The sequence below is a fragment of the Balaenoptera ricei genome, chromosome 13 (assembly GCF_028023285.1).
Source record: "Balaenoptera ricei isolate mBalRic1 chromosome 13, mBalRic1.hap2, whole genome shotgun sequence".
In the NCBI taxonomy this organism is placed as follows: Eukaryota; Metazoa; Chordata; class Mammalia; order Artiodactyla; family Balaenopteridae; genus Balaenoptera; species Balaenoptera ricei.
The window spans coordinates 82,107,676-82,225,248 of record NC_082651.1 but is presented as its reverse complement, the minus strand read 5'-3'; the positions used below and the strand labels follow the sequence as shown (position 1 = coordinate 82,225,248).

General features: G+C 49.0%; 2 protein-coding genes across 5 annotated transcripts; one reads left to right on the top strand and one right to left on the bottom strand.

Annotated features, from left to right (window-relative positions):
- Positions 1-1,103: 1,103 nt before the first annotated feature.
- On the top strand, positions 1,104-17,828 carry CIMIP2C (ciliary microtubule inner protein 2C). Of its 4 annotated transcripts, none has more exons than XM_059942986.1 (4): positions 1,104-1,181; positions 1,333-1,442; positions 12,274-12,705; positions 13,028-13,853. In XM_059942986.1, the coding sequence occupies exons 2-4, from the start codon at positions 1,369-1,371 to the stop codon at positions 13,293-13,295; spliced, it is 774 nt and encodes a 257-aa protein (XP_059798969.1). In that variant the 5' UTR covers positions 1,104-1,181; positions 1,333-1,368; the 3' UTR covers positions 13,296-13,853. The 4 variants fall into 4 exon arrangements, with proteins under 4 accessions (XP_059798969.1, XP_059798970.1, XP_059798972.1 ...); XM_059942987.1 differs by adding an exon at positions 16,061-17,828 and having other exon boundaries at positions 1,164-1,442; positions 12,274-12,541; positions 13,786-13,898; XM_059942989.1 differs by adding an exon at positions 15,344-15,418 and having other exon boundaries at positions 1,164-1,442; positions 12,274-12,541; positions 13,786-13,898.
- Positions 17,829-17,944: 116 nt separating this feature from the next.
- On the bottom strand, positions 17,945-68,396 carry CIB4 (calcium and integrin binding family member 4). Its single transcript, XM_059942618.1, is given in 8 exon segments — positions 17,945-18,097; positions 19,545-19,633; positions 20,383-20,567; positions 30,079-30,220; positions 61,203-61,299; positions 67,879-67,913; positions 68,067-68,150; positions 68,343-68,396. Coding segments are annotated over 6 exon segments (576 nt in total). The 3' UTR covers positions 17,945-18,097; positions 19,545-19,633; positions 20,383-20,403.
- Positions 68,397-117,573: the final 49,177 nt, after the last annotated feature.

The following is a 117,573-nucleotide window of genomic DNA, read 5'->3' as shown; positions in this document are numbered from 1 at the left end:
TCTAAAGAACTAAAGGTTGTTCTTTTACAACTTTTATGAATGTTGTTCTTACCGTAGCCCACATTCTGCATGGAGAATTTAGAAATCTATAGAAGTGGTTGCATTTTGAAGGATGGGTGGAGGGTCTTCCATCCCATTTGCAACCATTCATTCCCTTTCAGCTCCTTTTCCTCCCCGGGCCTCAGTTTTCCTGCTCTTGGAAGCCTGTGCTCCAGCCAGTTCCATTGTCATCTGTCCGAGAGAGCCTTCTGAAGATTCTGGAAGCTGAGGTCTTCATCAGCTGCCATTGACAGAGTCAAACTGTGAAGATAACACCTCTCATCTGACAGATGAAGTGAGATTGTGACGGACGAGGCTAAACTGCAGAGCTGCTCGCTGACACCAGGACTGCTGTAGGGGGAGCCGGGGAGCAGGTGGGGGGCAAGACACAAAGAGCCTGGCACCTTGGAGGCTGTCTGTCATCACACTCCCGCCACCCCCACCAATTAAAGACCTTAGGCCCCACCCTGCCCTACATGTGGCCCAGGGCTGTGTGAAGGTCACTGGAGAAATCTGGGTGTGGGCACCGAACACTTACAGGAGGGAGGCACTACGACCAAGAAGCCTCACCTGGGCCTGCTGAAGCTTTGCTCTCTGGGGCAAACGCCCAACCCTGGATTCACAGGAGGGACTGAGCTGCAGAACGGGGGCAAGTGTAAATCGCTCACTAGACCTTTTCACGATTGGCTTTTGCTCCTTACTGATAAACCTCTCTTGTGGAGTAGTTTGAGAGGCAAGCGGAGGTGAGAAGGAAGTTCCTAGGGAGAGAGGAGAGATTAAGGAGAAAAATGTCCTTCGCTCCCGACGTTCGTACACATACACACACACTTAAATTACAGTGTCCTGGGCAAACACGCCAAGCGGGACACACGTCTGAAGCCCCCTCCTGGAGGCCCCGCGGAACGGGGCCCCGGTGGAAAACCTTGGGGAGCAATGGCTCTTGAGGTCCCTGTGGCCACTCGGGCCCTGGGGCTAAGCCGAGCTTGGGCTGCTGCTTTGTGCACCGTTTCCACCTCCGACCCGCCTCGGAGCATCAATCATCTGGCCTGGCGGGGAAGCTGAAAGATGCAAGGAGGCGAAAACGGAGGCTTGGGTGGGAGCGACGATTTGCAGGGTCACACAGGAGAGCACGTGGAGATGCGGTAACGTCTCGCGGGCGCGCCCCGCCTGGCTGCTCCTAGAAGGGGACGGCGAGCGGGGTGCGGGGCCCCGGAACGCGGCGGCGGCGCAGCCCCCCTGGCGTTGCCAGGCGCACGGTTGCCGGGTAACCCGTGCTGTTGACGGTGTGTCCAGAGCGCCCGGGCTCGCTGCGCGCTCGCCGCCCCCACCATGGCCTCCCGCGGCGCGGGCACCCTACTGACCGAGTTCAACGCCGCCTACGTGGCCCCCGGCCTCATGCCCGGGTAAGACCGCCGCACACCAGGCCCCGCCTGAACCTGGGGGTCAGAGCCCCTGCGGGCGGTCTCTCCCCTCCTCCCTCCACAAAACCCTCCACCGGCCTCGAAACTCCGCCCTTTGGGGGCTGAAGGAACCCGGGGCGCCAAGTTTTCACCTGGCGGGGTGGCCTCCCCATGGGTTTGCGCTCTCAAGGCAGTGGCTGGGCGCGGCGGGGGCTCTCCAGGTCCCCTTCGGTAGGAAGTCGGTACCTAGCGAGCGCGGAGCCCGCCGGGCCGGGATAACCGTGGTTGGGGTCCGGGTCAGGGGGAGGAGGGGGAGACGACGTGTGGGGTGGGTGTTTGGAGACGCCGGGCAGGAACAAGAGGGTGAGGAGTCCCCGAGAAGGGGGCGGGCTCTTCGGCCCCCACCACAGTGCGGGCACGCAGGATTCCCGCAACATGAATTACTTGTTGGTTGAAGGAGCGAAGGCGACCGGGTGCGCACCCGGGAGCGGGGCTCGAAGAATCTGACAAGGCAGGACCGGCAGTAACGTTTAGTGGCGTGCGCTACCCACTGGATCGCCTCGTCGGTTCTCCCACTGATCTCACTTAATCCTCACAGAATGCTGCCTTTGAAAGCTTCCCAGCCCCCAGACCTGCCCTGCCTTTAGCATTTTCGGATGCAGGGCAAAACCTACATTTCCTTTCTCTGGATGTTTTCACACTCCAGGCAGCTAAGGTGCAAGTCCGACCGCTCCCTTCCATTCTTTGGTCCTTTTCCTCAAAGTGTCTGAGATTTCCACTCCCAACCTCCTCTTCCAGGGTGTGAGATTGTCTTCTCTCTCCTACTAGTCAACATGGGCATTGAGGATGGGGGCTGGATTCTGAGAAGCCGCCTGCACAGCACCTGCACATCTGTATTGAAAGAATGAATGAAATTAATGTCTTGAGAGTTTTGCAGGCAGGATCTCCATGTGGGTGGAAAAACACATGCTCTTTTCTGCAAACTAAACAGACTGCAAAACAAAGAAAAGGTCTCACTGTATATTTTGTGTGACGTTTGGGTTGTCTTGAAGCAGAATAAGGCTGACATAGAGGAGCTGTGATATTAAAATGATTTCTGCACACAGAGGTAGTACAGTAAGTAGGGGCAGGTTCTGTAGCTTTAATCCAGCCCCTTTGTGGACAGGGCCTTTCCTGGGCCTTAGAGGGCTCAAAAGCTGCTTTGGTTCCCATCAGACAAAGCTGATTTACCAGGTCACAGTTGTTTCCTGAAGTCAAGCCAGGTGTGTTAGAGAAGATGACTAAGGATTTTCCTATTAATTCTTTCAATCGTTTAGGCATTCCGTTGATAAAGATGTGTTGAGTGCTTGGGATGGGCCAGGTGTTGGGTTAAGACAAACAAGTGGGGGGCTGCCCTGGAGGGGTTCCCAGTCTGGTGTAAATACATAAGGTTGAGCTCAACACCATCTCTGCAGCCTTGGATAGTGGTGTTGACACCACACTCTGGGTGTTTATCATGAAATTTGATTTCATACATTGCTATATTTTTGTCTTAAGCCCACCTCAGTCTCCGTTGGAACCTAACCCTCCCCCACGGCTCCCCCACTCTGTCCCAGGCTGCGGGGAGGGAAGCTGCATGTTTCAGAAGCAATCCCAGGATACTTCTCTATCCACGCCACTCGTCTGCAGTTCCCTTGAGTGCCCTGTCCTCTGACTGATCTAGAAATTGTGATAACAAGTGAATCATAAATAAGGTTCCAAGCGTGGATGGGCTAGTTTGAGCAGCTGAGCCCTGTGTTACTTTCTTGGCTGGATCTTTTTGGGAGGGATGTGCTCTCCCTAAAGATTCTCATCAACAAGGAATGAATTGAGTTGTCTTATGTGTCTAAATGCTACCTTATTGGCAATTTTGTTAACGTAATGAAAGAATCCAAGATTCCCTGCCACACTTGGATAATTATTATTTTGTATGTCTTTTCAAAGATGAATCACAGGATTTTAAGTGCAACCAGTCTCTTCTGACACTCAGATCGTCCTCCTTACCAGTTTTATTCATAGAGGCAGAAATACTTGCAGTGGTGAGGACCTCGGAAACTAGGTAGTCCAGCCCCACCACCACCTCCCGCTCCAGACGTGGTCACTGAGGTCTGGGGGATGGGGACTTGCCTGAGCCTCAGGCTGGTGATGGAAGAGCTGGGCTGGAACCAGGTCCCTGATGCCCTGTAGTAGCACTGTGAACCCCCATGTATAAGCACCTATTATATGCCAGGCACTGAGCTGGGCTTTTTACAAACTTAAAAAAAAAAAAATCTTCACAACAACCCAGGTGTCAACCCAGATGCAAAGCTGCCCAAGGTCTTTCATCAGGTTGCCCAGCCAGGTCTCTGTGATTTCAACACCCTACTCTCCCCAACTGCTAGCAATTATCATCAGTTAGATCTCTACAGTGTTCAAGGCCTGATTCTGGGTACTGAGGGGAACAAGATGCTGGTCCTCAGACAAGGACGCTCCACCTCCTCCCTTGCCGCTCTGGGCAGTACAGCCCTCGGACATTTTGCCACTTTCTGGCCCGTGTGCCCTCCCTGAAGTGAGCAGGGAGCTCTCGGGTCAGAGATCCTGGGGTTGTAAGGCTTTTGGAGGGATGAGACTGGCTCAGCGACACTCTGTGCTTCCTGCCCGCAGGTCAGATCTAGGTGGTACCCATTCCTTTGCTCTCTGCCTCCCACCACACCTCAACGGGCTCCCAGTCCGAGCACTTGACCTGCCCATGCATCCTGGGGTACAAAACAAAGGCCGTCTGCCCAGGAGGATGTAGGAGGCCCAAGTGCCCACATAGCTACCTGATGCCACTCACACAGCCCTGAGGAACTGGGGAGCCTTCCTAAGAATGGGGGATGAGGGGCTCCGGCAACCTGGGCTTTGTAACAGGGACCGTCCTTCTCTGCAGAAGAATCATAAGCCCATAGAGCTGTGCCCCCATTTGTCAGTTCAATTCAGCAAATACTTGCAGAGCATCTACTGGGTGCCAGGGATGCAAGTATGAGTAGAACACAGCCCTCTCTCCCCGTGGAGCTGACAGTTCAGAAGGGAAGAATATACTAGGGCCCAGGTAATTACAACACAGCAGGATGTGAACTGAGACATAAGAGAGGCACAAAGATCGAAGACAGTTCAATGGCAGGGACAGGCATGGTCTATGGGTGGGTCGGAAGAGGCTCGATGGGAAAGGGGGTGTATGAAATGTACCTTGAAGGATGGAGAAGATCACAATTTGGGGAGAGGAGGAAGCATCTTCTGGATGGAGGGGATGGCATGGGGAAAGGCATGGGGTGGAGGTACCAGCAGAATATGCTTTGAAAGCAACAAATGGCCTTTTTGCCTGGAGTGGCAAAGCTGGTGTTACCGAACCAAACTTGGGTCTGCTTGCCTGAGCACAGTAAAACCAATCCATTGACCTGGGTTGCTGTGAAGGAAAGTGCTGCGTTTATTGCAGGGCACCAAGAAAGGAGTCCAAGTAGCTAGTGCTCAAAAGCCCCCAACTCCCCAAAGGCTTTCAGGCAAATGTTTTTAAAGATAGGGTGAGGGAGGGGGTTTGTGGGGTGTGTGATCAGCTCGTGGACATTCTTCTGATTGGTTGGTGGTGAGGTAATCAGGAGTTACCATCATCAACCTTCTGGTTCCAACCAGTCTGGGGTCTCTGTCCTTGTGGGCAGCAGGCAATTAACTTCTTCCGCCTGTTGGGGGTGGGGTCAGTATCTGCAAAATGGCTCAAAAGCCATGGCTCAGAATATTATCTACAGTCCTTGCGGAGGAACTAGAGGTCCTTGACTTTGTTTAATGGCTGAACTATTACTATTTCGTCTTGCTTGACTGTTTTCCTGTCTTTCTGCATTTTCTCACGTCTCTGATTAAATTTATTCTTTGGAACTCTGGGAAGGCCTGGGAGGCTGAAGTTCTTCTACAGACGAGAGGCAGGCGGAAGACACGGTTGGGGATTCTGTCCCTGGAAAGCCCCGCAGGGTCCTGCTCAGTTACACTGGGACACGGAAGTGGATGATGAGACTGGAAAGACCTCTCACGGGGGCCCACGTCAAGCAGGGCCTTGAGCACCTGGCCCAGTTTGTTCTTAATTTCCCAGGTGCTGGGGAGCCCTTGAAGGTTGTTGCCCAAGGGAGGGACCTGATCAGAACCGTACTCAGCGGGAAGTGTGTGGAGACGAGGGTGCTCTTGGAATGAGAACAGGCTGCACAGTAACAAGTTAATTAGTTAATAAGCTGCTCATGGGATCCCTGATGGCGAACGGTAATTAATCTGAATGTTAGCTGGGGGACCAAGCAGTGCTATTAAGAGGCGGGAGGGATGGCTCCCTGTGTGCCCAGTAACCTCAGGGGACTGTGACGGTGGAGCCGGCTGAGCACCTTCTCCAAGCCTGTGTGGTGCGCAGCTGGGTGAGGGGCAGGGATGGATGAAGGGGTCCAGGAGGAGGAGGTGTGAGGGTCCGTAGGGACCATTCGATGCCCCATCGTGTAACATGCCGTTCCCCTCTGTCCTCTCCACCATGGCGTGCCACACGCCCAACAAAAACGGGGCTCTACCATGGAACCGCACTGTCACGCTCACAGCTCGCAAATGCAAGTGCGTACAGGGACATAGACCTACTAGTCAAGGTGTGCCCGCCGAGGGCTAAATAAATATGACCATGTGCGTGGGCACGCGTGCGCGCGCACACACACACACACGTGCGCATGTGCACGGGCCCCGCCCACAGCAAGAGGGGCTGAATGGAATCCAGAAGCCACGCAGAACCTTAGGAGGATTGCGGAGGAGAGGGCTTCTCTTCTATTGGGATGCAAATATCTTGGCATTCAGAGAAGGTGGGAAAGCAGGCAGCAGAGGAGGAGTGTGGCCGGGAGCCTGGGGGTGGCAAAGACAAGAATCACGATGACATGTCACTTTTCTATAGCTCCTTTCTTTGAGGTGTGCAGACACCCCTGTGGGTGGGGCGCTCTGGGCCCGCGTGCTCGTCAGACAGGAGCCCAGCGTTCCAGGAAATGGTGCACCCGGCTTCTGGACTTGAGCCTCCTTCAGTGAACATTACTGAGCACTTGTCATGTGTCAGGGGCTGTGTAGGTTTTGAGGATAAAATAGAACACTCATTAGCAGAGGAGCTGAGCTAATGTGGATCTTGGTGTCGATGAAGGATCATAATCCTGCTGTGAGGCAGAGATGCTGGGCAGAGGGTGGGTGGCCAGGAAAGGCAACAGGGAGCCTGGCTCTGTGAGTGAGGGCGAGATGCCCCAGGAGGCAGGAGGAGATGCAGGCGGAGGAAACGTGTGTGAAGGCTTGGAGAGCACGTGGGGCCCCAGGGATGTGAGTAACACTTCTGGGGCATCAGGTGTCCATGGGGAAGTGAAAAGAGAGGTGAGCCATGGTGATCAGATGATGAAAGGTCACTCTGGCATCAGTGTGGACGACAGGCTGCAGGGGTGACACTTGGTCTAGGGGACTAGCTAGGAGATCTGAGGCTGTCCAGGTGAGCAAGAGGAGGGCTTGTAGCCATGGGATGGAGGAGGGCAGTGGGAAAGTCACTAAGGAGGGAGCAAAAGCAGGACTTAGGGAGAGGTTGGATGTGACAGTTGGCAGGGTGATGCCCGGTCTCTGGTGGATTCTGGTGGATTCTGGTAGGTGAGGTGGTGTTAGCCAGGACAGGGATGTCCAGGAGGAGCAGCCAGCTGTCTTCAGTTGTGCTGAGTCTGGGGGCCCTGGGCAAGCCCTCGGTGGACAGCCGGGTGTGTGGATCTGTAGCCGGGAGAAGGGTCAGAGCTGGAGACACCGATCTGGGTGTCCTCGGTGTTGGAAGTCTAACGTGGATGAGCTCTCCCAGAGGGAGTGGGTCCCTGAAGAGAGAAGAGGACCCTGGGGCAACACCAGCACCTAGAAGATGAGCAGGGGAAGAGAGCCAGACTCCAGTCCGTCCTCCTCCACGCTGAGGTTTTCCTCAAAGCCTCCCCCGATGGAGACCCCTTCATGGAGCTCCACCAGTACTCTCCCCACCCGACCTTCATGGGAATGGACCTTCCCTCCTCGTGTTTAATAGCATTAGAGCCTTGACTGCTGGCACCATTCCTGCACACACACATCAGGACTTAATAAATACTGAATGAGGGGGAGGCGGGAGGAAGGAGGGCTGAGCGATGCAGGCTTTTGTATTCTCGACACCTAGCATTGCACCGGCACACAGTGGGTTCCCAATAAAGTAACTCTTAATGCCATCTGACTCTCTTAAAAAGTATTACCTGTGCAGGTAAAGAAGAACGCAACAAATCACCCCAAATCCAAACACCTGGAATTAACATAAAAATCATTTTAGATTTCTTTTTATGTGTATATTCAGATAAAAGACTAAATGGATGGGTGGATGGATCGATGGACAGAAAGATAAGAGAGCAATTTTATAAAAATATGATCTTACCATACTTACTATTTTAAAATGAAAAGCAAGAAATTTAATGTTACTCAAACTTAACTGAAGAGAAAGATACTGAAGTAAAATGGAAGAACAGATTTTAGATAAATGCTAATTCATCATAAGAGATCTCCATTTCTAAAAGTTCCCTCTGACGGAGAGAGGGAGAGAGAATAAGCACCGTTAAGGGGTTAATTACATTGTGTTATTTTCACCAACGTGTTTCAATTTTAGATGCCACTGATTGACTATGCTTTAGAAATTCTAAGTGCACGCCCGTCTCCCCTCCACCCACCCCCCAACTTTTGTTGCTTAAATTATTTTTTCCTTTGACAGGTTTTATAACATTTACATTCTTTTCTGCAGCCAGCCTTCACCTAGTAGCTATTCTTGGTTCTCTGCACTTAAATAGATGTGAAGTAACCACCAGTCATTCTTACAGAGGTTCTACATTCCTGAGTATTTTTTTCTTTTGAATCATCTCTTAGTTGGCAGGATTTCATCATTGAACACTGCTTTCAAGAAGAGCTTTGGGTGCTTTATCTCCTGAGTTCTTTCATACAGCTGCCTTTATACCTGGATGACTGGCCAGTTCGATATTCTTGGGTCATGCTCTTTTCTGTGCAGAGTGCTGTAGACGGTTGTTTCTTTAGTTTTCATTCTGTTGCTTCATTTTCTCTGTGTTGGAGTTTGGCAACACCTGGTGACCGGCACCTCTTTCATCCCCTGCGTTCTGAACCACTTGAGAAAGAAGATAAAAGAGGGAAAGCTGGCGTTGGAGAATGGGGCTGACGCTGAACCCGGATGAGATGGCCAGGCTGGGCTGGGGCAGGCTTTCCTCCTGAAGGGGAGAGTGGGTCCCCCAAAACAGGGCGTGGAGGAGCAGGGTGGGCTTCCTTGCTTCCAAGCAAAAGAGGCAGGGAGACTGGGCTTCACCCCCACAGGTAGATGTTCCTCCACTTCTAATGTGGAAGAACAGTGAGGGCTGGAGGCGGCTGGTGGACAGTTCCCTCCACACGGAACGACTCATAGCGATGAAGGAGGAAGCACCTCCCAACTGCTTGTCTTTGACTTCTTGATGATGGCACTGCTATTTTTATGACGTTTCATACACAGCACAAAGAACTTTCAGGGACTCTGCCTCTTTATCTTAGGTGATGCTTCTTCCAAATGAGTTTCTTCATCAGTGTGAATGTTGCAGAGAGGGAGTGTGGGCCAAGGATATTGGATTTGGTGACTGGATGATCTTATATGACCGTCATGAAAAAGCACAAGCACACATTCAAGTGATGGGTCAGAAGGAAAGCACAGGAATAGAAGAAATGAAAGCAGAGAGTAGTATGGAGGATTCCTTGGAGAAATTTGGAAATAAAGGAAGAGAAAGGGTTGTAGAAAGCAGCAAGGCCAAGTGTGGAATTTTGCAATCTAGGAAAAGCTTTGAATGTTTGTGGGCAGAGGAGAAGACACTAGGGGAGCAGGAGAGATCCCAGATGGGTGGGAGGGGGGACAGAGGCTGAGAGACAGGGACAGACGGATGGGGGAGTGAGGCCTTGGTGAGGCAGGAGAGGGTGCTGCAGCCCAGGAGGGGGAAGGCCATGGCAAAGAAGAGGACTTCGTCCTGAAAGTGGCCAAGGTGACCCCACAGGCTCACAGGCACTCACCAACCCCACCATCTTTCGTGGACAGGAGACGTGGCCGCCAGCAAGGAACTCAGGAGGGGCCAACAGGAAGGGGCACTGAGGCAGGAGGGAGAGGGTTAGGACCACCAGGGTCACGGCACCCAGGGCAGAAAGAAGCCAAGGGATGAGAGAGGTGAGGCTGGAGAAAGGCCTGAGTCCAGTGGAGGGTCTCTCCCCTCTGCTGCCCACTCCGCAGCCCCGTCGCTCACTGCTCTGGCCCCAGGCCAGCCTCGAATGCTGCAGGATCGCAGGAAGGTAGAGCTGCGGAGGGAGGGTAGGACCAGGAACCGGGGAAGGACTCCTATTCTGCCTACAGTGGAAAGCCATTGGAAGGTGCGTCAGTAATCACGGTGCTTAACTTTCTCGCCTTTCATCCAAAGATGAAATCATGCATTTCTTTCTAACTCTAGGCCAACACCCATTCTACTTGTGAGGAGCCTGAGGCCCAGGGCAGCCCTCAGAGGTAATACTGAAGCACGTCTTCAAAGGCCTCACCGTGCTTTGGCCTCTGGTGCAGGACGAGTGGCCTGGCCGGCTCCCTGCACTTTCCAGGGCTTCCCTGGGAATGTTTTCATGTCGGGGAGGGAGCTCAACCGGGAGGAAGTCAGACGTCAAGCCTTGCAGTGGAGTGGTCTCAGGAGATGCATTGGAGGGCCCTGGAGCATGGCCACCGGCTTCCAGTGTCTGTGTCTGTAGGTCCCACCGTAACGTCACTGGTACTGTTGGCACACCAGCTACTCACCTTGTCATTTGTTTAATAGACATTTCCTGCCCACAGACCATGTGCCTGACCCGGTTCGGAGAACTGGGGATCAGACTCTGCCCTTGAGAAGCTCCCAGTCTAGCAGGGAGACAAGATGTACACAGACAGTAGCAGGACAGGGTGAGATGCAGCTGGTGGAAGGGGTTTAGGGCACAAAGAGAACTGAGAGTGGGACCCACCTAGACCTAGAAGAGGTGGCAAGGAAAGGCTTCTTCAAAGAAGTGACATTTAGGCAAGTCTTAAAGGACCTTTTAGTACTGGGAGGCAAGGGGCAGGGGATGGGGTGGTGGTGGACAGGTTTGTCATTCCTGATGGCAGAAGGCACAGGGCAAGACCCCAGTGGGGAGAGTGAGGGGAAAGGCGGGGTGGGGGGCAGGAAGAGCAATTACACACAGGAACTACAATGGCTGTTTGCAACCGGGCTGTAGGGTAACTGATGAGGCGGAGACAGAGGCAAGGGTCAGGTGACTGACAGCCTTGCCTGCCACGCTAAGGAGCTGACTTCAGAAAGTTCAGTCTGGTTGAAGTGTGGAAAATGGGCTGGAGGTGCGAGTGCAGACAGGAGAACAGGGAGGAGGCTGCAGCCGCGGTCCAGGTGAAAGGCGACGGAGCTTGAGCTCAGGTGGCGGGCATGCAGCTGCAGGGCTTGGTGGCTGATGGGACGTGAGGGATGAAGCTGGGGGAGATGGATGCCCGTCTGCCTTGGACATCGCGGAGTGCTCTTCACGGAGGTGGGACTAGACTGTTGGGGAAGGTGGAGGTGGGAGGTGAGGCCTGGGGGACATCCCAGGGAGATGCGTAGTGTGCAGCCGTACACAGGAGTCTGAAGCTTGGAGGGAACTTCTGAGCTGGAGCTGGAGACCAGGGGTCCTGCACACACAGGTGAAGGTTAAGGCCACGGCATGGAGGCCATCACCAGGAAGACTGGGTGGGCCCTGGACAGACCCCAGAGGAAGTGGGCAGAGAGGGACCATGATGAGAAGGAGACTGAGAAAGAAAGGACAGAGGTGTTGGTGAAAACCAACAGCGAACAAGAGAGAAGCGTAATAGAAACCACGAATGATATTTCAAGAAGAGAGCGGTCCACAGTGCCCAGCGCTGCAGGAGGGCCACTGGTGACCTCGGCAAGAGTGACCTCAGTGGCAACATGGGGGCAGGGCTAGGTTTCAGAGGGGGGGAGCCCAGGGGAGGCTGTGCTGACTGGGGAGCTTTGATCTCTTATTTGCCTGAAGTCTGATTCCCATGCTCGCTGATGTCACCGACTCGCCCCTCCTCTCCCCTCCCTTTCCCCAAACAAGTCTTGGTTCTCTCTGTGTGAGTCTCACTTAACCAGGGGTCTTGAGCCGTGTCTGCTGTGCTCTCTGTGTCCCCAAGCATCTCTGCTCGCCCTGCCCTTGTCCCTCCCACTAGCCCCCTTGGTCGCAGAGGGTGATGGAACTCTGTATAAGGCTCTCAGAGCTCCAGAACCTGGGCGAGCTCTCCAGGCCGGCTGGGTGGCACCCGGTGAGGCTGTGGTGCTGGAAGCGGGGCTACACCAGAGTTGACACTCATCACATGCCCCCTGCCTCTTCATGGGATAACCGCAGAACGTGACAGCTGCAGGAGGCCTCCGCCTCTTCAGGCCAACCCCTCCTTCAATGGAGGGCCATCGAGGGAGAGTGATTTGCCTGCAGCCTCGCTGAGGGGGTCAGGACTGGAGCCCAGGTGTCCTGGCCCCTGTGTGAGCCTCTGGTCTGGAGAGATGACCTCTGTGGGGAGGCAGAGGCCCAGAGCCTCTTTCACTTGTCCTTCCCCAGGGGCTCGAGCTGGGCCGTGTACCTTAGGAAGCCTCTCAAGGCCCGGAGGTGACCAGCGGGGCCGCTGACCTCGCCCGCAATCTTGCAGGGCCTCTCTCGGAACTGGCCTGCAGCCCATCACCCATCTCTCCCCCCTCCCCTGCTCTCTCAGGTACCAAGGCCATGTTCCTGGCGTGGCCTTCTCCTTCGGCTCCCCTTACGGTACCACCACGCTCAAGTACCTCCAGGAGCAGCGCAACGCAGAGAAGAGCCACACTCCCTTCCGCAAAGGCGGCCACTTCCTGGCCAGCTTGTTCCCAAACCCCAACCAGGTGCTGAGTGACCGCTCCTGCACCCGGGACCGCTGGCTGCACGCCCCCAGCTGCACCCGCTTCAACCTGGACAGTAGCCGCGCGGCCGAGCTCTCGCGCTTCTACCAGGTGGGCGCCCCTGGCTGGGCTATGGCCACCCCTCTGCCCTCCCCCCAACGTCCCCTCTCCCCACACCGTGGGGAGGGAGTGACTGCTGGGGGCCAGGGGAGACTCTCAGCCTCCAGAGCGCCTCTGTTTGCTTCCTCAGAGCCCCTGAGCCAGCAGGGAGCCTGGTGAGTTTGGCCGGGGAGTGGGGAGGGGCTCAGCGCTCTGCTTCCCTGACCTCCCCCTGCTCTGGGGGCTCCAGAGTGTTTCTCCCACTGGCGGGAGAGCTGGGAGCCTTTGGGGATGTTCCCGCCCTCACCTCTGCCCAGCAGCCTCTCCCACTGGATGCTTGTTTACCTGCTTTCTGAGCAAAAGCCCTAAGATTCACCCCCAGGGTGAATCACACGCTCTGAGGGCCGCTGAGCCCCACCCCGGTTCCAGCCCCAAGTCTACTCTCGATTGTACACCTGGATCCGGGTGCCCACCTGACACCACCTCCCTGCTCCACAGGCCCATTGAGGATGCGCTCGAGTCGGCCTCAGCCCCAGAGCAGACCCCAACTGCCCTCAGGGGAACAGAGGTGGATGGAGGGGGGGCCTGCCCACACCCCCCCTTGTCCTTATCCTGCTCCTCGGGCTCAGAAAGCCTCCTCCAGATCCGTTCAGACACATCCCAGCCAGCCACAGGCTCACAGGCGCTCACCCCGCTCAGGGGAGGCCAGGGCTCCCACTCCGCTGTGGACCCCTCAGCTCCCTGGCAAGCATCCCTCCCAGCCTGAATTCAAGGGCACAGATGCCTCCAGGCCCCCAGGGTGGAGGACTGCATGAGAAGGCAGCTTCCCGGGAGAGATGACCGGGTCCACGCAGTCGGACTCCGAGGAGCTGTGGAACTGGGTTGTGCACCTGGGACGTTCTTTACCTCCACCTTGGCTCACAGAGCACAACCTGCCCGGGAGGGAGGGAAAGGGACACACACACACACACACACACACACACACACGCACACAGCTTACCTGTGCTACCTACTGAGCTGGGCTTCACATCCCCTACCTCTGCTGGTCCCCTGCCTTGTTTACTTGCCCTAGCAAAGCTGGCGTGGCGACAGGAGCTGAGGCTCAGGAGGACACCTAGCTGGGGACTCTTCTCTGAGGGCATTTGGGGAGACGGCCCCCACCCCCCTGCCCAGGTACAGCCAGGCAGGGGCTGCAGGGGCCCGAGGTCACTCCTGCACACTTACGACCTGTCCTCTCTTCCTTGGTTGAGCTGTAGATGACGCAGCAGCATCGGGAGTACTATCAAGACAAGACGGGCATGGCGCCCCGGGTCCCCTACTTCGTGCTGCCTGTGAGGGAGTGGGAACGGTACCCCCCCCCCACCGACCTGTGAGTCCCTGCCCTCTCCTCATCCGTGCGTTCAGCACACCGCCAGAGGGCCCCTGCTCTTGCCAGGCACGCAGGCCCCCAGACTGAGAAATGAGTTAAGACTTCACCCCACAGTGCACAGGGTGACAGTTACAGAGCCAGGGGGTCAGGGTTTCAGCAGCCTCAGGAGGGATGCCAGGAGCCTGAATGGGCGGAATCAGGAAGAGCATTTTCAGATGCCCTGGGAGTTTGGGAGCAAACCCCATAATCCTCGCTGGCCTGAGTCTGCAGGCTTCTCCCCCGGCAATGGCAGCCTTGCAGCTACACTCGTCCAAACGCCAGCACAGCCCCTCGGTGCAGCAAGGAGCTTCTGCCCTCTGGTGGACCCAGAGGGTACTACACAAAGCAGGGCTGTCTCCCCAGCCCCAGCCCAGACTCAGAAAATGTTCTTTTAGGGACGTGAACATATTTTTCAAAGTCCAACTGTCCCTCTGACAAACGTGAAAGTTCCTCCCTGTCCGCCGTTTGCTGCTTTTATCCAGGAGAGCTTCTTCTCCCGGGGAAGGCCAGCTCTGCCCTGTGAGGTAATCGGGGCATGTGGTTTCCTCACTCTCCCTCCTGACACCCAGGCAGGGAGATCAGAAGTCTGTGCTGTGAGGTGTCCTGTGGAGTAGGGGGCATCGGGAGGTCAGTGGGCAGATCTTGGGTTTCCAACTCCATGCTGACCCATTGCTTGCCTCAAGAGCCCTGAGCCTTGCCATTGTTGCTATTGATAAAGCAGCAACCCTTTCCATAGAGTTTAATGATTTTTTAAAAATTAATTAATTAATTAATTAATTTAATTGGAGTATAGTTGCTTTTTTTTTTAAGTTAATTAATTAATTTATTTTTGGCTGTGTTGGGTCTTTGTTTCTGTGCGAGGGCTTTCTCCAGTTGCGGCAAGTGGGGGCCACTCTTCATGGCGGTTCGCGGGCCTCTCACTGTCGCGGCCTCTCTTGTTGCGGAGCACAGGCTCCAGACGCGCAGGCTCAGTAGTTGTGGTTCACGGACCTAGTTGCTCCGCGGCATGTGGGATCTTCCCAGACCAGGGCTCGAACCCGTGTCCCCTGCATTGGCAGGCAGATTCTCAACCACTGCGCCACCAGGGAAGCCCAAGTTTAATGATTTTTAAAGATACAATTTAACATCCTCTATAGGTTTTTCTGTGCAGGACAGATGGGTCCATTTTCTAAATACGGAAACTGAGACTCCACAATGGCCTCGGGAACTTGTGCCATGGCGAGTCTGGTTGAAGGCAGAACTGGAGAGAACCCAGATCTCCCAACGCCAACTCTAGGATTCTAGGTTGGCCATCTCCACCCTTGGAGTGGCTCTGAGTCAGTCTATCCCTGGAGACAGAGCAGGGCCTCGTCTGGGGACAAGTCTCCCCTTGAGACCTCTCCAGGCAGGATCTGCATCTCCTGCAGCTGTGGGACCCCAGGACGCCCAGCTCTGTTCCTTCTCCAAACTGCCTGGTAGCCCGTGCTGCTGCTGACAGCTTCACATCTAACACAGAGGACCAACTAGGTGGTTGGGAGTAAGAGGGTCAGTGTCTGCACTCAGCCTTTACCCTGATTGTCTCTGTGGCCTGGGGAAAGTCCCTGTCCTTCCCTGAGGTCCACTGCCATCATTATCATCACCATCACCATCACCATTATCACCATCACCATCACCATTATCACCATCACCATCAACATCACCATTATCACCATCACCATCAACATCACCAATCACCACCACCATCACCATCATCATCAGTAGCAGCAGCACATTTCTTATAACACTTGTTGAGTGTTTGCTCCTTGTTCAGCATTATGTTAAGTGCTTTGTACGCATTACTTCATCTACTCCTCAAAACAGAGCTAGGAGGGAGGTACCGACATTAGTCCATTTTTACATGTGTACACTTCTAGCAGGAATTGGGCCAGAATCCATCCCAGCTTCTTGACACCTATGTCCTTGCTCTTAACCACTGTACTGCTGTGCAAACACAAGTCATTCTGACCTCGAGTGCAGGGTGACTTACCAGGTGTCAAGCTGACGAGCAGCCAGCAGGGTCGTCAGCAGCACGGGCTGGGAAATGGGCCTTTTTCACCCTCCCTATCTGGTTCACTGCATAACACTAGCTCCATCCTCACCCCCAGGCCTCCTCTGGGCCCGAAGAAGAAGTGGCACCTTTTAAGAGTATCCCCTGAGAACCTGAGGACCTACCAGACATTCCCATCAGGGAAGAGGGTCTCCGCACAGGAGCGGCAGATGCGGGACTGCTACTTTGAGTTCAGAGCCTGATGCCTGAGAGCTGCGGCATCACCAGGTTGGCTTTCTGGAATAAAATCTTTATCCGTGACCCTCCCACGCTCCTCTCCTCTGAGCCCCAGGAGCACTTGGCCACAGCAGGACAGCACTGAGGGTCACACAGCACGGTGTCTGAGGGGCCTGTGGAATGCTCACCCAGCATTGGTTGGAGCCAAGAAAAGGCAGTGTCAGCACCCTGCTGGGCCCACACACCTCTCCCTTGAGGACTGCAGGGCTCCTGAGTCTTGGTGGCAGGTCACTCAGGCACAGAAATACCTCCCATCTGCTTCCACTGGGATAATCAAGGAAGTCCCATTATGCCATGTCTGAGAATGAGGGTGCAGTGGCCCTGGAATGCTTGCGCTGGTGTCAGATGCAAAGGGATTCCCACTTGAGCCTCGGCTCAGCATCATTTCATTCACACAATAGCCTGTGAGAGAGGGGGTGTTGCCCCCACTTTACTGATAAAGACACCAAGGCTCAGAGGTGGAAAGAATTGTCCAACCTCACGCAGCTGAGAAGTGGCACAGCCAGGGTTCAAACCCAGGCCTTTCTGACTCCCAGGCTCTGCTATCTCCACCGCACACTCTGCTTGTGGCCCATGTGAGGTGGGGATGACGCAGATCCCGGAGGGCCCTGTGGTGCCTGAGAGGTGAAACCACTTTCTGCATTCTGCCCAGACTGGCAGGGACAGTCTGACTTGGGACCTACCCCCTGGGACTGTTTCTAGAAGGGGACAGGAGGGAAGGGACCCGAGACTAAGACACTCTTCAAGGCATCGCTGTGCATCAGGGACCTTTACGCCAGAGTGGACACTGGGTTCCTAGGTCACATCTGGAGGTGGCCTGGGAGGGTCAGGGTCTGAAGGCTGCTGCTTCCCACCTCCTGGGAGGCCTCCTGTCTGTGGGACAGGGCACAGGATGTGGGGGACAGACCCTTTGGAGACGGGATCTAGAATGGGAACCTTGGGTCAGGTGTGTACCCATACCATAGGAATTCTCCAACATTCCAGCACTCCTGGATTTGATCAAGGGACTCCATCAAGAAAGGGCTCTTATTTCCCCTAAAGGCAAGGCAACCACAGCAGGTTCAAGTACACGGGAGGGTGAAATAGACCTTCCCCGTGAGCCAGCATTTAGACACTTCCTCCCCTGAGGACAGGGTAAACAAGAAAAAACGTGTGCCCGTCAGGTAGGCATCTGACAGCTTTCAGAGACCCACTAAGGGGCCTCTCCTGTGTGCCAGACCAGCTGAGCCCCAAAGAGCCCCTGTGGTGGCCAAATTCATTCCAGGGCTTGGCTGAGTAGCAAAGCAAATAAACCCTGATCGCTGGTCACACACTGTCGCGTCCCGAGGGTGCAGGGGTGCCGAGTAGGGCCAAGATGTCTTGGGAAGCCAGGCGCCACTTGGAAAGACTGCTCAGCGCGTAGCTCTGTACAGCCTGCATCCGAGAGGCGAGAAGAGAGGCTGGGCGGAGGCTCCAGGGAAGGGAGGGAAGGACGTGTATTTTCCTGGTGAATTTCATCCCATTTGGCCTGGTCCCTGCTGTGACATGTGTTGGCCTCAAAAGGACTGGCCATCCCAGTCTTGGCATCACAGGCAAACTTAAGCCCTGGAATGAGCAGTTCTTAATAAAAAGTACTTCTATATGATCCTGCACTCAAAAAATGATGAACTGATGGAAAAAGGGAAAGGCTTTTCTTTTGCTTTATTGAATAAACAATATTCTAGAAGTGAAGGAGGGATGGGGACAAAGTCATTCTTCTAATCAGATTTCCCCCAGCGCCTGCGGGGGTTGAATTCCTAGTTCCAGGGGTCCCCCTCAAGGCCACCAGAGCAGGTATTTGGGGCCACATCAGCATCCCCAGGAGTGAATCCGAAAGGAGCTGAAAGAAAGAATTCCATTAGCCACCTCGAGCCTGCAGTTGTAAAGCCCCCTCTAATTTCTGGGTTCACACTTCTTGTGTCCCTTTCTCTGAGTGATGGCCAGTTTGCAGCTCTCCCAAGCCAACTCAAAGCCTCCTTTGAGCAGCTTTAGAATGCAAAGGCTGTCAGAACCTTGTGGTGCTGGAACCAGTGGAAAGAAATGGGAGAGATTCAAAGAAAAAACTCAAGGCAGACAAGATTCCAGCTCCAGTCATGTGCTGGGCTGTTATGGAGGAAGAGGAATTACCTCGGTTGGCGGGGGTGGTCCAAGTGTGGATCCTCTTTTAGAGAGTCTGCCCAGGCTAAGCCCTCTGGCAACCATGTTGGAATGGAGGGCCCTCTGCTCTGGCCAGGTGGTTGGAAGAGGGCTGGACACCTGCCTGGAGCTGGCCAATCAGATTCTCTGAGAATTTGGAGCCAGAGCTAAGGGACATTCACTGAGGGTCATTCAGAGCCAAATAAACATAAAGTTGACCTCTGTGGAAGCCACATTTGGCCTCACGTCTGACAAAGCAGAGATTGATGGTTGCACATAAAGCGAAGTCCAGAGTTGCTGAGGACAGAGGCAGAGACTCTGGGCCCCTGACCAGGTGCTCTCTGCGGTCTAGCTGTTTTTGTTCTTTTTTGATTGGTTTGTTAAACCATTTTGAGTGGGTATTCTTCCTTGTTATCAAAATCACCTAGACTGAAGACCAAGGGCAGAATAGGGCCCAGGAGTAGCAGACACAGGCAAACAGATGCAGCTCAGTGCGAGAAGATTGCCCTAAAAGGGCTGTTCCTCATGAAATGGGCTGCCTTCAGTGGTGGTATGTTTCCCACAACTGGAAGGACCCAAATAAGACTGTTAAATACAGCCAGTATGGAGATGGCCGATTGTCTCAAAGGAGTTTGGACAGCTAACGACCATTAACGCCCCTTTCCGCCTGACGGAAGGTTTGGAAATGCTTGAGCTCTTCTCTGAGCTCCATCACCAGCATCTTCCTCCCCGCCGCTCCCCCCCACATTTCCATGCCAATCCCCAGCTCCCAGTGACCACTGGAGGTCCTGGCGGGAGGGGAGCAGGACCAACAGGGGCAAGGGCAACTCCCCAGGTCAGTCCTGCAGCCCAGCAGGCTTTGTGTTGGCTGTAGAGGGACAGCACCTGAAGTCTGGACCACCCATGTCGTTTGCAAAGCCTGGAATGCAATCTCCCCTTTGCCTTTTGAAACCCCACTCCCTGTCTCTTTCCAGGTTACCTCATTTCTCAGAAGCTCCAGTTTTGCTGATTCTGAAAGAATCTGCGAATTGCCCTGGAAACTCAGGACCTCACTGGGAAGACCAAGGTGTCCCATTGGCCGAGGGAGACTGGGGGGGCCTTCTTGTCCCCCACTATGCTGGGCATCCCCCCCTCACTCCAGAACACCTTACTTCATGAAGTCTGGAGATTTGGCCATCGCGTGTTCAAACTCTGAGAAAGACAGCACGTTGTCATTGTCCAGATCTGACTCATTCAGGACCTGGACGGGGGACAGACGGAGCCAGAGAGCAGAGAATCAGAAAGGGAGACGGGGGCGCAGGCGTGGGGGGCGGGCACCACATGCTGAGTGCTACCATAAGCCAAGCTCTCGCTGGGTGCTTAGCATCCCTGGAGTCCCCTGGGAGGCAGGTGCTCTGTCCCTGCCCCAGACACGGACACGGAGGTGCAGAGAGATGAGGTCATGTGCATGGCTGTCTGGGACCTCGTGGGCTGGTCTCATCGTGGGAAGAGTCCTCTTGGTGCCTCCAGGACATACTTGGCAGTGAGAACGGGTGTGGGGTGATGGACAGGGTGACATCCCCCACCCGCTCTTGTCACCCAGTCACAGGCAGGGGCTCTGCACTGCAAGGGGCTCAGTCAGGGTGGGGAGGCAGCGACGAGCCCTCATGGTTTATCTGCTCCTAGTTCCCATCCAGACCAAAATGCTCTCATGGTCTTAGGACAAATGGGTCCATGGTTGTCTTCAGGTCCTGCCAGACTTTGGATGGTCACTCTAGGACATCTGGGCGTTGTGCTGGAATAATGTAGGAGAGGGGATGTTGTGACGTGTGCATCTGAGGCTGACCTGCTGTTGGCCCCCCTGCCTGCAGTGCTGCAGTGTTGCTGGGAGGGCCCCTTGGGGTGGGCTACTGACCTGGAGACCCAGGGAGGGAGTCATGATCCTGGAGGGAGGACAGAAAATTGGGAGTAGTTGCTTCCAGTGAGCACCCATCCCTCAGTGCCCCTCACCCTGCCTGCCATCAAGAGGCTTCAGGTGGTAGCGGGGCCCACGCCAGCCACCGTCCCGCAGCCCAGGGCACACACGTGGCTGGTGAGGTCGGTCAGCAGGTCCTCTGACACGTCGTCGCTGTTGAGCAGTCAGAGGATGATCCTCTGTAGGTCCTCCTCGTCGATGAAGCCGTTCTCGTTAAAATCTGAAAAGAGGAGACGGGGCCTGAGGGGAAGGGTGAGAGGAAGGGGGCTTCCTCGGCCTCCAAGAGTCCTGGGGCCATGGCACCAGCCAGGACCTACAGACTCCCACCAGCCCCTGGGAGGCCCTGCAGAGCCCAACTATACCAGGTGGGCCTAGAACCTGGGACTCAGGGGGACCTGGGCAGGCCTAAGGGGTGGGGCTCAGCAACGGCTGGGCAGGCTGCAGGCAAAGGTGGTGCTTAATAATAATAATAATAATAATAATAATAATAATAGGCATTGATTGGATCTGTATTACCTGCTCAGACTTTTCCTGAGATCTTCACCTGTTTTAACTCACTGAATCTTCACAATTAACTTTTTATGAGTCTCACTTTACCAAAGGGAAACTGAGGCACAGAGGGTTTTATGGTTTGTCCACACAGCCAGAAAGTGGAAGGGCTGGCATTCAGACCTGGCTAGGCTGGTGCCCGGGTCCCACATCTACCATCATGCTGTGGAAATCCCAACCCTGGAACTTACAGGTCAGTATATCTTTTGGTGCCTAGGAGTTGGACAGCAAGGAGGAGCAGGAAGCAGCCTGGCTTTGGAGCCAGAGGACCTGGGCACAAGTCCCTGCTCCTGTCACCCTGCACCAGGCACAGAGATGCACCAGGCTGGGTCCTGCCGACAAGGAGCTCCCAGGCTGGGTTGGGGTGCAGGGGAGACTGTCAGGTACCCGAGTGGCTTGGCTCCAGGAAGAGAGGAACAGGCATCCCAAGGACCCCAAGCGTTTCCAGAGGGACGTGTTCTTGTCTGATTGGGGTTGGGGGTGTGAATGAGGAAGCCTTCTTGGAAGAAGAGGCATCAGAGAAGGACTAAGTGGCTTGGGACTGCAGAGATGGCAATTGGAGGAGGTGTCAGGGTCAGGGTCACTGGGGACAGTGGCAGAGAAGGAACAACGCCAGGTGATCATTTAGTTTTGAGGGGAGTGGAGGCTTGGGAGAAGGTCAGGGGTTGTCTGGAAGGTAAGCCAAACTGCAAAGGGCCTTGAATGCCAGGATGAGACAATTGTACTGACATTCTTGACAGCCCTCCCCTGGGACACCCAACACAGTCCCTGAACCACTCATCAGCCATGTAGTAAATGCAGTCAACTTAGGCAGGTACAGTAATTACCACCATGACAAACAGAGGTGCCAGGTTATGGTCTAAGTGCTTTGTATTTCACTGCATTTAATTCTCATAACACAGGTGCAGAAACTGAGACACACAGAGATTAAATAACCATGTTTACTTCCTTAATCTCATTTCAGCCTATTACCTCATCAATACGCTGATGAATCCCAAATTTGTGTCTCCAGCCTGGGCTTCTCCCTGAACTCCAGGCTCATATATCCACCTGCGTTCCTGCCCTCTCTACCTGGAGGACTAACAGTTCTCTTAAACTCAACCTGTCCAAACCCAACTCCTGACACGCCCCCCTCTGCCCTGCCCCCTAACCTGCAGCACTCAGAGCTGCCCCTTGGCGAATGGGTAACTCTACCCTTCCAGTCTCTTGGCCAATCAGGTTGGAGTCATCCTTGACTGTCTTCTCCCCTCCCAGCTCTAGCTCCAGAGGCAGTAAACCCAGCCTGAGGTCTTCTCCTCACTGCACTGCCTCCACCCTGGTCCAGCCACCACCACAGCTCTCTAAGACCCCGCAGCAGCCTCCTAACCAGTTTCCCTGTTCTCAGTCTGCCCCCTTCAGTCTCTTCTCCACTCAGCAGCCAGAGTGGTCCTGTTCATCCTTCACAGCCTCCCATCTCAGCCAGAGGACAGCCGGTCCCAACAGTGATCCCCGAGGTCCACCCTGCCCTCACTCTGCCTCTTTGCCACTCCTCCATTGGGCCAGGCACGCTCCTGCCTCAGGACCTTTGCACTGTGGTTCCCACTCCCTGGAACACACTCACCCCAGAGTTCCTTTAGGTCTTTATTCAAATGCCAGCTTCCCCCCAGGGCACTGCTCAGAACCTGTCTAAAATTACACTTCCTGTCCCTTTCCCTGCTTCATTTTCTCCCAACACGGAAGACTACCTAAAACACTATATGTTTCACTTGTCAGCTCGTTTATTTCCCTCCACCAGAACATAAATTCCACGAGGGCAGAAAGTTTTATCTTTTGGTCACTACTGTATTCCTGGCTCCTAGAATAGTGCCTAGAACAGAGCAGGTGCTCAATGAATATTTGTTGAGTGAGTGAATGAATGAACCACCCAAGGTCACACATTGGTAAGTGATGGAAACAAGAGGAAACCCAGGAAGTCTGACTCTATGGTCAGTCTATGCTCTCAATCACTCATAACTCTAAAATGTCCAATTTTTAGCTGGGTCCAGAGTGGAGGAGTGCATTTGCTGATGTCATGGGATCCTTCTGTGGTAGAGCCAAGACTTTTGTCTCTGTTTCCCAAGGAAGGGTATGGATGTGGAAGGTACAACTAAGCACCTAACCCCTTAAGCAGGTGGCTCTCCCCTGGCTGAATGTTGATCGGCCACAGGGACCGGAGGCTAAGGCCCGAGATGTTCATCTGAGCTCTCCCTGCACAGTTCTGCTATGACACGCCATGGGTAATGGATCAGATCCGGTGGGGGGCGGTGCAGTGGGGCCAGCACTGGATTGGAGGGAGTGGGTCCCCGCAGTGACATTGCACTGCTGATGAGAAGCTCTGCAGCCTCTCCCTGAGCCCCCGCATTGTCCCCAGGAGTCCTGCTGGCCCAGCTCCCATATGCAGAGACTGCAGCAAAGCGACATGGCTTTGGTCCCAAGCCATCTGAAAACAGAATAATTTGCTGGAGTAAAATGTAGTCCTGGACAGTTCCCCTTCTTTGGTTGTGCAAGGGCAGAACAGCCTGGGAAAGGGCTGGGGGCAGGGAGCTCTAGGCTACCGGCCAGCCCATGTGGCCTCAGCAGCCTCATGACCTGCGTCCGGCCCCTCTGGAGAGAGGGGGGTCTTCTTCTTGCTGTTTCCCAGCAACAAGGGAGATTAGAGAGCTGGTGGGCTCAGCCTTCATGTCCCCCCAAAAGCCTCTGACCATCGTCATCCCAATCTCTCTGTCATGTTATTCGTTGCAATTTACAAAGTACTTTCACAAAAATTAGCTCATTTGATTGAGCGAGGCAAGGCAGGCTTTCACCACTATTCCCACGGGAACTGAGGTTGCCTCTTCGCCTCTCCCAGCCACTAACATCCCTGTGTCAGATCCTGGGAGGGTGTGGGAAGATCCGCTGCTGGTGCTCTGGCACCTGCCTGAGGGTAATTCACAACTGGTGGAAGCCATGCTGACTGGAGCAGGAAAGCAGTGCTGGGATGCTGGTCTCTGACAGGTAGAAAGTCTCCCCAGAGGTGCTAAGAGAGGGGGATCGATCAGTTGGAGGCCAGGAGGGTCCCTCAAAGCAGAAACTGGAGCCCAGTAGGTATGTCCTGGTAGGTGTGGCTGGCCTGCTGGACTTGACCGAGAGCCATTCACCCCTTCCTTCTTCCTAACAGAATTGCAATTCTTGTTCACGATGACACCATGTCCATCTTAAAATACTCAACCTTCCAGTCTCCTTTGTGGCTACGCGTGACCATGTAACACAGTTCTGGCCAATGAAGTTATGGCCAAAGTTGCTGGGTGGAGCTTCCAAGAAAGTTTGTTAAAGAAGAGTAGACTTTGTCTGTGCCTTTGAACGTCCATTTTGTCCTTATCCCCTCTCGCGTCCCTTTTTCTTCCTGCCTGGAATGACGAGATGCCTGTAGGCACAGAAAATATCTTGTGACTCTGAGGACAACAGTCTCATTAAAGATGGGAGATTAGGAGGCTTGAAGGAGCCAGGCCCTTGGTTGCTTCTTGGAGCCATTACCTCAGCTCTGGACTGCCTGAATCCAGGATTTTCTTTTTTTTTAAAACAGGGATGTTCTTACACATAACTAAGTGCAATCCTAACTGATACAGTAGGTCAGAGCAGTAGTTCTCAAACTCTGCTGCATCTTACAATCACCCAGGGAGGACTTCCCTGGTGGCGCAGTGGTTAAGAATCTGCCTGCCAATGCAGGGGACATAGGTTCGAGCCCTGGTCCGGGAAGATCCCACATGCCACGGAGCAATGAAGCCTGTGCGCCACAACTACTGAGCCTGCGCTCTAGAGACTGCAAGCCACAATTACTGAGCCCATGCGTCGCAACTACTGAAGCCTGTGTGCCTAGAGCCCGTGTTCTGCAACAAGAGAAGCCACTGCGATGAGAAGCCTGTGCACCGCAATGAAGAGTAGCCCCCGCTCGCCGCAACTAGAGAAAGCCTGCATGCAGCAACAAAGACCCAACACAGCCAGAAGTAAATAAATAAAATAAATAAATTTATATATATAAAAAAAGAATCACCCAGAGAGTTTTAGAAAAGCCCACCAACCAGGGCATACCCAACACCATTACATCAAATCTCTGCAGCTGGGACCCAAGCAACCATAGGTCTTAAAAACTCCAGGGGTAATCCCAGTGTACAGCCATGTTGGAGAATCAATGGGTTAGAGCCATGCTTCTGAAACTTTAAGGTGCAGAGGAACCACCTGGGGGTCTTGTTAAAAGGCAGATTCTGATTCAGTAAGTGGAAGGTGAGGCCCGAAATTCTGCATTTCTAGCAAGCTCTCTGGCAACGTTGATGCTGCTGGTACCTAGGCCACACTTGGCGTAATGAGGGGTTAGAACACTGAGTTAGGTCTTCAGACTTTGGCTAAGAACGATCATCAAGACCATCACCAACACCATCCTCTCCTTTCTTCCTCCTTCTCCTTACCCTTCTTTTTATTCCTCCTCTTCTTCCTTCACTGCTACCACTACCACCTCAATTTATAGAGCAACCATCACGGGCCGAGCAACCATCACGGGCCCGGCACCAGGCTCAGAGATTCACACATCCCATCTCTAAGCTTGCTGACAGCTCTGCGAGGTAACAAATCTTCTGAGCCCAAAGAGAATTCAGATTTGCCTGAGTCTAGCTGATGAAACCTTGGAGTTTATGAGTCCCTAGGCAGCTATTTGCACTGCTGATTTGCATGAAGGCTCTGTGCTTTTTGTTTTTGTACTTGAGCTCAAGGAGGAAGGAAACTGCCCGAGGGGGCCCTGGAGAGACGGCGGGGAGGAAGATACAAGGACAGTGTGGGGGACAGGGAGTGTCTGCTCCTCGATGTGACCTGAGGACCCTGTCTGACTTCTCAGGAGGAAGGGCATTCTCCCCATTCCTGAGCTGAACCCAACTGAGCTCCTGAGTCTTGAACATCAAGAGAACCTGCTACTCTTCTAGTTCCCTGAAGGTTTGGGTGTTTTTGTTTGTTTAGCTCTAGAAACCACGGAAAGACAGCTTTGGCAGACATCTTTTGGAACATCTGCCCAGCCTACTCTTTACCATTTCTTTTTTTTTTTTTTTTTTTAATTAATTATTTATTTATTTATGGCTGTGTTGGGTCTTCGTTTCTCTGCGAGGGCTTTCTCTAGTTGCGGCGAGCAGGGGCCACTCTTCATCGTGGTGCGCGGGCCTCTCACTATCGCGGCCTCTCTTGTTGCGGAGCACAGGCTCCAGACGCGCAGGGTCAGCAATTGTGGCTCACGGGCCTAGTTGCTCTGCGGCATGTGGGATCTTCCGGGACCAGGGCTCGAACCCATGTCCCCTGCATTGGCAGGCAGATTCTCAACCACTGCGCCACCAGGGAAGCCCCTCTTTACCATTTCTGAGCAGCATCTCCACCCCTAGTGACTGGCGTCTGGAACCATGTTTATTTATGTGACTCTGCTTCTTCTTGGTTGTGGTTTATTGGACAAGTTGGTCCCCTAACCTAGGGGCAGCTGGATCCCTGGTTTGGCTGAGCCAATCAGCATCTCTTGAGAAAACAGAAGTGAGAAACAGAGATGCCTGTGGCCGGTCAGTCACAGTGAAGCCCGAAGGCCATGTGGAGGCCAGGGTAGTCATCTTTGGCCCATAGGCACAGAGGCATAAAAATCAGATCAGCAGAAAGAGAAGGCGCACAGAGAGAAGCAGAGATGAGAGGCCAGGCAGCAATAGAGAGAAAAGGAGAAAGTAGCTACCTCGCTTCCTGACCACTTTCCAGCTGCATCCTAGGCTCTCGGGAGGCCTGCTTCACTTCTACCATGGGTTCCACACTGCTTATAGTGAACAAGCTCTAGTGCCCTCCTCCCCCCATGATCTGCACCTCTTGGCGTTCACGCTTTTGTATAATCCACATACCCCTCTTGTGTGGGTGGGCACTTACTTCTAAGCAATGGAATTTGGCAACAGAGATGTCATTTCCTGATTACAATATGTTATATTGCCAGCAGACTGGCTCCAGAGACGCCCTAGCTGTCTTTCAAGAAGCAAGTGGCCATGTTGGAAGGCCCATGTGACGAGGAGCACAGGTCACCCTCTGGAAACTGAGGGCAGCCTCCAGCCAACAGCCAGAGAGAAACCAGGGCTCTAATTTCTGTAGACACAAGGAAATGAATTCTGCCAACGACTGGAGTGAGCTTGTAAGTAGATTCATTCCCCGTCAAGCATTCTCTAGGCGAGCATGCAGGCCAGCCAAAGCCTTGACTGCAGCCTTGTGAAACGCTAAGGCGAGGACCCGACTAAGTTGTGTCCAGACTCTTAACCCACAGAAACTGTGAGATTATAAATATGTGTCATCTAAAGCCACTAAGTTTGTGGTAACTTATTACACAGCGATGGAAAACTAATGTACTGCTGCTTTTCATCTGTTGCCTTTAAAAAAATTTATTTTATTTAATTAATTAATTTATTTTTGGCTCTGCTGGGTCTTTGTTGCTGCATGTGGGCTTTCTCTAGTTGCGGCGAGCAGGGGCTACTCTTCATTGCGGTGCACAGACTTCTTATTGCAGTGGCTTCTCTTGTTGTGGAGCACAGGTTCTAGGCACGTGGGCTTCAGTAGTTGCGGCTCGCAGGCTCTAGAGCGCAGGCTCAGTAGTTGTGGCGCACGGGCTCTGTTGCTCCACAGCATGTGGGATCTTCCCGGACCAGGGCTCGAACCCGTATCCCCTGCATTGGCAGGCAGATTCTTATCCACTGCGCCACCAAGGAAGCCCCCGTCTGATGCCTTTTACACAGGTAAATTCCTGTTACTTACAACCTGAAGAGAGCACGTAGCCTGGGCCAGCATTTTCCACCCAGAAGAGCTGCTCCATCCAGAAGAGTACTGACAGAAGACAGAAGAGGCTAGAGATAGCACAGCATGTGCTCTGCAGTGGAAGGCCTGACAGAGGGTAGCACAGCTCGTGAACCAGAACTCCTTGAATACCTTGGAAACTCCCTGGGGACTCCCAGAAATACTTGGGGTAAAGAAGGAGGAAGACTAGTGGATGGGGGTGGGGACTACTAAGCCAACTGAATTTGGGTATGTGATTTCACTTGTACTTACCCTGCTTGATGTTCATTGTAAATGTGTGTCATCAGATTTAGGACATTTGGGGCCATTATTTCTTCAGATATCTTTTCTGCCCTGTTCATTCTCTCCTCTCCTTCTGAGACTCCAGTTAAATATATGTTAGAACTTCCTGTTGTCCAGCATGTCCCTCAGGCTCTGTTCCTTTTTACTCTTCATATTTTTTTCTCTGTGTTCTTCAGATTGTATTATATTTCTATTCATCTCTATCTTCAGGTTTACTGACTCTTTCCTCTGTCATCTTGATTCTCCTGCTAAGCCCATCCAGCGGATTTTTATTTCAGATATTTTATTTTTGAATTCTGTATTTTCCACTTGATTCTTTCTTATAGTTTCTATTTTTCTGCTGAGAATTCCTATCTTTCCATTCATCAGGAGCATATTTTCTCTTACATCATTGGGCATGATTATAATAACTGTTCGAAGATACTTATCAGCTAATTCCAACATCTGGGATGTTGGAATCAGTCCCCATTCTTGAGAATGCATCACTAAAAAAAAAATTTAATATATTGAATAATTTTGGATTGTGTCTTAGTCATTATAAATGCTTTATGTGGAAACTCTGGGTTCTGTTATATTCTTCCAAAGAGTGCTGAATTTTTGATTCTACTGGGTAACTGATTGGACTTAAACTGCAAACCCTGTCACACAGGGACCTTGTTAAAATGCAGTGGCAGCTCAAATCTCCATTCCGTTCTTTTATCCTTACCTGAGTTGCTTTGAGTCTGCCCTGGTATATGTGGTTTAGAGGTCAGAATGAGATTTGTTCATAGTTTTTACACAAAATTTGGCTCTCTTCCTCTGAATGTCTTTCATGGACTCTCCCCTCTTTTCACTTTTGAGGGGAAAAGTGCCCCAAACTCTCGATTCTTCAAGTCAGAGAGAGATCAGGGTTTCTATCAGTCCATGATGCCACTTACTGAAGCTCACCTTCAGGCTAAAAAAGTAAAAAACTAAAAGGGGGAGAACCATTCAGTACCATTTCCTTTTTTCAAGTGTCAACTCTCTGCTTCTGGTAGCTTTCTAGTGTCATCAGGTAGTTGATATTTATATTTTGTTTAGAGTTTATAGTAGCTATCTGCAGAAGTGACAGTAAGATAGGAGCTTACTCAGCTATTCTCAGCAGGGAAACCTGTGATTTCATTTGAGTTTACTGAATACTAAGCTTGAGAACATATCAGATACAAAAATATCATTAAGCCCTTTTTACAGATGGGAGCACTGAGCCCTCATAGGTCCATCTGGTTTAAAAGTCCTCCACCCCATTTTATCCAACTCCACTTGGGTGAGGCAGGAATAAGATGGTGTCCACCATGTGGAGACAGAGGGGGAGCTGACAGAAAAAGAAGGTAGGTGAGATGCCAAACTATGCAAACCTAAATATACAAGTCCTTTGGGCCAAGGATTTGTCATGATGAGCTTGAAGCCTTGCATGTGGTCTGTTTGAAGGCTTTGTTTCTTTCCTTTTTGTCCCTTTTGAGAATTGCAGGGATCCCGGATGTGCTAAGTGTTTGTGAGGAAGGGTTCGTGAAACTGCTGAAGAGCAGAACTTTAGCAGAGCCTGTGGCTCCCAGACAAGATCAGAAACAAAGAATGTCATAGGACCTCAGAGATGATCTCAACCTCCTCATTTTTAAGATGAGGAAACTGAGGCCCTAAAAAGTAAAATGATTTGTCCAAGATTTCTTAGCTATTTAGTGGCTGAACTAGTTTCAGTGTTTAAATCTCTTAACTTCTTCAAAATAAACATAACTCCTTCATACCCATATATAGTCCTCTCTTTCTCTCTCTCTCTCTCTGGCCTGCCCACACTACGGTCATGAAATATCAACACCAATGACTCCATTTGCCTCTGATGGCATGGAGGGGAAGTCATCAATCCATGAGAGTAGTACTCCTCAACCATTAAAAAAAATCTACAGCACTTGAGAAGCATAGTACCCATAAATACTCAAGTAAACCCCAACTAACATCATCACAACAATGCATTGACGTCAATGGATTCCAGTTGCGGTATTTATTCTATGGCAATTGTCCCACCACTCAATCCCCACAGCACCCACCGTAAATGCGGAAGGCGTACTCCATCTTCAAGCTGGGGCAGGCCTGCTCGCTAAACACGGATGCCATGCCCAGCACATCCTCGAAGGAGAACACATTGTTGTGGGAGAACACTCTGCAGATTCGGTCTCTGAAAGGGTTGACCTGTGGGTGGGGAGGAGGAGAAAGAGGAAGGAGGCTTATCAATGTCAGGTTCATGCCTCCCTGGGTCTTGTTAATCTATCAGAAGCACAGTGTCCTGGGTTTGAGAAGAAAACAACAACAACAACCTAAATATTGGAGTAGATGTTGGGTCAATAAGCCAGGACCGCGGACACGATGGAGGGTACCTGGGCTGAAGGACCACACTTAACATCACTCTCCCCACTGTCACCTCCTCCTGCACGTACCTTCCACAGGCTCATTTTTTGGTTGTTATTCTTTTTTATGCTTATTAATTTTGTATGTACAATTTGGGAAATACCCCCCAAAGTATTAAAAATGGGATAAAAATTGTTTATAATTCACTCTCCAGAGTTACCTACTATCAACATATTGATGTAGAAGTCAGACAGACCCAGGTTTCAGTCCTGGCTTCACTATTTACTAATGACTATTTTACATAATCTCCAGAGCCTAAGATTTCTCATCTACAAGATAGGGTGGGATAATACTATACCTACTTAATAGGTTTGTTGTGAGGATTACATAGGATAGGTTTAAAATTGCACAATGACTAATAAATAACACTCAACAGATGGTAGCTGTAAGTTGTTATATAACGTCTACAGATATTATAATTTGCACAGCAATTTTCATTTTTAAACCAACTAGTTCTCAAATTCGAGTCCCAAATGAGTAAGGGTCATGTGAGTTTAGAAACTCTAATTCCCCTAAACTGGGCCTGGCCAGGGTCATTCATGAGGGGGCCCTTCTGAGCTGGTACCACAAGGTTCTAAGCAAAAACACCCCAGCCACTTCTCAACCCGTTCAGAGGCAGCTCACTAAGGCCGCCTTGCTACTCTCCATCCAGCCCCCAGGAATGGGCAGGTGGGGTGGGCTGTGGGTTAGAAGGGATGGGCAGATCTAATGAGAGTTAAAGTCACAGAACAAGCTTGGAAATATTTAAAAGTAGCAGGTCCGTCTTTGGCAACCTCCCCCTCCTGCTTTCTGTGTCTCTAATCCACCCCCACCTGCTAAGATTCCTTGGCCCACAATTGCTCAGGGGCCCAGCCCGTGCCTGCTCTAAACTCACCCCGCCTGCTGGAAGGCCTTACCAGACCCCAGCTCTGTTCTGGTGTTCCGAAATGACCCCTGATCCCTCCCTTCTCACCAACCAAAATTCCTTTTCCTTAGATGCATCTCAGCTAAGGAAGCTATTTGATTCTGCGAATTCACACAGCAGTTCCTCAGTATTCCAAATTTTTAGTTAGTTCAAACAAATCTTTAGTTGATTTTTCTAGTCCCCTTTCACTGACAAGGTATTTCTTCAAGGCTGCAGGCTTCATGCAAAAGGATTAGTTCCACTGCACACACGGCCCTGTCATCTCCCTCACTAAACTCCGTCCCCAGCCTCTCTGGGCCCCTGTCCTTGTCTATCACTCCTTAGGGCTGCCCTAGCTTCAGCCAACGCTTCGTTCTCTGGTTTTGATGTCTCCATTTTGCAGTCATGAAAATTTCTCTTTCATTTCTTTTGAACTCAGCTACAATGTTAAAATCTATGGTTTAATTTTATTTGGTATTCTTATATACTTGAGAAGGGAGAGAGGACATTCTGAATCACCTCACGTGGCTGTGTAGTTCTCAAACCTTAGTGAGCATACAAGTTATCTGAGGTCCTTCTTAAAAACATGAATTGTAACTCCCACCCTCAGAGATCCTGATTTAGAAGGTCTGGGGTGTAGCCCAGCGTTATGGATTGAATTGTGGCTCCCCCCAAATTTATATGTTGAAGTCCTGATCCCCAGTACCTCAGAATGTGACCTCATTTGGAAATAGGGTCGTTGTAGATGTGATTAGTTAAGGTAAGGGTATATGAAGTAGGGTGGGCCCCGCATCCAATATGAATGGTGTCCTTATAAAAGGGGAAAGTTAGATACAGAGACATGCACTCAGGGAGAACACCACGTGAAGATGAAGGCAGAGATCGGGGTGACACCTGTACAAGCCAAGGAATGCCAAAGATTGCCAGAAAACTACCAGAAACTAGGAGAGAGGCATGGAAAATATTCTTCCTCACAGCCCTCAGAAGGAACCAACCCTGCAGACACCTTGATCTCAGGCTTCCAGCCTCCAGAACTGTGAGACAGTAAATTTCTGTTGTTTAATCTACATAGTTGTGATACTTTGTTATGGCAGCCTTGGTAAACCAGTACACCTAGGAATCTTCACTGTAGATAAGATTCTCAGGTGACAGGATTAATCCCATATATATCTATATATACACATATGTATGTTTGAGGAGTGGCCAGGGTCCAGGAGAATCCAGGCTGCCCCGTTAGATCTTCCAGACCAGCTCCTATCTCCTCCATCTTTTAACCTCCACCTCCCCTAGAAAAGCTTGGTTTGCCTGCTTCAGATGAATCCTGCTAAGGGCAGTCTTCTGTGATGTGTTCCACCTAGCTAAGTGCCTTTACAGATTACTTTGCCAAATTTTAACTAAATTAACGCTCGCAAATGGATAGGTGGCTTAACAAGATTCCTGCAAGGAAACCACAATTGAAGATAACGCTCATAATGCAAATGCAAGTGAACAAGAAAATGTCAGGGCAGATTCCTCTCCTACTTAAAATGTGAGTTCTTCTCTATGAGGTTGAAACAATGACAATTCAATCAGACATAATGAGAAGTACCAGCTCCAGTTCTCTTTTCCTGCACTCAGACAGGTGCAAGGCAGGTCAACAAGCTCACTGCCTAAGTGTCTATCCAACCACTGAACGAGATACCAATCTTCCCTTCCCTCCGGGCGGCCCCACTACTTGGCTTTGCTGGGAGTGATGGGGGAGGGGAGAATAATTACCAGGAAATCAATTCACTCCCCCTTAGACCCATGTCATGTGACTGCTATCCACCTGCACACACACACACACACACACACACACACACACACACCCCTTGTTTCCCAGAGACTGGGAAGCCAGCTGTTGGTGTGGAACCTGCTGGTAGCAAGAACAGTACATGAACAGAACATGGTGACCACAGATTCTGTTGGAAGATGCAGAGAAAATCCTGCTGAAGGTGTACAGAAATATGCGTTAGAGCAAAATTCACACTGTGGAAAATTTGCTAAATAGTTGAAGAAAAGTACAGCTGTTTCTAACATGGTTTCCCTAGATTCTGTTTCAATAATGAAACACATGAAGAACCACATTTCTGTGAGTCACTAAAGGAAAGAGGCAATGCGGACTGAACAGTACATTACTTCCTTAATAAAGATACCATTTATGGGAAAATTTGTCTGAGTGTAATCACTGATGGAGTGGCTGCTTCCTGATGAAAATGGATTCTGGGTAAGGGTGCAAGGACGTTGATACATGTGTAACTACTCCCTGCAGCACTTCCTTCAGGCTACTGTAGTCAAGAACTTAGATCCAGAAGTACACGAGTGCTGTAGGATGCATTGATGTGATTGGGTTTTTTTTAAAGAGTTTAAAATATAGTAAAACTTATAAAATGATTTGTAATCAGAAAGAAAGTGACTATGAAAATCTTTCGAACCACACGGAGGTTTGCTGCTTATCTATTGGCAGAGCACTTAAAATAGCCATCGAACATAAAGAGGATTTATTCTTGTGCAAAAAGACAAGAGTTCTAAATTTGCTGAGCTTTTTATGATGACAAGTGGCTGTTGACAGTTTGCTACTTCAGAGATATCCACCAAAATATGAATTCGAATTCTTCTGACTCTTCAAGGTAAAGGTGACTTATTTTAACAGTGAGTGAGAAAGGATTTGCTTTTCCAAAGAAACTCATGTTTTGGAGAGAATGTTTTGAAAATGAGATTTTTGTTGCTGAAAACATGTGATCTCACCTATAAAGATGCTTCTATCTGCATACTTGAAAAATATTAGAAACAGATTTTTCTGATCTGTTTGAAAATGGTCCAAGTGAAGAGTGGATTTTGAGTCCATTTGTTAAAAATATAAAAATGCAATGCTTTCCAATTATCTTGTAAGAGCCGCTGACTAATGTAATGGAAGATGGACATCTGCTAGCTTAACTTCAATCAAAAGCCTTTAATTGGTGGATGGGATTGAAAATAAGTACCATAATTTAATATAGCAAATGATATATCTCTTCTCTCTGGATCAACTACAACAGCCATTGAAAACAAACTCAGCTAGACCAGATCTCTAAACGGCTCTATCTCAAAGGGTTAAAGCAAGATTTCACAGAGAAATGAAGCATATCCAATCATATTGCTTTCCCTGACACTGTTGTTATTAATTATAAGCAAACAATAAAATTGTGAAAGGAGGAAATTTTGTTATATAAAATAAAGGAGAATTTATGTAAAAAATATTTTATGTAATCTTTAATTTTAACTTTTTATTTTGCATGTTTATTTCATAACATATTAGTATTGTAGTAAAGGTATAGAGTTTATAAGTGAATATATGCATATTATGGGTGCATGCTCCACATTTTTTTATTGCTGAGAATGCGTGATCAAAAATGTCTGGAGGTTTCTGATCTAGACTAACCCTCTCATGTCACAGATGTGGAAATGAGGACCTGGGTGGGGCGCTGACTTGCCCAAGGTCATTCAGCAAGCGAGTGGGAGAGCCAGCCCAGGACCCAGGTCTTCTGAACCTGCCTGGTACTGTTCCCACCTCAGTGCCTTGTGCCACATAACTATCAAAAGAGAAAGGTGGTGATGAGGCCAAGCATATGACCTGAAAAACCTTTTTTGACAAGAAGTGTAAAAATGGAGCCCAGATTGAAGTCAAAGAAGTGGCCCCTGGCCTCTGAGAGCTCTAGGGTGACAGGAGCAAACGCTGAAGGAGGGAGAAGCCCAGAGGGGAAGGGGAAGGCAGCATGGGGCCATCAGGCTGGGGAATGGTGGAGGAACCAGAGTGAGGAGCAGGGCAGGTATTGGCTGCAGGGCTAGGGCCAGACCTGTGTCCGGGCCCTGGAGCCTGGGGTGACTGGTATAGTTCTCTGTGAGGCCCGGCGGGCACCTGCCAGGAGAGTGTCCCAAGCCTGTCTCTGGTCCAACAACGGCAAGCTCCCTCCCCCCAGGTTTCCTGCCGCTCGCTTCCCAGAGGGAGATCCCAAGGCGCAGACTGCCCCTGTGACCAGGTGTCCCTGGCACACATGCAGCTCCCTGCAGAGGGCTGCTGATGGTGTTGCAGGGAGAGTTTCTAAGGGGCCAGGGGAGGTTGCCTCAGCGCCTCTCCCATCTCTCCACCCGGAGCCAAGTGCCAGCTCAGCCGGAGTCCTCCGGTTCAGCCCAGCCACCAACAGATAGAAGAACAGCTGGAAAGAGGCAGGAACGGGAGCGAGGCTCATTAAAGAGCACAGTTCCAGTTTACAGTGTTCCAGAGTTTTGTTGCTATTACTTTAATCATCTGAAATCTGAACCAATAAAATTTGGGACCCATCCAGAGAGTTATATAGTCTGCATAAAATTTCACACTCAGTTAGAAGTCTTCCATCCTCCAGAGGAGGACGATGACAACTGACAAACTAACGCTTCCGTTTCAAGAATAACATATACACCCTAGCGTGAAGGTGTTCTGAACAAGGGAACATAAACATGTCAGTACAGAAATTTATACAGGTAACGGCAGTGCAATCCCCATCCAGGCATGACAAAACTAAAGAAGGCGAAAATAAACCCCGAATGCTGGGGATATTTTTGGAAACACAAACTACAGTTTGTAAATAAAAAGATTTCAGTCCCTGCCAAAAAAACTAAGTTTTTTCAAAAAGGTCTTCTCAAAGTTATTGAAAGAGAGATTTGATCTGAAGATGAAAGTCAGAGGGAAAATATTTGGACTTAGCTTAAACACATCTCCTCACCATTTCTCCAGCAAGTGTGTCGTCAAAAAGAGCTCTTCACAGTTGCTGGAAAAAATTCACACAAAGATATGCTAGCGACGTCATTTGTAGTTTAATTTTTTAAGTAGTTTAATTTTTAAGATCTCATTTTTTAAAAAAGGGATCAAACAGTATTTATTATTTCATTTAATATTTCTCACTGCTAATTCAACTTTCTTAATTTTTAGTGTTTGGTTTTTTGAATAATGCTTTATTTTTTGCTCATTCTGTCTGCTACCATCTCTTTTAAAAATGATATGATTCATGTTCATATTTTTAAAATTTTGAACAGATGTAAAGCATCTGTTGAGGAAATGAGGGGATGAAGGTATCTGTACATGAGGCCAGCCCCTCCTAGGTCTTGAGCAGAGCCCTTTAGGTTACTGGAGCAGACTCTCATTGGGAGAAGTCCTGCCTGAAAGAACCCTCATAGTTGTGAAAAATTGGGTGAGCAGACCCCGTGTCCTGGAAGAAGGGTGTAACAAAATCCTTTTAGTGCCTTTAAAAACTTCCCTCAGATATGTCATATTTTTGGATTAGAAGGCTCAACATCATTAAGATGTTGCTTCTTCCCAAATTTACCTGCAGAGTTAATGGGGTTCTAGTTAAAGTCTTCCAGCTCATGTTTTTGTGGAAATTGACAAGCTGATTCTAAACTTTGTATGGAAATACAAAGGGCCAAGAACAGCCAAGACAATCCTAAAGAAGAGGAACAAAGGCTGAAGTACTTATACTACTAGATATCAAGACCTTGCTAAAGCTTTCGTAATCAATACAGTGTGGTACTGGTGCAAAGATAGACAGACCAATGGCCTAATAGAAATTCCAGAAACAGACCCATATGTACATGGCTGCCTGATGTATGACAAAGATCACATTGCAGTGGAACAGGGGAAAGGAGAGTTTTTTCAATAAGTGGTGTTGGGTTTAGCGTGTATCCATACAGGGAAGAAAGGAATCTTGATTCCTATGTCACACCACACGCAAAAATCAATCCCAAGATTGAGCACAGATCCAAAGTGGAAAACCAATAATAGAACTTTTAGATGAAAGCATAGGACAATACCTTTATAACCTTGAGGCAAAGATATCTTAACAATACACAAAAAGCCCTAATTATGAGAGAAAAATTTCGTAAATTGGAATATATTTAAATTGAGAATTTATGTTGTTCAAAAGACATCATTATGAGAGTCAAAAGGCAAGCCACAACAATCAATATGTACTTCAACAGGGCTTCCCTGGTGGCGCAGTGGTTGAGAATCTGCCTGCCAATGCAGGGGATGCGGGTTCGAGCCCTGGTCTGGGAAGATCCCACATGCCGAGGAGCAACTCGGCCCGTGAGCCACAATTACTGAGCCTGCGCGTCTGGAGCCTGTGCTCGGCAACGAGAGCCCGAGATAGTGGGAGGCCCGCGCACCGCGATGAAGAGTGGCCCCCACTTGCCGCAACTAGAGAAAGCCCTCGCACAGAAACGAAGACCCAACAAAGCCATACATACATACATACATACATAAATAAAAAGAATGTAAGCAGACAAGAATAGCATTAAAAAAAAAAAAAATGTACTTCAACAGGTGAAAGGATAACAAACACTGGCACATCCATACAACGGAATACTTCTCAGCAGTAAGTAGATTCATGCAACAATGTGGATGATTCTTACATGTATTTTGCCAAGTAAAAGAAGTCAGGTCCAAGACTACCTATTGTATGAGCCCATTTGTATCACATTCTGGAAAATGCAAAACTATAAGGATGGAAAGCAGCTGCGTGGTTGCCAACAGCTGGGGGAGGGGGACAGAGTTAATTACAAAGAAGCCTCTCAAGGAAATGTTTAGGGTGATGGAACTGTTCTGTACCGTGGATCTGTGATGACACATCCACACCTCTATGAATTTGTTTAAACCCATAGAACCGTACACCATAATGAGTGACGTTTACTGGATGCAAATTAAAAAATTAAAAATTAAAAAAACCCAGTGAACCCAGGATGAAATGCAGACCATGACAAATAAAAGTAACTATATACAAATATATGACAAAACCTCCCTGAAAGGAATTGGGAAGGAGGAACTGACCAAGTAACACGGTGTTTCGGCTGGATACTGTAAGTCTAAAGACAACAAGAACCATAAACCAACACTGTACTCTAGTTGGCAAATTTGTTTCTCACAGGGGTATGGGCTAGCAATTCTGAAGTCACATGGATAGTGAGGTTGAACAAATAGGTAAATAAATAACAGATTATAGGAGCCAAGTTTCTTATTGTCACACTAAAAAAGTTACAAATAAGCAAGAGAGGGAGTGCTAGATTAGTCAGAGACATCAGTAGGAACTCATGGGTATCTAGATAGATGGATAGAAGGATAGATATAGAAATAAATATTGGTGTTTAGCATACATGGGTTACTATATACACATATATTTTCTAGCTCTGTGCACTAAGTGACTTTACAGGGGTGAAACCTGGAAACATCACCTTAACTAAGTGATGAAAGTTAACATCACTGGTAATTGATTGTATTCATATTATGTGTCCCCTGATATGATGTGATGAGAAGGGTACTTCACTTCTGTGGCATTGGTTGCATAAATCCATAACCCCAGACTAAGCAAGAGAACACATCTGAAAGACACAAATTGAGGGAGGTTCTACAAAAATACCTGGCCAGTACTCTCCAAAAAAGTCATGAAAGACAAGACGGAGGAACTGCCACAGATCAGAAGAGACTAAGGAGACAGAAAGACTAAATGTAATGTAGGATCCTGGAGTGGATACTGGAGCAGATAAAAGATAAATGTAGGAAAACTGGTGAAATCTGACTAAAGTTTGTAACTTAGTAGTGTTCCACCAATTTTAATTTGTTATTAGTTTTTTTTTTAATTAATTAATATATATATATATATATTTTTTTTGGCTGTGTTGGGTCTTCGTTTCTGTGCGAGGGCTTTCTCTAGTTGCGGCAAGCAGGAGCCACTCTTCATCGCGGTGCGCAGGCCTCTCACTGTCGCGGCCTCTCTTGTTGCGGAGCACAGGCTCCAGACGCGCAGGTTCAGTAGTTGTGGCTCACAGGCCTAGTTGCTCCGCGGCATGTGGGATCTTCCCAGACCAGGGCTCGAACCCGTGTCCCCTGCATTGGCAGGCGGATCCTCAACCACTGCGCCACCAGGGAAGCCCCTATTATTAGTTTTGATAAGTGTCCCATGGTTACATAAGAAAGGTATACAGTATTTGCCTTAATAAATCTTGAAAGCAAGCCTTGAAAGGATTAAACTCATTTCAAATAACAAGACTGCATCCAAGAACAAAACTCGATAACATTTAAATGGATACAACATTAAACACCTAACAATATGAAATTTACAATGTTCAGATTCCAATAAAAAATCACTGGTCATGCAAAAAAGTAGAAAAATAAGATCTACAACCTGTAGAAAAAATCAATGGATAAAAACAGACCCAGAAATGACACTAATGATAGAATAGGTAGGTGCAAATATTAAAACAACAATCATAAATATGCTACATATATTCCAGAAGGTAGAGGAAATCATGATGAGGAAAAACGATAAATCCATAGATTCAAGAAGCTCAACAGAACCCAAGCAGAAGAAACTTGAAGAAAACCACACCACAACACAGCGTAATCAAATTGCCAAAAACCGGCAATAAAGAGAAATATATTGGGGGGTGGTGTGGGAGGACACATACATACAGAGGAACAAAGATAAAAATGACTCAGGCTTCCCTGGTGGCAGAGGGGTTAAGAATCCGCCTGTCAATGCAGGGGACACGGGTTCAAGCCCTGGTCCGGGAAGATCCCACATGCCGCGGAGCAACGAAGCCCGTGCGCCACAACTACTGAAGCCCGTTGTGCCACAACTACTGAGCCCACGCACCTAGAGTCATGCTCCGCAACAAGAGAAGCCACCACAATGAGAAGCCCGTGCACCACAACAAAGAGTAGCCCCCACTTGCCGCAACTAGAGAAAGCCCTCGCACAGAAACGAAGACCCAACAAAGCCATACATACATACATACATACATAAATAAAAAGAATGTAAGCAGACAAGAATAGCATTAAAAAAAAAAAAAATGTACTTCAACAGGTGAAAGGATAACAAACACTGGCACATCCATACAACGGAATACTTCTCAGCAGTAAGTAGATTCATGCAACAATGTGGATGATTCTTACATGTATTTTGCCAAGTAAAAGAAGTCAGGTCCAAGACTACCTATTGTATGAGCCCATTTGTATCACATTCTGGAAAATGCAAAACTATAAGGATGGAAAGCAGCTGCGTGGTTGCCAACAGCTGGGGGAGGGGGACAGAGTTAATTACAAAGAAGCCTCTCAAGGAAATGTTTAGGGTGATGGAACTGTTCTGTACCGTGGATCTGTGATGACACATCCACACCTCTATGAATTTGTTTAAACCCATAGAACCGTACACCATAATGAGTGACGTTTACTGGATGCAAATTAAAAAATTAAAAATTAAAAAAACCCAGTGAACCCAGGATGAAATGCAGACCATGACAAATAAAAGTAACTATATACAAATATATGACAAAACCTCCCTGAAAGGAATTGGGAAGGAGGAACTGACCAAGTAACACGGTGTTTCGGCTGGATACTGTAAGTCTAAAGACAACAAGAACCATAAACCAACACTGTACTCTAGTTGGCAAATTTGTTTCTCACAGGGGTATGGGCTAGCAATTCTGAAGTCACATGGATAGTGAGGTTGAACAAATAGGTAAATAAATAACAGATTATAGGAGCCAAGTTTCTTATTGTCACACTAAAAAAGTTACAAATAAGCAAGAGAGGGAGTGCTAGATTAGTCAGAGACATCAGTAGGAACTCATGGGTATCTAGATAGATGGATAGAAGGATAGATATAGAAATAAATATTGGTGTTTAGCATACATGGGTTACTATATACACATATATTTTCTAGCTCTGTGCACTAAGTGACTTTACAGGGGTGAAACCTGGAAACATCACCTTAACTAAGTGATGAAAGTTAACATCACTGGTAATTGATTGTATTCATATTATGTGTCCCCTGATATGATGTGATGAGAAGGGTACTTCACTTCTGTGGCATTGGTTGCATAAATCCATAACCCCAGACTAAGCAAGAGAACACATCTGAAAGACACAAATTGAGGGAGGTTCTACAAAAATACCTGGCCAGTACTCTCCAAAAAAGTCATGAAAGACAAGACGGAGGAACTGCCACAGATCAGAAGAGACTAAGGAGACAGAAAGACTAAATGTAATGTAGGATCCTGGAGTGGATACTGGAGCAGATAAAAGATAAATGTAGGAAAACTGGTGAAATCTGACTAAAGTTTGTAACTTAGTAGTGTTCCACCAATTTTAATTTGTTATTAGTTTTTTTTTTAATTAATTAATATATATATATATATATTTTTTTTGGCTGTGTTGGGTCTTCGTTTCTGTGCGAGGGCTTTCTCTAGTTGCGGCAAGCAGGAGCCACTCTTCATCGCGGTGCGCAGGCCTCTCACTGTCGCGGCCTCTCTTGTTGCGGAGCACAGGCTCCAGACGCGCAGGTTCAGTAGTTGTGGCTCACAGGCCTAGTTGCTCCGCGGCATGTGGGATCTTCCCAGACCAGGGCTCGAACCCGTGTCCCCTGCATTGGCAGGCGGATCCTCAACCACTGCGCCACCAGGGAAGCCCCTATTATTAGTTTTGATAAGTGTCCCATGGTTACATAAGAAAGGTATACAGTATTTGCCTTAATAAATCTTGAAAGCAAGCCTTGAAAGGATTAAACTCATTTCAAATAACAAGACTGCATCCAAGAACAAAACTCGATAACATTTAAATGGATACAACATTAAACACCTAACAATATGAAATTTACAATGTTCAGATTCCAATAAAAAATCACTGGTCATGCAAAAAAGTAGAAAAATAAGATCTACAACCTGTAGAAAAAATCAATGGATAAAAACAGACCCAGAAATGACACTAATGATAGAATAGGTAGGTGCAAATATTAAAACAACAATCATAAATATGCTACATATATTCCAGAAGGTAGAGGAAATCATGATGAGGAAAAACGATAAATCCATAGATTCAAGAAGCTCAACAGAACCCAAGCAGAAGAAACTTGAAGAAAACCACACCACAACACAGCGTAATCAAATTGCCAAAAACCGGCAATAAAGAGAAATATATTGGGGGGTGGTGTGGGAGGACACATACATACAGAGGAACAAAGATAAAAATGACTCAGGCTTCCCTGGTGGCAGAGGGGTTAAGAATCCGCCTGTCAATGCAGGGGACACGGGTTCAAGCCCTGGTCCGGGAAGATCCCACATGCCGCGGAGCAACGAAGCCCGTGCGCCACAACTACTGAAGCCCGTTGTGCCACAACTACTGAGCCCACGCACCTAGAGTCATGCTCCGCAACAAGAGAAGCCACCACAATGAGAAGCCCGTGCACCACAACAAAGAGTAGCCCCCACTAGCTGCAACTAGAGAAAGCCCCTGCGCAAGCCAACACAGCCAAAAAAAAAAAAAAAAAAAAGACTCTAGATTTGTTGTCAGAAACTAAGCAAGTCAAAAGACATGGAGTGATACTCTCAGAGAGAAAGAAAAAAGGCTCTCATCCAATTATTCTATACCCAGCAAAAATATCTTTCAAACCTAAAGGCAAAGGACTTTCTTCTTCCCCCAGACAAACAAAAGCTTAGAGAATTCATCAGCAGAAGACCAGAGCTACAAAAAATATTAAAAGAAGTCCTTCAGGGAGACGAAAATACCAGAAGAAACTTGGATCTACACGAAGGAATGAAGAACACCAAAAGTGATAAATATCTAAGTAAATATAAAAGATCTTTTTTCTCATTTTAAACTCTTTTCAAAGAGACAAATCCACTTACATAGCTGGAAGTTTCAACATCCCTCTGTCAGTAATTGATAGAACAATAGACAAAAAAATCATTAAGAATATAAAAGACTTGAAAAGACTATCAACCAACTTGACTTACTTGACATTTGATAGAACACTTCACCCAGCACAGTAGTACACACATTTTTTTCAAATGCACTTGGAACATTTACCAAGATAGACCATATTCTGGGTCTTACAGCAAGTCTCGATAAAGTTAAGAGGATTTAAATCACACAAAATATGCTCTGACCACAACAACATTAAATTAGAAATCAATATCAATAAATTAGAAAATCAATAAATCAATAAATTAGAAAGATATCTTGGAAACACTCAAAGTCAAAGAGATCACAAGGGAAATTAGAAAATAACTTGAACTAAATAAAAATGAAAACACAACCTATCAAAATTTGTGGTATTCGGTGAAAGCAGTGTGTACAGGAAAATGAACAGCATTAAGTGCTTCTAGTAAAAAAGAAAGGACTTAAATGTTTATTAAAAAAAAAAAAAAAAAAAGGCCCTTATCCAATGGTGGGAGTTGGTCACTGGGGGAAAAGAGGGAGGGTCAGGAATTCCAGGTCTATCATCTGGTGGATGATGGAGCCCGTTGTAATCCTGTGCTACCTGGGAAGTGGCTGCCCCTTAGGAAATGGATGAGCTTGTCACCTGGAGCAGTGGCTTGGAAGCCACAGGTGGATGGAGCTTCTGGGCTGAACTGGAAGGCTTCTCTTCCTTCAACCCTGTTGCCCAGGAGGAATTCCTAGTTCTGGGTCTGAACCGAGTCACCCTTCAGCACTAGAGTAGCTCTACCAGAAGGTGGCAGTATTGAGTTGGAGTCATGCAGTCAGTTCTCAAACCCAACGTTGAGTGAGCACCTACTGTGTGCAAGGTGTTGAGTCAGGCTGTGACTATCTCACAGGCAGGTGGCAGGATGGATATTACCATTACGTTGTACAAAGAGAGGACACTAAAGCCCAGAGAAGGAGGACTCATGCTCCTAAGTCAGTGCTTTGTCTACAGTACTACTCTTAACTGCACTGGGTATGCAATTTTTTTCCAAGAAAAGTTCTCAAAATCACATTCTTGCACATGCAGAGCAGGCAGGGTTTGAGGCATTACCCTGAGTCCCATGCCCATGCCAGTTGGCAGTTGCTCAGAGGACAAACCAGCGGAACTGAAGGATGTGGCTTCCTCAGCTAGGGATGAGACACAGGCTCGTGGCCTGAATTTTAAGCCATTGTAGCAAACGCATAGGTGAGTTACTGTGTGCCAGGTACTGACCCAGGTCCTGGGGCCCCCAAAATGCTGGAGACGCCACCTCTGTCTTCCACGGGACACAGGCTAGGCACTTAAAGAAGTCTCTGCAGACACAGACAGGGTAGGAGAAAGTCTGAATCAAGTCCAAGCAGAGGGATAGGACAAGAGCTAGGACAAGCTAGCGTTGCTGGGCGGTAGGCCCAACAAAGGGCAGGGAGGAGAAACCAGCCAGGAGACAGAGACAGAGCAGGAGCCAAGGCCAGACCAGGTAGGGAGTGATGTGGTGCGACAGTGGGAGACGCTGTGGGCTGGGGGTGGATGGGTGGGTGGGCAGGGAACGAGGCAAGGCAGCAGGGCCTCCCCTTCCTTCTCCACATGCCCCCCAGCTGTCTCTTCCTCTTCCAAGCTGCCCTGGGGTCACCTACTTGGATAAAAATGTTAAGTAGGGGAGGGCAACAGTGGGGCTTAACCTGGACCCTGAATCCTCAAAGGCCCAGGTTGGCCTGTGTGATCTTCACCAGGTGGAGAGAAGCCTGGCATTTTCATTCCAGGGAAGCTGGGGGTAGGGAGCACAGGGCATGAGAAATTCACTTAGGTGAATGTACTCTCTCTGTTGGCCAAGCCCCGGAGGCATCCTTCCCGCTAGTTGTTTATAAGAAAGGGACAGGCTCTATGTTTCAGATGTTCAACGTTCCTGAAGTCTAAAAACAGAGAGGCCTGTAAGGGAGCTGTCTCCTGGTGACAGATGGGTTGGCAGGGACAGGCTGAGGATGTGTCCTGCTGGCAGATGGAGGTGGATCGCTAATGAAACAAATCAGGGGGAAATGCAGTAAAAATGTTAAATATTATTAAACATCCATGGGACCACATGGCCTGAACTCAGACCCACCACACCTATCTCTCCCCAGATTCTAGGCCCACAGGTACCTGCCACTGCCCCGAGGATCCTTCCGGAAGAGCCATCTGCTAGCTTGGAGGAGCTCAGGGGACTGCAGGCCTGAGTTTTTGCGGGTGGCCCAGGGGCCTGGCATTGTGCTGTAGGAGGCTTGAGGTGGGGAATGGAAGGGGCAGAGGGTCTGGAGTCAGACTGACTCTAAATAAAGTTATAACTTTTTATTTGACATCTACAAGATTCTGGTATCTTGCAGATTTAGAGGTTAATATGATCTCAATTTTTCAATAGTGTAACTTGCCCAAGCAAAAAAAGAAAAAGAAAAAAGAAGAAAAGAAAAAAAAAAAGGGAAGCAAAAGACCATTTGTCCCCTCACTTATTTATCAAACCTATTACAGGAGACACAAAACTTATTACAGAGAAGTGTCTATTCACATCTGTACATTAGCATTTTAACAGCTTGAGATCAACTCTACAGTGTCTTCCAACACATTAAACAATATTCAAGTTCATGGGTAATGAGAATAACAACAAGACAAGCTGTGTGAACTTGGGCAGATCGTTGAGCCTCCCCTTTTCCCCATCTGTAAAATGGGCAGAATCATAACTTTGCTCATGGGATTTTATGGGGATCAAATGAAATCATATTTGCCAAACACCTTGTGCTGGCAGGCCCCCAATAAACTTTATCATTAGTAATTCTCTACACCCAACTTCACTGTCCCGCCACCCCCCCCCACCCTCCGCATCACCAGCATCACCAGTACCCCCAGGGACTGGCAGGCTATCGATTTAAAGCTCCCAAGTAAAGATGTTACCTGGGCCAGCATGTTGCCAGTTGCTGACCCTGCCTGCCGATGGGCACAGAAATGTTAGTTTTGGCTCCCATGGGTGCCTATAGGGACAACTGCTGACTGCAGCCAGAGACATCACCTCCAAGTGAAATCTCCAGGGAACTCAAAGGAGAGCAGCTTTGGTGAGAAGAAGGGCAAGAGGGGGGCTAACGTGTTGAGTGCTGACCTCGGCATAACCTCATTTTGCAGTTGACGATAAGGAATCACAGAGAAGCTAACACACCGGCTGTGTGGCTGAGTCCCACGGGGAGCTTTCATCGAAATTCACCTTCCTTAACCCACCAGTGGCTTTGAGTCGGTACCTCTAGGGGCAGGGCCCAAGAATCTGTGCCTTAGTAAGCTACCCACGTACTACACTAAGTGACCTGGTCAAAGTCACAGTGCTAATAGATGGCAGAGACATGACATCAGATGCCGTCTACCCCACTTCCCTGCCCCGTACTGTCCCTTCCAGGACACAGCTTCCCACCCAGCAAAGCCCGGGGCAGGGGTGTACAGCGCGGGCAACCTCTAGCCTCGCTCCAGGGCAAACACCCAGCCTGAAAACATGTGTTTTGCAGAGACACCTCACAAAGCTCCCTTCTGCTCCCTCTAACTTCCCTCCACCGCCCCCCCTCCCCATGGCCAACAGGCTGTGGCCGGGCCCTGCAGAGGCAGGCAAGTTACATCACCCCAACCCATGTGGGCCTCCCTCTCCTGCTCTCTCATCGCTCACAGTCAACTCCACCTGTGACAAACTGTCTCTCCTACAAGCATGTCCTTTAACTGTTTTCCCTCTAACTTCCCTCTTCCAGTTTCTGCCAGATTTATTTAGGAAATGTTTCCATTTACCACCTTAGCCCTTCTGATGGAAACCACTTCTACCAGAGCACCAAATAAAGTGCTATTGTTGAATGAATGACTCCCTGGTTCAGTCCTCTAGCTTTGCTGTTTTATGGAATTACTAGGATAACAAGAAAAAAATTGCTATTTTTCTGTGGAGAAAGCAGACAAAGTTCCAAACAGCCAATATGAAAACCCGTTAAAACACACTCTGTACCTGTACTTTAAAGGCAGGTTGTGCAAAGCTGGAAACAGTGACTGAGGTGATGATGTCATCCCGGGGCAGGCCAGGCAGCAGACAGTTCAGAGAAGAGCCCAGATCGGGAGCCACTCTGCTTCTCATGGGAGCGGGAATGGAGCGCAGGGCTGCCCTGGGCCCAGCCCTCCTGGTGCCGGCCCGCTGTTTATAAGCTGCCTTCCTGTCTACAAGCAGGAGGGCTCCTCAGATGGTGTCGGGGCTGCTTTGCAGCTGTTTGGGGACACTCACCCCAGGCACCCTGGGAACATGTTCCCCTGTGAACTCTGTAAAAGGTGTATCTTTGCGTCAGGACGACAATTTCTCTTTTATTAATACATCTAAGTGACAACAGTTGATCTATTTTGCCCCTCACTTTGAATCAACTGATATAAACTGAAATGGGCTCACACCACAGCCCCTCTTGTCACCCACAGCTGCTACTCTCTCTCCCTGTGATGCCCAGTGACTCTTTAAAAATCCAAACCAAAGCCACTCAAAGGTCCTGTGTTATTTCAGTCCCTGATATTTTGGATGACTGGACTTTTGAAACCCCCAACTTCCTATTCTGCTCTTCCCCTTGTATCCTGGGAACATTGGTCCACCCCCAGCAGCCTGCCCGTGACTGCTAAGGGCCCAGCCAGCCAGCCATGATTCGTCATCACCCAGGCATTCATTGAGCACCTACTGTTGGCCAGACCTCTAGGCACTACACCTTATCCATACTTTCCCTTGGTCCCAAGGAGAGAAGCAGGAAGGAGAGAAACTGGTGCTTGCTAAACATTTACTGTATCTCAGGTGCTATGTCAGTCACATGCACATAAGTTGTCCCATTTATCCTTTAAATCAACCCGAACAGCAGATATTGTTAAGTTCATCGTATAGGTGAAGAAAACCAAGGAGCAGAAAGCTTATATAACTTCACCAAATAAGAGGAAGAACAAGAATGTGATCTCAGGTCTGTCTGACCCTCTGACCTGAGCTCCTTGCATGGAGTGTGTTCCAGGAAGACGCTGGATCAAAATGAAGACAAACAAACAAAAAGACGTGCACAGATATGTCAAGCCCCTGGGTCACCACAGGGGGCCAGGCTGAGAGCCAAGAGCATGCTTATGGCTGGTGCTGATGCGGCTCAAGGAGGACCAAGGGGAGGGGTGAAAAGTGTCCTGCGGATCCTGGCATTTGTGGGGGTGTGACAGGATGAGCAGACGCTGGCTCGCAGGAGCCGCTGGGAGTTCTGCAGCCCCCGGCGCACGGCACGTCTGGGAAGTGCTCACACAATGCCCTCATGGAGGATGCACGACACACACAAGGGCCTATTGAAAACCCACATGCAAAATGACATTTATGCATCTATGTCAACTTGGAGAGTGGTCTCTAGCGATGTGTCACAGGGCTCTATCTTTTATCATTGACTTGGGTTAAGGATATTTAGCAGTCCAGTTTTTATTTTGTGCCCCACCATGAGACATAAATGTTTTTCCATGTTGCTACGTAGTCAATATAATTATCATTTTAATGGCTGCGTAGCTCAAATTCCCAGAGTGGACGGCCCTATCTATCTCATGCCTCCAAGGAGAACCTGGAAATCTAAATAGGAAAATAATTTTTTAAAAACAAGGAAAATAATACATGAGGATGTTTATTGAAAAATTATTTATAGCATCAAAAAATACATATCCAAACCTGGAAACAACGTTAATGGCCGGCAATGAGGGGATGGTTTAGTAAATCAGAACTCAATGCAATTATGCAACCATTAAAATGATGCCAACACAGACCTCATAGCAACACGAAGAAACATTTATGCCTAATGGAGAAAAAGCACAAAATAAAATCATATCTGTTTGTCTACAGTGATGTAAAATAAAGTGTGCCTGGGGGAACAGTGGCAAAAGAAAATAGAAAAATGACAACTTCTGTTAGGATGGTTGGGTGCTAAGGAATTCGTTTTTAGGAAATGTATTTTAATGTCAACATATGATTTTAACAATAAATAAAAAGCAAATTAAAAAAGAACGTAAGTTCCAGAGACAATTTGCTAAGCAAGCAAACAAACCTTTCTTCCTAAGGGGTTGGAAGTAAGAGCTTTGCTCCTCTTTTCTGCTTTGCTCTCTATGGGGCAAGGGCTGGACTCCAGGCGATCTAGACTCTTGTCTCCCAGACCCAGTGGGCTGCTCTTCCCCTCAAGGCCCGGCAGGGAATGCTCCTGAGAATGGAAGTTCAGTGGAAGGAGGCCCCAGGTCATCTCATGGTCTCTGCCTATACCTTTCCAGATACATTCCAAGATATGCAGCCATAGGTTGGTAACTAGCAAGTAGTGAGCAATTTTCATTTTTCCTGATAATTCTACCAGGTTTTAAGAGCATTGTCGGCTCTCTCGCGCTGCTGTCCTACCCTCTTGGTTGGTACGCCTGGGAAAGCACCGTGGTCCCCGGCCTCTCTTTCTGCCTGCCGGTTCTGAGGCCTCTCTAAGCAGGATGGCATCTGAGGATGGAGGCGGAGCCACCTCAGTCCCCTCTCCCAGGTGAGTCTCCCTATTCTGGGAGGCCCTTTGCCCAGGAGAGCAGGATCAGAAGCCGCTGGCCAGGCAGGGCACCGCTTGTGCAGAGCAGGAACCGGGCCCTGACCCAGAGCTGCCCCGCCAGCTGACCACCCTCCTGGAGGGGGGCTGCTTGAGTCCTGGGGGTACTCATGGGGCGGGACAAGGGAGAGGCTCTGGATCCAGAGCAGCCAGGGGGCAGGATGAAGTTGGTGCCTCCAGCCATCTCCGAAGAGAACCTGTTTCTGATGTTCTCCTTTTCTGCTGCCTGAGCAGTGGCGTCTGGGTGTCTGGGTCACGGCATCTGCTTCAGTTCCCCTCAGCACTGGGTCAGCCTGCTGGGAGCACTTCCTCTGGCATTTGGCCTCAGGGGGAAAGAGGGAGGTGGGTGACTCCTCTCACAGAGCCTGGCCGGGGCTCAGGATGCAGAGACTTTCAGCCGATGGAAGGACACTGACTGTCTCTGCTTCAACTTCCTGGGCAAGCGGCCCACCCACAGGTGAAGCCTGGTCCCCCTGCACTTCATCCCAGGAGCTCAGCTGGGAGGCCTCCGGGGAAAGCGAGCTTGCTCCATCCTGAATGAGCCTAGTTTTGTTTCCAAGAGTGCGATCTGTTTAGGAATTTTAGCCCCAGGGTCACTTTTCCCTCTCACCTTACAGTTACGCTCGGAGCCCATCTAATTCCTCCTTCACCCTCCAGCAAATTCGTAAAGAGGGTCACGTCCTCCCGAGTCTTTCTTCAAGGGAAACACCCTCATTTCTTAGCCACCTTCCCAGCGGTGTGGCTTTGGGTCCCTCCACCAGCCTGGTAGCTATCCAGGGACACTGCTCCCGTCCATCTAAACCCTGGTGTGAGGTTGATGCTCGTGTTTAAAGACTCCCCATGTGGAACCCTCTTGCACTGTTGGTGGGAATGTAAAGTGGTGCAGCCACTATGGAGAACAGTACGGAGGTTCCTCAAAAAACTAAAAATAGAACTACCATATGATCCAGCAATGCCACTCAGCAATCCCACTTGACAATAGCCAAGACATGGAAGCAACCTAAATGTTGACAGATGAATGCATAGAGAAGATGTGGGGTATATATATAGATATATATATATAAAGGAATACTACTCAGCCATAAAAAAGAATGGATTAAAGCCATTTGCAGCAACACAGATGGACCTAGAGATTATCATGCTATATGAAGTTAAGTCAGAAAGAGAAAGACAAATACCATATGGTATCACTTATATGTGGGATCTAAAATTCAAGACAAATGAACATATCTGTGAAACAGAAACAGACTCACAGACATAGAGAACCAACCTGTGATTGCCAAGGGGTGGGGGTGGGGGAGGAAGGGACTGGGAGTTTGGGGTTAGCAGATGCAAACTAGTATATATAGGATGGATAAACAACAAGGTCCTCCTATATTGCAGAGGGAACTATATTCACTATCCTGTAATACACCATAATGGAAAAAAATATGAACGAGAATATATATATAATATACACACATATATATGTATAACTGAATCACTTTGCTGTACAGCAGAAACTAACACAACATTGTAAATCAACTATACTTTAATTAAAAATTAAAGGAAGAAAAGACTCAGAGGAGTCCCACCACTCAGAGGGGCACAGACGCTCCCTGCCTCCAGGTGCTATTCCTCTCTGAAGCTGCCTGAAATCCCATCCACCTGCCTGTTGCATTTTAGCATTTTCACAGCCATCTTCTCACGCAGGCTGCATACAAACCCTCCGAGGTAGGCAGGGCTGCTGTCATTAGGTCCATTTTTCACGTGGGGAAAACTGAGGTCACACACAAAATGCAAACTCCAGTCCAGGACTTTGAACAACAAGCCTGATGTGCCTGGGAAACTTGAGGGGCTGCATCCTGGGGGCCTCATCCGGTGCCCAGCACACAGAAGGGACCTGTGTTCTGTTAGGCGCTGAGGCCAGGGCTAAGAAGAGGGGAAGCTCCCTCGCAGGGCCTTCTGTGGCTGGGCCTGCAAGGGGCCCGGCCTGGCCTTCTGCCTGGGTGAGCGGGTCCAGCTGCGCGGAGCCGCGCTGGCCTCGAGCTCCGAGCTCCCGGCAGGCAGCACCAGCCCTCCCCCACACCCGTGCCGCTGGGAAGCAGAGGCAACAGGGGCCCAAGGCCTGCAGGGGGTTGAAAATCCTGGGAACAGAGCCCCAGCCAGCCCAACCAGCACCTCATTAGGAGGCCCGAAGCGGGGAGGGGGCACTTCAGGAACAATGTTGTTTATTTTTCTATTTTTAAACAAGCCTGAGGTCTCTGGGGCCACAAATGAAGTTATCAGAAAAGACATGAGTGGAATAAAGCCTCAAGCCAGCAGGCTGAGAAGGGCCCTGGGGACCAGGACTCTTGAAAAGCTGAGATGGGGTTTGTTTATCTTGTGCTCTGAGAGCGCAGGACTGGGACCAAGGTGCTGGGCAAGCATGTCCCCAAGCCCACTGCAGCCTGTTCCCTCTGGGCCACTGGGGAATTCGGGTGTGAGCTCTACTTTCAGAATGATCCCGTCAGTGTCACCTGCTGTGGGGAGGGAGGAGGCACCACCTCTGGAAGGAAGCCCGGGTTCACTTCTCACCTCGGCCACGTGAACACCTTTCCCAGTGGGCAGAGCCCAGCGGAGCCGGTCGGTGCACTCGGGGCACCTGGTCCCTGCCCGGCCACTGCTGGCTCTGCCACCGACAGGCCCTCCACCTGCCACAACCTCTGCTTTCTCCTCCAACAACGCGCTGGTCAACCTCGTCTTGACTCCCAGGTAGCGCTCGTGGGGAGAGCAACGAGACGCTGTGTGTACCTGGAGAGGGCCAGGGCACGTGTCTCACTGGATCCCGATGCCCTAAAAGGGGGCTCGTCCTTCCCATCTCAAAGGTTAGGAAGTCGAGGCTCTGAGGGGTTGAGTGACTCGCCCTGAAGCATTCAGACTCAGGCCCGCCTGGTTCTGGAGTTCACTCTCCCTCCACGGGGCAACTGCCTCGCCAGTGCTCTTAGGAGGTTTGAAATTTGAGAGAAACGTGGATCATTGACAGAACGAATTAAAGGCCTGGGTGGGTGTGGCTGGATGAGAAATACCTCTCAGAAGTAAGAGATGTGATAAGAAGCAAAGCGAGTAGGACTTGAGGTCAACGGTCCTGGTTTGATTCTGCTTCGAACAGCAGACAGTCACCATAGCTACCGCCCAGGGTCAGCGACAGGGTCCAATAAGATGCGACATGTGAGGCGGTAAGGGAATGGTCAGGCTCTGTACAAATGAGCATCAAACCGCTCTCCAGTTCTGCTCCCGGCCCCTTGCCCCCTGCTACAATGTGAAACATGGGTGGAGCAAATTGCACCCAGGCGAGCAGGGGGAGGGCTACACATTGCCACCTTCTAGAGGTACCAGCCAGAGGCCTCTGCAAGTACAGAATCATCCACTGGGGTGCACCGGGGGAAGGGCTGCCCTTGGCCATCCCACAGGCTCCCTCCAGCCCCATCGTCCCCAGCTTAGGGGCACTCCTGTGACTTGCCCTGGAGTCTAGATAGAAAGTTGAGGCCAAGAAGGAGGGAGTTGGCCCACGGCCAGTCAACCAGAGGAGGGAAAAGCTAAAACCAGAGCGCAGAGCTCTCCCCTACCGTCCAGGCTTTCCTAACTACCTGTGTGGGAGGCATTACGCGTCCATTTGGCAGGTGAGGAAACTGAGGCCCTGAGAAGAGCAGTGACGCGCCCAAGGCTGCTGGTGTCTGTGCTGCAGCCAAGGCTGGAGGCCAGATCCCATCGGTCTGCCGCTGGCTGCTCAGGCCAGAGCAGAGACTGCGTCCCACATCACTGGGCTTTTTCTGAAACGAACCACTTCTTAATTCTTTGGCTGAATGTCTAAATAAGGATTTTTGCCAATTCTGAGCCCTGCTAACTGATGAAGTTGTCAGAAAAAGATCTAATGATGCTTGAAAACGCGGGGCTTGAGCCAGCTGCCAGATTGCCCCCCCAGCTCTGACTCCGCATCAGGGAATTAGGACCCTCCCTCCCCGGGGGGCGGGGGGAGGGTTAGTGAGTGCTGGAGGTTGAGACTCCGCTGCCTTTCATCAACTGTGTGACCCCTTTGATCCTCTGCTTGACGGCTGTAAGTGAGGATAGCTCCGAGGATGAAATGAGGTGACGTGTGTGCGATGCCACGGCACAGATTTCAGGGCAGGCTGGGATGGCAGGGGTGGGGCAGGGAGGCTGCGGTCTGAACTCTGCTGAATGGACAGAGGTGGCCCTGCCTACAGCCCTGGGTGAGCGAGAGCTGCAGTTGCCAGCTCCATGTGGGGAGGCCCCAGGTCACCCCCAGTATTTATCTCGGGAGGGAGGGCTGGGAGAGCCAGAGGGCTTCTCTCCGATGAGATGAAAGGCTCAGAGTGACCTCAGGCCCTGTGAGGCGGAGGCCCTGGGGTGGGAGCCTGGGAGGCTGGGCTGGGGTGCTTGGCAGGCCAGGCCCGGCCCTTTGTTCTCTCTCCTTTCTCAGTGGAACATTTGTTCACGCGGGAGTCCGGGCACTAGGGGTGGGGCCTGGCTTGGGGACTAGGGAATCCGACAATTCCCAGGCCTGTCTCAGGAGCCTGAGAGGCTGGGCTCTGGGAGGGGCCCTCCCGAAACGAGTTGGACCTAAGTGCAAGCCTCCCTAGTACACGAGATACACATGTGTCATCTGCCACCCAAGGGTGGGCTCGGTGGGTGACCCAGCCAGAGATGGGAAAGCCATTCCCCCTCAATCACCAACTGTCCAGACCGCCAGCTCCTTCCCATTCTCCTTCCTCCCCCTGCTACATGTACACACATGTAGACGTACATACACACACCCACACATGTTTCCTGCTTGGAAATCTTGATTTCATCCTCCCTAGTAGATGAAGAAGTATGGAGAACAAACAGGTCTTGGATGCAAATGCATTTTTCCAATTGTGGGTCTGTGGATAGAGCTTTTAACTTAGACTCGGCTTCCTCGCCTGCAGAGTAGGGAGGTACGCTGTGCTTCACAGACGTGGTGAGAAGCAAACAAGGCAGAGTATGAACAGGACTTGTAACCAAGAGGCACTTGACTAATGGCAGTGGACATTTGGGGCTGGAAAGCAGAATTGCTATAACCATCCAATCTGCTTCTTTGTTTTTTCAACAAGCCCGGGAGAATATCTAAGGGGGAGGGAGGGGTTCAGGGCAGTGGCCTAAATACAGCATGAGGATTATCACTGGGTCCAGCTGTCCTGGCTTGGGCCGTGGGTGAGCAAGACAGCCCCACCCGCTCCTGGCCTGCTGCCTTCCCTCCTTGCCCAGTTCTCTGCTCTCTGGCTGAATGTGGTGCACTCAGAGGACAGCCCCGAGCTCATGGGAGCCAAGAGGTGAATGTTAGGGGCAGGCAGGCCAGCTCCTCATCAGGGATCAAACCTCAGTCGGAGCTTCCCGAGGATGTGGTGGGAGTTCAGAACGTGGAGCATGGAAATAGCCTGGCTGGAGCAGGAGGCGTGGGTTCCAACCTTGGCTCAGGCTCTGATGGGCCCTTGACCTTGGACAGTCATGTCCCATCTGCGGGCCTTAGATTTTTCATCTGTCAAGGCGGCCGTGAAAAGGCTCTGACAAAGCTGATCCAAAAATGCACTAGGAAGACCCCCAGAGTCAGTCACTGCCATCCCTCCACCCCAGCCTCTTCTCAGATGGACAGGTGGATTCAAATTCTTCCCGGGTGTGCCATCACCCATGGAAGAAGAGAACCCAAAGGCCTTTCGGACCCCTTCCCGCCAGGGACTCCGCCAGACGAAGCAGGATGGTCATTTATAATAACAGAGTTTTCACTGGACAAATTGCTTACCCCCTTTGACCCTCTGCTTCCCCAGCTGTCAATGCAGATAATAACTCAGCCAGCCGAGGGCTGCCGGGAGAGTTGAGTGCAGCGCCCAAGTGCCGAGCCCTGACCCTGGCCCAGCCACAGGACAGTACTAGGGAGGTCCTTCCCCGGCCCCTGGGGAGGGGTGCTGTGCCCAGTCTTGCCTGACTGCCCCAGAAGCTGCTCAGCATCCTAAGAAGTTGGGAGGGGACGCCAACAGCATGACCAAGGTGTCCTGGGCTGGGTCTCTCTGGGAGGGACTGTGCCCACCGTGTAGCCTTTGTGAGCCTCTCTGGGCCCCAGCATTGGGCACTGGAGTCGAAAATCTGAGCTCTGCAAAGCCCCCAAGGTTTGTGATTCTCCTGTTTGTTCTTAACCCTGAATTTCCTGAGAAAAGGTCTTCTAAGCCCCCAAGACCTCACTCCGTATACAACATATAGTAAATGCCTAATAACTACTTCTGGGGGTGAATGGATAAGGACCGGGTGTGGGAAGCCCTATTCATCGGACTCCAAAAAATGTCTCTTCTCTGTGGGAATTGCCCTCTGATAATCAACAGGACAAAGAGTGACCTTTCCCAGGGGTCCGTGGGGAGGGAGGGGGCTCCCCGAGCAGCCTGGCTGGGCTGGAGGGCGGTGTGGGGACGGGAGGGGAGAGCGGGGAGCAAGGCTCTGAGGATACCAGCCAAGCGGAGCATCTGGGAGGTTGGACGTGGAGAGCTCTCCAGGAGAAAAGTCTGGGGGCAGCCGCTGTCTGTGTGGAAGATTCTGAAACAGCAACAATGAGGAGTGGGTGTTCTGGAAACATTTTTGAAACGTATTACTGAACATCAGGAATGCAGTTGTCAATCCTGGATAAAGATAGCAGGTTGAAACCTTGCATCTATTTTCATTCCCTTCCGACACCCACTAAAATTACAGTAAAGCAGTCTTTAGAGGCATGACCCACAGAAACAGAGAGGACACAAGGGAATCGCAGCAATTACCCAGTGACTCTTCCCCAGCTGAGCTCCAGGGTCCTGACAGCCAGAGCTTTACTCCTGTTCTTGACGGTCCTCAAGAAATGGCGCCTTCAGGGCTTCCCTGGTGGCGCAGTTGTTGAGAATCTGCCTGCCAATGCAGGGGACACGGGTTCAAGCCCTGGTCTGGGAGGATCCCACATGCCACGGAGCAACTGGGCCCGTGAGCCACAGCTACTGAGCCTGCGCGTCTGGAGCCTGTGCTCCGCAACAAGAGAGGCCACGATGGTGAGAGGCCCGTGCACCGCGATGAAGAGTGGTCCCCGCTCGCCGCAACTAGAGAAAGCCCTTGCACAGAAACGAAGACCCAACACAGCCAAAAATAAATTAATTAATTAATAAGAAATGGCCCCTTCAGCTCATCCTTCAGGGAAGCTCCCAGTCGATGAACCCCACCCAGAGACTGGAACTCTGAAACAGCTTTTTAGCAACCACTTCCCACTCTTAATTACGAGCAGTTACCAAGTACCCAAGGAAGGCTTCTGACATGAAAGATGGTGACCCAAACAAGCTAGTGGAAAAAAGCACCTTGGATTACAAATCGGAGAAGACATTACATCCAGTAAAAATGAGAGCATACTATTAAAAGAAAGAGAAATAAACAGAGAATAAAAATGAGCCCTTGGAAAAGAAAATCATGATGGCAGAAGTGAAAAACTAAATTGGACATGAAGATAAAGTTGAGGAAAGCTCCCAGGAGAAAGAGCAAAGGGAGGAAGATGAAATATACGCGAGAAGAGATGGGAGTGAGTTTACTGCAAGCTATTCTAAGCAGCCTATAAGCAGGCCTCCGAGAGCCTCAGAAAAACTGGGGATAGATGGAAACCAAGCTGGAGCTGAAACCTTAGGAGCCATACCTGGAACGTCTCCTGACACCTCGGACAGGTTCCCAAACCTCTCAGTGCTTTTACAGAGTTGATGCTGGGATGAAACGTAGTAGGCACCAGGCTGTGCACAGACCATCTGCCTGAAGGAACCCCAGAAAGGGAGGTGGGAAGAGGCCGGAGGTGTGCGGTGGCCCCGTTCAGTGTGGGAGCTTCCACCAGACCCCCTGTGAGACCCCAGTATCTTCCCCCCAGGTCTTGCTGCTGGCTGTCCTGGTCCCAGAAACTAGAAACCCAGGCGGGTCACACCATGCCACTCCTCATCCGTGTTTACAGAAAGCAAGATCATTATTTACAAGAACAGAAACACTGAGCTAATTCACTTCTAAATACACCAAACAGAGCGGCAGACAAAAAGAAAACAGAAACTTCTGGGTAAAAAGGGGCAGTGCGTCCTGGCCCAGCAGGGCCTTCCTGTGGTCAGGCTTTCCCGCTAGCCTCTGCTGCCCAGGCCGCTCTTGCCTTGCCCTCCGCTGACAGACAGACCCTTCCCAATATTAACCAACCTACTTTTTCCACGAGTGAATCCAAGTTAAGAAAACAGAGCTTTCTTCCCAGATCACTCAGGACCCTGAGCCAAGTAATACCAGTACCCAGAGCTCCCTGGGGCCCCGTTCTCAATGCTTTTCCAGAGATGTGTTCTGGGCAGGGTGAGTCACCCAGCTCCCGTCCTTGGGGCCGCAGAGGACACGGGGACACTTGGGGCCCCACCTCCCATCAACCCTCTCCTTGCTCCTTTTGGGAAGTCAGCTTTCTGCTTCGACCAAGATAGGAAAGGCACAGAGGGAAACTTGAGTCCTGGATCTAAATCCCCAAATGCTAGTCTGAGGACCAGGCATGATCAGGGACAAAGTTCCTGACAACCAGTAACAGAGGGAGAAAAATAGGAACAAAAAGGGATGTGTGTGGAAAGAACTGTTATTGCTTCTGGGATTAGATCTTTCTTACGTTTTTGCTCTAAAATGAACATCTTTTAAAAATGCAATGATGATTGTGGAGACATGTTTTAAGTCCTTACTTGGCAAAATTGGAAAGTTGGCATTTCTAGCTAGTCCTTCCTCAAAATAATAATTTTTTGAGTTGGGGGGGGGGTGCGGAATTTACTGGACTATGAAGTCCAAAGTCTGGGACACAATGTGGTAGATGACACAAAGGAGAGTAAGACCAAGCTCCGGGCCAGAATCAGAACCTCAGACTCGGAGGGTGAGGAGGGCATCAGTGCACGCAGTCCAGTCTCCTCTGATACCTAGGTGTGTGCTAGAACACCCCAGCTGAATGCTTGGCCAGCCCCCCGCTTGGTGCCCATCAGGGACAGGGAGCTCATTCCCTCTGCATGCAGCTCTGATGATTACAAAGTGCTTCCTTCTACTGTGGAGAAACCTACGTCCTTGGATCCATGTCTATGCCTGGGAGCACCTAGAGCCAGGCCTTTCACCTGCAGGAAAACAGCTCCACGCTGCACCCCTCCCTCCTAGTCTTTTGCTGGGGTCTATTTGCATCCCCCTCACCCTCAGTCATTCCTTTTGTGAAGTGACTTGCTTGCGATCACTTGCCTAGCAAGTGAGTTCAAAGCCAGCTCTTCTGGTCCTGGCCCTATGCCCTGTCCCCTAGTTCTCTACATGTGGCAAAGGCTCAGTGTCCTCAATTCATGAGATGGTACTGGTTGTTCAGAACCAGTTGGAAAAGCAACAAAGAAACCAAAATGGGGAAGAAAAAAAAAAAGCAACAAGCAAAAAAGTCAGTGTGATCCCAATAAACACTTCTATATCCACATTAAAAAAAAAGTGTGGAAAGAAATAAGGCAAGATGATCATGACAGTCATACCTTGAGGAGGCTACCTGACGATTTTTACCATATTTTTGCTTTTCTGTCTGTGTTTTCCAGTTTTTCTGCAATGATGTGGTTTTTATTTGTAGGATAGAATAAAATAATGACTGTTTAGAAGGATGAAATAAGAAATGTAAAATTAATCTCATCCTAAGACCCCGTCTCAGTCCCCAGCCACTGTCCAGTGAACAAGCTCCTGGGGCTCTAGGGCTCCAGAGATGACGCATATTGTGGCCTTGCCCTGGGGCGGTGGTCCGCCCACAGACCCTCACACATCACAGCACTTTACAGCAGCCTGACATTTCTGCTGCATCGGCCCCCAGCCCTTGTCTGCCAAATGATGAGCCCGCGGCCAAGCAGACCCCAGACCACCCCGGGTTGTTGCCCAAGTGCTCCTGCCCATCTGCCCCTCCTCCATTCTTCTCCAGCCTTGGCGGCCCCACCCCAGACCCCAGGTGGAAGAAAAGGGAGAGGATGGGGAGCAAAATGGAGGGTGCAGAGGACCATGGCTCATCCCTGCAAGGTCTGTTACACAGCACAGGGTGTGCATATTGTTTTACAGACCGGAGATTAAACTTAGAGGGGAGATGTGTCATCCGTGGAGTGTGATGGAGCTGTGCCCAGACCCAGCCCTCTGACCTAGTCCAGTGCTTTCTCCTCTGGGGCTCAGATCAGAGCCCCCAGGCGTGACTAGGGTGCGCTGGGTCCATCAGAGTGCTGGGGCCGCTGGTCACGCAGCACCCTCCGTGCCAGCCCTCTAGGGCGGGTCTTTGCCAGCTGCTCCCCAGGGCTCCTGGCAGCCCCAGACACGTGTCAGCACCGAGCCAAGCCCTGATTAGAAGTGCAGGCCCGGCCGAGGGGTCAGAGTCCTGCCTGACTTCCAGGCTCTGCCGTGTCATGTGGCCCTGGGTGAGCTGTCTCCCTCTTGGGGACTCAGTTTTCCGATGGATAAAACCGGAGCGGAGAACATTGGAAAGTGACTAGACCGGTGGTTTCTAAGTTTCTTTCCAAGCTTAGCATTCAGATATTCTGGGACTGAACAGTGACACCACCGCCCGTCCAGGGAGGGGAGGGCAGAAGCTCCCCATTCAGCCTTGCCTTTGGGCTGCCCCTCAGCCTGGCTCCCTGCGTGGAGAGTCTAGGTCTGGGAGAAGTCCCCCACCTTGTGTCTGAGTGTTTGCGGGTGCGGGGGTGTGCAGGGCTGTGTGTGTGAGGAGGGTGTCCCCGGAGGACAGGCTCCCCATCTTGTATCTGGGACGGACACATTCTCCAATGACGTCACCTTTCTGAGCTCCCAGCTACCCTCGATCCCACGCCCCTTCTGGTTCCCTTGTCTTCTCAATTCCAGCCTCTATCGCAAGTCCCGGGCTCTGTGTTCCTTCTCGGTCTCTGCCCTAGAACAGGTCTGTCACTTGGGAGGGGCTGCCCCTGCCCCCCACCGTCTCTCCCTCAGAGTCCCTCCTGCCACCCCGCCCCTGGCCCTCTTTAAAGAGGCGCCCACAGCTCTCTGAGTCTGTCTTGTTCCAGACAGAAATGAAGATGGACTCTCATTGCACAATGACACCTTCAAACCATTATTCTGCCAAGATCCGAATGAAAAATCGGGAAGCCTGACACTGCTGTGATTTGTTAACCTGGCATTGCCTCTCTATGCTTTGCACAAAGTTTAATTAAAATCTCAGGAGTGATTGGGGAGCCCTTTTATCGTGCACCTCTGGGCTCTTCCAGGGACCCTGGGGGAAGGGCAGGGTCTTTTCACAACAGGGACAAAAGCTCAAGGACGGTCCCTAAAAGATTGGCAGCTCGTGCAAAGCACAGCCTGTTGGAGTGCACAGGGCCTCAGGGAGCACATGGAATCTGAGCCGCCCCACCACTCCACCCATTTCACAGGTGAGGACACTGAGACCAGCGCTTTCCGCGCCTCAGCAGATCCCAGTGAGGCCGCCCCCACCCCCTCCACCCCCACCCCGGACTCACCCTCAGAGCCGGCAGGGAGCTGACCTGGTCCATGGTCAAGGTGGCCTCCTTGTAGTACTTCCCGGGGGGACAGAGCTTCAGGAAGGAGCCGTGGACGCTAAGAAGAGAGGCATGGTGGGCTGGGAGTGGGGACCAGCAGGCCCCCTCTCCTGCGGGCTCTCTTTGGAGGAAGGGGACTCAGAATTAACTGACACAGAGAAAGCAGTTATAGATCATTCCACCCTTCCAGAAACATCCCTTGTGCTCCAGTGTGCCCAGCGCACCGTGGTGGATGCAAAGATACGCCAGGCTGGAGGAAAGGTATGTGAATGTGCTCTGTAGCCTGAACACAATCTACAAGTGCACCGGAAGGGACTTCTGTCCTCTCTCGCTCCAGTCCCTCATTTACAATGGAGAAACCAGCAGGGCCTTGGGGACGCCAGCGTGCCACCCCAGGCCATCCGTCCAGCCCCACCCTCAACTCAGGTCAGAGAAAAGAGGTCGCTCGGTGGGTGTGGCCGAGTCAGGATTAGAACCCAGCTGCCTGCAGCCAGCAAATCACACAGCCACCCGAGGCCAGCGAGCTGATTCCAGACTGTGGGACTGAACAACTGTCCCCATCGATCCAATAATCAATGTCTGTCTGCAGGCCTCCTCACCGCTCCGAGGGATTGTGTTTACAAGGCACAGGCAGGTAGAGGGGGAAATGGCTGTGTGAGCACTAAGAGGAAGCAGGCAGGAGAGAACTCTGCACCAGGCCAGGAGAGGAAGCCCTTATCCTGTGGCCCTCCCGGTCCACATTCTGGAGAATGAACTCTGTCCACCTTGTATGGGGCCCCAACTGTTGCCAGAGACTTTACACCGACAAGTTGGGGAGGGAGTCAAGAAGTGGGGTGTGAAATGGGGGAGGAGAGACAGTCTCCAGGAAAGTATGGGTGGGAGGAGGGACACTGAAGGACAGCAAGGAGGAGAGGAAAGCCACCGCACCTGAAGGGTCCAGTGGCCTACAAGGGGAAGGGGCGCTGGCAGTGGCCTGTTCCAGTCCAAAGGAGCATTCGATCACTGTCATTGTTAGAATTGCTGTTGTGGGGTGATAAAAAGCAGACTGACTTTCAGTACATTTTATTAATTTTTAAGACTTCTCTGAGGCCGGGCACCTGTATGGCCGTTGCCCAGGGTGAGCTACTCCTGCCGTCCCCCACCCTGGTCCCCCACTGGGAGTGACTGCTGCATGCTGCCAGCTCGCATGGACATTCTTCGTGGAACCTGCAGAACAATCTTGAAAGGTAGGGACCATTACCTCACTTTTACAAACGAGGAAACTGAGGCTCAAGGAGGTAACCTAACTTGCCTTGTCTAAGGTCACACAGGGGTAAGCGTGAAGCCAGAGCTGCAGACGCCAAAGCTCCTTCCCCAGGAGCCCAGGGAGGGAGGTCTCAGAAGGACTGCAGGGGGAAAAGAAGGAACCTCCACTGCCGTTACCACCCCCCTTCCTGTTTCCCAAGCTCTGTGTGCTGAGTGCATTCAAGCATATTAGCTCATTGAATCTTCCCAGCAACCCTGCGTGAGAGGTATAGGGGTGATCATTTCCACAGATGGGTAAACCGGGGCTCAGAGAGTTGAAGGGGTCTGCCCAAGGTCATGCAGCTTGGAAGAGGTAGAGTGGGGTCTGAACCCTAAGCCAGGCTCTTTGGGCTGTACTGCCCACCTCTAAAGGGTCCACCTCCCACCCAGGTGAAAGACTCTCAGGCCCAACCCCCCACCCTGAAGAGCCTTCTGGGTTAGGGGGTGCTGTGAGAGGGCCCTGCCCGGACTTCATGCCTTCCCAGGTTGCCGAGTGGGTGGGCTGCCCGCAGATGAATCGTGGCTGTGTCTCGGCTGCCACAAAATGCTCTGCTCCTCCAAATATGGATCAGCTAGCGCTAAATGGAGCTCTGAATTCATCACTAATAGACTCAAAAGTCAAAGCCATTTGAAAAACTCACACATCCCGCCTGCCAGCAAGCAGCCCAAGCTGCATCTCCCTGCCACACCTAGCCAGACAAGGGGAGGGGCTGTCTGCGGGCTTGGAGGCTGAAACAGGGAGGAGACCAGCTCCGCTGCTCTCGCTCTGTGGTACTTGGACCTGCCATGTCCCCTCTGGGCCTCCGTTTGCCCTCCGTACAATGAGTCTCAGTCACCCCCCTCCATCCTCCAGTTCAGGCATTCTGGACCCCTCTCTGGCATCCTGTCCAAATCCTTGCCTCTGAGGCCCTCCAATTTAGCCTTTTTCTACTGGGTCCCACATTAGAATCATGTGAGGAGCTTGTGAAAGTATCCGTACTCAGCTCTAGAGATTCTCATTCAAGGCTAGCGTGGGGCCCAGGCACCTATAGGTTCTACATGCTTCTGTGTTTGTATTTTACAGGCAGGACTGAGAACCCGGCTCCAGTGAAAGCCTCTAATTCCACACCTTCCACCCAGCCTAGGCTCCCCGCCCTGGGCTTCACTCCCAGCCCATGGGGTCAATTGTTCTTTGCCCCATGGTATGGCCTGCAGGTATTTTATAAATGGCCCTATCTTTAGCTTGAAAAATGTGGCTTTTAGTCCTATGATCTGCTACTTCCAAGCTGTGTTACTTTGGGCAAATCACTTCATTTCTCTGAGCCAGTTTCCTCATTTGCAAAAAGGAAATGATCATACCATGAAAATAACAGCTACCACAGTCTCAGCACTGATCCCTGTGCCAGGCACTGCTCTAACTCCTGACACAGATTTGATCATCTAATTGTCCTAATAACAATCATGTGAGATTGATACATATGATACTTTTTGTAAGTGTGGAAACTGAGGCTCACTGAGGGTAAGAAACTCACTCAAGATCACACAGCAAGTAAATGGCAAAGCTGAGCCTCGAACTCCAGCCTTTGGCTTCCAGGAAGCAAGTGTGTAACCACTCTGCCTGCTGACCTTCTGGTGCTCCAGGAGGACCAGGAGCTAACGGCCAGGACAGGGCCTGGAGACTGAAAATTTTGGGGACCTCAAGGTTGCTAAGAGGATAGAGGGGCCTTATGGCCAGGTCAACCTGAGCAGGAGCTAGGGGCAATGCTTCAGGCTCCCACATCAGATCCACCCCGAGCCCTAGATCGTGTCAGGAGCCATCCCTGAGTGATACCGCGTAATCCAAATTGCTCAAACTGAGTTGGGCTGACCCAGGCCCAGCCACAGAGGTCTAAAGGAAGCCACACGTGCCCTTTTTGAGTTAGGTCCCAGACCCAGGGTCTAGAGCCACAGCTGAAGATGAGGGCCCAGGAGGGCCAGTGCACTGAGCCCAAAGAGACATCTGGAAGGCAGGAGTTTCTAGGGCAGCAAATTTAACCAGAGGTCATAGAAGGCTGACCTGAAAGCTGAGGATGAAAGGGACCCTGCTCTTTTCAGAGGCCAACGGGGTGTGAAAGAAGATTCCCACAGGCTAGAAATTTAGGGTGGACAGGCCCCTTCTTGGAGAGCTGAGCCAAGGCAGCCCTGGACGGGGAAGAAGCTGTCACATGTGGTCTGCTCCTCCCGTTACGCGTCATCTGCAGATCCAGTGACCAGGCCTTTATGCCCTATGCAAGTCACAGGTGGGAAAGCATTTAGACAATGACAGAGGCACCCTCTTGCAAAGATTACCTCTGTTTATCAGTCTCTTGGATACTTTTTTTCAACTGGCTAACTCCATCCAAGTGTACTGTCAACCAAGCCACATTTCTTTATCACATTTGTAGGAAAATCACAAGAGGTGATGTCGGAAAATTGTTCAAAAGTGATCAGACCTTAGTCCGGCTCAACTTGGCCGTGGCAGCCCACGATGGCTGCTTTCTCCCCTGAGCACCACGTACCATCTGCTCCCTGAGCCACGGCAAGTGCTGCTGAGCACCCACATCAAAGCTGCCCCTTCACGTTACAGACAGTGCATCCACACTAACCCTAACGTAGTCAGTGCCAGGGTCCCCTCCAAGGAGCTGACCTAAGATCAGCGCGTGTGCGCGCGCGTGTGCGCGTGTGTGTCCCCTTCCTAAGATATCCTCTGTGTGTGTGTGCATGTGCATGTATGTATAACACTTTATTTTACAAAAACTGTAGCATCCTATATATACCAGTCTAGTTTACCAAAGTAAGACAGATAAATAGGTTAAAAAAGCCAATAGCTCTATAAGGCTCACAATTAATATCACTAATACCCAGTATCCTATACCATCTCTTTACCCCTGCTCTCCAGAGGCAGCATTTAAAACAAAAATTTGCTATTTCTCTTGGTTTTTCCTTAATATTTGCATAGTATTTCTAAAGACAGTGCTGATACTGCCGTTTATTTGTATCTTTTTTCATTGTAGACTTTATTTTGTGCCCTCTTACTATTAAAAAAAAGAGAGAGAATTTATCTCTATCTGTATACTACTTCTCCTTCCTCTAACCTCCCAATATAAGATGATTTGCCTGAATCAAAATTCAGTGTTTATGTTATTATTATATACATATTATTTTTACATTTATATATATTATTACATATTATGTATGTATTATTCAAACATTGCTCACAGCTGAGTTCCCTAGTGCAACGTGATTACATTTTTCTTTCTTGCAAGACTCTTTGTTTTTCCCAGAGTTAATAATCACTTTGTCTTCCTTTTGCTTAGGTTTCAGTGTTTCTATCATTATTTCATCCCCAAACTTTCTGCAGAACTGTAAAGTTCCTCTGAATATGGTTATACACATTACACCACCTATAGGTTCATTTTGTTTTCTTGGGGGCACCACTCTTGGAACCCCTAACTCTTTAATTCTAATCTGGACTCATTGCTTTTCAGGCCTGCTGCATGCACCATTATCATGGGCTTCTCTTCACTGTCAACTTTGTAATTCCATTGTGTTGACATCCTCTGTTTCCTGGTTCCCTTGTCTTCCTTTTTTTTAGTTTACTTATTAATTCTAATGGAGGCTCCAGAAGCTCCCTGAGACAAGGCGCATGAGGCACATGTGAGGAGCCCTAGCGATCCAGAGAAGACCATGTGAGAGTCTTTGAACTTCCTGGATGGAGAGAGAAGTAGGCATGCTCATGCTCAAGTGGTGAGAAAATAAATTGGTACAGGACAATCCTGTCATCCCTGTCAACATTTTAAACATACCCACCCTTTGCCCAGCATTTCTATAGCTAGAAATCTCTCCTGTGGATTTAATCTGACCTGTTGGATAAGCTCTTCATACATAAGTGTTTGTTTACTATAGCATTCTTGGTAGAACTAAAACCCATAAACAACTTAAGTGTACATTATGGGGAGGGTAGTAAAATAAATGATATATCTTTTATCGGAAAGAATGCTCCTTAGCCATTAAAAAGAATGAGGCAGATCTCTATGTGCTGTATGTAAAACTAGCCAAAATAAAAACTTAAAAAAAAAAAAAGGTCAAGGACAGTATGATGCTTCACTATAAATGGGCAAGTGCTACAGTATGAATGGGATAAAATTTTTGAAGGATACTTATGTAGATCTATCTATGAAAATTTTTTCTGGAAGCTTCGATGTGAAAGTAACTGTGAACAGTGGCTATCTTCAGGGAGAAGGCCTGGGAAGGGGAGGGAGACATTTACTTTTCACTTAGAAGTTTCTAGGCTACTTAAATTTTCTAGCCACGCTCACATATTACTTTTAAGTTTTCATTTCATTTTTATTCAAGTGTTCCTTTTTAGAAAATATCAATAAGGGATGTGCAGGTAGTAGGATATTGGTTATTTGGAGTTTTGTCATATTTTTCTATATTTCAAAAAGTGAGCAAATATTCATTTTAAAGTGAAAGTGATGTAACCCCGTGACTGTCCCTGGTCTCTGTCACTCCCTGTGCCCCCGCCACCTCTCAGCCCCCATCTGTGCCTGGGGAGTCTCATGCTTGTGGCAGAATCACTGCCCCGCCTGGCACCCTGACTGGGAAGTGTGGCTTCCAGGCTGGGCTTGATGCTGCGGAGGTGAGTCCAAGCTGAGACAATGAGGCGAGAGGGCCCTGTGGGTCTAAGGATGGTCTCCTCACCCCAACCTCACCCCACCCCACCCCAATGCCTTAGTGAGCTCCTTTATTCCTCTAACAAGTTTTTGTTGAGCTCTTGGCCCGGGCCGAGCGCTCACACATCTCCATGCCGTCTACTCCCTCCGCAGTCCCATGAGGGGTCCTCGTGATGGTTGTCTTGGCCTGGAGCCTTCCCCACTGGCCATCACCTGCATGAGAACAGGGGCTGTGGACTGCTCACCCACCCTCCGAGTGCTGGGAGGCACTGAAGCAAAGCTTGGGAGGGAAGGGAGGGCTACGAGAGAGTCAACAGTGCATCAACTTTACCCAGCTAGTGGATTATGCAGCCAAATGGGCTCAGACCTGTTTCCTAAGTCCTTTCCTCCTTTTGCTCATCATCCCAGGGAGGCCCTGTCCACCTCTGTGATTCTATGAAGAAACCTTGCCTTGGATCCCATAGCAACCTAAGGCCTGACTTTTCACTCAACTGTAGTCAGGCCCTGGGAATCGTGACTTTGGACCCTCGGGGCTGGGGTCCGTCTCTGCCTGGCCACTGCCAGCCTCGTCTCCAGGACTCTGCGGCTCTAAGCAGGGACCATACTCAGGGACCAGAGTGAGGCTGTACCAGGGCAAGACTTCAGCTCAAGGGGAGGGAAAGGGGGCCCCCTCTACTCACCACAGGATTTCATCTCTGGTCAAGAAGGTCAAGGCCTGCAACAAACCACAGAGAGGTGACCTGCCCACTCTGTCCAGCCCTGCCCTGGCCCCCTGGGGAGTGGGGAGCTTCAGGGGTTGATGAGAAAAAGCTCGTGCTCTCATTGCACAGCCAGGGAACGGAGGCTCCCAGCCCTCGGCAGTGGATACCTGGGGTGGTGCAGAGGAGGTAACGGTACCCCACCCTCCTCCCCCATCTCTGATGGCCTTGGGAGGGAGCACGTTGGCACAGACCTGCAGAAAGGATCGGAGACAAGGCTAAAACCCTGGGCTCTGGAGCAAGAGACAAATGGGAGAGGGGCCCTCGGAAGGCTGGTCCGGGTCAGATGGATGTAGGTTTAGCAAAGGCCCGGGCCACTGCAAGTTTTCCCACCTGCTTCGGGAAGCTTCCACCTCTGCCCAGAATCTCCTGCCTGATCTACCCACCTGGTATTCTTCCAAGTCCTCCCAGTGCATCTGGTACCTCAGACATTGCCCCATGCCAACCCCACCCTTTTCTCTGCCAGCAGTGGAACCTCAGCCCCAAGGGCTCACCAGCTGTGCACCAAGTGATCGGTTGCCATGGTGACCTACATTCCGCCTTCTGCCCATTCTACCTGAGCTCCTGAGTGGGCAAAGAAACAGATTCTTTTGGTTCCCGAGGCTAACAGACATCACTCCCAAAACAGCAAACAGAAAGGCAGCCCAATAGCAGGTTTGAGAGTCACACTGTTGGCATGTGCCACATGCTGACAAGGCATGTGATCTTGGGCAAGTTAACCAACCTCTCTGCGTCTTAGTTTCCTCATCTATAAAATGGGGATGATGATCACGGGATTGCTGTGAGGATTATTTGAGTCAATACAGGTAACAGTGCCTTGTACATAATAAATGCTTGACAGGTATTAGCTATTAGAACCACGCCCCAAGCACTATGCCAGGCGTGGGGACACAGAGATGAGTAAGCATAGACTTTGACATCAAGAAGGGGCCCAAAGAGCACAGAAAACGGCATTCTACCCATCCGTCAGGTCCCTGGAGGAGTAGAGGGCACAGTCAAATCGGGATAATATGAAGAGGGTCTAATAAAGGGACTCTTCAAAGGCAAGGTCAGGGAGTGTGGAAATCACCCAGGATAGCATGGCATCCGGGTTAGAAACCACAGAGCTGCTACCAGGCCTGGACCAATGCATATGGAATCAATACCCGCATGCCACGCCCTCCTCTTCCTCTGATCTCCTGTGCGGACTGAGAGCAGAGTAGAGAGTGAATCTGGAAAGACGGAGAAGTCCAGCACAGACGTCAATGTTGCCCGCCAGGAGGGTCCTCCCGAAGCCACCCCCTCCCCTACTCTCAGTACCAGTGTCGGTTTCCTGGTTCGTGTACCCATGTCCTTCCACATGCTCTCCTAGGTAAACATCCCAGGGGCTTCCTGATAGAGCTAGTTTATCTCTCTGGAAATGCAACTGCTCATTTTTCTTCATCTGCCCTCCACAGAGATGGAGACTGGCAGAAGAAACCCAGGAGCTCTTAGTCCTTATTTACTGGACAGACACAGGTAGAGTATCCACAGTATGTCAGGTGCTTGGCTTGACCCTGGGGAGAGATAGGTGAATGTGGTCTCAGCCCTCGAGGGATGAATACTTGCCCCCCCACACACACACCCCATGGGAGATGGAGTAGATGTCATCAGAGAGGTAATATGAGTTATGAGTATTTAGAAGAGGAGACCGCTGGATGGGAAGTCTTCATGTAGGAGGTGGCATTTAAGTGGTTGTTATAATGTCGTGGTTAAGAATGTGGGCTGCCTGCATCACTTCTTGCTGCATCCCCTTGGACAAGTCATAAAACTACTCTGGCCCTCAGTTCCCTCAGCTGTGAAATGGGAATAACAAATCCCTACTTTATAGGATTATTGCAAGGCTAAAATTAAATGATAGATATATAAACCTCTTACATAGCAAGGTACCTGGCACATGATGAGTTCTCCGTAAAGGGTAAACAATATTATTACTTTTTAAAGTTGGGCCTGGAAGAAAGTGTAGGATGTTAGCAGGCAAAGTCAGTAATTACATCCCATCTTCTGGCAAACCATCTGAGCTTCTGTTCTCATTTATTGAGCAGCTTCTCTCATCAGGTTTGTCCATAGGAGCTGTCTCCTGTGCTCACAGAGCCCTGGGAAAGGCCTGAAGCTGGCGAGGTTCAGTAATGCTGTGGGGTCACTCAGCTGGCCAGGGCCAAGGGAGGATCCGAAGCCTGGATTGCCGTTGCAAGCCCGGGGATCCCCACAGCGCGGGGTGGGAACCAGGGGAGCTGCCGGGCCGCACCCCAGAAGGCTGTTTCCTCCTCAAGTCTCGCTCAGCCCTCCTGTCCCATGAGGTGCAAGTGGCAGCGCTGCTGGCATGTGCCTTTAACACCTCGTTGACACTTGCTAAAAGGAGAACAAAAACAAACTAGAGGGAATTCCCTGGCGGTCCAGCGGTTAGGACGCCTCGCTTCCACTGCAGGGGGCACGGGTTCGATCCCTGGTGGTCAGGGAACTAAGATCCCGTAAGCCGCGCGGCTTACTTAATCAACTTTTTATTTATTTTTTTAAAAAATAATTAATTTTTGGCTGCGTTGGGTCTTTGTTGCTGCGTGCGGGCTTTCTCTCGTTGCGGCGAGTGGGGGCTACTCTTCGTTGCGGTGCGCGGGCTTCTCATTCCGGTGGCTTCTCTTGTCGCGGAGCACGGGCTCTAGGCACGCAGGCTCAGTAGCTGTGGCTCGCGGGCTCTAGAGCGCAGGCTCAGTAGTTGTGGCGCACGGGCTTAGTTGCTCCGCGGCATGTGGGATCTTCCCGGACCAGGGCTCGAACCCGTGTCCCCTGCATTGGCAGGCGGATTCTTAACCACTGTGCCACCAGGGAAGCCCCTCAACGCTTTACTGAGCCCGGCAGTGAAGACAGAGTGATTAAGCCGAACAAGGCCCTGCCCTCATGGAGCCAGATGCCCATAGGAAAACCAACATCCCTTCGATTGTGATAAGGGTTATGAAAGAAATAAAGCAAGGATGGAGAAGGGGTGGGGCTGGGGAGGTTTCCTGAGGAGCGGCCATTTGAGTATAGAGACCTGAGCGATCAGGAGGGTGAGCCAGGCTAAGTCTGGAGAGTTTTCCAGACCCAGAAAGCAACAGCATCCAGCTAGAATTTGACGACACTGTTTGGTTTTCCTTATATTTGTTTATATTGTTCTTTCCATTTTGAAACTGATGCAGGTTTGCCATTTCTACCTGTGATATGTTTCCTTTATAAATATATCTGTTTGATGAAAAGAAATAGGAGCCCATCTAGAGAAAAATATTAAGTAAATAATTAGACAGGTGGTAAAGGAATATGCCAGAAATCACAGAGGTGTTTCTCTCTCATCTCACACACAGGTAACCAAGGTTTGCAAACTCTGCTACCCTCCTCTCTCCTTTAGCTTGTATCCCCTCACAACTCCCACTCCCCAATCCCTGCCCACTCCACCCCTACACACAGGCTCTCATCCTAGAGAGGGTTTTCATCGGTTCCTACAAATAACAATAGTAACAATAAGAATATCACCTTACATTTGCATCGCTTTGTAATTCCAGAATGCTTTTCTATGTGCCATCTCATCTGCTCAAGAAATAAAAGCCTATGCTCCTTTAAAAAAAAAGAAAAAGAAAGAAAAATTCCCCATACACTTCTGCCTTCAATGCACTAACCAACAAGCATCCCTACCCTCCTCCAGCCTGTCAAATCTCTCAAACTCCTCTTTGGCAGGGGTTCTGAAAGGGGTGTAATTGAACAGAGAGCAGGCCCAGGCATGCCCCGACAGTTCTGCACACTTCCCCTCCAGGGTCCGTCCCTACAGGAATCCTCTGCGTGGGACAAAATGCATTCTTTGCAAGGTTTCTGTCACCTGCCAATGAACTCCACCAACTGTTAAAATTCTAACCCCTGCTCTGACCTTGATTTAGATGTCTCTTCAAATTCAAAAAGGGCTGAGAAGGAACTTGTATCCAGAATACACAAAGAATGCTAAGAATTCAACAATAAAGACAAATAGCCCAACTAAAAAAATGGGCAAAGGATTTGAATAGACACTTCTCCAAAGAAGATATATATGAACGAGCACATGAAAAGAGGCTCACCATCATTAGCCATGACGGAGATGCAAATCAAAACCACACTGAGATATCATTGCACACCCACTAGGATGGTGAGGACGAAGAGAAATTGGAGCCCTCCTACACTGCTAGTGGGAATGTTAAATGGTGCAGACACTTTAGAAGAGAGTTTGGCAGTTCCTCAAAATATTAAGCAAAATTACCATATGTTAAAAACAAGACAACAGGCCCAAAATGGAGTCACTCATGCTAAGCCCCACATCACCAAACTGAAACTTAATTACAGTTTCAGCTCTCCCAGAAATGGAATCTTAAACCTGTCACTAGTGAAGCCTGATAGACCCCTGCCATCCGTTAAAGGAAGTGACCTTGCGACTCCATCTACTTTTTGCCACTGTACCTTCCTTGTTCCCCCTTCCTTCTGCCTATAAAAATCTTTCCTTTCGTACAGCTCATCCAAGCTCCTTTCTGTCTGCTAGATTGGATGCCACCTGATTCATGAATCCTTGAATAAAGCCAGTAAGAACTTTAAAATGTACTGAGATGAATTTTGTTTTTTTAACACATATGACCCAACAATTCCACTCCTGGGTATATATCCAAAAGAAATGAAAACATTTGTCCACATCAAGAACTTGTACATGAATGTTCATAGCAGCATTATTTATAACAGCCAAAATGTGGAGACAGCCCGAGTGTCCATCAACTGATGAACATATAGATAAAATGTGACATATCCATACAATGGATCATTATTCGACAATAAAAATAACTGAAGTATTGGTACATGGTACAATGTGGATGAAGCTTGAAAATGTTATACTAAATGAAGGAAGCTATTCGCAAAAGGCCACAGATTGTATGATTTTGTTTATATGAAATGTCCAGAATAGACAAATCCATAGAGACAGAAAGTTAGATGAGTGGTTGCCAGGAGCTAGGGGGAGGGTAGTATGGGTGGGAGGGGTTACTGCTAATGAATATGGGATTTCTTTTTGGCGTGATGAAAATATTCTAAAATTAGATGGTGGTGATAGCTGTAAAACTGTGTAAATACACTGAAAAATACCGAGTTGTACACTTTGAGTGACTTGTATAGTATGTCAGTTATATCTTAATGACGTTTTTACTACAAACAATTTCAAGGAGTGTTTATGTCCTAACTTAGGGCCTGGCACATAGTAGGCCCACCATAAATTTTATTAAAGGAATGTGTAAATGATATTGGGTTTTGAAATAGTTTCTGATCTATTTCCTCAGCCTGTGGGTCTTGTAGCCCAGGGGGGCTCCACTCACTATAGTTATTCAGTGCTGGGGGCGAGGGGAGATCTTGCTCAAGTAAGTCACTGCCCAGCTCCGAATATCAGCTAGGCTTTTTTTTTGAATTCCCTGCAACTGAGCAGACTGGAAAGCCATCCTCTGTCTGGAGAAAGGATTTTCTAAACTCCTTTGGTGTGGCAAGAGGGAGGTCTGGGGGTTGCAGATCCTGGTCTCTGTAGGGGCATGCTGGCAGGCAGGAAGAAAAATGGTGGAAGTCCTGCCCTTCTCGTCTTGGGGGCAGAGGGGATGAGGAAGGTAGTGAGGACCCCTGGGTGCTGAAAATCTTGGCGCTCGAATCACCCTACTGCGAGGCCACTGGGGGCTGGGGGAGGGGTCAGGGGGGCTGCACACCTCTAGAGGTCTGCCTGATGGTCTCAGCCATTTCCAGCACAGTGCAGAGCGAAGGTGCCCCAGTGGCAGGGGAGGCGTGACCGCGGTGGGGCTCCTGGCCTCCCTGGCCATGCAGGGGACCCTGGGGCACAGGGAGAACATCAGAGGAGCTGAGAGCTCAAGCAAAGACCTGGCCAGGACGCAGAGCCCAGTAAGGCACTTTTCCAGAGGCAAATGGGACACCATGGACCCCTCACAGTGCAGGTCAGCACATTACCCTGAAGGCCAGGCGTGACTGTCGTGCCTCATTGGACCCAGACAAAAATGCACAGAACAAGCACGGATCCAAGGAGGCCTCCCCATGGCCAGGTGAGCCTGCTTCGTGCACCCAGATACTGACTTAGGGGAAAGAAGGGGTGACAAAAACCTGAAACACTGAATATTTACACAGAGAGACTGGTTCATCCAAAGAGATTGTTTAAACCAGTTCTTTAGTTTCCCATTTATATTGTCTGGGGGAGAGTAAGATTGTGATAGTAATGCGGATGGGGAGCAGGGGGTTTGAAACAGAGTAACTCTTCAAATAGATAGAATATTTATATGGGAAATAGTCATTCAACTTGGAAGACACTGAAGTATTATTAACGGTAAGTCTAGGGAGTGGAAGCTTGAGAGGAAAATCCGGGCAGTTTTAGATAATAAACTCTCTTTTCCTTGCACACACCAAGGAAAGCCTCCATGGCCAGGCCAGGAGGAGAACGCTGAATTAAGAGCAGCTGGAGGGGGCCTGGGAAGCCAGGGGGAGCTCAGGCCTGGAAGGGCTGGTCCACGGGCCCTGGTGACCTTCACCAGCCCGATGAGCTAGGCTGGAGCCTGGACACTGACAGTGGGGGACGGAGGGAAGGGTAGGGAATCCCAGCCGGGCACACCCCACACTGCCCAGTGCCTTCAAGCGAGACAGCCTCTCACCCCGCCACACGTCACCTTCCCGGTCATGCTCATCTCAAGGGCAGTTCTCCTGCCTCTGTGCCTGGCTTCTGGGATGAGGGTGGGGCATGGGCCTATGCTTGGAGAAGACAGAGCCTCCTTACAGATGAGTAGGGCTCCCCAGGTGAGGTAGGAAGCAGGTAGGTACACCTGGGCACAGTGCAAGTCTGACACTAACTATCTGGTGTTAGTGCCGCCTTCACCGGTGAAAGACACGGTCCTCCACAGGACTCCCCTCACTTCAGACACCAGCTGCAAGTTCTGGGGTTCCCAGGCCACCTGCACTTCTGCTAAGTGGCCACTATTCCCTCAGGTCTGATAATTCGCTAGAACAATTCACAGAACTTAGGAAAGCGCCATACTGATGACTACAGTTTTATTATAAAGGGTGCACATCGGGACCAGCCAAATAAAGAGACACATAGTGTGAAGTCGCAGAGAGTCTCAAATGTGAAGCTTCTGTGTCCTCAGGGTGCATCACCTTCCTGGACCACTGATACGTAACATGAACCAGGAAGTGCTCACCCAAGCCTGAGGTCAGAGTTTTTATTGGGGTTTCATCATGCAGGCATGGTTGACTGAATCATCAGTCATGTGACTGAGCTTAATCTCCAGCCCTCCACTCCTCCACAGCGTCGGGCTGACATCAGCTGGCTCAAAACCCAACCCTCTAATTGCATGTTTGGTCTTTCTGGCACAGCCAGCCCCCATGCTGAGTCATCTCATTAGCATGAGCTCAGACATGGTCTGAATAGCCCACCAGGAAGAGTGAAGACACACATTCCTATCACTTGGGAAATCCTGAGGGTATAATGGTTACCTCCCATGAGCCAGGGACATAAGCCATCTGAATTCTTTATTATACAACACTAGGAAGTCTGGAGTGGGGTTGGGGTACAGTCAGAGAAATGGAGAACTAGATCCAATCTTTTGAAAAGAAAGCGACCCCTTCCTCCCCAAAGGAAGAGTGAAATTTATTTGGGAGTTAGATTTACCCAGAGGAAGAATGTGGACAGAGAGTATCTTGAAATTTAAATCTTCGTGTTCTTTTCTACCTTCTCATAAGAGACATTTTTTTTTTTTTTTTAGTCTCCCATTCACATTGCCTGGGGATAAAGCAAAATTGTTATGGTATAGGAAAAGAGCTAGAACCAGCCAATGTTCCTTTTTTTATGAACAAATCAGACTTCTGAAAACCCAAAAGGAAGGCTGAGGGAATCAGAGTCCAGAGTTTATAAAAGAAGGACAGAGAAGAAGTATTATGCCACCAGAGAGGCAGGGCAAGGGTCTCCCAACTGGGGCCACTGCCACTGCCAGGCCTGGGGAGCTCAGAGCCTGCAGACAAACCATTTGCTAACTGTTGAGGGAGCACTGCTCACTGCCCGAAGAAAAGAGGCACACGAGCGACCCGCTTCCTCACTGTGGGGCAGGAGCTCCATCACGGGTCCAGCCAGCTGTCACTCAAGGAGGGTCCAGCCGAACATTTTGTTTCCCAAGGCTCTGCTGAACCCCATCTGAATTGCCCAGGTGGACAGACGCCCCCACCTGCATTTTCAATATCCCAGGACACCACAAAGCTCTGCAGAAAAGAGGGTGGGGGGCCTGGCCACTCAGAGGGTGGAGGACTGGTGGGGGGATGGGAGCCCCAGCTCCCGTTCTTGCGTGGGGCTGGACCGTGGTGCACCTGCCCCTTTGCGACTTGTATCAGATGCCCTGGTGACCCAGGTCCCACTCTGACTTCTGGGGCTGCTGCAGGGACAGGTCTAAGAGAGCTTGGTCCATCCCAGAGTGTTGCCTGAAGGATTCTCCTTGCGTTTTCTGTCCCAGGACTGCTCTATCAAGAAGCTTCCTCAGCCTGCGGGTAAGCACAGCCCAGAAGTTCAGGGTGACGCTCCCTGGGGTGACTGTCCACCCGTCAGGCTGGGAACTGGTGGAGAAAGGTTCCCACGCCTGTGCGTCTGAGCGCCAGCTCTGGGAGGTGCTCTGTGGCTTTTCAGCAGGGCCTGATGAGGTTATAGCCGTTGAGACAGAGTGATCTGGACACACACACCCCAGCTGGGCTTTTCCTCTTTCTCCACCTCTCTCCCTAGCCCCTCACTCCTGCTCCCTGGGATGGGTTCTCAAGTAACCCACCTGCACAAAAGTCCTGGTTTCATTCCTCCTTTCAGGGACACCTCGGTGGGGCACCCATGGCGTCGTTGGGAGCCTCTGGGGGGCGCTGCCCTGCTACGTGAGAGAAAAAGGACACTCCAAAGACTGCATTCTGATTGGAGCAGTCCTGAATTTTTAGTTCTAAATTCCAATAGACTAACCTCAAAGATCCCCTAGTTGGACCCCTTCATTTTACAGTAGACTCGGAGCCCGGAGGAAAGTCCCCTGAGATCCCGTGGGGAGCGGGGCAGAGCAGGGTCTGGAACCCAGCTCATTCCCTGGTCTCTTCCCTCCCAACAGGCCTCTAAAAGCTGCTTGCTGGAGGTCATTGAGCTGGTTGAATGAGATCCTATCTGTGGAAATGTCTTGTAAACTGCGAAGCATTATAAAAATGCTATTTGTCATGATTTGTGCCAGACCTAGGACTGGAATCCAGATCTGCTGGCTCCCCGGCCAGCGCGTTAAGCCCAGCAATAAGAAGTTGCATTAGACAGCAATTTAGAATTCCTTATTTTTAGAGTCACGCTCTCAGAGACTCTTGCTAACTAGCAGCCCCAGCCCAGCCTCCCTCTCTCTGCTGGGCTCTCCCCGCACAGTGTTCTGCTGGGAGGCTGGCTGGGTGTGCAGTGCCAGCTGACCTCCATCTTTTATTCTCTGATTCAAAAAACTATTCACAAGTCCTCTAAGATGTCTCAGGGACTTTGCTGGTGCTGAGGACATGGTGGTGACCAAGACAAACATAGCCCTGGCCTTAAGGAGATTGGCATCTAATAGGGGAGAAACGTAGGCAGTAATCACTTGGTTAACTATACAATTGTTTCTGTGCTGGTGCTGTGAACAGAGTGCAGGACACAATGACAACACCACCAATTCTAAGGGTCAGAGAGGCTCCTTGGAGGAAGGGACATTTAGCAGAGGCCTGAAGGATGGACAGGAGAGAAGCAGACAGGAGAGGAGAAGAGTGTCTCCTGGCAGAGGAGCCCCCAGGGAGAAAGGAGCGCAAGGTGCTGGCAGAGTTGAGAAGGGCCTAAGGGTGGAATGTGTGTCAAGGGCAAGAGTCAGGCAAAGCGAAACTGGAAGTTGGGTTGGGGTAGAACTTGTGGGCCCGGTGGCTCCTTGAGGGTTTATCTTCAAAGCTTTCCTAAAAGCAATGGACGTCATTGAAGGGTGTTATGCTGAGAAATGACATAGTCATATTTTTGTTTTCAAGGGGTCATTCTGCTCATAGGGTGGCTGGCGAACATGCTGGAAGGAGGCCAGCCTGGCTTTGGGGAGGAATGTGAGGAGACTCCTGAGAAACGAGGGAGGGGAGCAGTGCCGGAACAGGGCTGCGGTGGCGAGAAGGACAGAACTAGGTGAGTTCGTGTGACATTTTAAGGTGGAATTAGCAGCAGTGAGGATTGGAAGTGGGAGGGGAGGGAGTGGGGATTGCTAATGGTGACCCTTGGATTTCTGACGTAAGCAGCAGGGTAGATGGAGGACATGCCCCTTCCTGAGCTGGGAGCCTGGGGGAGGGACAGGCCTTGGGGAAGAACATGACTTTGGACGTGTTGAGTTTCTGTGCAACAGCCTCCTGGAGATGACAAGTGGCAGTCAGATACATGGGGCTAAGAGCTTAGCGCAGAGCTCTGGGCTGGAGACAGACATCTGGAAATGTCCAGGCATAGGTCATAGTCAGATGTCATGAATGAGATCTGCCTGGGACCACAGTGGGGATGGAGACAAGTTCCCTGACCTCAGGGAGCTTACCTTCTAATGGAGCAGGTAGAGGATTCCACTTCTTGTAATATCAGAGTGGCTCTTTCGAGACCAGTTCTCTCACCAAAAATAAGCTGGACAAAATCCAAAGGCCGTTTTTTTGCAGCCATTTGTTTGAAAGGTCAAGATCCCAGGGAGATGGGAGCATATGGAGGTGACATTTGGTGCTACTTTTCCCCTTAAGGTATCCCTGGCTCGTGAGCAGCATGGGGCCAAGAGGCTAAAAACCAAGCAGAAATCAGTGGAGAAGAAGCTGAGAACTTGAGTTAGAGATTTTGGCGATCTCATAGAGTAAGGAAACAAATTTGGAGTTCAAAATAGCCAGACAAGTAAGACCTGAGGGCCAAGATGTCTGGGAAAAGGGAGGAGAAGAGAAGCACAGTAGGTTAGTTCACAATTCCCAGGTCCTCTTCCCCGAAGGCATTTGCTGATTCACAAGCAGCATCCGCCCAAGTAGTGAAGGGCTGAGCGGAAAGGACGGACGAGAGACTAGAAAGTTGAGCGGAGTTTTGGCCGTAAGATGGGGCTGGGGAAGCAAACTGGGAATCAAAGGCCCACCCAAGAGGAAGGACCCTAGAAAACAACCCAGGCTCCCAGGGAGAACCCCAGAAGGGTGAGGCGCTAGGAGCCTGGGTGAGCCAGAAACAGAGCAGCCTTCAAAGTCTGACCTCCAGCTTCAAGCCAGCTCAACCCCAGGCTGGATTAAGATGGCCTTCCGACGCTTGAACTGCCTTCCAGAAAACCAAATAAATCCTCTCTGATGAAATGTAACATCAGTCAGAGCCAAAAATGTATCTCCATAATAGAAACAGACCCACAGGTGATCCAAATAGTGGCGTTATCTGATGCAGTACAGATTTTTAAATCACTGTGATTAAAATGGTCAAGAAAATCGACGACAAGATGTAGACTTTCACCAGAGAACTAGAATCTATGTATGCAAAAGAATCAAATGGGAATTACAGTGGCGTGGATAGAATTTGGCAATTAATATCCTTGAAGAACAGCTAACAACCTTCCATTGAGCCAGGAGGAAGGGCACCCCAGGGGCAGGTAAGTGCCCTGTGAAACCCCACAGGTAGCAGCCTGCAAACAGGGTGGAGGGTGGGGTGTTTGGCTGGCAGAGCCAGAGGCAGCATTCCATGCAGGAAATTCAGGGAAGGCCAGTTGGAACTGCATTATGCTCGAATTTGAATGTTGGATGAAGAAATTAGAATTCCGTTCTGCAAAGAGTGAACAGTAGTTCTGTTTGTCTGTGTCTCTAGGTTTACTTTGCCTCAGGGTCAATGTAGGAAAAGTTTAAAAAAAAATGACATAGTTTGCATTTTTTTTTAATTACTTTTTTCAAACATTAAGAAATTCAATATCTGCACCAGTACTTAAAGCATTTTTAATTGTTTCTCCATCCAGGAAGAGTTTCATCTTCTGGGCTATTTTTGTAACACTCCATAACAAGCCTATATTACAGTTTCGGACGGTAGCATTGAACTTTTAAACAAATTTTGGCATTGAGCAAGACCTTTTTTGGCTAGTTTATTTTGTCCTTCCTTTGCTGACCTTGTAAACTACTTAATTGCGAAATGTGGTTTGTCTCAGAGTGCCTCTTAAACATTGTATTCTTTAAAATAGAGATTTTCCCATTGCTTGGGAGACCAACAGCCATATCCTCAACACACTCATACAACAAAGCAGGGGTCCTCACTTCCACTTACTTAGAGACATATGGTTTTCATCAGCCACTTCTCTCTTCTTGGCAGAAAACCTGGCAAAGGTTTAAGTTTTATTTAACAAATAGCCCACCCCTCTCACGTCAAGCCCCTACTTGCTGTTCTGTCTCTTCCGCCATCCCAAGTGACCCTGCCTCCTTCTCCATACCCAAAGTGTGCCCTCAGTCCCCTGCCAGGCAAACCCAATTGATTGAGTCACCCACCTGCCAGATCTGGTCAGTGGAGCTCTGAAGCAGGAAGTCAGCCCGAAGGCCTCTGGAAGTTGGAGCTGACCAAGCTGAGTGTGAACTGTCTTTCAGAAGAGAGGGTTCCTGAAATTAGATCGGCCGGCCAGCTGGGAGCTCTTCCTCACTGCTACAGAGAATGGGCAGCTGATGAGACTGAAGTTCAGGGGTTGAAGACCACTGCCATTTGGGTTGTCCTGCCCCCATTCTGATCCAGTGGGGAAGCCCAGTGCCACCCCCTTGCCAGGCTCCCCCACCTTCTGTTCCCACCAGTTCTTACCCTTCCTGGTGTCATTGTGAGGGAGCTTTCTAAGCTGGCAGCAAAGTTTGTTGAACCCTCAGTCCGCCTGACCATCCTTCCCCTGGAGGCTGGCTGAGCCTCACTGACATAAAAATGGCCAGAAAGAAGTACCTGAGTGCTGGTAAGGATGGCCCTAGACTAGGTGCTGAGGGACCCAGGCGGTCCAGCATGCTCACCACCACCATATTTACTGCAACAACTGACCATTTCTGCCTCCAGACATACCCTGAATCCATGCTCGTTTCTCCACCGGTGGAGGCAAAGGCTGTTCCTGGCTCCTGGCCTTGGTGGTCCAGGATGCTGGGGTTCTGAGGGGCTGGAGGGAGGCCAGTGTGGCTGGGGCACAGTGATAGAGGGAGAGTCACTCAGGATGAGGCTGCAACATTGGGGAGACCAAGCTCCATTCGGACTGCTTCCCTTCAGGGCCCAGAAGGCACTGGAGCTCTGATTTAGACAGATGAACATTTCCTGAGGCTTTGCATCAGCTGGGTGCCCCAGTGGGTGCTGGGGATTTGCCAGGGCTCACCATTCTTTGACCATGTCACACACTGTGAGACCCTCAGCCTCATAGAGACAGAGTGACCCCAGGCAAGCAGCAAGGCTCCTAGGACCTTGCTGGAGGAGGGAGAAGAGGGACTTCCTTTGGTCCCCATGGCTGGTTCTCCAGCTTGGGGACAGCAAGCACTGGGAAATAAGGGCTTGGGTTATTTTGAGAAGGTTTGTGTATTGGGGTCATAGGGTAGGGTTCTGGAGGTGCTGACAAGGGAGGGGTGCAGCCAGAGGGGGAAGGATATATCAAGCTAGGCGGGTGGGGTCAATGGAAACATCTCTGGGCTATAGTTAAATTTGAGCAGCAGGAAGGAAAAAGCTGTGATTTAAACCACAAACGAAATTATTCTAGCACTTCTGCCTTCCAAGGGGGTGGCCTAATTCATATCAAAGTGATGATGAATCTTTCCATGCCTACGGAGACGGGTAGCAGAAGGAGTTAAGACCAATAATTTGATTGTGTTAAGGGCAAAAGTAATTTTAAAACTGGTCCTTAATGTTTTCTGGGCAGGCAGAGATTGGCCCGGAGGCCGTCTGGGCAGAGGGTGGGGATGAGCTGCTCCACAGGGGAAATGATGCTGTGGGAGGCGGGCTCCGGTGGGGGGGGGGGGAAGGGGGAGGGGGAGTGAGGCTGGAAACGTACTGGATGCTGTGGGGGTGGGGAAGAGCAAGGGAATAGCTGATATGCACCTTTAAGGTGTTCTCCGTGCGAAGATGCAACACGGCTCTCCCAATTATATGTAGGAAAATGTGTCACACACTCCCTATGCTAGGGCTACTTGGGGGAAAATCAAGGGAAAGGATCTATGTTTTACATGTGTCTTGACATGGGGCAGAGAGAAGAAAACAGCTTCAGGGGACAAAACCATAAAAAAGAAGAAAGAGGGGGAGAGAAAGGAAGAAAGAAAGAAAGGGAGAGAGGGAGAGAAGGAAGGAAGCAAGGGAGGAAGGAAGGAAGGGAATTAATTCAGTAGAAACAGTTAAGAGGGTATTGGGAACAAATCCCCCAAAAGTCTTGCAGGAAACCCCGGATTTCCCTCTACTGTGGGTTGAGGGTTTGATCCATTTTCCCTTGGATATTCAAAGGCAAGGTGGCCCTCATAAGGCCATAGGACTTGGAAACACCCTACACGGTAGACATAGGGTTTTAATTTTGTGTGTAACTTACTAAGTAATGAAGAAGAAGAAACTGAGCAGGACCTGGTGAGGGTTTGAGCAGCCTCTAAAGGGCATTGAGGAGATCCATCAACTAGGAGTTTAAATCCAAGCCTGTTCTGTTGAAGGCAGGTCCTTGGCTCACTGTAACCAAGGGGGTTATGGAAACCCTTGTAGTATCTGGAAGGAAGTGGGCTCACTATTCCCTTCTACACACACACACACACACACACACACACACACACTCACACCCCCTCAGATAATGATAAGGACAGGTTTGGCCCGAGTGTCTCCCTGCCGCCTTCCCCTTGATGTTTCTTGAAGCCTCTTTTAAATTATGGATCAGCTCATTAATGGCCAGTTAAGATGACTGAGTGGTTCCATCTATATTTCAGGGAAACCCTGGGATCCTTTTGGCCAATCATGAGGACACACTCCTTTCTACCTTCCCTTCCACTTAGAAACTGAAGTTATTCAAGGTGCTGGCCTCTGAGAACTCCCTGAGGTAGAACCAAGTTGCTTCATTCTTTGGAGAAGTGTAGATACCTCAAATCATACATTGCTATGACCAGGCTCACCCAAAATTCCTCCCCAGCACTTGATCCACAGGTATCAACCTTTTATCTCAATTTCTCCAGAGCAGATCCCATCATGTCCTTGACTGAAATACAACCCTGAGAGAGAAGGTCCTCCAGGGACACTGGTGTGCACATCTCCATCTAGAGGAGGATGACTTGCAGGGAGGGGTCTAGAAACCATCTCAAATGTCAAATGAATTGAGGATGTTGAGTCTAGGGAAGAGAAAGTTAGGGAGAACACACAACTGTCAGTGAGCATTCTCTCTTATGAGCAAGAGAAATGTGACAAATAAGGTTAAATAAGAAAATAAAATTATTGGCTCATGTATTGAATAAAAGGGAGGATTGTGTAGGCTTCAGGAATGGCACACTCTCTGTTTTCGAGAAGATTGCAATCAGCTCTACCCTACTCAGATGGAATAGGTTCCCCACAGGAAAGAAGGGATCTGTTACCATAGGAAGGTAGAAGAGGTATTGGCCAGACAAAGACAGCAGATGTCCAATCCAGCTGTCTACAAATTTATGAGACATTCATTTGGGTTTTCTTTCTATAGCTTAATATCCTTCAGTGGCTCACCAGGGCCTACAGGATAAAGTCCAGTTCCTTCAAATGACTTACAAAGCCCTCCAGGGAGCTCTGCCCCTGGCTCCCTGTTCAGCTGCCCCTCCTACCACTCTCTGCCCAGATCTCTCCCCAAGGTACCCTTACACCCAGAGCCAGGCAGACCTCAGTCCCTCTGCCCAACGCATGGGCCAAGCTCTCTCCTAATTCTCTACACCACAGCAAAAGCCAAGTTAAAAACATTGCCTGAAATCTTATCCTATCAAGTAAACTATCATTGTTCTCAGAAGTCGCTCTGCTGAGAGCCCACAGCCCTGAGCTAACTTCAAAGTTCTTTTCAAGCCCACTCCCCACCTCACCCACAACTGCCTCCAGGTGGCCAGGAATAAACCTCGTCCCACCATCAGGCGTCTTCCAAGTATCCCTCTTCCTTGGAGTTCAGGTCTAAGCAATGACCCCACCCCCAACCCGGCTCCTGGAAGTAGTTTTTCCCTCTTACTCCCAGCTGAGATCTGCCTCCCAAGCCCTCTTGTCCTGCCCCAGAATTTGCCTCTTCTATGTGTTACCGACAATAGGACTATCAAAACAAAATACCTGCCAGGACATTTTCCAAAAGTTAGAACGGTCAGGTTAAAACAGCACTTTGGGAGGGACACCAACTCCCAAGTCTAGATTGGGCTGTGCCAGGCCCAGTTGGGTTTATTTGCACAGTTGTTTTCTCCAGTCTAAGCTGAAGAAGTGAGCACTTCTCTCCCACATTCTTCTCCATCTCAGCTTCTTATCTTGTACAAACAACTGATCCCAGAGTAACACACACCACTTTGCAAGAACACACCAGTTTCAGGCATAGGGTAGTCTGATTCCAAATTAGGAGATGGTGGTGCTCTAAATAAAACAATGTTCAGAGGCAGACTTCTACAAATCATTCAATGTATATTACTAAAGGGTATTAACATTTTAGACTAAGAAATCTCCTTTAGGACCCCATCAGTGCTTTCCCATTCTCACCAAGAATGATGGGTCATTGCTTTATATTAGCATAGCTAAAAGGGCCAACTCAAGTGGGACATTCAAAAACAAAGGAACATCTTCCATAAAGCAAATTTTAGTCTCCATCCTAAAAGGCAGACAGCTTGTAATTCTGAAATGTCATTTTTTTCCAGCTTAAAAAAACCCAACTTATTATAAACTCATTATAAAGTAATTTTATAATTCCAGGACAAAGGATAACAAAGAGAGAGATTGGGTGAAGGCTGATTTCAAAGTCTTGTCATGGGAGCCCTACTGAGACATCCAATCAAAACAAAAAAATTATCAGATATGGGAATTTCCCAAACCTGTTCCAAACAGTGAAACATTGCATATTTGTTTTAAATTTTATTTTAAAACATAGCTAAGCTCAAAAGCAAAAAAAGAAAATTTCTAGACACCAGAAATGAAACAGAAACCTATAGCCATAGAGGGTCAGAAAGGACAAACCCCAAAAAGAGTTAAGAGAAGGCAATAGTGAAATCACCCCAAAAGAAGCCTTAATAATGCAGAGCACTTACAGGACACTTGTGGAAAATAACTCCTATTGAAGATGAGCTCACAGACGAAAATTATAAAATATATGGGGAGGTCCAATGCCAAGATAGATATTCCACTGGCCCAACAAATGGGATAATTCACACCAGAGGAACTACAGACTAACAAATGATTTGACAAGGGCCTTAAGAGTTTAAAGAGATAAAGAAAGGCCTATATAACAAGAGTAGAAAATTATGAAAGACAAGAGGATTTGCAATCTTTGACTATAATTGTGCATTGTATATTTCTCTTTGTAGTTCTATTTCATTTCATACATTTTGAAGATTTATGAGGTGCATATACACTTAGAATTACTATGTTCTGTAGGTGAATTAATACCTTTATCACTATGAAATAACCTTCTTTATCCTTGGAAATAGTCTTTGCTCTGAAATCTGCTTTGTAAGATATTAATATAGCCACTCCAGCTTTTTTTTGATTAGTATTAGCATGGTATATCTTTATCTAACCTTTCACTTTTAACCTATTATGGCTATATTTAAAGTGGGTTTCTTATAAACAGTATATAGTGGGATCATACTTTAAGAAAAACCCAATCTCATAATCTATGCTTTTAATTGGGGTATTTAGACAATTTACATTCAATGTGATTGTTGATATTGTTGAGCTTAAATCTACCATTTTGCTATTTGCATTCTATGTGTCCCATCTGTTCTTTGTTCTTGATTTCCTCTTCATTGAGTTACTTTATGTGTTTTATGATTCCATTTTATCATAGGTCTACTTTATTCATAGGATATTATATGATATTTATTTTATCATAGGTCTACCTCATTCTTTTTAACCCCAATATAGCATTCCATAATATGGATGTACCACAGCTTATTTAACTACTAATAGAAATTTAAATATTTTTTCAGTTTTTAAATATTACAAAAAATACTGCAATTAACATTTTTATGCATGTCTCTTTGTGCCTTGAGTATTTCTGTAGAATCAAGTCTCAGAGGTGAAATTTCTAAGTCAAAGGATATGTACTTTTTCATATTGATGGATTCTGCCAAGTTTCCCTCCAAAAAAGCTGCATCAATTTGTTCTACCAACAAACAGCAATTCCCTACATCCTTGCCAACCTTAGGTAGAATTTTCTTTTATTATTTTTTGTCATTCTACTGGGGGGGGGGGGTTGTCAGTTATTATTGTTTTAAATTTTCATGTCTCTGGTTTTTTATAATATTAAACATATTGACATATATTTATTGGCCATTTGTACTTCTTGTGTGAATTATCTATTGTTATGGGCTGAGTTGTGTCCCCTGCCCACCCCCAACCCCCCGCAAATTCATATGTTGAAGTCCAAACCCCTAGCATCTCAGATGTGACTATATTTGGAGATAGGCCTTTAAAGCAATAATTAAGGTAAAATGAGGTCATGTGGTGGGCCGTAAATCCAATGTGACTTGTGTCCTTATAAGAAGAGGAAATTAAGATGCAGACGTGTGTGCACAGAAGAAAGATTGCGTGAGGACACAGTGAGAAGGCAGCCATCTGCAAGCAAAGGAAGGAGGTCTCAGAAGAAATCAAACCTGCCAACACCTTGATCTTGGACTTCTAGCCTCTTGAACTATGAGAAAATAAATTTCTGCTGTTTAAGCCACCCAATATGTAGTATTTTCTTATGGCAGCACTAGCAGACTATACACATATTCATATATATCACCCATTATTCTCTTGGGCAATATATCTTTCTTAATGCTTTATAGGAGTTCATTATATATATAATAACATTTTAGTTATATATATATATATATATATATATATATATATATATATATATATATATATATACATAGTTATATACATAATAACCTTTTGTCTAGGGTGACAACATAATTTATCATTCAAACCAAAACATCTTTGAGAATGAAAATGGGACACCAGGACAGCAGATATAAACCAAAACTGTTCTGAGAAAACTAGGGTATATGGCTACCATACTAACATCTGTTACATTTGCTGCCAATTTTTCTCTCCAACTATATTAATTACTTTAAAATTTTTAATAGACTTTATTTTTAGAGCAGTTTTAGGTTTACAGAAAATTTGAGCAGAAAGTTCCCCTATTATTAACATCTTGCATTAGTGTGGTAATTTGTGACAATTTATGAATTAATATTGATACATTTAATGACTAAAGGTCATAGTTTACATTAGGGTTGATGCTCTATGTTGTACAGTTCTATGGGTTTTGACAAATACATAATGTCATGTATCCAACATTACAGTATCATACAGAAGAGTTTCACTGCCCTAAAAATGTTCTGTACCCCATCTATTAATCCTTCCCTTCCTCCCCCAGAACTTCTGGCAATCAGATTTTTTACTGTCTCTGTAATTTTGCCCTTTTCAGAATATCATATAACTGGAGTCATATAGTATGTAGCTTCTTTCAGTTAACAATATGCATTTAAGATTCCTCCATGTCCTTTTATGGCTTGATAGCTTCTTTCTTTTTATCACTGAATAATATTCCACTGTAAGGATGTACCACAGTTTGTTTATCCACTCACCTATTGAAAGATAACATGGTTGTTTCCAGTTATTGAGTTATGAACAAAGCTGCTATAAATATTTGTGTGCAGGTTTTTGCACAAAGTCTTCAACTCATTTGGGTAAATACCTAGGATTGGGATAGATGAATTGTACAGTAACCTATGTTTAGCTTCGCAAGAGACTACCAAACTCTTCCAAAATGGCTGCACCACATTGCATTCCTACCAGCAATGAATGAGAGTGTTCTGTGTCTCCACATTCTCACTAGCATTTGATGTTCTCAGTGTTTTGGATTTTAGCCATTCTAATAGATGTGTACTGGTATCTCATTGTTGTTTTAATCTGAAATTCCTGATGACATATGATGTTAAAAATCTTCTCATAAGCTTATTTTCCATCTGTATGTCTTCTCCGTTGAGGTATCTGTTCAGATTTTTTGCCCAATTTTTAATTGGGTTGGTTGTTTTCTTATTATTGAGTTTTAAGAGTTCTTGTATATTTTGGCTACAAGTCTTTTATGAAATATGTCCTTTGGAAAGATTTTCTCCTAGCCTGTGGCTTGTCTTTTCATTCTCTTAACAATGTCCTTCACAGAGCAGAAGTTTTTAATTTTAATGAAGTCTAACTTAGCAATTTTTTCCTTCAGAGATTGGTGTTGTATCTAAAAAATCATGGCCAAACCCAGGGTCACCTAGATTATCTCCTATGTTATGTTCTAGAAAATTTATAATTTTTGTTTTACATTTAGATCTATGATCCATTTTTGGTTAATTTTGTGAAGAGTGTAAGGTCTGCCTCTAGATGCACTGTTTTTGCATGAATATGTCCAATTGTTTCAGTACCATTTGTTGAAAAGACTACTCCATTGCATTGCCTTTGTTCCTTTGTCAAAGTCTATTTGACTACATTTGTATGGGTCTATTTGTGGTCTCTTTAATCTGTTCCATTGATCTATTTATTCTTTCATCAGCATCATACTCTCTTGATCACTATAGCTTTACAGTAAATCTTGAAGTCATGTAGTATCAGTCCTCCAACTTTGTCCTCCTGCAGTATTATGTTGGCTATTCTGGGTTTTTACCTTCCCATATAAACTTTTTTTTTTAAGTTTTTTTTTTTTTTTTAATGTGGACCATTTTTAAAGTCTTTATTGAATTGTTACAACATTGCTTCTAAGTTCTTTTTCGGCTCTTTGGCCCTGAGGCATGTGGAATCCCAGCTCCCCAACCAGGGATCGAACCTGCAGTCCCCGCATTGGAAGGCGAAATCCCAACCACTGGACCACCAGGGAAGTCACTCATTCAAATATAAACTTTAGAATGAGTTTGTTGATATCCACAAAATAACTTGCTGGGATTTTGATTGTGTTTGCATTGAATCTAGAGATCAAATTGGGAAGAACCAATATGTTAACAATTTTGAGTTTTCCTATTTATGAACATGAAATATTTCTTCATTTATTTAGATATTCTTTGATTTTTTCATTAAAGTTTTGTAGTTTTCTTCATATATATCCTACACATAATTTGGTAGATTTCTACCTAAGTCTTTCTTTCTTTCTTCTTTCTTTCTTTCTTTTTCTTTCTTTCTTTCTTTCTTTCTTTCTTTCTTGTGCTAATGTAAATTGTGTTGTCTTTTTAATGTCAAATTCTAATTATTCACTGCTGGTATATAGGAAAGTAACTAATTTTTGTATATTAACCATGTATCCTGAACCTTGCTATAACCACAATATTCTTTCCAGTTTTCATTAATTCTTTGTGACCCTCTACATAGACAATCATGTTATGTGCAAACAAAGACAGTTTTATTTCTTCCTTTGCATTCCGTATATCTTATTTCCTTTTCTTGTCCTCTTGCATTAGCTAGGTCTTTCAGCACAATATTGAATAAGACTGGTGAGAGGGACATCCTTGTCTTGTTCCCAATCTTAGAGGAAAAGCATCTAATTTGTCACCATTAAGTATGTTAATGTTTATTACTTTTTAAAACATGGAAATAAATTTTAAAAACTAATTTAAAATACGTCCCTATGTTTTCTAGATTTTGTGTTTTGCTTTAAAAGACCTTCTCTATTCCAAGGTTATAGAAATATGTCCCTATATTTTCTTTATGTTCTTCCAGTAATTGTATAGGTTTGTTTTTTACCTGCACCTCTTTAATCCATCTGAAATTTAGTTTGCATATCGTGTGAGGTAAGGGTCTGTTATAGATAGATACTATAGATTAGCTGGATCAACATTCATATCAATGCCCTTCTGGTATGTCTTCCTATATTGCAGACTATCCTGAAGATAGGATTCCAGATGTAATGGAGATTCCCCCAGTTGGATGCCTTCAGAATCTGCCACAGCTCCAAGCCAATGACTGAGCATGAAGAGGAAACTAGAGTGTGGCCATTTCCCCCCACATAGAATAACTCTTCCATGGGCAATCTTGTAGTAGCCAAGACTTTCTCAAAGCTGCATCACAGTCTGAAGCTTTTTCTACCCAATCTTCTTTCCTTCTCCCTTTCCTTTCACAGATGTCACACCTAAATTACAGTCTGAAGGTTTTCCCTGCTGCTCCTTCTCCTCCTTCCCTTTATCTTTTTTAAAAATTTTTTATTTTTTATTTATTTATTTTTGGCTGCCTTGGGTCTTCGCTGCTGCGCATGGGTTTTCTCTAGTTGCAGAGAGCGGGGACTACTCTTTGTTGCGGTTCGCGGGCTTCTTATTGTGGTGGCTTCTCTTGTTGAGGAGAACGGGCTCTAGGCGTGTGGGTTTCAGTAGTTGTGGCACATGGGCTCAATAGTTGTGGCTCGTGGGCTCTAGAGCGCAGGCTCAGTAGTTGTGGCGCACGGGCTTAGTTGCTCTGCGGCATGTGGGATCTTCCTGGGCCAGGGATCGAACCCATGTCCCCTGCGTTGGCAGGTGGATTCCCAACCACTGTGCCACCAGGGAAGTCCCCCCTTTATCTTTTACATGCAGTGTCCCAACAAATCTCCTGTCCTTCTAACTCCATCTTGGTGTCTACTTTTTAAAAGACCTAAGCAGATACAATTCACATGAAGCTTTGAGTTACCTGGAGAAAAAGGCAGCACAGCTTCTATTTTACTAGGGCAGATCCTGGCAGAGGTGCTGTAGTTTTGGAATAGCACCCATGGCAAAAACTTCCTACTCTCTGGAAGCTTCCAGACTGTAGCAACAGCATCTCCTTCAGTGGTTGAATTCTGCACTGTGGCTTTGGAAGTCATTCTGGTAAGCTCAGTCTAAATCCTTTTCCTCTAAATCTCTTCACAGTTCTGGCAGCTTTACATAACTTCCACAAATTCCTTTCTGATTAAAATAGTAGAATGAATTCTCTTTTCAGAAATTAAAACCATCACCAATGTAGTATCTAATTTAACTTCTTCCAAAGTGGGTAATCTATTGTCTCAAAACCATTCTTGACTAGTCAGTCTTTTCCTAATGATTTAAAATGCCCTTCTCACATACGCTAGATTTCCATGGATCTATTTCTTTACTCTGTTCCATTGTTTGGATTATCTGTTCATACATCAATATCACTCTGTATTGACCACTTTATAGTAAATGTTTATATGTTGTTCTTACTGTGTCAAAATTCGCCTGGCTCTTCTTGTTCAATTTTTTCTTCTAGATGACTTTTAGAATTTGCTTTTAAAATTCTATTTTTTAAAACTCTTACTAAATTTTTATTGGGATTTCACTTAATTTATAGACTAATTAGGGGAAAATTTACTACTCTACAATATTGGATCTTCACCAGGACTCATTTGTACTAGGGACTGGCTAAATGGTTTGGGAGTGGGCTTGAAGCTTGAAGGCACAGGGCTGTACCTGCTAATTAACTTGGTCAAGAGTAGCTCATAGGTGTCTTAGAGAGAGCAAGAAAAGTTTTGCAGAATGGTGGGAAAGCAAGCCAGGCCACCAGGAGTTAAGGAGTGGTTTGACGATGATACACTGAAGGATAAATAACCATCTTATATGTAAGCGGGGGGGGGGGGGTACTTTAGGCCATGTACTGTGGCTGAGGGAGGGACTCTGGAATCATAAGCTCTTCCATGAGGAGGCCATCTCCATGTGCTGATGTAACTAAGAAGGCCCCCAAATCCTGGGTGGAATCAAGATGGGACCAAAGAGGAAACAACACTGAGGACTCCAGAGAACTTGGAGCCAGTGGAGAATGGAGGAAAAGATCCTGTTTCTGGTTCCTTGGAGACCAGGATAACGGAGGGAGAGCTTGGCAGATGAGATGGAAGAACAGAACAGACTAGTAAGGAAAGACAGTCTTCTCGGAGAGTCAGGAAAAGAAGAACAGCCTTGGAAGAGACTGGATGTGGGCTGGAACAAAGTTTACAGAGTTGAGGCATCCCTATACAAGATTTACCTGCAACGGTGACCACAGATGAGGCCTGTGTCCAATTAGCAAGATTCCCTTCATCAGTTCTTCACCTGCAGGAAGATGTTTCCATTCCTCTCGATACCAATGGCTTGGATGTGTATTGTTATTGCTGAGTTACTGCAAGTGGAGAGTGAGGGTCCGTGGGGGTAATAATCTCCTTCCTAGAACCAGAGCTTCAAGCCCTGGCTGGTGGCAGAGGAAATGTCAGAGAAGGCAGGGTGCAAACCCGGCACCTGCTCAGAGCTCTCCTACTAAAATGTTCTCCAGAGGTCTTCTGGACTGACCCAAGGTCTTCTGTAGCCATTTGGGTCCCTTTAGCCACTGCTGAGCTCCAGAATGGATCTTTTCTCTTCTACATTTTTATTTAAAAAAAAAAAACAACACATCTGGATAGTACTTCAGAGTTTATACTCATTATCACACTTGGCCTTCTAAAAACACTATGATTTAGGTGTAGCTATAATTACTGATGGGAAAACTGAGGCTCAGAGAGATTATATGACTCACCAAAAGGCACAAAGCTACTCAGTGACAGAGTCATTCATTTATTCCACAAATGTTTCCTGAGGCCCTACTGTGTGTCCAAAACTCTGGAGACCCAGCGCTGAAAAAAACCTGTCCAAGTCATCAAGGAGCTCCCAGCCTAGTGGGCAGACAGGCTCATGAACAGGCAATTTTAAAGCAATATTATTACCTTGCTGGTGGTCCAGACCAATCCAGAGGTTATGCAGAAGAAAGTCCCAAGGAAGGCCTGGCAGAGTCTTCCCAGACATAGAGGCAGCATTTGAGCTGAGGCTTGAAGAATGACTAAGAATTTTCCAGGGAGAACAGTGGAGACGTTGTATTCCAGGAAGGAACAGCAGGGGCAGAGGTACCCAGGAGTGAGAGGACACAGAGGGTTCTGGAAAAATGCAGGTTGTTCTGGATCACGGAATCACACGGTGGCAAAGGGTGGGCGAGGTGGTCCAGAGACAGAGACTGACTAGGCTTCAGGGGCATTCATCCCATGGCTAAGGAGTGCACCAGACACTACCCTAAGCACATACTAACTCACAGCATCTTCCCTTTGTCTAGGCTGGGACCCTTCCCAGCATAGCTTGCACTCCAGAGCCCCAGAGAGATCAGGCTGGGGCTGCCCGTGTGGGACTTTGTCTGTGTCCTCCCTTCCCCCACTGTTCTCCCTGAGACCACACCATTAACAAATCCTCATCTTGAGGACTGCACCCCAGGAACCACCCCCAAACACCTTCTTTATTAGTTTCAGTCACTTACAGGAACTTGACACCATGCTATGTTTGTATTTGTTCACTGTTTGTCCCCTTCCACTAGAATATAGGCTCCATGAGGGCAGGGACCTGACCTATTTTATTCCCTGTGCCCTCTCATGCCTGGAAAGGTGCCTGGCACGTGGTAGGCACCCAGAATATATCTTGCAGAATAAATGATCTCAGTGAATCCTCACAATGACCCTGTGAGGTAAAAATTATCATCCCATTTTACAAATGACAGAGTGACACAGGCTAGGTGACACAACGCACAGCACAGCCAGGCTTCCAAACTCTGCCTGTGTGACTCCAGACCAAAGCTTATACTCTAAACCCAAGCCCATGTTTGCCATTTCCAGAAACTTCCAGGCTATTTCACACCTCCTCGGTGCTTCTTTTGCAAAGAAATGTCCTTTCTCCCTACCAACCCCTCCCACATACACACACACAATTGACCAATGCAATGCTCCTTGAGCCCCTCTGGCCCCTGGACAGATTCCTGGTGGCTCTTTCTCATGTTTGTTTCCTCCTTCTCTTCTGTGAAATGTTTTAGGGTAAGACTTTGCCTTATTCATCTTTGCTTCCCTAGCACCAAGTGGGGCCCTGGCAGAAGGCTAGTAATCTGTGAATATTTATTAAATGAAAAGAAGGAAGAGAAGGAGGGAGGAAGGAAAGAAGAGAGAGAGGAAGGGAGGAAGGGAGGACATGAACAGGGCCATGGGGATTACAGAGCTGGGTCCAGCCCTGGCCCATCAATGCCAGTGCTCTATTGCCCACAGAGGCCCAAAGTCTGCCTGTGGGAGCCTCTGGCTCATAAATGTTTGCTGATTGACAAAATGTCCCTAACTTATATTTGTAAGTCCTTCAGCATGTACAGGACAGTTTCACATAACTTGGTGGTGTAGGTAGAACAAATAACATTATTTTTACATCCCCTCTCCCCGGAATGGAAATATGTCAGTCTCCATAATAACCATCCTGTTCCCTTCATACTGGGCACCAGCTGTGCTGTCTGGGTAGGATAATCCCACCCCAGTTCAGGGGTCTCAAGGCAGCTTGGTCCAGTGAAGAGATATCTAGATGGGGAATCCAGAGATCTGGGATCCTGATTCCAACTGGGCCATAACTGGTGGAGTGACCTTGGATAGGTCCTTCCTTCTCCAGGCCTCCGTTTCCTCATCTGTGACATGAGGGACCTGAACTGTCTAAAGATGATCTCCAACATTCTTTCTGGCTCTAGGATCCCCATATTTCTGAGACTTTAAATTGTCTGGTGCGGGAAGGCAACAAAGGGTAGTGGCCAGGGCCCAGCATAAATATCTGGGTTCAAATCCAGGCTTACCTCTTACCCCCTCTGTGCTCAATCACCTGGTCCCTCGGAGCCTGAATGTCTTCACTGATATGATAGAAGAAAATTCCTCTTGCCCAGATTACTCTCCTGGTGAATAAAGGGATAAAACATGATAAGGATGAAGAAAAGGTAAAACATTTACCTTTGCCGATCATTTGTGAGTATTTGCTCCAATCCAGACATGGTGGTAAGAACTTGCCAGACTATCTGATTCACTCTTTAGTCCTGTAGGGTGAGAATTGTCCCCAGGGATGATCTGGGAAATGCTAACAACTGGCTCTGGGGAGCCAAGGCCTGACCTGCAGGTTTGCTCATTTCTTTGGTGTAAATACTCTGCTGTGGCCCTTTTCAAGCTAACCAGCTTCATATGACTGAATGAGGAATTGAAAAGAAATACACACAATTGGCTTTTGGGAGCTAGAAGAAGCCAGCTCCGTGCATCCCTGATTGCATCCGCTTTATTTATGAGAAAACTGAGCTTTGGCAACATGCCCCAATTCACACAGTCAATACTAGCAGGGGGTGGGATTGCAACCTGGGCTTGATTGCCTGCAGACTCACTGCCCCTTCCCCTGTGCCGCACCAGCGCTCTGCGCAGCTACGGGATCTGTCTGTGCTCATGGAAAGAGACTGGACGTAGAATTAGAAGGTGTCAGTTTGGAGCCTGGCTCAACCACTTTCTAGCTGTGAGACCTGGCAGTACTTAGTGTCTCTTAACCTAAGACCTCAGTCTCCTCATTTGTTAAATGGAAACAAATGCACACCTTTCCTCTGTGGCTCGGACGAACGCTGCTGTGCTTTGTGACAGGACAGCTCAGTCTCAGAGCAGAAGCAACCAGCCCCGCGAGGGAGCCGACGGGGAGCTCCTGCTCATCCAGGGAGCGTATCTGCTCTGAGGACACTGCTTCCCGCAGGCTTGGGGCTCACATCCTCCTCCTCTGGCTTGAGGGTCTGTAGCCAAAGGCAGGTGGAAGCATCCTCCATCCTCGGCGGGCTCCTGCTTGAGTCCTACCAGGCTCTGCTCCCTCAGCCTCCTAACTCCTAACATTCCAGGGCCAGCCCCTCCCTTCTGCCTCTCCTCAGAGCTTAGACTGGGCAGAAACCAGAACCCTTCCCAGAGCTGCTGGAATCCTGCGCCTCATAAATCAGGATGCATCCTGAGCTGTGGGACCGAAGGAACGCTCTGGAAAAGTGAGTGACTCCCCTGGTGATCGTTTCCAAACATCATCCCACATCCCACTGAGCCCAGACCCCTCCCCAGGGTCAAGCTGCCTTTCAACACCACCCCGCACTAACGATATCTGGGCCCACACCTCCCTCTTTTAGTACCCAAGCAGCACGGGGTGGAAAGAGATCTGAGGCGGCGCTCAGGCTCCTGGAAACCATGCCCTGCTCTGTGGCATGACCCAGAAGGGAGGTCAGCTGACCTCTCAGAACCTGCCCTCACCTGGCCTGGCTGACTTGGAAGGAGGGAGCAGTCTATGATCACCTTTGTAAGAGGAAGACATTGTACTCTGTGCAGACCGAGCTGATGCCCAAATCATGTGCATTCACACACACACACACACACACACACACACACACACACACACACGTGTGTACGCACTCCCATCTATCCCCACCCTGAAGCATCCTTGAACTTCAGAGATGCACGTTGTGATGTGGACTCTGGTCCCGCGAGAGGCAAGAAAGAGATTTCTGGGTGACCCGAATCGCTGGGAGCACGTATAAGGAATCAGAGGGAAAAAACACAGGCTGGAGGAAACAAAACATAGGAGAAGGGATTTCCTGAATGGAAGGGGTCCTGAAACTGACCTGGGGTAGGGCGGGGGGCGGTGCAGGCAGCTTCCCTGGAGTAAGTCACTGGCAGTGCCGGCAGCTGGGGCTTCAGAGAGGGCAGGTGTGCCCTGGTGCTGAGGGGCTGACTTAGGATCTGAGAAAGAGACCGTTCCTTCTGAGTGACTAGGGGAGCTCAGCTCTGGCCTTAGACAGAAGGATGGAGGGAAGGAGGGGAACGGTAGGCCAGGATGAGGACTGGAAACCCTCTCCAATGGGCTGGTACAAGCAGCCAGGCAGAGTGACTCGTTGTCTGGGCCAGGGCTGTCCTTGCTCTGGCTTGTCTGTGGTGTCATTCCAGCACTTTCCTTTAAGTAATTGCCTGAAGGGTGGTCTGGGCAGAGACAGGCTAGGGATGGGCAGAGTTCAGAAGCAGTGGTGTCCTTGGGTGGAAATTTGTCACATTTTCTTGGCATCCAGGGGAGAGGTAAAAGGCACTGAGAGGGATTTTCTCTCTGTGGGAACCTGAGCTAAGAAGAGGCAATTCAAGGGAGGGTGTCCAGTAGGCCAAGTTGCATTGACCAAGGGACCTCCCAGGTGGCACGACCCTGGTGAATTAACCATTATCCCAGACCAGGCCTCATCAGGCTCTCAGAACTGATCCAACCCGTACACCCAACTTGCCAATCAAAATCCCAAGAGTCAGAACCTGCAGGTCAGCCTTGGCCAATGTGTTCAACCGTATGTGGGCTCTGAATCCCCCCACCTGCACTTGGCTGCCCCAGCTTGGCCCTGGACCACTAGACATCTGAGGCTATGAGCGTGGGATGTGTGCAAAGTCTGAGGGCCACTACATCCTGGCCATGGTGTGGCCCAGTGACCTTCCCAGGCCACACTAGAGCATGGGGCCTGGTCCCCGGAGCGTTTGCAGATTCAGGGCCTCTCCCCCAAACGGTGTTGGACAAGCACTGCCCCCCTGGTTCAGGGCTCCTCTTGGCCTCTCCCGGGTCCATCACCCCCACTCCTTTGGCCCCCATCTTCGAGTGGAGTGAGTCCCTTTCATTACACTTACCCAGAGCCTGCCCCCCAGGGATCACCTGCAAGCCTCGGTGGGCACTGAGAGTGCTGGCAAAGTTGGCGATCCCACAGTTCCCAACAATGGCTTGGCTGACTTCCTCAGACGGTGAGCTTAAGGCTGAGGGAAGCTTCCGAGAGTTGCCCCCAGATCCTGCCCCTGAAAGGGGCCTTGGCCTCTCCCAAGGCAGATGTGGCATCTCTGAGAGAATGTAGGCCTCCGCCAGTGGAATGTCAGGGCTGATGAGGACCCTGCAGACCTCCCTGCCACCCCACACACCACACAGACGAGGACCCTGAGTCCTGGACTAGGTCACAGAGATGGGTTCAGGGCAGACTGGGGCCGAAGCTGGGCTTCCTGCTCCTCATCCTTCCTATTACAGCTCACGCTACCACTCCCCCGCCCCTGCTCGGATATTAATACACAGGAAGCTTTCCTGGGCCTGGGTGAGGACCCCCACCCCTCCCCACTCCCCAGGATGAGCATTGGGGGGGTGGGGCAGGGTGAACTCTGGCCAGGGCAGGAAAAGTGCTGTCTAAACACGCAGTGGGGCCTGTGTGTCTGGCTCGCTGGCTGTCACCCGGGCCAGGTGGGCCTCTGACACACAGCAGGAATTTTCCATTCGCGCATCCTCTGGCTGGTTGGGATCCAAGGCATTTTTAAGCCTTTGTTTTTTCATTCCCGTTGTCTCCCCTGCCCCATGAAGATGCACCCTGTGGTCCAGAACATGAGTCCCTAAGCTCTCAGGAAGGCTTCAGTGAGACTCACCCAGGAGCCACCTGTTAGTGCCTAAAATCTAGAATTATCAAATGTAGGAGCAGGAAAAGTGCTTTTTAAAAATCTACATGGATGATGAAATTAAAGTTCCGAAATAAGGGTGACCTGGCCAAGATCACTCCACCATTAAGTGGTGCGACCAAGATCAAACACAGGTTTGTTTAACCCTGACACTATTATATTTCCAAAGTCCCAGTTTCCCAAGGTTAAGAGCCAAGGTCAGCGAGAGACACTCTAAGCCACGTGAGTGAGCTCCAAATGTGAAGTTGCACGCAGGAGCAGAGCCATCCGTATGGGGAAACTGCAGGATCACAGAAGCCTCCAGAATGGACAGCTGAGTTGCCAAGGACACTTCTTCCCCACGCTCCTTTCCCCAGCCTGCTGCAGCAGCTCCAAAAGCTCCTTCCCAAAGGTAAGGCCAGTGGGCAGCGGCCCCACCCTTCTGGGGCCTGTGACCCCATCCAGCATTGCGGTGATGAGGATATTTCCTGGGTTGGGGCAGATTTGGCCTTGTGTCCAGGGCATTCCTTGGGCCTTGACGTAGTGGACGTGTGGGGAATACAGACTGGGAGGCTGGGTCCACATATTGGAGACCAGCCGTGCTTGAGCCTGAATCTTTTTTTTTTTTTTTAATATTTATTTATTTATTTGGCTGTACCAGGTCTTAGCTGCGGCATGCAGGATCCAGTTTCCTGACCAGGGATGGAACCTAGGCCCCCTGCTTTGGGAGCACGGAGTCTTAACCACTGGGCCACCAGGGAAGTCCCGAGCCTGAATCTTGTGGGATCTTTGTCAAACAGTGCAGGGGCTCCAGTGGGCCGCCACAGGCAGAGGTGTATCCCCAGGGCAGTGTGCCTGGTGGTTAGAGCAATACCTTTGCCTGCAGGGCAGGTTCACAGCCAAGGGGAAAAGACTGACTCTCCACGTTGAATGGCATTCTGCAGACCCCTCCCTGGGACCCTGGGAATGTTTCCTAAAGTCACAACTAACTCCCCAGAGAGTGGGTCCTCACAAAGCTGGACCTCAAGGAGCCTCAGCCTTGTCCAGGGAGGTTGACAGATGGGAAGGTGGTGACAGGGAGACCTGGAGTGCCATTTGGCCTGTGCAACCTCCTACCTCCATGAAACATGAAGAAAGAGGGCCCCAATTATAAACTCAGCATTTCCCGATGAAGTTCTGTGAAATAAAGCCAAAGAGAGTTAGAGAAAAAAAAATGTCTCCATGGTCAAATAAGCTTGGGGAACCAGGTTAAATCAGTCTTGCTTCCTCAGACATATTACACATTTCCTACACATCTCCTAGAGCAGTTGTTCTCAGCCAGGGGCAAATTCACCCCCAGCGCACATGTGGCAATGTACTGAGACATTTTTAGCTTTCACAACTGGAGGGCTGCTACTGGCATGTGGTGGATAGAGGCCTGGATGCTAAACATCCCACAATGCCCAGCATAGCCCACCACAAAGAAGTGCCTGGTCCAAACGTCAACAGTACTAAGACTGGCAGACCCTGTGCTAGAGCACGGCACACTCCCAGGGCAGGTGTCCAGGGTCCACAGTGTAGAGAACAGTTGTCATTTTGGGCCAATCAGCACCTGCCCCCCTTTCCTATGTTTAAGGGTTTCCCCTGTCTGCTGAAGCAGAGGCTGCCTCCCAGTACAGAAGCTGAAAGTGAAATGTGAAATTCACATTGTCCCCGCCTCTCTTGAACTAGGGCGCGGGCACACGACCTCACTCCACCCCTAGACCGTGATGCAAGGAAGCCCAGAATATGCAGGTTCTACTCTGATGAGTGTGGTGGCAGCAGTGGTGGCAGCAGCCACAATCTGTTTTCAGAGGCTTCAGTGGTGGCAGTTCTAGAAGCTGCTTCCAGTGCTGGTGGAGCCAGTGGCACAAGTATAAAGCACAAGTTCAGTGGCAGCAGCAGTGGGGCTTCCTGGGGCCAGTCATACAATATGACTTTGGGCATTGTCCCTGGCTGCTCTGCCCTTGGTTTTCTGACCCTGCAGGAGATTCTGTGAGCTACCCAAGATCCTTAGAATAAATCCCTTTTAAGCTTAAATTAGCAGAGTTGGCTTCTGATGCTTGCAAACAAGAGCTAACGCTGAGTGATGCTTAGAATTTCCCAAACGCGTTGGAGCACAGGACTTCTTCTTTTGCAAAACATCTCAAGACACCATTGTTCTATGAGCATCCTTTGAGGAACACTGGCCAAAATGACAGTCGAATAGGGATTCACATAACCTCTGCTCGAGCCGGAGCCAGACCACTGCTGTGGCCCACCCCTACCCAAGGCTATTGCGGACGCTCAGCGCCTCTCTCCCGGTCCTCGATGAGTCAGGGCTAGCGCACATCTACCCTCCTCCCCCGTGACAACGAGAGTTGAGAATAACCACAGCTGGCTGCAGCCTCAAGAACCAGAACATAATCAAGGTTTGGAAATGATTGGGCTTGTCAGAAGGTAGAAGGCATTGAAATATGGATACGAAAAGTGTTGCTTGATTGGGCTGGTGGTATGTTTAAAAAGAAACTTAAGGTTTTGGGAATATGTGGCATCAGGAGGGAAAAGAGGGGACCTTTTGGGGAGGTCAGAGTGAGTGAAGAGGAGAGTGAAGCTATTTTAGGGAATGTTCTGCCTGGACTTCATGGAAGGTGCTGAGCAGGGTTTCAGGTGTGTTTAAAGAGAGCAATTTTAGACTCATTTAGACTCATTCATTTACTATGGAATTCAGACACCGAGCAGGTGCTGGGGAGACAGTGTTGAACCAAACAGACACACCGACCTGCCCCTACCCTCCTGGAGTTTACGGTCCAGTGGGGGAGACAGACATCAAATGCTTGAGGTACAGCTGGTCTTTTCATTATGATGGTGTTTTGTCATCGAGAAGGAGAGGACCACAGCATGAGGGACCTAACCTCCCTGGGGTCACAGAGGACTTCCTGGGGAAGGGACTGTCAGAGGAGCGGGTGTGCGCCAGGTAGACACAGGGGTGAGCCCGGGCAGAGGTAGGGTTCATGAGGAGGCCAAGGTGGAAGGAGCATGACAGTTGGGGACCTGAAAGAAGGATCCAAAAGCCCAGAGGGGCTGGGTAAGTGGACTGCCAGGCCAGGCTGGAGAAGTAGGGGGTGCGGATCCGCAAGAGCCCCCTGCAGGCCACACCGAGGGGCCAGGTCTTCATCCTAAAAGTGATGGGAAACATTCAAGAGTTCATACTGGAGCCATGTGACACAGGCTGAGGGGAACCTGAAACTAGAAAAAAAAAAAATGACGTGGCTTCTCCAACGGCTGAGGTTGATGAAGGGAACCGGGCCTCAGATAGGGATGAGCCTCCAGGTGAACTAAAAAAAGGAGGTGAAAGGGGAAAGAACAGACTTTGGGAAGCACCTATCATGTGCTCAGATCATGTGCTGGGTGTTTTACATGTGACTTTACATTTACAGCAGAGCTGAAATAACCATAAAAGCAGCCCTGGTCCCACACAGAACTGGAATGCATGCTTTCCCTCCCCCCTCCCTCCCCCTGCATGCTGTTCAGGCCTGAAGACTGTCAGAGAAGTCCTGGGAGAAACAGGCAGGGTCCTTGAGAAGCAAGGCGGCCAACCTACACTGCTGGGCAGTGCCAGAAAGTGGTGGGGGGGGGAAGGAGTCTTAGAAACCTGGCTGGTCCAGCCACCCCTTTTATAGATGAGACAACTGAGGTCCAGGGTTGACCTGAAAATAAAGCCCAGATCTTCGGCTCATTGACCAATGCTCTCTCTGCTGTTGCAGGTGTGTGTATGTGCGTGAGTGCACACGCACGTCACACACATATGGCTGTGTGCATGTGTGGCCGAGACGAGGACATTCGTCTCTCCATCCATCCATAATCCAGGCTAGCCACGATGTCGGCATGAATTAAGATGTTTATAGAAATGAAAAAAAAAATGCTTAGAAAAGAAGTTAATCTCTACATGGAGGGGGATGTCCAATTTCAGAAGGTTAATATCTTGATTTTTTTTAAAATCCCTTTTCTGTTTTTTCAAAGAGGATTTGGTGTTCTCAGACCCAGCTGGGAGCTTAAGAAAACAGAGCAGTGTTTCTTTGCCTTTCCCTGCAGCTCTGGGCCTCTCTTACTGGACCTGCGGACAGGGAAGCTTGGATCCTGACCTTGGCTCAGGCCAGCCCCATGCCTCATTTCCCTCTCTGTACAGGGGCATCAGGCTTCCCTTTCCGCACCCCTCCCCGATCTGGTGGAGAAGGTTGGTCCAACCTGAGAGTGAAAGGGCTCAGACACAGGAGGTGAGAAACAGGACTTACAGCTGAAGGTGTTCAGGGGAACTGACCTGGCAGCTGAGGAGAATCACAGGCCCTGAGGGAGACTGGAGGTGTGTGCAGAGAGAAGAGGCAGATGCAGAGACCGTAGTGTGTCCGACAAGCCAGGAGCCCCACCTCCCCCACTTACCATCTGGGTGGACCTTGGAGCCATCCTTCCTCCTTGGAAAAATGGAGATGACAGTGGGACCACACATGCACTGGATGTACTCTTAAAGCTGAGTTTTGGGGCAAAGAGGACAACATATTTCTGGGTTCACCATTGGCGGGTGGACAGAAGGCTTGGTGTGGCCATCTCTATGCCCCAGTCAAACCCTTGGAGATCAACCACCTCCAGGAATCCTAGCCCATCAGACCCTGAAGCTCCCTGGCCCCAAACTTCCAGCAGAGAACACCCCTCTGCAGACGGCTGGGCCTCACAGGGTAGCAGGTGAGCTGGAGCCCCACCCAGGGCTAATTGGGGTCTCAACAATTTTGACTACAATAAAAAGCAAGTTCCAGTTCCTCCAGATTCCTAAGGTCAACACAAATACCTCTGCTCAAGTCTGGTGCCCTGGCCATTGCCTGGAACCCCATTATTTCTTTGCTAGTCAGAGATCTTTCTTACTAGGAAACTCAGCAATGGGATTAGAACTCAATCAAGATCCAAGTACCATCATCATGTTGCATGCCCTTGACCCTTCCCTTCCCTCGGCCTCTGTTTCCTCTCTTATAGAGTGGGAATTTAGACCAGATGACTTCCACCACAACTCCACACAATACACACACACACACACACACACCACAAATTTCCTGTGACACTCATTTCAAGATTCTAAATTTCCCCTGAATCTCTGCTGAGTGTCTTGCCTGCCTCTAATCAGCTCAGTCCATCCACAGCCCACGCAACCCATGCTAGACCAGGAAGCCCCTTTTCCTGACCAGATCACCTAAGCCTCAGGGCTGGCTTCTTCCCTAAGCTATGGTGCAGGGTTGGTTTTCCCCAGCTCTTACCCGGGAAGTAGGGAACAGAGGGAAAGGAAAGAAGCACTGCGACATGCCAGTCCTGACTTAAGGACAGATACTTCCCCTATCTCACCTAATCCTGCCAACGCATTTTAAGAAGGTGGGTTACACAGCTGGGCAGAGCAGGACCCACCCAGGGATGCTGACCCCAGAACCTGTGCTCTTTCCTCTGCCTCACGACTGCATCCTTAGATCCACTCCATTGAAACAGGGTAGAGTTCTCTGGCCAGGAGTTCTGTCCTGACTCAATTCATCAGTCCTTATTAAGAGACCAGAGGGTTTGTTTGACAAGGTGTTAGGGGGGCAGAAAAGGTCCACAGAGCCTATGGGGTGACTCCCTTCTGGCCTCTGGAGTGGGGCTCAGTCCCTCCCCCAGGGCCGTGTCAGGCCATCATCAGACACCCCTGGGCCTCTGGCAGCAATTTTCCCGTTTGTCCTTTTGGATCCAGCAAGTTACAGCTCATTCCTTTGGCCACATTGTTCCTTAACGACATCACTTTTTCCATCTCCCTGACGGCTCAGTGCCCTTCTGCCTGAGCACTGCCTTCCAGCTGATCTCCATCTCCCCGATGTGCTGTGGATTCCGTGGATCACTGGACTGTACCATCTCTGGGTCATCTGACATCCACGCAGCATAGAGCCCAGGTACCCACCTGTGTCTTCCCATGGTGACCCAGCACCAGGACCAACCCCTGTCCACGTGGTTGGATGGTCCATTCCCCTTCAGATTGATCGGTGTGCTAGAGACACCGTCGTTCTCCCAGACACCTAGCTCAAAGACTCAAAGGCATCCTGCAATCTGTGCACAGCTGTGGAGACCCTTCTGAGTCCCTGCCTGGGCTGGATGGTGGGGCACCATGCTAGGGCAGGCCATGGACAACTTGGCCTCCTCTTTCCTCTCCACCTCGGAACAGTCACCGAGTCCAGCTTGTTCATGACAGTCCTGTTTCCCAGCCCCTTTGCAAGCTGGAGTCACTTGGCCTCACCCACAGTTCTGCCCTGTTTCCTAGTCAAAGTCAAGCATCTGTCCCTTCTGGGACAAGCCCAGGTGCTGCGTCCTAGCCCTTCCTACAGCCTTCCTCTCTGAGCTGCTCATTCATTCACACAACCAGTATTTTTTAAGCTCTAGCTATGTGCCAGGTTCTGTGTGGATAGCACCTTTTGCTCTATTCCCCTATTGCAGCTTGGCTCTGCCCTCTATCATTTTCTAGCGAGGGAGTGTGGCAGAAAAGTGAAAGCACAGACTTTGGAGTCAAACTGATCTGGGTTGAATATTGGAACTGTCATCTATTTACCTGTAAGAGCTTAGCCCATTTGCTTCACTGTGAACCTTAGTTTTCTCATCTGTAAAGTGGGAATGCTGCCATTCCAAAGGCAGCACTAAGTGTAATCATATTTGTACCCGGCACAATGTGCGTTTCTGGCAGAAAAGCAAGAAGGAGCCTGGAACATTTGGAGGGACTGCAAAGATTACAGAATGGCTGGTGCAAAGAGCCCTAAGCGGAACAAGGGGGATGAGGCCAGAGAGGCAGACTGGGCAGATCACACAAGACAGGAGCCCAGGCTGAGGGACTCGGGCTTGGCTCTGAGGGCCGTGGTCTCTTTGTGGAATAGCCCTGCCCGAGCATCTTTCATGTTCTCCCACTGCCTCCATCCAGCCGTGCAGATTTCTTCTGCTGGCACTCCAGGCTTTCCAATAACCTCCCAGTACAGCCCTGCCTCCCACCACTCTCAGAATAGTATGGGGAATAAAGTGGCTTCTTCCTCATACCCTCTCTTCTGGCAAGTGACTAATGTGGGGCGCTGATGAGCAGGGCAATCCGGGCCCGCTTGGTGCCCCCTCCCCCTGTATCCCACCTCCTTCCTCTTTCCTGCCAGTATGATCCAGGGGGAATCGGCTCTCCTCAAGCCCAGCATCTGAATCAAGGTTGCTTCTCCTCCCTGCAACGAATGCCCAAAGGCTATGCATGGCCCAGCAAGGCCACTGGTTGCCAATCAGCGCCAGGGCTCCTCTTTGAGGACAGACCAAGGCTTTGGTCTGATTACATGGGCACCAGCCATCTGAGATCACCAAGGCCAGGGAAAGCTAGCAGTCAGGTGGCCCCCACGCTCTGCTCCAGCAAGGCCACCCTGCTCTCAAAGCTACAGTCATGAAAATCAAAAGAGAGAAGGGCTGGATTAGAGAGGGAGACCTGGGTCCCAGCTGTTGTTAATAAGAACACTCTTTTTTCTTCTTTTAAAAATTGAGATATAATTGACATGTAATAACGTATTACATATAATGATTTTATATGTGTATATATTATTAAATAGGTTTTGTTGATACCCATCACCATACATAGTTATAATTTTTTTTTCTTGTTATGAGAACTTTTAATATCTACTCTCTTAACAACTTTCAAATACACAGTACAGTGTTGGTAACTATAGTCACCATGATGTACATTAGACCCCCAGGACTCATAACGGGAAGTTTGTACCCTCTGACCACTTCACCCATTTCACCCACCTCCCACCCCCTGCCTTGGACAACCACCAATCTGTTCTCTGTATCTATGAGTTCAGTTTTTGTAAGATTCTACATGTAAGTGAGGTCATACGGTATTTGTCTTTCACTGTTTGGCTTATTTCACTTAGCATAATGCTCTCAAGGTCCGTCCACGTTGCCACAAATGGCAGGATTTCCTTCTCTGTTATATCTGAATAATATTCCATTGTATATATACCACATTCTCTTTATCCCTTTATCCATCGATGGACGCTTAGGTTGTTTCCAAATCTTGGCTATTGTAAATAATGCTGCAATGAATATGGGTGTGCAGTCACTCTTTCGAGATAGTGATTCTATTTCCTCCAGATTAGTACCCAGAAGTGGAATTGCTGGATCATATGGCAGTTCTGTTTTAATGTTTTTGAGGAGGCTCCATACAGTTTTTCCACAGTGGCTGCACCGATTTACATTCCTGCCAACAGTGCACAAGAGTTCCCTTTTCTCTACATCCTCACCAACACTTATTATCTCTTGTCTTTTTGATAATAGTCGTTCTAACAGGTGTGAGGTGATAGGTCATTGTGGGTTTGATTTGCATTTCCCTGGTGATTAGTGATGTTGAGCATCTTTTCATGTACCTGTTGACCCTTTGTATGTCTTCTTTGGAATAATGTCTATTCAGATACTCTGCCTATATTTTAATTAAATGGTATGGTCTTTTTTATTGAGTTGTATGAGTTCTTTATCTATTTTGAGCATTGACCCCTTATCAGATATATGATTTGCAAATATCTTCTCTTGTTTTGTAGGTTGCCTTTTCATTTTATTGATGGTTTCCTTTGCTGTACAGAAGCTTTTTTAATAGTTTACATTCTCACCTTTTAATAGAATTAATTAATTAGTCTTCGTTTCACATTCATCATCGCACTTGGAATCCCTCAACCACTGTGTGAGGGAGGCTACGTGGAGATGGCTCTCATCCTCCTATGCTGTACAGGAGGAAGCTGAGGCTCACAGAGGGGCCATGGCTTGCCCGGCTCTCACAGCTGGTTGCTGCTGAGGTCTGCTGGCTTCTGGTCTCCTCCACTAGGCTGCCCACATGGTGAGTTTGGGTCACGTCATTTGCTTAGTACCAACCCAGAATCTTAGAATTTCAGTGCTGGGAGGGACTGATGTTTAAATTCCTCTTCAGTGGTCTTGGAGAGGGTGTGAAGAAAAGGGAACCCTCCTACACTGTTGGTGGAAATGTAAATTGGTACATCCAGTATGGAGGCTCCTTTATAAACTAAAAATAGAGCTACTATATGATCCAGTAATCCCACTCCTGGCCATATATCCAGGGAAAACCATGGTTTGAAAAGATACATGCACCCCTATGTTCATAGCAGCACTATTGACAATAGCCAAGACATGGAAGCAACCTAAATGTCCATTGACAGATGAATGGATAAAGAGGATGTGGTTGTATATACAATGGAATATTACTTAGCCGTTAAAAAGAATGAAATAAGGCCATTTGCAGCAACATGGATGGACCTGGAGTTTATCATACTAAGTGAAATAAGTCAGACAAAGACAAATAGCATATGATATCACTTTTATGCAGAATCTAAAAAAAAAATGCTACAAATGAACTTATTTACAAAACAGAAACAGATTCACAGATTTAGAAAACAAACATATGGTTACCAAAGGAGAAAGATGGTGGAAGAGGGATAAACTGGGAGTTTGGGATTGACATGTACACACTACTATATTTAAAATAGAAAACCAACAAGGACCTAGCGTATAGCACAGGCAACTCTGCTAGATATTCTGTAATAACCTAAATGGGAAAACAATTTGAAAAAGAATAGATACATGTATATGTATAACTGAATCACTTTGCTGTACACCTGAAACTAACACAACATTGCTAATCAACTACACTTCAATACAAAATAAAAAAATTTTTAAATAAATGAATAAATTAATAAATTCCTCCTCAGCATTCTCACAGCATCCAGGAATCTTTCAGGGAGTTCTTCCTCTGGGAAAGGAACCAGCACAGGTAGAACAGACACTGCCATGGCCCAGTGACCCTCCTGTCTCCATCTTGCTCATTACCACCTCACTTCCAGGGACCTCCTCTCCCATTCCTTCCCCCGCTAACATGACCCAACTTCCTCAAAGAATCTGGAAGCCAATAAATCATGGTCAAAAAAAATATTGTCTGTTTTTTAGGGAACACACATTTCATTAAATTTCTAGAGGAAAAAAATTCCAGGAGGGCATTCGTAATTTTTAAAATACATTATTTCAGTTTTTTTTAATAGCCTGAATAATTAGATCCTGCAGCATATATTTCCATGTTTGAGGATTTCAAAGTTCTTCTCTAGCTGGTCAGGTCATTTTAGCCTGGAATAGAGCCCAAACCAGATGGACTAGATAGACTAACATCTCTTTTTTTTTTTTTTTTTAATTAAAACCATTTCATTGAGAGATGATTGACATACAAAAAGCTGTACATATTTAATGTATAAAACTTGTTGCATTTGGAGATAAGTATACATACATCTACGAAGCCATCAAGACAATTTATGTTGTAAGCATATCCATCGCCTCCAAAAGTTTCCTCCTACCTCTTTATTTATTGTTGTTGTTATTATTATTATTTTTAACATATTTTATTTATTTATTTATTTATATTTTTGGCTGTGTCGGGTCTTAGTTGAGGCATGTGGGATCTTTCATTGTGGCGTGCAGGTTTTTCTCTCTCTAGTTGTGGCAGGCGGGCTCCAGAGGGCGTGGGATCTGTAGTTTGCAGCACGCAGGCTCTCTAGTTGAGGCGCGCGAGCTCAGTAGTTGTGGCGTGTGGGCTTAGTTGCCCCGCAGCATGTGGGATCTTAGTTCCCTGACCAGGGATCAAACCCGAGTCCCCTGCATTGGAAGGTGGATTCTTTACTACTGGACCACCAGGGAAGTCCCCTGTTGTTGTTATTATTTTTTATAAGAACATAATGTTAGATCTTCCCTCTTAGACATTTCTAAGTATACAGTACAATATCAAGATGGACTCCAGTTTCAAGCTTGGACTAGATTCTTCCCTAGTCCATCCTACTCACTTGACAGACAGGGAAACTGAGGCTCAGGTCAGAGAGGCACTCTCCCCAGTGAAATTCAGCTCCTTGGTGGCAGAGCCGAGTCTCAACACAGGTCTTTGAGTTTCCATTCAGTGCTGCTTCCATGGAGCTGCAGCACCACAGTGGCCTGAGGTCTGGGCAGCCCAGGGAAGGGGCCGGGGTACCACTTTCTGAGCAGCCCTTGGCCTGAGATAAATCTGCCCAGGCCTGAGCCTCAGACTGCTTTGATGCTCGAACTCACGCATGTGTCTGGCTCAAACGGCTGTCCCTTTGGACTGCTGCAAGGGGCTGATTAGATGTAATTGCTTTGCCTAGAGCGAGCTATCCGCTTAATAGAATCAGCTCTCAGTAATTAGCCTGCCGGAGGCTCATTTCCCTTGCTGGAGCCCTAGGGCCTCTAGGCCCTTACTCCAACCTGTGAGTGTTGGGCTTCTGCAAGCAGTGAGGTGTAGGGTATATGTGTGGGGACCTTGGGTGGGTGGGGACAGGGGAGCTGGGAGAAAGCAGTGCTGTGAGGGCTCAACAAGGACTCCAGGTGCAGCCCTGCCTGGGGCCGGAGAATTGTAGCATTTCCAGGAGGGTCAAAGGGCCTGGCACACAGGAAATGCTCCATGAATGAACCACAGAGAGCATCTGGTCCAGCCCCCAAACTCAGTACTTATAGCAATCACGTCAGAAGGCATTTCTTGCAGATACTATGTGCCAGGCACTGTACTACCTCTTTGGATCCTTCTAAAATAGCCTCAACCCCAAATAGGCAAGGGAGATTAAGAGGTACAAACTTCCAGTTACAAAATAAGTGAGTCATGGGTATGAAATGTACAGTGTGTGGAACATAGTCAATAATAATGTAATATCTTTGTATGGTGACAGATGGTAACTAGACTTATCGTGGTGATCATTTTGTAATGCACAGAAATATCAAATCACTATGCTGTACACCAGGAACTAACATAGTGTTGCAGGTCAATTATACTTCACAAACAAACCCGTAGAAAAAGAAATCAGATTTGTGGTTACCAGAGATTGGGGGTACGGGAGGGGGTATCGGATGAAAGCAGTCAAAGGTACAAACTCCCAGTTGGGTCTAAGATAAATAAGTACTAGGGATGCAGTGTGCAACATGATGAACATAATGAACACTGCTGTATGTTGTACAGGAAAATCGTTAAGAGAATAAATCCTAAGAGTTCTCATCACAAGGAAAAAGATCTTTTTTTCTTGAATTTTGTATCTATACGAGATGATGAATGTTGACCAGACTTAACGTGGTAATCATTTCATGATATATGTAAGTCAAATCATTACGGTGTACACCTTAAACTTATATAGGGCTGTATGTCAATTATATCTCAATAAAACTGGAAGGAAAAAAATATTTTAAAAAAAAGCAAGACAGCTTGAACCCAAGAGATCAATCAGGCTGTGCTTGCATAACTTCATTGACCAGGAGCTCATTACATCTGGGCAAGCCATTGCTTCTGCAGAGGCAGAGAGAATGCTCCGTCTATTTTAAGCTGAAAGCTCTTTCACTGGAGCATTTCCACACAGATCACTGGCCCCTCCTAGGCCACCCAGAACAAAGCTAATCCCTCCTCCGTGTGACAGCTCACATGTCCTCTGCATCTTTTTTCCAGGCTGAAATGCCAAGTTCCTTGGTTTTGCCATGTACATCACGCTGGTGAAGTCCCACACTAATCTGGTTGACAGGCCTAGAACTTGCTTCTGTTCGTCAGTTCCTCTCTCCCAGTATATGGTCAGGACCCCAACATCCAGGACGACAGGAAATAGGACTCCTCTCCCGGCAGAAACAGCTGCAGCTCTAGCCAGATCACAACTCTACCCGAGGAGTGCCACGGTTGTGACCCAGCCCCTCAACTGAGGGAAGGACACCTAAAACCTGCTCACTGGGAATAAAGTCACCCCCCTCACCCTCTCCCCCACCCGGATGGACACACACACACATACACACACACGCACACACACACACGCGCGTACACACACACACGCACACACACACGCGCGCACACACACACACGCGCGCGCGCACACACACACACGCGCGCACACACACACTGCCATGCATGCTCGCAGGCGCCGCTCAATACTCACTGGCTGATTAATCATTGCAAGTGCTATTATAATTATTGTGTTTGTTGCTGAGAACTGGCTGCCTCTGCTTGCTTCTCAGAAGCCATAAACCTGCAAAGAAGGATTTCAAGATTTGTGAGGCTGTTGACTAGATCTCCAGGCTCATTTTTTTCCTTAGCAGCAACACGTTTGTCAGAGAATACAGGTCATGGCGGCTCCAGAATCTCTACTGAGGACAGGCTTAAGGGACTTAATTCTAGTGATGTGAAGGGGGAAAGTCTAGGGCACTTACCTTGCCCCAGAGGTCAGGATAGCTGGGCTCAAGTCCCAGCTCTGGCCCAGCAAGCCATGAGGCCTGGAGATGCGGACTCCCCTTGCCAAGCCTCAGCTTCCTCACCCGCACTGTCTGGTCTAAGGTTTCCTCTAGTTTTAATTATTCTGTGAGCTTGGCCAAACACAGAGGAGAATGTGAGTGGAGGGGAAACTGACAAGGGTTGGCGGATAGAGAGGGGGGAAAAAAAGGAGATCAGGCCTGAAACTGAAAGTCTCAGGCTCACAGCCTCCTTTAGACACACACACACACACACACACACACACACACACACACACACACCAGGCTGGAGAACAGCGGCTGGTTTTCTCCCAGATCTCGCTTTGTCATCACCTGCTGGCCTGCCTAAGACCCCAGTAATGTAGGGGAGGGGAAAGGGAGCGAAAGGGGGAAATTAGTAGAAAATAGTGAAACATACAAGCAGCAAAAATAGAAAAGTGGATCATACCAGTGTCAGTGAGGAGCAAGCAGACCAACCCACGCACTGCCAGGGAGAGTGAAGACCAAGACAGCCACGCGGAGGACAGCCCGGCGGCGTTTAGTGCCATGCAGTGGGCATAAGCGCTGTGACACCTCGGGGTATGCGTCCCAGTGGAAATTCCCTGCAGGTCCTTAAGGACACACACAAGGATGCTCATGTCCACGCAGTATTCAGAGTCAGAGAGGGTGGCCACCAAGGCGATCGTCTCTATGGGAAGGGATCCATCCAATGTGGTAGGTGCAGACTTTGGACTAAGGCTTTCTGCTAACGAAGGGAGCAAGCCCGTTCCCCATGGCAACTCCATGAAGACCGGTTGGTTCTCACTCTCACTAGCAGGACACCCGAGTCTGTGTTCTGAGCTTGTCACCCAGCCCATCGGGGCAGGACTGAGAACAGAGCCAGGTGTCCACCTCCAGGGGTAGCGCTCTTCCCCCAACAGCTCCCAGAGCCTCTCCTTTGTGAACAGCTGCCTTTTGTGTTTGGTTTGGGCTTGAGATGTTAAACAAATAGTGTCTCTTGACAAACGCAAGCTGGCTGCACTGGACTGGTTATGCTCTGTAAATCCAGACTAATCCTCCATGCCTCTCCCTACAGAGGCACACCAAGAAACACCTCAGTCATACCCTAAGTGCCCTGAATCCAAGCAACCTGCCCTCGGAGGCCAGGATCCCTGGGGCAACTCTCTGTGTCAGCCACGTCCCTCTCTGCTGCAGTTCCTGGGCCCACGGGGCCCCTCCCCCTTCTCAGGCCTTCCCCTGGCTTGATGTTGAGAAGGCCCTGGACACTCCTTCCTACAGCAAGCCAGGGGCTCCAGGCCCTGCCAACCCACCTAGCTCAGCCAGGGCTACTGGAACAAACGGAGGAGTGTTTCCAGAGCGTCTTCTATGCCAGGTGCTGTACCAAGCGCTGTGGAGCACGGAGATGACTAAGGCCCTATCCCTGCCCTCCAGGAGCTTATGGCCTCGTCCAGCCAGGATGGACCAGAATTTCACGGCAGGCTCCGGTCCAACTAGTAATTGATAGAATCAGGATTTGAACCCCAGCTTGTCTGACTAGGGGTCAGCCCTTTCTCCCCCTACCTCACCACCTCCTGCCCCCATCTTCCAGCCAAACTGGCCAATAAAGGGGGGCTAGAAAGTGAGGGACAGAGAGGCCTCTGTGCCCCTCATCTGTCAGACCACATTCTTGGCTGTTGTAGAATGAGCATTGCTAATCACAGGGCTAGGCCTGTCATTAACATCACGGAATGTCAGAGTGAGAAGAGACTTTTCAAGATAGTCAACCCTTTCATGCTATAGAAAAGGAAACCGAGGCACAGAAAGACAAAGTGACTCCTCGAGTCCACCAGCTAGTTGGTAGTTGGCAACAGCACTGGGACCAAGCTCCTGGACCTGGGCTCCCAGTTCAGTGCTCTCCCCACTGACTTTCTCAGGCCTCCAGACTCTCAAATTTATCTTTATCCTCTTCTTCTAAACGAGGCAGGGCTTGCTCCAGCCTTTGAAGTATCTGCAAAGTGTCACAGAAAAAGATTGCCCGGGTTTTTCTGCCCACAGGCTCTGCTGTCTGGGTCCCTGGCCTCACTGACACTGCTGGTCTCTATCCCAGCAGGTGAGGATGCTTTAAGGTCTTCACTGTGTACTGAGTACCCAAGGAAACATGTGGGGCGACTCTGATGTGCAAAGCACGGTGCTCCCACTGCGGGAGGTGTACTATGAGTAAGAAGGGTCTCTGCACGGAGAAGATAATGAGCCGGGGAGGAAGACAAATATTAAAGAGTCAACGAGGCAGGGGGAATGTCTACTGAGTTGAAGCTTAGACAGGGTGCTGTGGAAGCCCAAAGGAGCCAGTGATTCTGATTGGAGGCAACTGGGGAATGCTTCATTGAGGGTGTGGCCTTTGAGTTGGGTCTTGAAGCCTGAATAGGAGTTCGATAGATAGAAAATGGAGAGGTTGAGGAGGTACCAGCATCCCAGCTGATGGGAGCCACGTGAGCCAGGAGTGAAGCGCAAAAGTACTTGGATGTGTCTAGAGCTTAGAGAGGAATGGAGTGGAATATAAAACTGGAAAATAAGCACAGGGAACTCTACTCAATACTCCGTAATGGCCTATATGGGAAAAAAAATGTAAAAAAGAGTGGATATATGTATATGTATAACTGATTCACTTTGCTGTACACCTGAAACTAATACAACATCGTAAATCAACTATACTCCAATAAAAAAAAACCTGTAAAATCGTATGTGTATGATGCTTAGTACATAATAATATGCAGCAACTAATGATAATTAAATTCTGTACCATTTATCCTAACTCTGACTGTGTCCTCTTCCTCACAAACTAAAGTCTTAAAAGCAGTGACTATACTCTCTTTTCACCTGATTCTTGGAAGAACTAGGGAAGCAGAAGCAGGCCAGGAAGGTCATGGGATGTTATAAATGAAGGGAACAGACATGCCCTGATCCAAACCCCTCCATTTATGGCTGTGCAAACCGAGGCCCCGGGAGGAGTGACTGGCCCACAGCAAGCAGGTGGCAGAGCCAGGACCCCAGCCCAGGCCTCCCAACTCTCCACCCTGTGTTCTCTATACCAGAGAGGATTTCAGAAAATCCTCACACAGAAGGCTGACCAGTATAATGATTTGAAGGATGTAAAAAAATCTCTCTCTTACTGGCCCAAAGCTTCCTCCCCTGGAGTCACCAATGGATTTAAAAAAATACAAGAATTTGGAGAAGCCACAGCTGAGCAGTTTTTATCGTTTATAACAGACAGGATTGACAGAGGTGCTTTCTGACACTTGGCCTTGGGCAGAGGGTGGGACATCCCCATGGCAGGGGTGAGGTACAGGCAGGTCCTGGAAGTCCTGGACAGAAGGGAGCAGGATAGGCTTCCAGGCCTTTGGCACCATCCCACCCAGGTCAAGGACTGGCCAATGCGATTCCTGCCTGTAGGTCCTGGGGGTTACTCAGAAAACTTGACTGGCACCCGTGCAATTACACCCACTGGTCCCCCCTCCTTAAAAGAAGGGAAGGAGGAGGGGCAGGAGGAGGAGACCCAGGCTGCCCTCCTGGGCTCCAAGGGCACTGTGCTCCCCTGCTGGTGGGTGTCCTGATCTCAGACATAATGGGAGATAATAGGAAAGACCCCTGCCATGGCACGTGAGTCCTGGACTTCCCACTCGCTTTGTGATCTTGGGCAACACCCTTCTTACTCTTTGGGCCTCAGTTTCCTCATCTGTAATGTGAGAAGGTTGGGCTAGATGATCTCTAAAGGTCTTTCCAGTTCTGAAGTGCTGTAAGAACAAGCATCATCATTATTAATAATAAATGCCTTGCCCCTAAAGAGAGCTTTTTCCCTTTTCCAAAGCTCTTTCACTCATAATATCACCTTTCATCTGCACAGCAGTCTGGCCTGGTAGCCAGAGGTGAACAGACCTTGGACACATACATAGCCTTTCACACTGAAAACCAGGCTAGTGAGCCACTTGCTCCCCTAGACTGGCTTCTGGGGTGATTGTGGCCAGGAACACAGAACCTAACTTGAGCCTGCACCCCTGGGAAGCCAGGAAAGGCAGTGCTTTTCTTCCAAAGAGCCGCAGGATGCCAAGAGGGAAAGCCTGCAATAGGCTGAGTTCCTGGCCAAAGGGGCAGGACCAAAAGTTTGTGGCGGATCAAAGAATCTGACACAACCCAAAGACCTTTGAGGGGAGGGGGAGGGGACAAAGTGCCACCAATCAAGGCCTTCCCAGCAGGCTCCGGTCAAAGACCTGAGTCTTAGGGGAGAAGAAGTTGTTATAGAACCTCATATTGTCTGATTTACATGTATGTCATCCCCTTTGAGCCCTTACAACAATCTGTTCAAGAGCTAGTGTGATTAGCTATCCCATTTACAGTGAAAATAAATGAAGGCTCGAGGAGTCATTATGGAGAAGAGGACGGGCTTGGAAGGCAGATGGAAGTCTCTTCCCAGCAGAATGCCCTTGGGGGATTCTCTGCACTGCCTTTAGCCTCAGTTTCTACATCTATAAAATGGACATAACCATCCCTTCCTTTCAGGATCGTGGTAAAGACTAGAGGTAATGAATGTAACGTGCCTCGCCTGATACAAGGCAGATGCTTGAAACATACTTGTTGAATGAATGGTGGAAGAAAGGGATGAGTTGGGGGCACTCCTGGGAGAAGCAGTGTAGTGACTGGCAGTGACAGGTCAGCCCAGGATGTGGGCAGATGGTGCTCCTGCTTCTGGCTGGCTGCCTCCCGAGCCCACCCTCAGAGGTCTTGGGGCCTCTCCCATGTCTCTCCTCGTGGCCCATGCCAGGGTCCTGTGAAGGACTCTTTGACCCTCCTTGGCAGTGGAATTTGCATTCCAGTCATTCTGCTCACTCAGCCCATCCAAGTCTGGAGTTGTTTGGAGCTAAGCAGGGCCTGTGGGATCATCTGCCGTGTCACCTCATCGAGGAGATAAGGAAGCAAGACTCTGAAGTCCCACAGCCTGTCGTCCTCACCACCACCACTGCACCATGTTGACAAATGAAGAAACTGAGGCGTAGGAGGAGGTCTGCTGGCTCCTCCAGTTTGTCAGCGAGGCGCCTGAGCTGGGCCCCTCCCCCACCCACCCTATTTCAGTTAGATCCCAGTTCTGTTGGGATGCCCCGTGGTGGTGTCCAGTACTATCCCTGGCAGCCCAGCGCAAGCCCAGCCTGGCCAGCTGGTGCAGGACAGGGGCCATAGATGTCAGGCCTGTCCTCGAAGGCCCCTGGGGAGCAGAGCAGGAGACCCTAGGACTGGGTGCTAGTGGCCTAGGCTACCAGCCTGTGCTTCCTCAGCCAGTTCCAGGAGCTGTGCTGACCTAGAAAGGGACACATTTCACGAGAGCAGGGCTTTCCCTTGGGTGTTGGCCCATGTGTGCCCGGTCCACAGCTGTGCCCTCCTATTTCTGAGACAGCCAGCAGCCTGGCACAGGGGAGGGCCTATGGCCTGGGAGGAGGGAAAGCTTGGCTGAGTCCAAGTGCTGACACTAACTCACTGTGTGCCCTTGCACGGCACTGGACCTCTCTGTGCTTCAGTTTCCTCATCCACATAGTAAAGGGCAGGACAGCAAGGCCAGAGGTCCCGTCCAGCTATAGCCTGTTGTGATTTTGGTGGAGGGATGGGGGGGGGGGGGCGTAGAGGCTTGATTGGTCCAGTTCCTTTCCCCTTCCTTGCTTTTCTTTTTCTGTGTCGTCGGTTTATCTCCTGCTATCCAGGTCTCTCTGTCTCTCGCCTGTGGCTCTTTCTGTTTCCATCTTTCGCTCTGTGCCTCTCTCGCTCTGTATTTTGCTGCCTGCCTCTTCTTTTTTCTGTGTCTATG

Excerpts from the sequence above, each read along its gene's own strand:
- CIMIP2C (XM_059942986.1), top strand. The coding sequence starts at position 1,369 with ATGGCCTCCCGCGGCGCGGGCACCCTACTGACCGAGTTCAACGCCGCC. Across the intron at positions 1,443-12,273 it reads GCCCCCGGCCTCATGCCCGG|GTACCAAGGCCATGTTCCTG; the intron begins GTAAGACCGCCG and ends CTGCTCTCTCAG. Across the intron at positions 12,706-13,027 it reads CTGAGCCAGCAGGGAGCCTG|GCCCATTGAGGATGCGCTCG; the intron begins GTGAGTTTGGCC and ends CCTGCTCCACAG.